The sequence below is a fragment of the Balaenoptera ricei genome, chromosome 15, assembly GCF_028023285.1.
Source record: "Balaenoptera ricei isolate mBalRic1 chromosome 15, mBalRic1.hap2, whole genome shotgun sequence".
Classification (NCBI taxonomy): Eukaryota; Metazoa; Chordata; class Mammalia; order Artiodactyla; family Balaenopteridae; genus Balaenoptera; species Balaenoptera ricei.
This window is the reverse complement of record NC_082653.1, coordinates 22,514,698-22,631,858: the sequence shown is the minus strand read 5'-3', so window position 1 is coordinate 22,631,858 and position 117,161 is coordinate 22,514,698. Positions and strand designations below refer to the sequence as shown.

Sequence of the window (117,161 nt, the reverse complement as noted above, 5' to 3'; positions counted from 1 at the left end):
ATGGACAAATTCTTAGAAAGGTATAACCTTCCAAGACTGAACCAGGAAGAAACAGAAAATATGAACAGACCAATCACAAGTAATGAAATTGAAACTGTGATTAAAAATCTTCCAACAAACAAAAGTCCAGGACCAGATGGCTTCACAGGTGAATTCTATCAAACATTTAGAGAAGAGCTAACACGCATCCTTCTCAAACTCTTCCAAAAAATTGCAGAGGAAGGAACACTCCCAAACTCATTTTATGAGGCCACCATCACCCTGATACCAAAACCAGACAAAGATACTACAAAAAAAGAAAATTACAGACCAATATCACTGATGAATATAGATGCAAAAATCCTCAACAAAATACTAGCAAACAGAATCCAACAGCACATTAAAAGGATCATACCCCATGATCAAGTGGGATTTATCCCAAGGATGCAAGGATTCTTCAATATACGCAAATCAATCAATGTGATACACCATATTAACAAACTGAAGGATAAAAACCATATGATCATCTCAATAGATGCAGAAAAAGCTTTTGACAAAATTCAACACCCATTTATGATAAAAACTCTCCAGAAAGTGGGCATAGAGGGAACCTACCTCAACATAATAAAGGCCATATACGACAAACCCACAGCAAACATCATTCTCAATGGTGAAACACTGAAAGCATTTCCTCTAAGATCAGGAACGAGATAAGGATGTCCACTCTCACCACTATTATTCAACATAGTTTTGGAAGTCCTAGCCACGGCAATCAGAGAAGAAAAAGAAATAAAAGGAATACAAATTGGAAAAGAAGAAGTAAAACTGTCACTGTTTGCAGATGACATGCTACTATACATAGAGAATCCTAAAGATGCTACCAGAAAACTACTAGAGCTCATCAATGAATTTGGTAAAGTTGCAGGATACAAAATTAATGCACAGAAATCTCTTGCATTCCTATACACTAATGATGAAAAATCTGAAAGAGAAATTATGGAAACACCCCCATTTACCATTGCAACAAAAAGAATAAAATACCTCAGAATAAACCTACCTAGGGAGACAAAAGACCTGTATGCAGAAAACTATAAGACACTAATGAAAGAAATTAAAGATGATACCAACAGGTGGAGAGATATATCATGTTCTTGGATTGGAAGAATTAATATTGTGAAAATGACTATACTACCCAAAACAATCTACAGATACAATGCAATCCCTATCAAATTACCAATGACCTTTTTTACGGAACTAGAACAAATCAGCTTAAAATTTGTAAGGAGACACAAAAGACCCCGAATAGCCAAAGCAGTCTTGAGGGAAGAAAACGGAGCTGGAGGAATCAGACTCCCTGACTTCAGACTCTACTACAAAGCTACAGTAATCAAGACAATATGGTACTGGCACAAAAACAAAAACATAGATCAATGGAACAAGACAGAAAGCCCAGAGATAAACCCACTCACCTATGGTCAACCAATCTATGACAAAGGAGGCAAAGATATACAATGGAGAAAAGATAGTCTCTTCAATAAGTGGTGCTGGGAAAACTGGACAGCTACATGTAAAAGAATGAAATTAGAACACTCCCTAACACCATACACAAAAATAAACTCAAAATGGATTCGAGACCTAAATGTAAGACCGGACACTATAAAACTCTTAGAGGAAAACATAGGAAGAACACTCTTTGACATAAATCACAGCAAGTTCTTTCTTGATCCACCTCCTAGATTAATGGAGATAAAACCAAAAATAAACAAATGGGACCTAATGAAACTTAAAAGCTTTTGCAGAGCAAAGGAAACCATAAACAAGACTAAAAGACAACCCTCAGAATGGGAGAAAATATTTGCAAACGAATCAACGGACAAAGGATTAATCTCCAAAATATATAAACAGCTCATTCAGCTCAATATTAAAGAAACAAACAACCCAATCCAAAAATGGGCAGAACACCTAAATAGACATTTCTCCAAAGAAGACATACAGATGGCCAAGAAGCACATGAAAAGATGCTCAACATCACTAATTATTAGAGAAATGCAAATCAAAACTCCAATGAGGTATCACCTCACACCAGTTAGAATGGGCATCATCAGAAAATCTACAAACAACAAATGCTGGAGAGGGTGTGGAGAAAAGGGAACACTCTTGCACTGTTGGTGGGAATGTAAATTGATACAGCCACTATGGAGAACAGTATGGAGGTTCCTTAAAAAACTAAAAATAGATTTACCATATGATCCAGCAATCCCACTACTGGGCGTATACCCAGAGTAAACCATAATTCAAAAAGACACATGCAGGGGCTTCCCTGGTGGCGCAGTGGTTGAGAATCCGCCTGCCAATGCAGGGGACACGGGTTTGAGCCCTGGTCTGGGAAGATCCCACATGCCGCGGAGCAACTGGGCCCGTGAGCCACAACCGCTGAGCCTGCGCGTCTGGAGCCCGTGCTCCGCAACAAGAGAGGCCACGATAGTGAGAGGCCCGCGCACCGCGATGAAGAGTGGCCCCCGCTTGCCGCAACTGGAGAAAGCCTTTGAACAGAAACGAAGACCCAACACAGCCAAAAATAAATATAAATAAATAAATAAATTTATAAAAAAAAAAAAAAAAAAAAAAGACACATGCACCCCAATGTTCATTGTAGCACTATTTACAATAGCCAGGACATGGAAGCAACCTAAATGCCCATCGACAGACGAATGGATAAAGAAGATGTGGTACATATACACAATGGAATATTACTCAGCCATAAAAAGGAACGAAATTGAATCATTTGTAGAGATGTGGATGGATCTAGAGACTGTCATACAGAGTGAAGTAAGTCAGAAAGAGAAAAACAAATATCGTATATTATTGCATGTATGTGGAACCTAGAAAAATGGTACAGATGAGCCGGTTTGCAGGGCAGAAGTTGAGACACAGATGTAGAGAACAGACATATGGACACCAAGGGGGGAAAACTGCGGTGGAGTGGGGATGGTGGTGTGCTGAATTGGGCGATTGGGATTGACATGTATACACTGATGTGTATAAACTTGATGACTAATAAGAACCTGCAGTATAAAAAAACAAAAAACAACAACAAAAAAGAGTGACATGGGTTTTAAGAAGATAACTCTTATGGCTACATGTAGAGAAAAAATTGGAAGGAACTGAGTGGAAGACCCCATCCCAACACATTCATGCAGAAAAAAGTACTCAGAAGGAATAAATAAAAATGTTAACAGGGGCTATCTCCAGATGACAAGATAGTTTCTCTTCCTTCTAGTTTTAAAATTTTTAATTTTCTCTAATGAGCCTATTTATATTCATAATATTAAAAAATCTCAAACCTTATTAAGACAGAAAAGGTTATTGGAGAATTATGTTCTTAGTCTGACCACTAAGTAGTTCTTTAATGTTCTCTTTCTCAATTCTTTATCTTTTTAGGCTTATTTGAGAATATAAAAAGAGTAGGTGACCCAGAGAATATACATTTGTCAAAACTATACACTTACATTAGGTGGATTTCATTGTATATAAATTTTAATATATAAATTATAACTCAATAAAGTTGATTTAAGAAAAACTATGGACCTTCCTCGGACTGCACCACACAAAATTCTGCATACAACGTTCTAGATGTTCACAGACCCCAATGGCACCTAAGTTAAGCACCCTTACATTAGCAATTCTCCCCAGGAAGAAAATGTTAAGGAAGATCTGCAGGGCCTAGAGAGAGATTATGTATAGGAAGGAGTCTTTTGAAACTCTTGTCTTTAATCTGCAGCCAAAATTAGAGGTTGAGGAAGAAGGAGGCATTGTTGATAACAATAGGGTAGTCAGTGAGGACAGAATAAGGTAGTCAGTGATGGCCACAAGTCACTTGCTAACACTGACTAAACAGAGAAAAAGGGAAGTAGCATAGTTTGAGGGACTGAGCTTCAATAAGGAGGTGGAAAGTTTGGATATGCTTTCAATGGGAGAAATAAGAAAGTTAGTGGAATGCTGTCCTTTTAAACATGACTGTTAGAATATTTATATCAAGGGCAAATTCTCTAAGGAATTCTGGCATAAAGACCTAGTATTCCTACCCCCCAACTTCTCTTCCAATTCCTGGGCCTTATTATGCAGATTGGAGAAATGATGGATAGAGAACAGAAGAGGCTCCAGTGCCTAGAAGATCTACTGGGGAAAGAAGAAGGAGATTTGCGGATGAAAACAGAAACAGATCAGGAGGGAGGATCCTAGTTTTGGGGAATTCTTTTTAGGAGTTATGGGAGAAGATGCAGAACAAGTGAGAAGTGAGAGAGTGAAAGAGGGAAATGAGGGGATTTAAAGAGAGGTACAATAGAACTATTTTCTTTGAGATGCTGGGAGATATATATTTATTTATTTTAACATCTTTATTGGAGTATAATTGCTTTACAATGGTGTGTTAGTTTCTGCTTTATAACAAAGTGACTCAGCTATACGTATACATATACCTGCATATCTCCTCCCTCTTGTGGCTCCCTCCCACGCTCCCTATCCCACCCCTCCAGGTGGTCACAAAGCACTGAGCTGATCTGATGCTGGGAGATATTTAAATTGATTCACACACTTATATTTGCCTGCTGGACTTTACTACTTCAAATATAACAATGCACAGAGGGCTTCCCTGGTGGCACAGTGGTTAAGAATCCACCTGCCAATGCAGGGGACACGGGTTCAAGCCCTGGTCCGGAAAGATCCCATGTGCCGGGGAGGAACTAAGCCCGTGTGCCACAACTACTGAGCCTGCACTCTACAGCCCGCGAGCCACAACTACTGAGCCCACGTGCCACAACTCCTGAAGCCCACGTGCCTAGAGCCCATGCTCCGCAACAAGAGAAGCCACCGCAGTGAGAAGCCTGCACACCTCAACGAAGAGTAGCCCCCGTTCGCTGCAACTAGAGAAAGCCCGTGTGCAGCAACGAGGACCCAACACAGCCAAAAATAAATAAATAAAATAGATACATTTGAAAAAAAAAAAAAAAAAGCAATGCACAGAGACTAGGCCACTGAAGGCCCTCAGATATTTTCAGGTTACATTTATTTACTCATTCATTTGAAAACATATACTCTATTGTTATGCACCAGCTCTTGTGCATCCCCATGAGGACGCAAGATTAATAAACACAGTACCTGGCCTCAAGCTGTTCAGTTATGGGAGAGGAGCAGATATGTGAATAATGCTAAGGGCTATTATGTAAGCACCAAGAAATCATCAGTTTGGGGAGTCATAGACAGGAGGGGAAATAGGCAGTAAAAGGATGGCTCTGGATCCTTCATCTTCAACTAAAGGGCTGCTTACCTTCAGGCTGAGATTTCTGGATAAACACTTCAGAACTTGAGCCATGCTGGCTGTGGCCTGTTCCCACTCATGGTCTTTGACTGACTGTAACCACGGGTCCATATGCTGCGAAAAATAAAGGGAGCCTGAATGGTTTATCAGGAAGATCTGGGATAACACCTATATTCTTTTGGAAGAAAGTGTGGAGGGAGAAGTCCCACATGTCACTACTATGTCTGAAAATATCTTCCTAAATGATAAACCAGTTTTGGTTGCAAATGAAAGTAGTGGGATGACAAACAAGGCACAAAGATCTAGGGCATCAGGTGGTCAGGCTTCTACAGGGGCTTATTGTCTAGACTTATTTTCCCTTCATCCACCTTTCTTCAATTATTTATTCTATTCTTCTGTATGTTTTTAGCCTTCTGAAATCTACTTTGGAAAGAAAGAAAATTAATGATGTGCTATAAAGGAACTCTGAGGATGGGAAATTGCATCTGCCTGAAACAGGGAAGGATTCATGGAGAAAATAATATTCATGAGCGGGAGCTTCATAAAGAGGGTGGCATTTCAGGTAGAAGAAACGGCTTGCATTAAGCTGCCAAGACAGGAAAGTACAAGGCACAACCAGATAAAGGAGAGAAACCCAATCTGGCTGGAGTGTTGATATATAAATAGAAGAGGAATGAGAAATAACGTTAAGGTCGGTGTGGCAAAGACAAATGTCCATCTGTATAAAGGCACACATTATTAATAATAGTTTAAAGGGTTATCCCTTTCTGGAATATTTGCATCTTAAAAAGGGCAAAGTGAGCAAGATGCTTGAACTGCAGTGAATGCACTCCAATGAATAAATCCCTATTGGTGGAATGGCAGCTACTGGAACAGGTACAGGTCAGGGCAGGTGGTTATTAACGACCTTTGAATCTCGCATGGTAGGCAGCTGCCTATTTACTCACTCACACGAGGCTGACTCTGTTCTCCTGGTCACTGATTGAAACCCTTCTATAATAATAAGCAGTGATAATTTAAGGAATAATTATAGCAACCACTTAAACCATTTATTGAAGGCCATTTATTCAACACTCAGTAATTGTTATCTCCATTTAAAGGTGAAAAGACTGAGAGATTAAATTCCTTGCGAATGTATAGCCGATGAATGGCAGGGAGTCAGAATTTGAACCCAAGTCTGACTCAAAATGGACAACTGATACTCAACTATTATGCTGTCTCCTAAAACTGAATCCTTCCATATTTTCTTCTTCCACTTTCACCAGTTAATAGGAGTAGTTTCCTATTCTCTCCTGATGTCCTGTTTACCTTAAAAATGATGTCAAGATTTTTCAAATGTGGGTCTTTTATCACCAAACTCTGGAGCCATCTCAGAGAAGGCCTGAAACGTCTGCCTGTAGAGACACTGCAAAGGCACAGGGTTAGTGAGGACCGCCCCCTGCCGTGAAGTTCCCCAACACTGTACACTTGTAAGGCTCTCCTTGTTATCTTAGACCTTACTCAAAGGTGAAGGACTTCTGAGTGTAGTACTAGCAGGCAGTATGTGACCTGAGGTGAAACAATAAATCTTCATTTCAAATGGATACCTCAGCCTTACTGGGAACACAGTTAACTGACTCTAACTACATTTGAGAAATTACTTATGGGTCATCAAAATACTTTTAAAGTTTGACTTGTGAGTCTTTCTGACACCTTGAAACCTAGGGGAACAAAGTCTCCTTGGGCAGTTGCTTCACCTTCCAGTTTACCAGCTGCAGAAGGAAATCCAGGCCTTTGCACTTCTTTCCTCTTCTCTCTGCCTAAAAGCTTCTCTTCCAGAGATATTCATGCCCTCTCTCTGCAACTGTCATCTCATCAGGAAGGCTTTCTCTGGCCATCTTATGTAAAAAAAAAAAGCCCCTGTGCCTCCCAAACACAGTACTAGGTATCCTCCTCTTTCCCTGTTTTATTTTTTCATAGCACTTATTACCACCTAATATTATATTTATTTATTAGTAGTTTGTATCTCTGCACTAGGAGGTAAGCTCCCTGATGAGAATGTGTACTGCTGTCTTTCTGCTGCCTGTCATGATGCTTGGTATCAATACATGATAACCCTAAATATCTGCTAAGCATATGAACACTCCCACCTTATTTTAAATACTTATTTATTTATTTGGCTGCACCAGGTCTTAGTTGCGGCATGTGGGATCTTTTAGTTGCGGCATGCGGGATCTTTAGTTGCGGCATGCGGGATCTTTAGTTGCGGCATGCAAACTCTTAGTTGTGGCATGTGGGATCTAGTTCCCTGAACAGGGGTCGAACCCGGGCCCCCTGCGTTGGGAGTGCGGAATCTTAGCCACTGAACCACCTTATTATAAGTCCTTCCTACCTTATTTTAAAGCCAAAAGCAGGAAAAGAAGGAATGAAGGGAAGAAGAAAGAAGAATAAAATAAAATGGAATAAAAAAGCTATTTAATTTAACCACTTATTTTATTCACCAGACTTGGCTTCAATGGTTTTTTGGCTAGTTCCAAAAAATCAAATGCACTTTCAAAAGGTCAGCATCAGCTGACCCTGTGGATGGCAAGTTACTAAAGCAAGGTGTGAGCTACCTCAGAGTTGTAGGATCCACCTGGCATGATTTCCTGCAGCTGGGTAAGAGTCTTTACAGAGGGCAGAGCAATTACACTTTTGGTGACAAGACTGAACAGGTCAGCTCGCTCTTCAGAGCCAAACAGCAAAATAGACATCTTGGTAACTAAGGAAAGACATTTTGGGAATAGCAAGCTGGAAGAGTTTGATTTGAAGTTGATAAGCAGGAATCCAAGTAACCCAAAAGGGAAGGAGAGACTGACTGGTGTATCATTCTGATGGAGGAGATAAATGGCACGTTTGTCATTCTGTCTAAACCAATCTTGCAAAAGGTTAGAGGAAGAGTTTCAGGCTCAGAGCCTCCATCCTTGTCCCCTTTCCCTCCACATCCACAAGACGTCACCAGAGTGACATCTTTCAGGCTTTCCTCCAATTCAAGCACAGAGGGAAGCTGCTACAGTCTGGTATAGTCAACCATGATTTTCCAAAGTGTGTTCTGCTGAATGCTTGTTAGTTTGGGTGGGCTGACCCAAGTTTCAAAACCTTTTAACTACAGGACTTCTTGGGACCTTTAGTCAGTTAATGTGCAGTACTAATCTCTAAGAGAGGTAAACAGCAGGCAGCCCTTCCAAATTTCTCAGGCCATGGGCCTCTACTGTTAGGACGCATATATGCGAATAACTTTCCACTGAATATACTCTGGACAAAACTGAACTCCACAGAGGTTCCAGTGGGTCTTTGAGATATAGATGGTAGAACAAATGAAGTCCAAGTTCTTACATAAAAACATGGATTTGGCTTCCCCTTCCTTATCTAAATAGTTTTCAGAAGTTAAAAATATGAAACACATCTGTTGGCTCTGGTATTGACCTTGAACGAGGAACCAGGATGCACGTGTAGGGGGCATATGGGCATCACCTGAAGTCAGTGATGGTGACAAAGACCTCCTAGCGCACAGGGCTGAAGAGAGAATGCAGGGGCTCCTCCTCCACCAGCGTCTGCAATGAGAGGGAAAGAACTTTAGAGAGTCGGAAATGGGCCAAGCCATTAGGCCAGATGACGGGAGACGTGGACGGCCTGCAAGAACAATGGCAGGTCCTTCGGCAGGCCCTGCTCCTGGGCTTCACAGGACTGGCAGCAGGACCGTGGCCGGGCTAGTTTAGTCCCTGGGGCCTGGCTCTGCCTCTTACTAGCTGTTTGAGCTGATACAAGTTATGTAACCTCCTTGTACCTCGGTTTCCTTATCTGTAAAACAAGATAACAGTACTACTTACCTTCATGGGTTGGTTGTGAGAACTAAATGAGCTAATTCATAATACCCAGTGGCCCACAGTAACTGTGATAGTGTCTGTTAGTCATTATTTTCATTACTAGTGATTATTTCCAGTTTAGGAATCCTAACTCCTCTTTCTACTATACCAGCCATTTCTTCTCTAGTGTCTAATATTATTCTAAGTTAGTTGTCCTAGAAAAGGAACAACGTTCCAAATTCCAAACTGGCAGAGGGAAAGCAGCTTTGCAGTGCTGAATAAACCTGCAGAGTGATAGGAAAAACAGAGGCTTTGGAGCTGGATACACCTGGGTTTGAGCACTGGCTCTGCCTCTCACTCTGTGTGACCCTGTGTGTAGTATTTAACTTCTCTGTGCCTGAGTTTCCTTATCTGTACGGAGGAGATGAGCTACATCTCAGGAGTTGATGTGAAGAGCAAATGTAAATGGTTGTAGTGGCCGCCTTACTGGATTGTCTACCCAGCCTCTCTGGAAACTGCCTTCGGCCATCAGGAATGGGCATCTCACAGCCACATTTCTGCTAAGTCATTCTGTCCCACTAACCACAACTCATCTGTCTAGGAGTACACACCAAGGTCAACTAGATTCTCTCAGGAATCTGGAACTGAGACAAGGAGCCTCAGTCTCAGTTTGGCTGATCTATTAAAAGAAGACAACTTAAAATTTGGGAGCACTGCCCTATGGACAGGGGAACTGAGAGAACAAATTTTGGCAACAGAGAGAGAGAGAGGGAGGGAGGGAGAGGAAAGGAGAGAGGGAAAGGGGAGAAAGAGAGGAAAGGGGAGAAGGAGGGAGAAGGAGGGAAAGGGAGAGAGGGAGAGGGAGGGAGATGGAAATGCATGCAAAGGAGCAAAGATAAGAGATGGAAAGTTCTCAATGAGCATTTGGAAATTTTTTTTTCTGGTTTCATTCCCTTCCTGGAGCAGGCTGCTCTTCCTATCACAGGATTCTAGGGAATACTCAGTTATCCTAAGAACAAATCTCCCCTTTTGTGTTTCAGCTGCCTCTAGTAGATTTCTCTTACCTGCCACCAAAAAGACCTCATTTGGAACTTAGGATGGTGCCCAGGAGGCAGTGCTCAGCAAACATTACTGGGTTTTCTTTTGAGCCCCTTTCTGAGTTTTCTCTTTCTCTCCTCACTTTCCAACTCTGGTCAGATCTTGCAGGTGGCCTGCTTGCTCTTCTTCCTTATTTCCTCATGGAGCTTACTTATTTTTATGGTTTTATAGTCTGGAAGGGACAAAGCATAAGACTCTGCCTTCAGCCTGAGAGGCCTCTACTCACCCACATTTAGTCATCTCAAGGGCATCACCACTAAGATCCCAGCTACAACCTGGCATTTTGGTGTTAAAAGGTGAGCTCATCACTGTCCCAGTCCAAAGGACATACATTCTCTGCCTTCAATTGTTGCTGATGGAGCCCTTTCCCAGGGCTCATAAGATAGATGATTTATGACTCCTTTATTTATTCCCCACATCCAGTCAATCACAGTGATAGTTCCTCCCTGCTCTGCACAGATTCTGATTCTCCATTCCTGTAGCCATACTCCTCACATGTGGATGAAGGCGGTACATCTTAGCTAAACCACCAGGCCTGCAATTCTTTCTGACTTCAATCTACTTGACCACTTCTGTCAGAATAATCTTCCGTTTTCTTTTTTTTTTAATTTTTATTGGAGTGTAGTTGATTTACAATGTTGTGTTAGTTTCAGGTGTACAGCAAAATGAATCAGTTATACATGTACATATATCCCCTCTTTTTTAGATTCTTTTCCCATATAGGTCATTACAGAGTATTGAGTAGAGTTCCCTGTGCTATACAGTAGGTCCTTAGTAGTTACCTATTTTATATATAGTAGTGTGTATATGTCAATCCCAATCTCCCAGTTTATCCCTGCCCCCCACCCCCTGGTAACCATAAGTTTGTTTTTTACAACTGTGACTCTACTTCTGTTTTGTAAATAAGTTCATTTGTACCCTTTTTTTAGATTCCATATATAAGCGATATCATATGATATTTGTCTTTCTCTGACTTACTTCACTCAGTATGTCTTTTGCTTTCTTTTTTTAATCAGTTAGGTATGAATGGCTTATTATATATTCACAATTATGCTAACTACTATGGGTAATCAGAAGTTGAGAGGCTATTTTTTGATTGTAAAGTATTTGTGTGGCAGGGACCTCCTGGGAGGTGACTATCCAGATCATAGCAATCACCCTTTCTCTGGGAACTGCCTCTAATACACAGGGAGGGACGCCCAGAAGTCATGTCATCACTATACAGTGCTGCCCTCAGACACACTTGATTGATGCAGGAGTGGAGAAGAGACCCAGTCTGGGCCAATCAGACTCTCTCTCCCAGAATTTGGAATTACAGAGTGACAGACACAGACTGGGAGTTGCTAGAGGTTAGAGTCATAGTGATGGCAGAGCAGGCCCTGCCTTTGAAATTCCTGGAGGTGTCCTGGAACAGACTCCTTTAGAGGCCTGATTGTTAAACATCTTCCTTAGACTCTAAGGGAGATATCCCAGCATCCTTTGGTTTCTAACTCAAGTGAGCCAGAGTTGATTTTTGTTGCTTGCCTCAAGAAGAATCTTAACCAATCTTAACAAAATGAGACATTTGTCTCAAAGTTCTTAATGAAAGCCATACAGATATTACTATCTCCATTTTCTGGGTGGAGCTAGAGGTTCAGAGAAGCAAAGTGATTTGTCTAAGATCACACAGGTTGTGCTTGACAGAACTAGAACTAGAAATTGTGTCTTTTGATTCCTATAGCTCCCTTTCTTCTCCATCCTTCTGCTTCAGGGAGCTCAAACTCCTTCTGCTTTAGGCCAACTGGACAGATTATTTTCATATCAGTTCAGTCCATTGTAAATTGTCTGTCCTCTGAACTCCTTCAGCATTTATTATTCGTATCACTGAAGAGTCTTCCTGAAACATCATTCTCATCCATTTCCTGCCTCAGTGCTCAAGTAACACAGTGACTCTTCAATGCTGAGTACACCATTTAACTATTTACCAAAGAACAACATAGTGGTAGGGTTTGGTGAAGGACCTCAATGCAGAATTAGGGTGGAGCCCCAAGCTGGCAGAGGAGAATTAAGAGGCACTAAGGACAAGTCTGGCTACATTAAAATTCTATAACAGTAGTACTGGTGCCTGTGTCTGCTGTTGGCTAACAACAGCACCTAAAAACCACACCCCTGGCCATTCTGCCATATTTCAGGATGTACAACCCTGGCCTTGCATAACCAGGTATTAATTTACTAATCAAAGTCCCTACTCACTGGTTCCTTCTCTCAACCCTATTCATCACATCATTTGAGGCTTAGATCAGAAGATCTATCTGGATTAATTTCACTTAAATCTTGTCATTACTTTATATCTCAGTTGTCATTGTAGTTCTTCTCTTTTCTATTAAAGTTCTCAACATACTGTTTGCATCTCTTCTGATTTTGAGGTAACAGACATACAATAAACTGTACATATTTAAAGTGTATAGTTTGATGATTTTGGACATATGTATGCACGCATGAAATCATCACCACAATCAAGATATGGATCACTCCCCAAAGTTCTCTTGTGTTACCTTGTAAATTCTCCCTCCTGCCTGAACCACTCTACTCCTACCTTCAGAAAACCATTGATGTGATGTCACTATAAGTCTAAATTTTCTAGAATTTTATATAAATGGAATCACAAAGTATATCCTCTTTTATCTGGCTTCTTTCACTCAGTATAATTATTTTGAGATTCATCCAAGTTGTACAATGTTAATAGTTCATTCCTTTTCATTGCTGAGTAGTATTCCATTATATGGATATACCAAAATTTGTTTATCTTCTCGTCTGTTGATGGGCCTTTGGGCTGTTTCCAGTGTTTAGTTATTACAAATAGAATGGCTCTGAAACACTGGTATACAAGTCTTTGCATGGACATATGCTTCATTTTACCTAGGAATGGAATTGCTGGGTCATATGGCAAGTATATATTTAACTTTGTAAGAAACTGCCAAACTATTTTCCAAAATGGTTGTGCCATTTAAATTCTCATCAGCAGTGTATGGGAGTTTTAGTTGTGCCATATCCTCCTCACCAACATTTACCTTTCTTTTTATTTTAGCCATTCTAGTGGGTGTATAGTTGAATCTCATTGTGGTTTTAATTTGCTTTTCCCTAATCATGATGATGGAGCATGTTTTCATGTGCTTATTTATTTATTTATTTATTTAGGCTGCTCCAGGTCTTAGTTGAGGCATGTGGGATCTTTGTTGAGGCATGAGGGATCTTTAGCTGTGGCATGCAAACTCTTAGTTGCGGCATGCAGACTCTTAGTTGCGGCATGCATGCGGGATCTAGTTCCCCGACCAGGGATTGAACCCCGGGCCCCCTGCATTGGGAGCGTGGAGTCTTTCCCACTGGACCGCCAGGGAAGTTCCTTCATGCGTGTATTTATAAATCTCCTTTGGTGAAGTGCTGTAACAGATTTTTCCACCTTCCTTTCCACATTCTGTTCTCAGCTCTTTTAATGTGGATACTGAAGAGCCATGCACTGGGATGGGTCATGAGAAGACTGGAAAATGCCTTAAAATTCTTCTCTCTTTATGATGGCCCTGGCTGTCTCCTCAGCACAACTGCCTCTCCTCTTGGTTGTTGGGAGCAGCACTCATTTAGCCCCTGCACATGGTCTTGCAGGGACGCTATAGACTTGAACAATCATGCACTGATCCATGCAATTTTCTCATGGACACCAACTATCTTTAATCCTTCTAGGCTGAACCCCTTGCCAGACCAAACTTTGGTTGATACCTGACAGTGGGTATTTTACTACTGGCTGGAGAGATCCAGGTGCACAGCATGGGGAAATTCAGCGTGCTTTCGTTGTCTGAGACTTCCTTGTGGATCTTCTGAGCTGGTTGGTTGCACCATGTGGCAACCCACTGCTGCCAATTCTTGTGGAAGTGGGACTTTGGAATCATGCCATTTTGGCTGAGTCATATGGCTGTGTAGAACCCTCTTTCCATGGAGTAGAGCCAAGCAGAAAGCTACACTCATTCTCTAATCTGCATTATATTGTTCTGTTCTTCTTGATGTATTACTTGGAATCATTCTCAACCTATTTATCAGGTGTAGTCACTTCCAAACTAATTGTAAACTCTTGGAGGGCAAGGAATAACACTTCCAGGAAATTTGTATCCTTTTCAAAGCACCACAATGTTCTGTGTACAGAAGATCTTTGATACAGTCTATTGCTTAACAAACCTGTTAGCTGGTTAGCCTTCAATTCTGAAAACTAATCATCAGTCTAATCAGCCTTACAGATCTGTGGGTTGAAAGTGAGCTGCTCATTTTTCTGAAGTAGATAAGAAATCTCAGATTCAGAATTTTACAGCTCTAGAGAAACTGAAGGGAACATTACACAGATGAGAAAACCAAAGCATCAAAAAGTTAAGTGCGGGGGCTTCCCTGGTGGCGCAGTGGTTGAGAGTCCCCCTGCCAGTGCAGGGGACATGGGTTCGAGTCCTGGTCCGGGAAGATCCCACATGCTGTGGAGCAACTAAGCCTGTGCGCCACAAATACTGAGCCTGCGCTCTAGAGCCTGCGAGCCACAACTACTGAGCCCGCATGCCACAACTACTGAAGCTCGTGCGCCTAGAGCCCGTGCTCTGCAACAAGAGAAGCCACCGCAATGAGAAGCCCGTGCACTGCAACAAAGAGTAGCCCCCGCTCGCCGCAACTAGAGAAAGCCCGCGTGCAGCAACAAAGACCCAACACAGCCAAAAATAAATAAATTAATTAATAAAAAAAAAAAAGTTAAGTGCGGGACTTCCCCGGTGGTCCAGTGATAAAGAATCCGCCTTCCAATGCAGGGGACGCAGGTCCAATCCCTGTTCGGGGAACTAAGATCCCACATGCTGCGGGGCAACTAAGCCAGCGTGCCACAACTACTGAGCCCGCGCGCCTCAACTACAGAGCCCACACGCCACAAGTAGAGAGAGAAAACCCACACGCCACAATTAGAGAAGCCCGTGTGTCTCAGCGAATGACCCCACATGCCTCAATGAAGATCCCACGTGCTGCAAGTAAGACCTGACACAGCCAATAAATAAATAAACAAATAAATAAATAATTTTAAAAAAAGATTAAAATAAAAAAAGTTAAGTGCTTGCCTAAGTGCATCACCTCCTTTCTAAAGGCCTTCTGGATCCTTTGACATGGAAGTGACCACTCACACACCTATTCCTCTGTGCCCTTACTATACCTTTTTAAACTTTTGTTACAGTCCCTGTAACAATTGATTGGCTGCAGGAACAGGGATTATGTCTTTGTCTTTGTCGTCCCAATTCCCAGGACACTGCCTGGAACTGTCAAGTGCTTAATAAGGCAATGAATGAATGAGTTAGTGGCACAGTGTGGCTGGAGTTAAGTGCACATAGGACAAAATACAATAATAAAAAGGATACAATCATGTTACTCAAATGCAAAATATGTGTTAGGTACCGTGTTATGTGGCTTACATTTATTTATATAATGCTCTCAACAGCTCTGTGAAGTAGATACGGCTATTCTCATTTTATAGTTGAGGAAACTGAGGCACTGAGGAGTTAAGTAATTTCCCAAATTCACACAGCTAGAAAGAGGCAGAACTGCACTTGAACCTAGGCATTTGATTAGAGTCTGCCTCAAAACTACTGCTTGATTATGCAGCATTGTCCTTACTGAGAAATTTAAATGCTGTTGCCCGCCTTTCTGCTCCTCTTTCAATTGTTTTTCAAGGGTGACTATATTTGTGGAATACCCTGAGTATTTCTCCTCCATGCAGAGATACTGATACGAGAAGAGGTTGAGGGAATTGATAATATAGGTAAAGCCACTAAAATTTGTTAGCCAAGTCACTGAATGTGCATGGTCCCAATAATTTGTGATAAGGTCACAATACTTACATTTAGCATATGCACAATGTCTACTACGTGGCTGAGAATGAATGACTCTGTGGTTTCATCATAAGGTGAAGTTCGGCTGAGAGAAGACAAAGATCTTAGGAATGTCAGCTTCTCAAGTTCACTCTGAGTTTGTAGAAAAATGATAAAAACACAATTATGCATTATAATCTCATTTTATAATTGTAAAGGCTTTTGAAAAGTTTCTTGGAATGTTTTAAACAACTGACATCTCATTCAATCCAAGATTAGTTTTTTATTATAAGGAATGAATAAGTTACAGAGGATAAAATTCCTTGTCCACTGGTTCTGCCTGGGTTTGGCACCTCATTTTCCCTCCCAGCTAGATTTTACCAAGCGCTCCATGATGGCTCTCACCATCTTTAGTCTTTGATTCCCCACCTACCCACCCTGTGTACTGCTGTCTGATTAAGGTCCTAAAGGTGACCTCTGATGCTATTACTTCCAGCTCTCCTGATGTCATTAAAGTCATTATTTTGAGTCTCTGTTTCCTATTAAAATGCAAGTCTAGACGTGAACAATAAAATCTTTTGTATTATTCTCTTTTTCTGATTATAAACACAGTTTCTGTCATAGAAACTTTGAAAAAATAAAGTATAAAGAAGAAAATAAAAGACACCTATAATTCTACATATCTTGAGAAAATTTCTTCCAGTCTTTTCTCCCCTGCATGTAGATGGTATAAACTGATAAGCTCTCTGGACAGTAAGCAGCAAATATAGCAAGAAGCTGACTTCAACGGCCTGACTCTCACCTGGATTAGTATAGCAAGCCAACATTGGGTTACACCGCTCCAGTTCTGCCCCCTTCCAATCTATTCATCCAGCTATCACCAGTTTCATCTTTATAAAATGCAAATTTGATCAGGTAACTCCCTACTGAAACTCTTTTCAATAGCACTCATGGAGGTCAAGGCCCATCTCAATGTGACGGCAGCTATCCTCTTCAAATTCATCTTTTGCCTTGCCCGCTAGCATTCTGAGCTTTAGCCCAGTTAAGTTTCATGCTGCCCTTTCTTGCTTCTGGGCCTTTTCACTTTCTGAATTCTCTACACTTTTTGTTTACTGACTGAAATCTATATATGCTTAAAGACTTGGATCATGCATTTTCTCCTGAAGCTGGGTCAGGTAACCTTCTAAGTATATCCATAAACCACATGTGCATATTGCTAACATGGTATTTGTGATACTCTGATAAAATTACTTTCTTATTCATCTATTTCCCTGACTGGCTGTGGATTTAGGTCAAGGCACAGAATAGACTTTTTTTTTTTTTAATTCACTGCAGCAATCCATCCCCTTTATTAATTACAAAGAAATCCTTTATAAAGCCCTGCTGACATGAAGTATAAAGAATAGTCCAAGTCAAAAGTGAAGACAAACATTCTGGCTTTAAGTCTTTTTAAAAAAATTTTATTGGCATTACACATAGAGAAAATGTAAAGCATGTTGCATTTTCACAAACCAAAAACATCTGTGTATATACACTCAAGGGAAATGAAATCTGGATAAAGAGGTATCTGTACTCCCATGTTCACTGCAGCATTATTTGCAGTAAATATGGAAACAACCTAAGTATCTGTTGACAAATGACAGACACCTTTGACACTGTGATTAAGATGTACCAGGCTTCTCTGAGTTCATCAGACATGCTCTACTCCTTTCTGCCACAAGGTTGTTAAACATTTCATTTCCTATTTCTGGAACACTCCCTCCAATTCTAACTTCCCCTAGTTTCTCCTATTCATTCCTTAGATTTGAGCTCCTCAAGGGTTACTTCCTCAGAAATGCATTCCCTTGTCCCCAGGTCAAGATAAATTCTTCTGTTATGTGCTCCCATAGAATGAATGAATGTTTTACCTAAACAAGAAATACTGTATTAAGTAGGATAATACAGATCTATAGTTACTGACCTAGAAAAATTTTTTTCTCCCACCATCTCTGATGTGTGTTTTTCTATAATTACATGAATTTGTATGCACAGAAAAAAGTCTGAAAATATATATACCAAAATGTTAACAGGAGTTATCTTAGGAGAGGGGGATTAGGGAAGATTAACCTGTAACTTTTATTACAGTTTTGTTTTTATAGGAAATTTATAATTTTTATAAACATAAGTATAAACATAAATATAATTTATAAGAATATGTAAATATATTTACTATAAATATAAAAATAAATATAAAAGTACTGTGGACAAAGAATGTCACCTGCCATTTCAGTAAACAAAGGATGCTGAAGCCATCAGCTGCCCCACGTCTTCCCCTATGTAGAAAAGCACTAAAATCATTAACTTGAGATGTCTGTTTTTGAGATTAGTAGTCATCTTTTGATGTTTCACTACACGTTTGTTTGTTTTTTCCAGCAAAAACTCCTTCTTATCCTGGCTCCTCCCTTACTTCTTTGGAAGAGTCCCTCAGAGCTGTCGGAGACACTGTCATCCCAGGCTCTGGTCCTCAGTAAGGTCTCCGAAAAAACCTAACTCTTAACTTGTAGGCTGTGCATTTTTTTTTTCAGTTGACAGTATAAATGTAAATAAATTTTACAAATTTTTTAATAAATAACTTCTACACTATAAATTATTTATATAATAAATGTTTAAAATATGTGCTGGAAAGGAAGAATAATTTGGATGACTCAGAGGATTGCTGTGCATACCTTTTAGTTCACCATTAAAAAACTCCAGGATGGATTGAATCAGCCTCTCAACAATGACCTCACCGAGGGGGCCCTGGTGGGTCAGGTGTCTGAAGGTGTTTGTGAGGGATTCCCGAGGGAGTCCAGGGATATCTGGGATGTCCAAGTCTGTAACACCGAAAGAAAGACATTGGATGACCCCTCTGTACTGTGTGAAGTCATATGGCTTAGGGGGGAGAACCACTGTACATCAGGATAGACAGGTCCTGTTCTCACCTTTACTATTTCCTCTGCAACCTTGGACAAGTCCCTTCCCCTCTTGAGTCTCAGTTTTCTCAATTACAAATTCAATGTACTCTAAGGGCCTCCTAAGCTACAAAAACCTTTAAGACTGAGCAGTAGCAGGCTGGTTAAGAGCATGGACTTCTCTCAGTTTGAAACTAGTCTGAATCCTGTCTCTACCACTTACTAGTTATATGACATTTATTAAATTAGTTTGCCTCTTGAAACCTTAGATTCCTCACCAATAAAACAGCGTTATTGGAAGGATTAAGTGAGATAATTAAGTGAGATAATACATACCAATAAAACGGGGTTATTGGAAGGATTAAGTGAGATAAGTAGGAAAAGACTTATCCCAATCTGTGGTCCATAGTAAGCACTTAAATGGTAGATATTATTATTCAAATTCAAGTCTTTGACCCTGTAGTGACTAGAGCTTAAACTATAGCAGCCCTTGGTGCTGATCTCTTCCCACCAGAGCAGGCTGCAGAGTAAGTGCTTGAGGTATCTCCTTCCCAACCTGGGATATACTTTGGGCACAAGCTCCAGAATCTGCCTCGGCTCGGATCCGTGTTCTGCCTCTTTCTAGCACTCTGACCTTGTGCGACCTTACTTTCTCTCGGCCTATTTCTACATTTCCAAAATGGGGATGATAACAAAACTTTCTTCATTTGGCTGATACAGAGCCGGCTCCAGTGAAGTGTTGGCAGATATTATTCTTTTGCTCACTGAGTGACAGTGATTATGGTGGCGTCGTCGTCCTCTTCATGTAGCTTTACATCCTTTCCTCCTCCATTTTCTAATACCAAATTCCTTATTCCTATTGGGCCCACAGTCTTCCTAGTTTCTTCCTAACATATCTATTGTCTGAGGGTTTCTACCATTCTACTTTTGTACTCTTCTTGTTTTCCTGAACAGCCTCTTCTGCAAATTCCTCCTACTCCCTGCCACGTGCCTGTCGTCCACTAGAAGCCATGTTCTCGTTCACCTCTGATCTTTGCACAGGCTTTCCTTCTGACTGCATGTTTCTTCTTCCTCTCCCCCACCTTCCCTTACCTCTCTTTGCCTAGCTAACCCCTACTCATCCATCAGAGCTCAGCTCCAGGATGGCTTTCCTGAATCCCCTCTTTGCCCCTGTTAGCTAAGTATCCTTCTAGCTGCTAATAAATCTTTCTCTGTCTGCTCCCTACTCCCTCCCCAACCCTTAATCATGCACATTATATTGAGCTCCAATCATTTGTTTATAAGTACACTGTGTCTGTTCTACAGCTAGATCAGTGTTAAGATCACAGTAGGGCTTCAATAAATATTTGTTGAATGAATGTACAAGTGAATGAATGTAGTTCCTTAGACACTGTAGTCTTTGCTGTCTCATGCACATGCTGTTCTACCCACCTGAAATGCTCTTCCCTCTACTTCTCACCTGGGTTGGTCTTTCATGGCCTTGAGGCCTCCTTTAGCTTTAAACGGCACCGTCTCAGACAGGTGTTCTCTGACAACCATTGTTTAAAGTAGGTTCCCATCGTCTTTATTTTTTGTCTCAGCCCCTTGTTCAATTTTTTCATAGTATTTACTGTAAACTTGTAATTACTTTATTTACTGTCTGTTTACTTTTTTTGGTCCTTTTCAGCACTATAATGTAAATTCTATGAGGGTGGAGACCATGTCGGTCTTGTTCACTGTTGTATGCCCAGCAACTGGTTCTCAGTAAACGTTTGTAGAAAAAATGAAAGATAGTTATTCTGTAGTCTCATCCAGCTTCCATCCACACCTACTTTTCCCTTCTCAGAATCCTTCTAGCACTTAGACTCTGTCCAAGTCTTCAGTATCATCTGTCTTAGGACCAAGTTTAGATTACTATATGTCTAGAATAATGCACCTTATCTCATTTTGCCAATCATATTCCAAGGTCTTAAAAGTCAGGGACCAAATTCATTGTCAAAGTATAGTCAAGAGCTAGACTTGACTTGAAAAGATGCCCTTTGCCCTGCCCCCTCCCCCTTTCTAATATTTCCCCTTTTCACCTGTAAGTTCAAGGCTACTTGGGCCTTTTTTAATATCTTCTAAGTTGCTCAGCTGCAAATCCACACTTCCTGAATCATTGTCAGAAGCACAAGGGATCACTACTTCTTCCCGACTACAGATCCTAGGGATGAAGAGGGGATTAGAAAAATTAGTTTTTCAGGACTGTTTCTGTCTCATCACTCAAGTGCAAGCTTAAATGTCCCCTTCTCAGAGAGGCATTTATTGATCACCAATTTAGATTAAGTAAGCTTCTTCCCACCCTAGCCCCACATTTATTTTTTTCATAGTATTTAACAATTACCGACAATCACCAAGTTCATTTGTGTTTGTTTACTGACTGTCTCCCATCAGACTATAAGCTCCATGAGGGAAGAAACTTTGCTGATGTGGTCACAGTTTTATCCCTGATAGGGACAAAGTGAAGGGTGATGAAAATAGTTAACCCCACTAAGGGATCATAAGTAAAGGAAAAAGTATTGGGAGACCCCTGTAAATTAATGATCACCTAAGAAGCAGGTTTGCATAACCACAAAACCAAGCCGGCTTGCTTAGCAACAAAACCGTGCAACAGAAGCATGAGACATGCCCTAAAACAGTAAAACAATGGTGGAATGAGACCCACATCCTGCTCAGTGAGCTCAGTAAGTTAATGATTCCTAGAATATGCTCCTCCTGGCACACTAGAAACCAAAATATAAGGAAAAGGTGACATTATATTGAAACCTGAGATGACTTACCATTTTTAGTATATATTACCACCTTTTTGCTCATTTTCATTGTACCATGACAGTCCCAGTTTGACCATGTAGGGACAAGAAAACTCCCCCACCCGACGTGGAGGAGGTGGAGGAGCTGATGATGGAAGCTTGATGTCTACTCAAGAATGAGGAAGAAGGGGGTCTTCTCCCCCTCCCCACTTTTCCTTTGATTATAAAACTGTAGCCCACTAAGTTCTCAGCATGGCACCCTCTTGCCTGCCCACTTGTAAACCTCACGAGTGCTCTATTCTAATAAATCACTTCTTATCATGTTGCCTCTCACTGAATTCTTTCTGCGTTGAGACATAAAGAACCAGAGCTCCTTGGAGCCCCCCGAAACGCATTGCTGTGGTTTCATCCCCAGTACCTAGCATACTGTCAGCCTCATGAGGAGTGAATGGATAGGTAAGAGATACTATGCCACTGTTAAAGAGACTGAGGTAGAACACCATCCTCACCTCCCTCAGTCCCCTTTACTCTTTCTTATTCTTTTTTCTATAGCACACAACACCTTCTAATATATCATTCACTTGTTAATGATATTATTTATCATCTCTTTCCTCCTGCTAAAATGTAAGCTCCATGAGGGCAAGGATCTTTGGCTATTTTTAAAATTTTTTAGTTTTTCTTTTTGTTGTTGTTGTTTTTTAATGTATTTTTTCTTATTCTTTTTTAAAAATTTATTTCATTTTCTTGTTTGTATGTTTGGCTGTTTTGTTCATGAATGTACTCTAAGAGACTAGAATAGTGCCTGGCACATGGCAATGCTCAATAAATATTGATTCAGTGAATGACTGGATAGATCTATATTTGCTGAATGTTTAGCCTATATTAGTGAATGAAAAAGCAAGTTGCCAATCTGTTTTCCAAAATGCCTGTTGCATTTATTTATTTTATTTGTTTATTTTTGGCTGCGTTGGGTCTTCATTGCTGCATGTAGGCTTTCTCTAGTTTCGGCGAGCGGGGGCTACTCTTCATTGCGGTGCACGGGCTTCTCACTGCGGTGGCTTCTCTTGTTGCGGAGCATGGGCTCTAGGCGTGTGGGCTTCAGTAGTTATGGCTCTCGGGCTCTAGAGCACAGGCTCAGTAGTTGTGGCGCACGGGCTTAGTTGCTCCGTGGCATGTGGGATCTTCCCAGACCAGGCCTCGAACCCGTGTCCCCTGCCTTGGCAGGTGGATTCTTAACCACTGTGCCACCAGGGAAGCCCGCACTTTACATTTCTATCAGCAGTATATGAGGGTTTCAGTTGCTCCACATAATTGCCAGTATTTGGTATTGTTGATCTTTTTATTATTAACCGCTCCAGTGGATGTGTCGCAATATTTCACTGTGGTTTAATATGCAGTGCTGTTGGTCATCTTTTCATGTGCTTATTTGCTATTTGTGTATCTTTGATGAAGTGTCTACTCAAATCTTTTGCCCATGTTTTTTATTGGATTGCTTGCAAAAGTATGTTAGTAAATGTTTAAAAAAGACTCTCTAAGTGTAGTTCTGAAGTTTGATATTTTCATTTATATTAACGAGTAAGATGTAACTGAAACTTTAGAATTGACTTCTTTTCTGAATGGGATAATAGTTTTCAAACAGGAGAAGAATATTTCCTCAAGTTTTTATGCTATTGACAATGTGAAATTGATCGATGCGATATACTTTTAAGTTTAATCTCTATTAACATTTTCTCCAACATTAAGTTTACACAGTAGCAAAGCAATAAGTCAAGCTCTGGTCTGTAGCATGTGCTGATTGCATTGGGTAAATATTCCCATTGTAGCCAAAATTCAGCTATCAATGTTACTGGGAAGAGATCTGTAGTAGCACACCATGATATAAGATTTTCACTATTTAGATACTATAAATATAAGCTACCACAAAAACACAGATGATGGTAAAATACAGCAAAATAATTAGGAAATGATGACTTTGGTTTTCAATATACTTTATTTCATTGTACGTGTGTATAGTTTAATTTTCTAAATAGCTGTATTTAACAACCAATTTGCAAAATTCCTTTTATTTATATATATGTTTATTGAAGTATAGTTAATTTACAATGTTGTGTTAGTTTCTGCTGTACAGCAAACTGATTCAGTTATACATATATACTCTTTTTCATATTCCTTTCCATTTTGTTTTATTACAGGATATTAAATACTGTTCCCTGTGCTATACAATAGGACCTTGTCGTTTATCAAAATTCCTGATAAATTTAACAGCTGACTCTCCCAAGCCAGTATGAGACTTCAGCATATTGGTTGTCTTATTACTGAGTTGGAAGAGTTCTTTATATATTCTAGATCAGTGCTGTCCAATAGAATTTTCTGTGGTAATGGAAATGTTCTATAATTCTGCACGGTCCAACATGATCTCCACCAGCCACATGTGGCTACTGAGTGCTTAAGATGTGGTAAGTATAACTGACAAACTGAATTTTTAATTTTAATTAATTTAAATTCAAATTAAAATATCCATATATTTAATGGCTAGTATACCATACCCAACAGCACAGTACCAGACATAGAAAGAACTGACTATCCCTTATTTGGGATAGTAATTTCCGGGACACTAATTATAGTAAGAGTTATCGCATAGTGAATACTTTATATGGTCATAATAGTTAAAAGCACAGATTATGGAGTCAGACTGTCCGGGTTCAAATATTTTAGTTTCCTTCTCTATAAAATGGGAATACAAATAGTGCATATTGCACAGAACGGTGATGAGGAGTAAATGAAATAGTGCACGTGGAGTGCTCAGTACACTGTCGGGCTATCCCGTAAACGCCCAATAATCGGATAATATTCTCCTCATACAAATGCTGTGCAAATCAGTAAAAAATCACTCGTAGGTCAGTTATTAAGAACCGAAACAATCTTTGGAGAAAGTTGCCATAATTTTCTAATGAAAAGTTGCCAGAATTTTTAATTTTCTAACAAAACCCAAAACCCCTCGAACGTTGCTGGCCCTTCCCCACCGGACCCTTCCTATTCCTTTAAAATCGGCCGGGCTGCAGAGAGACGACTGAGTGACAGTGCAATTGGCCAATCACAGGAGGTCACGTATGAAGCCCGCCCCAAGGCCTCGTCCAACCGCGTGCCGGCAGCGCCCGGAATGGGACTGTTGCGAGGCGGTCGGTTCCAAGTGGGCCAGAGCGCGGGGGGAAAGTGGGCCTGTACTCGAGGACTGCAGCGCACTGTGCGCGCGAGGACTGGAATTCCGGCGGCAGCTGCTGGGAGCGGCCCGGCCCAGCGGGACGGCGGAGACTGACCTGTGCCTAGAGCCCATCCCAGCACGCGGGGTCTGCCGCGAATCCCTGGCGTCCCCTCCGGCGCACTCTTGGAGCCACTTTCCCGAGCGGAAGTCCGCCTGTGTCTCGGGCCCTGGTGGGACCTGCTCGGAGGAATGGCGCCGCCGGGTGAGGCGTTGCGCATGGCTCGGCAACGGGGTCCCGCGGCCCGCAGGACTTGGCGAATGGGCCCTCGCCCGCGGGAGACTGGTGCTCGCCACGCAGGAGCCGGCTAGGCGGGAACCCCTTCCCCTGCGGGGCAGGGGCATGGGCAGGGGCATGGGCATGGGCTCGGGCTTGGGCATGGGCTCGGGCTTGAGCTCGGGCTCGGGCTCTTGGGGTGGAGGGTCAGACGAAGCGTTGGCCAGCGGGTGGGACTGCCGCGGAGGAGGGGTTGGGCAGGGGTGCGGCGTGGAGCTACGGGTCCCCCCGAGGCCCAGCCAGGGACCGCGGCCGCGGATAACGTTCGGGCTGGCATAACTCATTCATTTGATTTGCGCGGGCTTCCGGGCCGGGAGGCGTAAGCGTGAGCTTTTGGCCAAATCGTCCTTTTTTTGGACCATGGTTTCCTCTTTAATGAAAGGGGCAAGACAATCAGTCAGCTCTCTTTGGGAGCTTAGAGCATGAGTCCTGAAGTTAGAGTCTCCGGTACAGACTTGCAGTCTGCCACGTATTCGTTAATGTGACCCTGTGCAAGTTGCTTAACTTCTCTGCCCCTCAGTTTCTCATTTGTAAAATAGGTTAGTCAAGTTACCTACCTCATGAATTACGGTGAGTGTTAAATCAGATAATCTCCTTGCATAGCGTAGAGCAGTGCGGCACTAAGTAAGCACTCAGTAAGCTTAACTATATTGCTAGGTATTTAGTGGGCACAGTGCAGGATGGAACCTCATGTAGTCTCACAACAACTTGGGAAATGTGTATTGTTATTATTTCCATCTGACAGACGGAATATCAGAGAAGGGAAGTAACTTGCCCCTGGTAACAGTGAATAAGTCAGTGAGCTCGCTGCTCCATTATTTGAGAGGTTGAGGATAATAGAGTTCCTACAGTTTGGTTCTCAGCTAGTTGTGTGTCTTAGGGCAGGTAACTATTTCTGAGACTCAATTTCATGGTCTGTAAACCACACTCATTTGGATGTTGTGAGGATATAATGACTAAATGGATGCAAGCTACTTAGCATAGTGTGGGCATACCGTACACATGTTAAGTGCTCAAATTTTAGACCCCGCAGTTATGATTAATATGAGGTGGGAATATCAGGATTCTGGCACAGATGCTGTGTTAGGGGAACTTACAGTCGAGCTGGCAAAAGCTAGTCATAGTTACTCACTAGATCTTAAGGTATTGAGTGCGTGCATATATTCAAGGCACTGGGGATTCAGCATAAGTATCTTGATTCCTCTTTTACATCTTTCGACCCATTATCAATTCTGGCTTTAACTTTGAATTCTAGCCAGACTTCAACCACTTCTCAGTACCTCCATTGCTGTCACCCTGGCTTAGACCACCAACATCTTTTTTCCTGGGTTATGGCAGTAGTCTTCTATCCTTACTTCTCTATAATCTCAACACAGTATTGTTTATTCTCAACACAAAGTTCCTTTTAAAATGTAAGTCGAGTCACTCCTCTGCTCAAGATTTTCCTGTGGCTCCCATCTCACTTTATAAAAGCCAAAGTCCCTATAATGCCCTCTGGATTTGGCCTCTGCTACGTCTGTTACCTCTCCCTATACATCTCACCCCTTGCTTAATTCTCTCCAGCCATATTGTTCTCTTTGCTAATGCAGAAAACACCATCTGCACTCCTGATTCAGGGTATTTGCCCTTGCTTGTCTTGGGATAGTTTCCCTCCAAATATCTTTATGACTTCCTCCTTCTTTTCCTTCAGGTTTACACACAATATCTTTATTTCTTAGGGCTTCACAGGCTACCATATTTAAAATTACAGCTCTTCCCGGATATTCCTTCTGTGCTTTATTTTTCTCCATAGCACTTTTCACCTTCTAAGCTGATAAATAATGTTTCATAATTATTTTGTGTAATGTCTTTCTTTTCCAACTAGAATGTAAGGTCCATGAGTTTAGGGGTTTTTGTTCTGTTTCCTGTTGTGTTTTTTTTTTTTTTTTTTTAATTTTTTAAAATTTTATGGCTGTGTTGGGTCTTCGTTTCTGTGCGAGGGCTTTCTCTAGTTGGGGCAAGCGGGGGCCGCTCTTCATCGCGCTGCACGGGCCTCTCACTATCACGGCCTTTCTTGTTGCGGAGCACAGGCTCCAGACGCGCAGGCTCAGTAATTGTGGCTCAGGGGCCCAGTTGCTCCGCGGCATGTGGGATCTTCCCAGACCAGGGCTCGAACCCGTGTCCCCTGCATTGGCAGACAGATTCTCAACCACTGCGCCACCAGGGAAGCCCTCCTGTTGTGTTTTTAACACCAAAAATAGTGCTTGGTACATAGTAGGTTTTTAATAAATATTTGATGAATGATGATCCACATTATAGATCTCTTTCTAGTTTTTTTCAAGAGCTTTTGCATTCTTTAGGTTATTTAACACACACGAGGACTTAAATAGCACTAACACTCATGCCCCTAGTGTAGGCATCCCTTCTACAACATTCTGTAAAAAATAGTGGAGTGCGAACTCCATAGATAGACCTGGGTTTGAGTCCAAGATTGGCTATCTCCAAGCTGTTCTGGTCCTCAGTTTTTTTTATTTATAAAATACCTTTTTTAAGGGGTTCTAGTTGAAACTAAATTTGACGCTACGGGCAAAGGAACATTAATCATTAATGTTAACCTTGTGATTACTGTTACTTGGAAGGCAGACTGTTCATGAAGCTGCCCATTTGAAAGTGTTTTTTCCAAATGAAAAGTAGAAATGTTCCACGCCTATGATTTCTCTCTGTCCCCTGGGGCATAATGGATGAGGATTGATTTTTCTTTCCATTTATTCAGCAAATATTAATTCAGTACTGCTATGTGCCAAGCAATGTGCAAGACCTGGAATTACTGGGATGAATAAAAGCAACGGTCTCTATCCTCATGAAGCTTACAGTTTAGCAGAGGAATCAGACATTACTAATTTTAGTTGTGAAAAAGTCTACATAGAAGTGCAGGTTGCTGTGAGCGGATATAGGAACAACAACAACAATAATGTAATAGAAGGAGTAGCTAACATTTATATAGCACTTATCTGTATATGTGCCAGTCACTAACATTTTCTGTATTAACGCATGTAATCCTAACAACCCTGAGGTAGATACTGTTATTATCCCACTTTACACTTGAGAAAACTGAGGCACAGCTGGTCACATTGTAACTGCCATGGCCACCTTGCTAAGAAGTGACAGAGCTAGGATTTAAACCTGGCCCCAGAAACCTCGTTCTTTGCTACTTTATAGTACTGGGACCTCATCCAAAGGAGGGCTGTTGGGAGGCTTCTTAAGGAAGAGATACTCGAAATCTGAAAGTCGAAATTAAGCGGGAGAAGGCATGCAAAAGAGCTGGGTGGGAAAGAACATGACTACTTAGAGGAACAGAGAGGAGGGCAGAGAGCAACAGATGAAAGAGTGGGGGAGGAGATCTGGTTGGGAGACGGGCAAGGCCACGGGGAGGATTCAGGATTGGGTTTGTCCTAAGAGGCATACGAGTTACAAATGTACTTGAGACGGGAATGCCATGATGAGTCCCTTGCTTTAGAGACACAGAGGCTGCTGGGAGGACTGTCGTTCAGAGAGCTGAAGACCATGCCCACCACTTCCCCAAGGCGTGTCTCCAGGTTGAACCTCCCAGTTCCCTCACCCTTCCTCACATAATTTGGTTCCCAGACCTTGGTGTGCCTCATCATTGGAACTTTGTATAGAACTTTGGAATACTGTGGAGTGTATTTATTTAATAGTCGTTTCCCCCCAAGGTTCAAGCACTGTCTTCCTGTTGGCCCTGACAATCATAGCCAGCGCCCATGCTCTGACGCCCACTCACCACCTCACTAGGCATGATGTGGAGAGACTGAAAGCCTCGCTGGATCGCCCTTTCACAAGTTTGGAATCTGCTTTCTACTCCATCGTGGGACTCAGCAGCCTTGGTGCCCAGGTGCCAGATGTAAAGGTAAAGACCACTTTTGTCTTGGTGGTCTCATCCCTTCACTGGATTTCTTTTGTGTACTTCAAAACTAACTCTTGCTCATTTGAGGATAACCAAGGCTGACCCAATATAATTAATATTTATATCAATCTGACAGATCCCTTTTTTTTTGTTTTTTGAATACCTAATATATGTTAGGACCGTGCCAGGTGTTTTAGTAGAATATAAAGGAGAGCAAGTCATAGATTCTTTAGAAACTTTTACTGTAGCTTTTACTGAAATGTTTACAGTGAGACTGTACTTGTTAAGTGTCCTATGTGTGTCCCTAATAAATAATAAAGGAGTTCAAGATGGGGAGCATTCACCTTTATTGAACACTGACAGTCACAGCATCAGGCATTTCGATATACTTTTTGGACCTTTGAGGAGGAAAATGCATCATAACTGAAACCTTTCTTGGATTTAGGAACAATCTTAAACTGTGAATTTACATTTTATTCATTACAGCAGCACAGACAGCTAGGGTAAGGAATTAGCGCCAGGTTTCTCACATAAACCTTGTGTATTAGTTTTCTAAGGTTGTGTAACAAATTACTATAAACTTAGTGATTTAAAACAACATTCATTTATGACCGGATAGTTCTGTAGGTCAGAAGTCCAGGCAGGCTTGGCCAGGCTCTCTGCTTAGTGTCTCATGGGTCGAAATGAAGGTGTTGGCCAGGCTGGGCTCTTACCTGGAGGCTCTGGGGAAGAATCTACTTCAAGCTCCTTCAGGTGGTTGGCAGAATCCACTTCCTTGTGGTTGTAGGTCTCAGGTCCCCGTTTTCTTGCTGGCTGTGAAGCCAAGGACTGCTCTCTGCTCCTCAAGGCACCGAATTTCTTCTCATCTTCCCCCTCCCCATTTAAGTCAGTAATGGCATGTTGAGTCCTTCTTACTCTTCAAGTCTCTCTGACCTCCTGCTCCCAGTCGGAGAAAACTCTGCTGTTAAAGGACTTACCTGCTTGGGTCAGGCCTACCTGGATAATCTCTAAATTTTAAGGTCAACTGATTTGGGGCTTTAATTACACCTGCAAAATCCCTTCATGGCAGTTGTCTATTAGTTTAAATAAATAATCAGTAGATGGATATCTAAAGATGGCATCTTTAGAATTCTGCCTCTCCTTTCGTGTATTAGTGTAGAAATGACCCCAAATCTGAATGACTTATGACTAAAGTTTATTTTTTGCTCTTACTGTATGGCCATCAAGGGTCAGCTGGGGCTTTGCTCCATGTTTCTTCAGTCTAAGATTTAGCCTGGGGACTTCGCTGGCGGTCCAGTGGTTAAGACTCCACACTCCCAATACAGGGGGCGAGGGTTTGATCCCTGGTCAGAGAACTAAGATTCCGCATGCCACAGGGCGTGGGCACCACCCCCACCAAAGGAAAAATAAAAGGGATTTAGCCTGATGGAGGAGTCTCTTTCTGGACTGTGTACAAATGAAAGCATGGCTTTTAAAACTTCTGCTCAGAAGAGATACTTGCCACTTCTTTTATCTTTATTTCTTTGCCTAAAGCAAGTCCCTTGGCCATGCCTGGGTTCAACAGGTTAGGGAAATGTAATCTTCTGCAGAAGACAGTGCATTTTAGTGAGCAGTAACTTGTCTAATTAGCCACTTAGTCCCTTTGCCTCAGGCCTGTCCTGGGATCCTCCCTGGCTGTCAAAGCTCCCTCCCTTTGCTTCCTTCAAGATCAATGGTTCTTCTTGTGAGGAGGGTGGTGAGTACCTGACCCACTGGATTGACAGTTTAGCCCACTTTTGTATGAACTACTATTGCTAGGTTGTTTACTGCCCTGGGCTAGGCCCTGGGCATGCAGTGATGGATCAACCAGTCAAAATCACTGCCTTCAGAGAGCTTACAGTCTAGTTCGACTTAAAAGACCAACAGCTCTTTTTGTTTCAATCTTTTATTATGGAAGTTTGCAAACATTCACAAAAGTGGTGGGAACATATAATGAGCTCTTCTCATACCATTTGCCAGTTTGAACAAGTGTTCACATTTTGCCATTTTTATTACATTTACTCTCCCTCTGCTTATTTATTTTATTTTTTTGCTGGTGTGTTTTATAGCAAATACCAGACATATTTGACTTACATCTATACTTTTTTTAACATGACAGTCCTTTTATTTCACCTAGCAAGATTAATAATAATTCTTTAATGTCATTTAATTCCCAGTCTGTGTTTAGTCATCTTGAGCTAACAAAAAATGTTGGTTTGAATCAGGGTCTAAACAAGGTCCACACATTGCATTTGTTGATGTTTCTCAAGACCCTTTTCATCTACAACAATTCCCGCCCCCATCTTTTATTTATGGAACAAGCCAGGTCACTTGTCCTGGAGAATTTTCCACATTCTGCTTTTGATTGATTGCATCCGCATGCTGTTTTTGAACATATTTCCTTATCTCTTTAATTCCTATAAACTGATAGTTAGCTCTTGAGGCTTAATTATAATCAGGGTCAGTTTTCTTGGCAGAAATAGTTCATAGGCAGTGCTGTGTGCTTCCTATCAGTGGATGCTTAATATCTGATTGTTTCATTTTTAGTTATGATAAAGTTGAATCAGTGGATTCAGGTGTTGTCACACTAATCTATCTCTTGTACACAGTGTATAGTAGGGACTTGTTTTTTATCCATTCTGGCAATCTCTGTCTTTTAATTGGGGATTTAGTTCATTTATATTTTTTTGTAACTATACTGTTGGGTTTAAGTTTACCATCTTGTTTTCTATTTGTTTATCCATTTTTTTCCTCCTCCTTTCCTGTCTTAGATTGAATCTTTTTTTTTTTTAATATTCCAGTTTATCTCTTCTATTGGCTTTTTAGCTTACTTATTTTTTTAGAGGTTGCTCTAGAGATTGTAATATGCATCTTAACTTATCACAGTATACTTTGAATTATTATTTTGCCACATCACGAATAAGGAAGGGACCTTATAACAATATATTTCTCTTTAGACTCCCATCATTTGTACTATTGTCATACTTTTTACATTCTTTCAAGGGTCACGGCCTTGTCCTGTCTGTTGTCCAGCATCTCAGCTTCGTCTATTTTGTTCAGTTTTACAGTTATTTGTGACAGGCTGGTAAATTCAGTACATTTACTTCTGTCCTGGTCAGAACTGGTAGTCCCTGTTGATGTCTTGCAATCCATTGCAATTGTTATTGTTTTTGATGCTCAAAATGTCCCATTTTTGCCAGTGGGCCAGAATGTCTCTCTGTGTGTGTTTTGTTTGTTTCTATGTAATCCAGTAGTCTTTGAGGGTTTCTGATGTCCTTGGCTTAAATATTTTCTGGCCGAGACTAGAATCAGTAATTGTTACTATTTATTGAATGTCTCATATGTGCCAGGTACCCCTGGGTATGTTATCTTGAGTTGTCTTCATTCTATATGGTCAGAAATATCATCCTGTAATAGAGGAGGAAATGCAAGCTCAGAAAGGTTAAGAAAATTGTCCAGTGTCTGCCAACCATCATCTGAATAATGGCCCCCAGGGTCAAATCCAGCTTGAAGCCTGTTTTTGTAAATAAAAGTTTACTGGAACACAGCCACGCCCATCACTCACATATTGCTATGGCTGCTTTTGCACTTTAACAGTAGAGTTGAGTAATTACTGAAGAGACTTATCTGGCCCCAAAAGCCTAATATTTACTCTCTGGCCCTTTACAGAAAGTTTGCTAATCCCTGCTATATGAGAGCTGTGCTTATTCAGATTTCTTCCTGACAGCTATCTCTTGTTGCTACCCAATATTTCCTTCCTGTGTGTGACTGTTAATGAAACAGACTTCCCGCATGTTGTTGTTGTTGTTTTTTTAACACTTGATTTTTATTATTTTTTAATTTATTTTATTTATTTTTGGCTGTGTTGGGTCTTCGTTTCTGTGCGAGGGCTTTCTCTAGTTGCGGCAAGTGGGGGCCACTCTTCATCGCGGTGTGCGGGCCTCTCACTATCGCGGCCTCCCTTGTTGCGGAGCACAGGCTCCAGACACGCAGGCTCAGTAATTGTGGCTCACGGGCCCAGTTGCTCTGCGGCATGTGGGATCTTCCCGGACCAGGGCTCGAACCCGTGTCCCCTGCATTGGCAGGCAGACTCTCAACCACTGTGCCCCCAGGGAAGCCCCCCTCATGTTGTTTTAAACCCTCCAGGTCAATGTACCTCCTAATAAAATTAGTTTTGTTCAAGAGAAAAGAGTACAGGCAGCAGAGTCGCTAGCCCAAGTTTTTAATTCTGGCTCCATCTCTCTATAAAATGGGAGTTGTGATGCCTTCCTCATGGGATCATTGTAAAGATAAAGTGAAATCACATTATGCCTAGTAAGTGACTGGCCCACGAAAGGCCCTTTGAATGGTAGCTATTATTATAATTAATATTTTAAAAGTTTTGCTTCTATTTATAATTTATTCAGGTGAGTTCAGACAATGCTGGTGCAGATACTGTATGGAAGGCCCACAGTGTCTGTAAAGGGCTTGGGAAAGAGAGAGAACAGACAATTGGGAGACATAGGGTGGAGCAGTCTTGACCCGTAGAGGTTTTGTATCGTAAGGTGTAGGAGATAAAATTGGAATATTAGGCTAATGTTAAATTTTGGCAGATCTGAATGCAGGATGAGAGTTTTCTGCTGGTCTGTTTCAAAATTCTGTGGGACCATAGGATTCCGTCCAGGGGCCTCCTGAAGGAGTGAGGAGTGAGGCGCTCTCACTCTAACTGAAATGATACTTTTTAAAATTAATCAATCAATCAATCAGTTAATTAATTTTTGGCTACGCTGGGTCTTCGTTGCTACACGTGGGCTTTCTCTAGTTGCAGTGAGCGGGGGCTGCTCTTTGTTGCGGTGCATGGGCTTCTCATTGCAGTGGCTTCTCTTGTTGCAGAGCATGGGCTCTAGGCGCGCGGGCTTTGGTAGTTGTGGTACGCGGGCTCAGTAGTTGTGGCTCGCTGGCTCTAGAGCACAGGCTCAGTAGTTGTGGTGCATGGGCTTAGTTGCTTCGCGATGTGTGGGATCTTCCCGGACCAGGGCTTGAACCCGCGTCCCCTGCATTGGCAGGCCGATTCTTAATCACTGTGCCACCAGGGAAGCCTCAAATGATGCCTTTTTATCTGTCTCATGATTTAGAGCTGCACATGGATTTAGGTTGAACTCATGCCCCTATAGGTATTCTCTGCTGATGTAATGAGTTTGAGGGCACGTTGGTCAGGGCTGAAGACGTAGGCTGAAGCCATCCAGACAGCTGCAGTGCAGTGTGATTTGGTGGTAATTGCGTGATTAGCTGTGGGCTTTTTGTTCATAATACAGGCTCTAAAGTCACATTGGTTGGCTTCAAGATCTTGACTTCACAACTACACCACTGAGTAACCTGTGCAGCTTACCGAACCTTTCAGAATCTTTGTTTTCTCATCTGTAAGATGGAGATAGTTATAGTACTCAGCTCACAAGTGATGGATGTAGGTTGGTTGGCATGGTGATGGCATGTAGTAATGGGTGTAATCAGTATTAGCTCTTAGTAGTACTATTACATGGTAGTAGCGGTAAATGTATGTTGATTGACATTTTATTTTTTCTCCTACTGTCATCCCCATTGCTTAATGCCTAATGAAGAGGGTGTTCCACAAATATTTGTTGAATGAATGAATTGTAAACTTTAGCTTAATAGAAATGAAAGCTCTCTAAATGTGCCTCTTAATCGGAAAATAAATGGGTTAATCATGTACTTCATTCTAATCACTTATGAAATGTGCTGTGGTGATGGTGTGATGTGTACATTGTAAGCAGTGGAAGGAAGGGAGTTGTATGGACATTTTGGAGCTGGTAAATTTCCTTATTAGAGTTGCACACTAAAGAAATCCATCGAAGGACTCAGAGGCAAAGAATATACAAATCAATTTTCACTGCAAAGTAAAGGAGCTGTTATAGTGGAGGATTACTGGACTGAATGTCAATATTATGACATAGTATGAGTGTGTTTCATGTTTGGTAATTGCAATCATTGTTGCTTTTGTTGTGGTCATCCATGTACAATGCTTGGTGTCAGTCTATTTATCTCTTGTAAAAATAAAATACAGTGTGTGTATGTGAAAAAAAAAAAAAAAATCCATTGAGAGAGAGTCTCTGTTACTGTCGCTTCCATGTAGTGGGACGTGTCCTGCTCAGCTGTTGTTGCTTTCAGCTGAGTAGAGAGAACTCCCTCAGTTCTGCTAGATGCACTGAGTTGGTTGTTCTCACAGATAGATCATTAGGGGAGATTTTGGTTATTTTGTCAAAAGAGACTCAGCAGCAGAACTGAGAGGAATGGGGTCTAATAAGAATATGAGAGTAGAGCGCAGCTCTGGGAACAGTGGAGTGTGGAATGAGAGTTGATTTTAGGTGTTATGAAGACTGAACATCTTTCATTTTGGTATCAAGTACTGTGTATGTATATTTTAAAAACATAAGCACATGAGAACGGCGATTTTATAGATTTTTTAAAAAATAAATTTATTTTATTTATTTATTTTTTGGCTGTGTTGGGTCTTCGCTGCTGCACGCGGGCCCTCTCTAGCTGCTGTGAGCGGGGGCCACTCTTCGTCGCGGTGTGCTGGCCTCTCATTGCGGCGGCCTCCCCTGTTGTGGAGCATGGGCTCCAGGCACGCAGCTTCAGCAGCTGTGGCACATGGGCCCAGCAGTTGTGGCTCTCGGGCTCTAGAGCGCAGGCTCAGTAGGTGTGGTGCACGGGCTTAGTTGCTCCGTGGCATGTGGGATCTTCCCAGACCAGGGATCAAACCTATGTTACCTTGTGGGGTTAAGAATCCCCACAGGCGGATTCTTAACCACTGTGCCACCAGGGAAGTCCCTATAGATATTATTGCTTAGCTTTTTATAAGACTTAGGAACATTGAGGGTTATTTTGTATTCGTTTTAATGAAAATATTAAGTAAATGGGAGACATACTATGCAAAAATTGTGATGGTAGATTAGATTCTAATGACTGAAATCAGGACACATTAGACAGTGTTCACAGGTTGTCAGTCAATCAGGCACTTTCCTGATCTGTGAAAGGGGATTAAGAATATCTACCTTATAGAGTTGTTGTGAGAATTAAATGTGATAATAAGTGTAAAGTGCTTAGCTCAGTATCTGGCACATGGTGAGTCCAAGGTAAGCATATCTGTATCCATTCAACAAGTACTGAGTGCTTGTTGAGGGCCAGGCACTCAGCCAGTTACTGGGAATAGCAGAGAAGCAGGCACTCCTTCAGGCAGTAATCATTTTATGGAGCATCTGCTATGTGCAAGGTATTATGCTAAGTGCAGAGGAGCTCATTATCTAGTGAGAGACAGGAACCATAACAGAGAGACCAGGTGTGAGTACAGAGACACATGTAACGTGTAGTGCGTGGAAAGTGCCAGGGGAGTCCAGAAGAGAGAGCTGCTCACTCACCCGGTCTGCTGAGAACACTTACTCTTAGTCCCAACCTTGTACAGGGGGAATTACCGTCTGTGCTGCTGCTACACGATTCCTTTAGTCATTCATCAGATGTCTAGTGAGTTTCTGCTGTGTGCTGAGCATGATGCTAGGCACCGGGGATTCAGTATTGAACAACAAAGAGAGCGTCTGCCTTTTGGAATGTATCCTCTAATAGTGGAGACAAGCATTAGTCGTGTAATAAATACATACATGAATATTTATAACAATGGTAAGTTTTATGAAGGTGAGATGTATGGTGTTATAGGTGTGAAATAGGGGACTTTGACCTGGTCAGGGAAGGCACTTCTAAAGAAATCTCTGAACTTAAATCTCACTCTATATACCCCTAAATTACAACTCCTTGAGGGCAGGAACTTTGTTGATTTCATTTGTTGTGTATTTCCAGTACCTAGAGAGCACCTGGCAGGTGGTAGTACTCAATAGCTGTTTATTAAATGAAGGAAGGTATGATGGATCTGAATTCTAAAGGGAAAGTAGGACTTAACCAGGAGACGGGGAGGGAAGGGACTTTAGCCAGAGGAAATAGCATGTACAAAGGACCTGTGCAGTTAGGGAGCAGATTACATTTGAGAGACTGAGAGGAGGTTGTGTAAGAACAGAGAATGCGAGAAAGCTAGAGAGGAAGGCTGGGGCTAAGCCTCCGTGCCTTGGTAGTCAGAGGGAAGATTTTGCTTTTTCTCTAAAGCGAAGTTGATTTTAAGCAGCAAGTATCAGGATCTAGTTTTCATTTTGGAAAGGTTTCTCTCCTGCCTTGTGGAGGACAGACTTTCGCAGGGGAATATGGGGCAAGATTGAATGCTGGCGGGGTACAAAAGATAACACCTGGACTTCTGGCTTTTGCCACATGGATGGATGGTTGGGCCATTCCTTAGGATAGGAACACAGGAGGAGAATTAGGTTTGTGCAGGAAAGATCATAAATTCGATCTTAAAGATGCTGAGCTTAAAATGCCTTTGAATCATGTAAGTGGCCTTTGAGAGAAGTCTGGGCTGGGGGTACAAACCTGAGAATTATCTGCATAGCGGTTCTGGATGAAGCCATGGGCATGATTGAGATCGCCTAGGAAGAGAGGGGATGGATGAGAAGTTGGCCTAGGAGTTGAAAAACTCCAGTGTTAAATGGTCAGGCAGAAGAGGATGAAACTTGAGGAGCAGCTGAGAAGAAGGAAGAGAACCAGGGGAGGGCAGGGGAATCCCGGAAGCGAAGGGAAGGGAATGTTTTAGAACAGGGAAGGCTCTATCCAGTGTTAAGGGCATGAGCATTGGAAAATGTCCTTTGGCTTCCATAATTTGGAGGTCACTGGTGGGAAGAGGGAGAAGGTAGCAGCTGGAGGGGAGAGAAGGATCAAGGTAAGTTTTGCTTTCAAATCAGTCTTGAGTTTTGTTGATACGTTAGGAGTTACCAGTCGAGAGGGAGAAGCTGAACTGACGAGATGGATGGGCTTCCTGATGGAGAGAACAGCCCGTACTAAGCCTAGAGGCTTAGAAGTGCTTGTTGTGTTGTGGGGGCCATGAGTTGGCTGGAGCAGAGGGGTGGTCAGAGCGCACGTGGAAAAAGCCGGCCCAGCTACCAAGACCTGGTGTGGACGGAGGCTGTCGCCAGCGTGTGCCGCAGTAGCCTGACACAGTCTGGCGAGATTACAAAGCCTAGGCTGAGAGGAGACGGGAGTTGGGGGCTGCTACTGGAGAGGAAAGGGCAGATGAGAGAGAGATTTACTGTCTTCTTGGTTGCTGATTCGGGCTGGGGAGTTGTAGGGAAGAATGGACTGAGAAAAGCACTGATGTCCTTCACTCAGGATATTTAGATAGTTGGGCACAGAAAGTTGGAGGGGAACAGATAGGGGATGGACGTTTAGGAGGCGATTTTCAGCCTTCACTTGCGAGGGTGAGTGTGGAACTAGGGCAGCAGGAGTTGGAGTTACAGATCCCCTGCAAGCGGCCAGCTGAAGCCTCAGATCTGGGTGGGCTTCCTGAGGGTCCAGAATATGTTTTGTGAGGTCCCTCATTTTTGCCACTATTAAAACTAAGCTGTCGACATTTTGAGCTTTGAAGCCACAGACCCTTGGTACTGTTTACCTAGATCTGTCTGTGCAAACGAGTAGGCATGATGCTGGTTTTATTCAGGAACAGGTCGTTTTTGTTTTTGTTTTTGTTTTTTTAATTAATTAATTTATTTATTTTTGGCTGTGTTGGGTCTTCGTTTCTGTGCGAGGGCTTTCTCCAACTGTGGCGAGCGGGGGCCACTCTTCATCGCGGTGCGCGGGCCTGTCACCGTCGCGGCCTCTCCCATTGCGGAGTGCAGGCTCCAGACGCGCAGGCTCAGTAGTTGTGGCTCACGGGCCTAGTCGCTCCGCAGCATGTGGGATCTTCCCAGACCAGGGCTCGAACCCGTGTCCCCTGCATTGGCAGGCGGATTCTTAACCACTGCGCCACCAGGGAAGCCCCAGGTCGTTTTTAATAGTCCCTTGAGAGAGAGAGACAGGCTGTATAGCTCAGACTCTGGAGCCAGGCTGCCTGGGTCTGAATTCCAGCTCCTCCATTAAGAGCTGAGTGACCTTGGACAAGTCAGTTTCCTCTCTAATGCCCCAGTTTTCTTGTCTGTAAACTTAAGGTAATAGGAGGACCTAATGCATAGATCCCTTTATTAAATGAGAAATGCGTATACAGAACTTGTCAACAGTGCTTGGCACATTTTAAGTGCTCAAAAATTGGTAACAATGACCATAATCATTGTTTGGGGCCTTGGGTGTTGTTCTATTGCTAAAGCACCAGATGGCGACAAAGCACACGACTTAAGCTTGCCCACATTCTGCTGAAAGGATTCCTTGAATAGGTTGTTTTCTTCAGATCCCTAATTTGTGCAGTATGAAGTATTTTGTTTCTTTTCTTTTTCTCTTTGGATTCTTTCAGACTTCTGGTTGAAACTCATTTGTTTGAGACTCTTATTTAAGTGTTATTCATAAAATTAAAAACAAAAGTTTTTTGGTTGAAGTAGCACATGCATACAGTAAAATACCAGATAATACAGAACAGCTATTAGTGAAAAGCAACCATCCATCCCGTGGCCCACCTTGTCCTACTCCTGGGAAGCACCCACTTTTAACTGTTTTTATTACCATTTAATTTTGAATAGCTGAATTTTATGTTACCTCAACCAAAGTATTTAGTGCTATAACTAGCTATTAAAATGTTATTTCTTGATATAGTAGGAATAGCATGGGTTTTCTTATGTGCCCACTCTGTGCCAGGCACTGTGGTGGGAGTTCCTCAAAGTCTCTGCTCTCAAGTAACTAGTCCCTGGGGGGGAGGTAGTTAGTACAGTGTGGTAAGTGCTTTGGGGGAGTGCTCGGGAGGGAAGGCACCTGTCCTGTCCTGGATGAATGTCAGTGAAGGTTCTCTGGAAAAGGTGACATCTGAGCAGAGATGAAGATGGGACCTGGTTTGGCAGGCAAGAAGGACAAGGGAGAGGTGCTCCTGGCACGGGGTGGGGGCTAGCAGGGTCAGGAATATAAATGGTGAGAGCATGTTATGTCTGGGGAGCTGCAGTGGGGTGGAGGGTAAGATTTTGGAGTTGGAGGTGGGGCTGTGGTGAGGAAGCTGGCACAGAGAGTGAGGGTCAGTCATGAGGGCAATTTTTTTTTTTATATATATATAAATTTATTTATTTATTTATTTTTGGCTCTGTTAGGTCTTCGTTGCTGCACGCGGGCTTTCTCTAGTTGCGGCGAGCAGGGGCTGCTCTTCGTTGTGGTGCACAGGTTTCTCATTGTGGTGGCTTCTCTTGTTGCAGAGCATGGGCTCTAGGCGCACGGACTTCAGCATTTGTGGTGTGCAGGCTCAGTAATTGTGGCTCACGGGCTCTAGAGCGCAGGCTCAGTAGTTGTGGCTCACGGGCTTAGTTGCTCCGTGGCATGTGGGATCTTCCCGGACCAGGGCTCGAACCCGTGTCCCCTGCATTGGCAGGCGGATTCTCAACCACTGTGCCACCAGGGAAGTCCCAGTCATGAGGGCATTTTATGTCAGATCAGAAACTTTGAGTCTTGTTCTGAGAAGGATAAGGAACCACCCAAGGGTTTTAATAGCAGAGTAAGGTGGATACACTTGTTACCAAGACGAAGCTTGTGCTGCTGGCTGCATGACAGGCCAATAATCAAGAGATGAGGTGTTGGGGCAAGGAATAACGACTTTGTTCAGAAAGCCGGCAGACCGAGAAGATGGTGGGCTCATGCCCCAAAGATCTATCTTGCCTGAGTTAGGATTCAGGTTCCTTTTATAGTAAAAGGGGTGGGAGTAAAGTCAAACACTTCCCGGTTCCCATCAGCCTCCAGAGGGGTTGTGTTAATTTCTTCCTCCCTGCAGTCATTCACAGGTGGGCCTGGTCAGGATGTTTCCTGTGAGCTAAACAGAGATTTTAGCTTAATGCTCATTACCTGGGAGGTCATTCCCAGAGTTGGGTCATCATGTATAATTTAAGCTTACAGTCAGCATCCCTTTAGTGATTAACTTGTAATAGGACACAAAAGGTTCTTCCCTATTACACTTTTGCACCTTGTAATGATCACTCTTGAAGCAGTATGCAGAATGGATTGCATGACTTGAGACCAGTTAGGAGATGAGTGTAACAGTCTCCATGAGAAATGGCAGGGGCCTGACATAAGGCAAGGAGGGAAGCCAGAGAGTGGGGATCGGGTTTGAGAGACTCGACAGACTTGGAGGGTGAGGGAAAAGTCGAGAATGAGTCCTAGGTTTCTGATTTAGGTAGTAGGTGCATGGTGATGCCTGTACATGAGCCAGAAGGTCCAGATGAAGAAATAGAAGGTTTCTAGCTTATGTTAGATGTGTTGAACCTGACTTAGCTTTGGAGACATCGAAGTGGAGACACTGCCATTTATTAGCTTCGTCACCTTCATTACATTACTTACCAACTCCAAGCATCAGTTTCTTATTCTGTTAAATGGGGATGATAGTATCTACCACAGGGTCCTTATGTTCATTAAAAGGAAGAGCATCATAAACACCCCACACAGGTTATGGCCAGAGCAGGTGATCAGTGGAAGTGGTTCCTTTCCTTCCTTTTCTAGGTTCAGAAGGACGCGAGTGCCTTCAGGTTTGTTGCTCTTTCTATGAAGTTAGCATTTTGGGATAATACAGTGTTCTGTTGAAAATATCTGCTTGAAAATTGAAATCTTGTGTAGCTCTCATACTTTAAGCCATCATGGATTGCTGAGAATTTTATTTGTCATCCAAAAAACACGTACAGTTTTCCTAATCACTGTGTATTTCACCACTTATCATTGACTTTCTCCCCTGTTTAGCAAGCATGCACCTTCATTAAATCAAACCTTGATCCGAGCAACGTGGATTCCCTTTTCTATGCTGCCCAGTCCAGCCAGGCCCTCTCAGGGTGTGAGGTGAGTCCAGCTTCTTACATTTACATTTACTTTAAACTGTAAAGTGTATTTTTAAAAAGGGAAAGTCATGTCAGAATATTTTTTCTTTAGCAGTGAGACCCCCAGTAAGTGTGGGTGGGAATTCCATTCTTGTGATTTTTTTTTTTTCTTAAAGAAATAGACTTTTTATTTTTCCCAAGTTTTCACTTTTCATGAATTTTAAATAACTTTTTCCTATAGTTGCCTCTCTTCTGGGAAGTCTTATTTTTTTCTTTCAGTCTCCCTTTAACATTTAAAAGTATTTAAAGCAAAAGAAGAATGCCCCCACGCCAGATTTCTGGAAATCCATTTTTTTGAACACAGGAGAACCATATCAGTAGACAAGTGACTTGCCAGAATCTTTTCAAAAGTGTTATGCTGAGGTTTTACAGATATTTAATTCTGACATCTGAGATGTCGAAGAGGGGTGATCACAGCCCAGGCGGGTGGTGTGACCTTGGCAGTTGCTCTGCCTGCCATCTTTGGTGTGCCTACCGCAGGCTGGCAGCACATGTTCTAAACTCTGTGTCTATCCATCCTTTCTTAGATCTCTATTTCAAATGAGACCAAAGATCTGCTTCTGGCAGCTGTCAGTGAAGACTCCTCCGTGGCCCAGATCTACCACGCAGTTGCAGCCCTAAGTGGCTTTGGCCTTCCTCTGGCTTCCCAAGAAGTGCTCGGTGCCCTTACCTCTCGCCTCAGCAAAGAGGAGACCGTGCTCGCGTAAGTCACAATCTTGAGCGCTTCTCAGGCTACTATCCTGAGAGGCTTCATCCACTGGTTCCACAGGTATTGTCTGGGCACCTGCTCTGTGCCAGGTGCTCTGCTGGCACTGCAGACGTCGTATTGTGCTAAGGCAGGTAAGGTCCGTGTCCTCGTGCAGCTCACCAAGACACGGGCTCCCTCAAGCTGCTCCAGCAGAGGCAAATACTGAGTCCGAGCATAAACACACTGCCACAGAGACACGACTGCCTTTGAGGTTAGGGCTGAAGCAAGGGTAGGGGTGACCGAGGGAGAGTGAGGCCAGAGAGCCACGTGCGTTTCTTACTGCGGCTTGGCCAGGCCATGGTGAGATGTTGGCATTGGAGGCTCCACCCTGGAGGAGAGCTCACGGGGTCCCTTGGAGGAGTGGGAGACAGCACCTGGTGGGGGAAGTAGGGCCTCAGAGGGGAGAGTATTCTAGGGATCAGCCCCTGCTCCTCTGCAAAAGGCTCAGATGAAGGAGAAGCACCTTATAGGAAGGAACTATACATTTAAATGTTGCAGCTGACTTAAGGATGTTTATTAAAGTTAAAAGTAATAGTATACGTAGTTTGTTTTTTTTTTTCCTTTGACACTGAAACTCCTTATTTAACACAGTATATGTATTTTTTGTTTTCTATGTGTCCCCCATTTAACTGCAACCCTGAGACAGATTGGAGCACCTGGACTCCTGTTCATTGTTCAGCAAGATGTTAGTGACACCAGTTCCCTACTGCAGAAAATAGTTCAGTTGTTTCCCAGGGTTTTTTCTTGTTTTTGCTAAGAACCAAAATGTTTCTAAACTTGAAGCTTTGTTAAGGGCAGGGCTCACAGTCAGTTGACTTTCTCCCTGTCACTCTCATGCCCTACTCATATTCACGTGGTCAGTAATCAGTGACTTTGGGGCTGGTACGTTTCTCAGGAATGACATTTTGCGCACCCTTTGCCCAGTGCTTGGCCCTTGTGGTCCTCCTGTTTCAGGTTACATTACTTTGATCTCGTCCCATAATCCCTTGTGGAATGCCTCTGCAACCACTACCATATCCCATATCTCCTGTCATGAGACCACTGTCAGTGCCTTACTCTGATGCCACCTTCTACAGAAAAATCTTTCCCTTTCTCTCTGAGCAAAAAGGAATATCTCCCTCCTCTAAACCCCAGAACAGAAAGAAGTACAAAGAAAGTACATCCATTTTGGAGTCAGTTAGACTTGGGTTTGAACACCAGCTCTGTTTCTTCCCTGCTGTGTGACTTTCGGCAAGTTAGTAACCTCTCTGAGCCTCACCTGTAAAACATTACCAACAGGGGGCTTCCCTGGTGGCGCAGTGGTTGAGAATCTGCCTGCTAATGCAGGGGACACGGGTTCGAGCCCTGGTCTGGGAAGATCCCACATGCCACGGAGCAGCTGGGCCCGTGAGCCACAACTACTGAGCCTGCGCGTCTGGAGCCTGTGCCCCGCAACGGGAGGGGCCGCGATAGTGAAAGGCCCGCGCACCGCGATGAAGAGCGGCCCCCACTTGCCGCAACTAGAGAAAGCCCTCGCACGAACTGAAGACCCAGCACAGCCAAAAATAAATAAATAAATAAAAATAAAAGTAGCTATAAAAAAAAAAAACATTACCAACAATCCTTACATCATAGAACAAATGTCAAGATTAAGTAAGATAATACATGTGATGAGCCTCGTGCAGTGCCTGGTCTTAGTGGGCATGGGACAAATGGAGTTTGTGCTCTCTACAGCATTTCCTTCTGAGGTCCCTTTCTTAGGGAGCTGGTTACTTCCTTGGTTGTATTGTAGTTTTTTCTGTATTCGATTTTAAGCTTCTTTACTTATAGTGCTCAGAGAGCCTGGCACATGGTAGATGCCCAAGAAGGAGTTAATAAAGGCTGAAACTATACTTTTGTGTTTCTATTCTATCCTCTTGTAAAAAGCTTCAGGTAGAAAGACCACACGCTTGGGGTGAGAGAACTGTGTCCAGACTCTTCCACTTAATACCTCTGTGGCCATGAGCAGGGTGTTTAACCTCCCTAAACCTCAGTGTTTCCATATGTAAAACAGGGAGAATGATATCTGTCTCATAGGGTTATTGTGAAGATCAAACAGGCAGGATGCCTTATATAATATTACTACTAATTTGCCCTATTTAAGCAAATCTGATATAGATTAGGACTCTTCTAAATGGGCCTTCTATATTTAACTGGACTTATTCTGGGAAACAAATGTTCATAAACTTGTCTAGAATGGTAAAAAACATTAGTAGCTTTGAATGAACAATTTGAAAAGATGCTTTTGTGGTCTCTCATAACCCAATTTCTTTGAATCATCTGCTGTTTATTAGCAAGACAGGATCTGCTTTCTTAGGGTTTGAATATAGTGCTCCAGAGGGAGAGAAATTGCTGACTGGAGTATAAGTAATTAAAGCCAATGACAAAACTTTTCAAAAGCTAAGTGGATTAATTTCATTCTAAAAACTTCTGAGGTTGTTACCAGCATGACGCTCACTCCTTCCAAAGAAGAGAAAAATGATATCTTAATTGAAAAGTTCTTTCTAGGCTATCCTAGCAGCCTTTTCTGGGCTCAGCATTTATCACGGGCAGATGTGGGATTTTTATCTTGTTTGGGAATTCAGGTTTCATTTTCTCAAGTCTGTTCTAACAACAAGCATCCCAGAGGGGTCATTGAACACTCTGGGGCTTCCCTCTCTGTGAATTGTGACTCCTCTGTTTACCAGCTTACCATCTTAATGGAATTCGTTTTCCATGGAGGGAATCTAAATTGCTCTGATTGTGACGAAAGCAGACAAATTCTCGCTCTACATTCCCCAACACACTGACTTGATAAATGGTGGTTTTACACAAAGGCCCGGTCATCTCTTGGGAATTAGGGAACCTTTCTGGGGTTGACCGGCAGTCGGCTTAACCACCAGGGGTCCTCAACTTTCTCCTTTCCACCCTGAGAAGCACCATTTCTATTTTTCAAGTTATCCACATTAGGAGAATAGAACCTAATAAAAAACCTTATGTGGACGTACTTACTACATTCCGCCTTAAAAAGTTTATCTTACAGAAATACACTCATAATAAGTGGATAAAAATATATGAATAAACCATAAAAAAGAATGAGGTATTGATACATGTTACAGAATGGATGAGGCTTGAAAATGTTATGCTAAGTGAAAGAAGCTAGACACAAAGGGTCACATTTGTATGATTCCATTTATATGAAATATCCAGAATAGGTAAATCCATAGAGACAGAACACAGGTTGCCAGGGGCTATTGGGGAGGGGAGAGGGCAGGGGATGGGAAATGGAATGAAGCTGTTTTAAGGGGTATGGGGTTTTATTTTGGACTGATGGAAATGTTTTAGAACTAGATAGAGGTGGTGATTGCGCAACATTGTGAAATATACTAAATGCCACTGAATTGTTCACTTTCAAATGGCTAACTTTATGTGAATTCACTTCAGTAAATTAAAATGTATATATACATATACAGCCATGAATAAGGGTTAACAGTTACAGTATTGTATGACCTAGTAAAACATAATGTTCATCAATTGGAGATTAAGTGAGTAAATTATGGTTCATCTAAGAAGTACAATATTATGTCGTTGTTAATAAGGATGAAATATATTTATATGTCCTCACGGAAAGATCTGTACAATCTAAATAAATTGCAGGACAGTTATCTTTTAGGGGTAGGCATTACAGGAATTTTAACTTTCTCCTTTAGTAATGTATTTGATTTTTGACAAATATGTACTTTTATAATCAGGAGTAAATAGTAGGAAAAGAGAAAAAGAATAGATGCTGGTTTGAGAACCAGATCTTCTATTCCTTTCATCTTATTTAATGCCTAAAGGACGGGTGGCTTTCAGGTCTCCGAGCAGGATGGTGACAGCACAAGCGTTAGCTGAGTGTTTACCTAATGCTTCCTGTTTATAGTGCATTAATCTGGTTTCAGAAAAGTTGCTCCAAATTCTACCCAACAACCTACATATGTAGATTCCACAGTGCTTCTTTGGTTTTGGAGTAAGAAAAGTAGAAAAGAGGCAGCCAACCTCTGCCCAGCACAGTGCCTCTTACAACATGGGGATGCCAAATAAGCCTTCATTCGATGAATTGACTCCTCTTCTCCCTCAAAGTATATCTCTTCTAAATCTAATTAAGTCTTAGTCTGGTGTTCAATATGTGGTGCCATTAGGAACCAAACAGATTTTCAGAGGGGGGTGACCTGGTGCACCCTCTCTTCTCTCCGCCCTCAGTACTTACGTGGATCCTGCTGCCCCGATTGCCTTCTCTCTAGCTGTAGTGAACTTTGTGATGTAATGGTCTTTTTTGGGGGGGGGGGGGCGCTGCGTCACACGGCTTATAAAATGTTAGTTACCTGACCAGGGATCGAACCTGGGGCCCTGGCAATGAGAGTGCAGATTCCTAACCACTGGACCACCAGGGAATTCCCTGTAATGTAATGGCCTCTGTTACATCTTTCCCTAGATTGTAAACAAGCTCCTTCGGGGCCGAGGCTGTCTTATAGTTCTAAAGAACAAGAGCGGGATATTTGTGTAGGTATCCCAATACAGGAAGGGGAAATGGAGACTTGCCATTCATTGGGGGTCTATTCTCTACGTTTCAGAACAGTCCAGGCTCTACAGACGGCATCCTACCTGTCCCAGCAGGCTGACCTGAGAAGCATCGTGGAGGAGATTGAGGTACAAATTTATTTTGGCAAGTGAATTTCCCAGCTTCTGTCTTTGAAACCCTTTAGAAGAGTCTTGCAGATAGACATGAATGATTTGTTATGGCCAGTTACCTTTCTTTTCATATCCGTGGCACACTTTTGTTCTTTGTATCCGAGCAGTATTTCCTAGGGAATATTTGTTAGGCTCGTATAGTTGCACCATCAGTTAGGCAACAAACCACTTCAGTCTTTTATAGGTACAGTCTCATAGTCTACAGATTTTAGAGCCTAACAAACCTGAAATTCAAATTTTTTTCTACTTCTTACTACTTTGTAATCTCAGGCAAATTATTAATGTCTGAGCCTCAGTTTCCTTACGTGCTAGTGGTTAGGAACAAGCGAAGTTCTAAAGTGCCTAGTACAAAATTAGTGCTCAGCAAGTGGTCACTGTGGTTTTTGCTATTCCACTACCCTTTCCACTGCCCACGACCTCCTGCTGCTCCGAGACTGCTTCCATGGACCGCAGAGCCGGGGATGACAGGCACTCTGACAGTGTCATCGCTGGATGCCCCACAGGCACATTAGCTGCCTCGTCACGTTGCGCAGAGGAGCAGTATGTCTCTCTCCATCCTTTAGAGCATTGAATAAGAAAGAGAAATGCTCTGCTCTGGAGGTTGTATCCAAATGGATGGCCATCGAATCCATCTGTGTCACGATGCTTCCAGGGTGAACTGTGGCTGGGCCCACTGGCCTTCTGCCCAGAGCAGTTGGTGCCTTCAGTGCCATGACTCCTGGGCTTGGGCTTGAGTCAAAGGGGTCAGGGAAGGCGCACTCCCAGAGCTGCAGAAGATACTGTTCTCTTCAAATGCCTATATGATATACTTTACTCTCTGCCTAAGCACCTTTTTTGAGAAAGCACTAAGTGACTGAGGTGGTCTGCGGACTTAGAGTGAGATTTCTCAAAACTGTGTCCGCACCGGGGTGACAGTGGTTTGTACATCTCATCTCTGTTATCACTTGACTTCCAATCTGCCTCTGTTTTGTTGTGACAGGACCTTGTTGCTCGCCTGGATGAACTGGGAGGTGTGTATCTTCAGTTTGAAGAGGGACTGGAAACAACGGCATTGTTTGTGGCTGCCACCTACAAGCTCATGGACCACGTGGGCACCGAGCCATCCATTAAGGAGGTGCCTGTCTATATAGCAGTTCTCGGGCGTGAAAACCAAAGGCATTGTTGGCTTTATCTGCTAAGGGTAGCTTTCTTCAGAGAGGGCAATTCAGTTAGCTTTGGGGTGTCTTAGGTTAGGCATTGAGAATGAGAAACAGAAAAATGTAAAGCCTGTTCTTGAGAAACTGGTTGTCAGTGGGATAGACATGCAAAGAAATTGTTATACTTGCTTTAAATGGGGTATGGACACGTCATGAGGTAGTGGCAAGAAGGCCAAGTGTATTACTCTTGATCCACCCCCCATTCCTTCCTGATGCTCCTTACTGCTTGTCTCATGAATGCTTTCCATGCTGGTGGCCTGTGCAAATCCTCTTTCTCTTGAGAAGTGCCCTGTACTTCAAAATTGCCTGTTCTCCTCTCTCCCCACTGACCCTCAGCAGTGCCTAAGTCTGAGCTAATTTGTGCTGATTGACGTAGTTCACTCAGAGGCATGTGTGTCTACCAGACGTCCACCAAGAGTTAATTCTTTTCTTTCTTTCTTTCAAGAGGAGTTTGTTAACCTGAAAGAACCTTTAGTTGGAATGTGTGTGGGAAGTCTTGTGAGTAGGACCCTCTTTGTACCACTTGTTTGTAAGGTTACCATCCCTTGATCTAAAGGACTTAAAATACAAGCTGCTGCTGTTTTAATTTTAGGAGGAAAGATTTGGGTTCCAAGTCAGAACTTTCACTTCTTTTGTGAATTATGAATGCATTGTGAGTTCTGTGCCGAGTTTCAAGTAAACAGTAAATAATTACCTGTCTTGAGTAATTTGAATTAATTTCGTATTTTCTCTGGAGGATATGATCTAATAATTTATTCATGTATTGGCATTTTTCTGTTGTCTTTTCCTTCATCCTAAGTTTAGGAGACCTAGAGATACCACGCTCTATTTAAATTTCTGTTATGGGTGAAAGTGCAAGAATGTGGGTCTTATGGTACAAATCATTTTGGGATTCTCCTATACACAGTACAGTACATGAATTGGCGATATTCTACATAAAACAACTTAAACTTTTTTTGGCTTTATTCCCAAGCTGCTACTAACCAGGTATTTGGCTGGGATAATTTTGCTGTCACTGCTTTTGACATAACGATTCTGGTAAACAGTCCCCCATTTTAACATGTCAACAGCTTGCTGATGGAAAATGTAATTGGTACAATTAAAGAAAATTATTTCATGTCGACTGTGAATAACACTGTCGGGAACAGGGAACTCTTTTGTTAGATGGTAGATTTTAAAAAACAAAACTGATTGAAGTGGAAAATGTTTCCTCTTAAGCAAACAACCTCTAGAATTTTGATAATGCCTTTTAGGTTCTACTTTTTTAAAAAATTGCTTTCAGTTTTCCCCTCTAAGCAGCCCATTAGTTCTTAATGGAGAGTTATTTTAGTTTCTTTCTAATGTACACTTTGGCTGTGAAGTTTGGTCTTGTAAACACCAACTTAGCCCCAGCATACTGCTTAGAGGTGGGTTGGCAAGGAAGGGAGCTTGGGTGGGAGGGTGAGGGGAATCAAGAAAGGACATATTTTATTGTGGAAGGACTTTGGAGACAAACAGACCTACATGTGAATTTTGGTCCTGCTTCTTTTTTTCTTTCCATCGTAACTTGTAGGAGTTACTTAACTTCCTTTAGCCTCAGTTTCCTTATTTGGAAAGGATTGATATCAGTCTTTTCAGGATTTTTGTCAAGATTTGAGTTAGTGCTTGTAAAGCACCTGTCACAGTGCCTGGCACATATAGGTATGGAACAAATGGGTACTGCTATAGGTGTTTTATAATATAGTTTCGTATCTCAGTAGTTATCTAGAAGTACCTTGCGTTTGTATAGTAAGCATCCATAAGTGGTTGACAAATAAATGCATTAATTTCAGTTTGTACTAGAAGATGGAAAAAACCAACCAAATTCAAGTTTTACGCTTAAATGCAGAATATGTGCTTCCCCCACCCCTACAAGTTTGGGTTAATGGCTAAAAGACCTTCCAAGTGAACGCCTAGAAACAGATAAGGAATGACTTGAGCCAGGTGGGGAGGGAGGGGTGGTTGTCCCACCTGCCTGACTGCTGCATTTCCCTTTTCTTTCAGGATCAGGTCATCCAGCTAATGAATGCCATCTTCAGCAAGAAGAACTTTGAGTCACTCTCAGAAGCCTTCAGTGTGGCCTCTGCTGCCGCTGCGCTCTCCCAGAATCGCTACCATGTGCCCGTTGTGGTTGTGCCTGAGGGCTCTCCTTCCTACACTCAGGAACAGGCTGTCCTACGGGTATGACTTCCGTGCCCCACATGCGCTGCTTCGGTTGCCATTTCCAGTGTAAGGCTTCCAGAAATCCAAAGACTGGTACACAGCTGACTGTAACCCCCGTGAGGACAGACCCCTTAAATGAAGAGCAAATGGGGATGGCCACTGGGTGAACTAGTCACAGAATCCTTCAAGCAAAAGTGTGGAGTCCTAACCACTGGATGGCCAGGGAATTACCATCAGAGTATTTTAAATAATATAGCTCTCACTAAATTAAGTGCTAGAAAATTGCATTTCTGGATTTGTAAGTCCAGATGTATAGAGAAGTCTTACTTCTAAAATGTATTTTCCAGTACCCAGACTTTCAAAATATGTTATTTTAAGACAGCGTTTTAAATTCCCAGGTAATTCTGGTACTTACAGTTGTTAAAATCAATATCAGGTCTCTTCCTTGGAGCCGACAGTGTATCTTTCTGCCTCTTCAGAGCATAGCCATCCCTCTCACTCAGCAATAAGCACGGACCGTTTTGGTGTGTTAACTCTCTGAACAGAGCAAAAGGCACACGTTTAGAGTTTTCCATTCGTCATAATGAGGCATTTGTTGCCATTGTTTGGAAACCAGGTATAAGCTAAAATCTTTATAAAAAATTAGCATTTTATTTATGTCTAAACACACGGGTTCCACATAGGACAGTTCCATGTGTCCCCTAAGTTCTTCTGCTTCAGAGGACCCTACAGATACTCTCCTGAAGAAGTGCCCCGTATTCCAAAGTTGCCTCTTCTCTCCCTACCTACAAGTCACATCCCCTCATCAAAGACTGGGGTGAGAACTAACCTGATTAACATAGTTCACCATGAGTTAGGGGGAGCTAAGAGAGCAAAGTAGAAAAAAATACTGGCTTTTGAAGCTAGGTAGGCTGGGGTTTGAGTCCTTAGCCATGTGGCCTTTGGCAGTCTCGTAACCTCTTCGTGGCCTCAGTTTCTTCATCTGTAAAATAGAGATAGATTATGCTATGTCTCAGACGATCGGTGGGAGGATATATAAAAAGGCCTAGCCTGGTATCTGGCAAATAGTCGACTTTCAACAAATGAGTGTTATTACTGTTATCCATATTACTTCAGTTTTCCCATTGCCCATACCGTCCTAAAGTATTTTTCTTGCTAATAATTTTTTTTTTAAAGATACCGTAGTAGTGAAGTAGAGTGGGTAGATCAGGGGATCAGAGAGAAGGAAACATTAACTGTGTGATCTGGAGCCAGTCATTTTCTTTCTCTGGGCTCTGGTTTCCTCATCTGAAAAATGAGATCATTGGGTAAGATCATCTTTAAGATCTTCCCCACCTCTAACATTCTGTAATCTGTCCCATTCCCAAACTAATTGTGTTTTCCTGTATTTGATTTCCCATAGATAGTAGACCAAAGGTCAGTGATGGTTTCCTAAAACAAGATGGTTCTTTCCTGGCAGAGCTTGCTCCCTATGGGTAAAGCACCCACCCTAGAAGGAAAATCTGTACTCCCTCAGCTTTTGTTGCTACAGATAATTTTAAAATTTATTTCCAGTTGCAGGTCACCAATGTTCTGTCCCAGCCTCTGACTCAGGCCACTGTTAAACTAGAACACGCTAAATCTGTTGCCTCCAGAGCCACAGTCCTCCAGAAGACATCGTTCACCCTTGTGGGGTAAGAACTGAGCACATCTCTGTAGGGTGCCAATATACTTGTTTTGGAAAGTTAGCCTGCAGCCAATATAACCCAGATTTATGTGGTTATTACCACGATCATAAAACCAAATTTACCTAAATTTAGGATTATGCTTTATTTATAATAATATGAACATTTCCCCCATAGGATTAATATTCTTCTGTAGTCTTATCTTCAGTGGCTGTGTTATTGTTATGTAAATTTAAAAAAAATTAAGGATCAATTTTTATATGAAACTTTGTTAAATATTAAATTAGTAAGTTAATGAGATTGGGAACTGTGAGTTTTAGAGAGAAAATGCATTTCTTACACAGTCGTAAAGATACATAGGCAATATGTGAAATTAAAAAGCAAAATCATTTTTACGAATGATCAGTAAAATGGTAAATGACATTGGGGGTTTTGCGATGTAGTTAGAGTTAAGAATTCTCTACCTTTTTTTTTCCCCTTTAAAATAAAAATTATTAATATTTTAAAATTAAAAGTAAGATGTGCCCTTTTTAGGAAATTCACAAAGCACAGGAAAGTAGAAATAATGCAGAAAATTACCTACAATTATACTACCCTACACCAACCTCTTTGAACATTTCTACTCTTTTTTTTTTTTTTTTTTTTTTTAACGTAATTGGTATCCTACTGTAGACTTAGCTGTTTTGCATTTAATTGTGGAAGACTTACCCGAAGGAGGTGGGATTTTTAGGAGCTGAGAGGGGGAAAAAATGAAAAGAAGACTTTCGAGACTTGAAAAAGGAGGTCATTTTAGATCGTTTTGAAGTTTGCCCCTCATTATAATCTGTAACTGAGCAGGAGGTGGCCCAAGGCGGGTGGGAAGTTGAAAAGTGAAGAAGTGGTGCAACCCTGGACCATCTCAAGGAATGCCTCACTTCGTAGGCCGTTTGTTATATTTGTGACTTTCCTATGTGAGTTCTTGCTAACCCCACTGTCATTCTTAACAGGGATGTTTTTGAGCTAAACTTTGTGAATGTCAAATTTTCCAGTGGCTATTATGACTTCTCTGTCAAAGTTGAAGGTGATAACCGTTATATTGCAAATACTGTAGAGGTAAGTGCTTTTCTTGTCATCCCCATCGCCATGTTAATATACACAAGGAAATGACCAAACAGGCACATAGCATTAACCATCTGGTATATTGACTTCACTTATGACCAAGTTAACATGAATATGTTGAGAGGGATAGGTTTGAACTATGCTGTTTGACAGACTTAGCCAAGAACTTGATCATAGCAAGTTTTCTTTTATTTGTAAATTGTTCATTTTCCATTATAATTTAGCATTATTATCTTACATAAAATTTAGGAAGTAGAAAAAATTAAAATCACCCATAGGGGCTTCCCTGGTGGCGCAGTGGTTGGGAGTCTGCCTGCCAATGCAGGGGACACAGGTTCGAGCCCTGGTCTGGGAGGATCCCACATGCCGCGGAGCTACTGGGCCCGTGAGCCACAATTACTGAGCCTGCGCGTCTGGAGCCTGTGCTCCGCAACAAGAGAGGCCGCGATAATGAGGCCCGCGCACCGTGATGAAGAGTGGCCCCCGCTTGCCACAACTAGAGAAAGCCCTCACACAGAAACGAAGACCCAACACAGCCATAAATAAATAAATAAAAATTAAAAAAAAAAAATCACCCATAATTCCACTGAGATATAAATATTCTTGAGATGTTTTCTGTGGTTGGCCTTGATAGATTTATTTATTTATTTATTTTTAATTTAAAAAAATTTTTTTGTTTTATTATTCCCCATGATAGATTTAGAAAAGTGCTTGATGCTAATTAGGGGACCAAAAGCATCAAGTGACCTGTAGCACCATAGTGAGTCTGTCTGGGTAAAGTACAAAAGAAAATTGGTAATCCTTCCTAATGAACTATGTTTCAGATGTTTAGCTGACTCTAGTTTTGTTGAAGATCCACGTGGTTTTAAGGATGGAAGGCTATGCCTCATTTATCTGATGCTTTGTGGGAATGTGGTATTTCACATTAGTGGTTTTTCTAGCTAATTGAAGTTTGCCCCTTCAGGCACTGTGGCTTTCATTTTAACCTTTTTGGGTAGAAGTTTATTTAAGATGAATTACATATATTCCTACTTTTTTAAACTATGGGATATGGTTTAACCTCTTATTCTGGCTTAGGATCATAAGTGTGAACCCTTTATTGCAAGCCTGTGACATGAACAGTACAGTTCTATGTGCTTTTGCTTATTTTATTCTTACAACAATCCTAGCAGATGCGTGGAGTCCTCTTCGTTTCACAGATGAGACCCAGAGGGGTAGAGTAACTTGTCCAAAACCTCCAGCCTGTCTGTGCTTGGGTGGATCCCCTGCACAATACTGGTTTAGTCACTGTGCCTTAGTGAATACTGAGCTAGCTTAGAGGCTGCAGAGCTGTGTGCAGCTCCAGCCACTGGTCTATTTATAATATTACTTTGTCCTTACTGCTGTCATTTCTCAGTGTCTCTGCCACTGTGTCTTTGTTGCACCTACTTGACCACATTGTCACGCATTCTGTTGGGTCAGGGGAACTTGAAGTAGTACAGTGCCTTTCCCGAATAATTAAATATATGCTGTTTGTGACAGCTATTTTCTTCGCTATTCAAATGTCATTTTCCACTCACTTCTCTTTTTTAATGAAACTTTTTCATCTTGAAATAATTTCAATCTTAAGTTGTAAAAATAGTATGAAGAATTCCTGTATACCCTTTACACAGCTTCCCCAAATGTTAACATCTTATGTAACTGTAATATTATTGTCAATACAAGGAAATTAACAATGATACAATACTATTAATTAATCTATATAACCTTAATTCAAATTCCACTAGGTATCTTACAAATGTCCCTTTTCTGGTCCCAGATTCAACCTGGGATCACATGTTCCTTTAGTTGTCATGCCCTTTTACTCTCCTCCAATTTAGGATAGTTTGTCTTTTGTGACCTTGACACTTTTGAAGAGTACTGGCCAGTTAGTTTGTAGAATGTCCCTCACTTTGGGTTTGTCTGATGTTTCCTCATAATTAAATTCAGGTCGTGCATTTTTGGCGAGAATACACCAAAAGTGATGCCCCTTCTCAGTGTATCCTATTAAGAAGTATATGCTGTTGATATGTCTCATTGCTGGTGATGTTAACCTTGATCACTTGTTAAGGTGGTGTCTGCTAGGTTTCTCCATTGTAAAGTTGCTGTTTATCTGCTTTATAATTAAGTGTCTGGTGGAGTGATATTTTGAGACTCTGCAAATATCCTGATGATCTTGCCTGTAAGAGTTATTAATGTGGTGTTTGCCAAGAGGTGATTTTCTCTTTCATTCTTTCTACATTTATTAATTGGAATTCTACTGTTAAGAAAAAGCTGTCCCCCTTCCCCTGCATTTAGTTATTCAGTTACTTATAATACTTTGGATTCATGGATACTTATTTTACTCTGTAGGTTATAATCCATTACTGTCATCATTTATTTTTTTTGCTCATATTATCCCAAATTTGGCCTTTGGAGAGCTCCTCAGGTTGGCCCCTGTGTCACTTCCTTTTACTGAAAGGACAAGGCAGCTAGAAAGTTTGACCTTTTCAAAAGTGGGGCATTACTTAACATAGTTAGATCAAACATTTATATTAAAAGTTTGGCAGAAAGGAGGATATTTTCTGGAACTCTAGTCTCTCTGCCTTTTCTCTACCTCATGTCTGACCTTTTTGGGCAGGAGACATCTGATCCTAGTCCATTCACTAACACAAGATTTGGACAGAAATTATTGAACCTTGAAAATCCAGATTCTTTCAATTTTAGTTTCCTGCATTAAGGGGCCTTATTTGCAACTGAACACATTGAAAGGCAAACTTTTTTTTTTGGCCTGAAACCTCCTTCCTTCTACCTATACAATCTTGATAACAACATATCCAGTATAAGTGCCATACCCATACATCACAGCTGTTCTTAACCCTTCCTTTCTTTCCACTTCTGACTTCTGGTCAGTCACCATGCCCTGTTGATTCCACCTTTAAGTGTCTTTTGCATGATTCCTTTGTTTTTCAGCCTCAGTTTTCCTACTTGGGTAGATCCCAAGTAGGTAGATAGGTAGTTTCCAGCCAGTTTCACTGTCTTTAGTCTCTGCCCCTTCCATTTAATAAGCACCGTAAACACCACTAGAATGATAAAATCACAGTGTTCCCCTAGTTAAACATTTCTTTGGTTCTCTATTGCCTGTGAATAAGGTCTAGACTCCTCATTGTGACTTTAGAAGGTCCTCCACAGAGCACATGCGCATCCTTCATTGTGGCTGCGTCCCCATCCCCTCAGTCCTAGCTGCTCTTGACCACATACTCGTCCTCATATACATTTTACGTGCCCAGTACATGTAAAGCCTTTGGACTTCTCTTGTTTCTTCCATGGGGAATGTTCTTCCCCTCCCTTGCTGAACTACTCATTCTGTAAGGTCTAGTTCAAATATTCCTCCTTCATCTGTGCTCCCATAGGATTTTAATTTAATTTAATTTAATTTTTTATTTTGGACTATTTAAAAGATACAGAAAAGAACAAAGAATAATATAATGATTGTCATATACCTACCGGCCACTCATCTCCCTCAAGCCCTAACATTTTGCTATATTTTTCTCCTTTGTTTTATTTTGGTAAGAAATAAAGCCCTATAGATTGAATTTAAGCTCTCTGTGTATTCCTCACTTTTTCTTCCTCTTTCCCCAGATTTGAGGTGTATGTTCCAATGCCAGTTTTTATATTTCTGCTACATATGTATTTTTAAGCAATTTATTGCATTGATTTGCATCTTACCAAAATTTATATGCTTCATTATACTATATGTATCCTCTTGCAATTTGCTTGATTTCACTCAATATTAAAGACAACTAGCCATATTTATGCACGTAGAACTAGAGCTATATGCATAAATATGAATAATTTTCATAAAATTGTCTTCCTTTTATGAATGTATCAGATTTATTAATTCATTTTCTGTTGTTGGACATTAAGACTTTCACTGTTACAGACAATGCTGCTGTGAATATCCTAGTACGTTTGCTCATGCACATTTTGTTTATCTAGAATGAAGTTGTGGGATCGTAGGGTATGTTCATCTTCCAGCTTTATTAGGTTTTGCCAAATTGCTCTTTTCTTCATATTTGTACCAGTATTTGCTATTATGAGTTTGGATAATCTGATGGATAGGAAATGGTATCTTGTTGTTTCAGTGTTTTTCTTTGGTTTCTAGTGAGATTGAGCATCTTTTCTTGTGTCTATGGGCCATTTAGGTTTCTTCTTCTGTGAATTGTGTATCTTTTGTCTTTTTCTTTTGGTTTGTTAGTCTTTTAATTATTGATTTTTAGGAGCTACATATATTCTGGAGCTATATATATTAGTAAATCCCTAGTTATAAGCATCAGATATTGTCCCTCAGTGTTGCTTTATGGCATCTTTCAATGCACTGAAGTTCATTTCAATAAAGCCTAATTTAAAAGTCTTTTTTTCCCTAGATTGTACTTTTTGTGTCTTCAAAAAATTCTACGCTGCTCCAAGATCAAAAAGATATTCTCTAATATTGTCTTCTAACAGTTTTAAAGTTTTTTTCCCCCATATATTTAGGGCTTGTCTACTTGGTTTATTTTTGTTACTGTAGTATTTTACACCCTGTCCATAATTATTCTTACTGCATTGTATTACCATTGTTTGCTTATAAGTGTTGCTCTTTCATTGGGCTGGGTGCTCCCTATGGGCAGAGACCAAATCTTATTTTTTCAGTGCTTAGCTTCCATCTCAGACCACTTAAAAGAAGAAAAGGATGGAGTGGTCTAAACATTAAAGATGTTTCCCCACATTCCAAGGCCCTTAGAACTATGGTAATTCATCTTCTAGGGGTGAGCCTTTTACCCTACACAAAGTAGCTTTCTTTTTTCTTTCAAATAACAGCTTTACTGAGGATATATGTAATTCACATACCGTAAAATTACCCAGTAAAAGTATATAATTCAGCATATTTAGTATATTTAGATGAGAGTTGTGCAACCACTACCACCATCTAATTCCAGAGCATTTTTACCACCGCCAAAAAGCAACCCTGTGTCTATTTGTAGACACTCCTTATGCTATAGGAATATATCCTCCTCCCAGTCCTGGCAACTACTAACCTACTTTTTGTCTCCATGGTTTGCCTATTTGGGACATTTCATGTAACTGGAATAATAAAATATGTAGCCGTTTGTGTTTTTAACTTAGCGTAATATTTTTAAGGTTCATTCATGCTGTAGCATGTATCAGTACTTTATTCCTTTTTATGGCTAAATAATTTAGTATTCCATCGTGTGGATATACCTCATTTTTGTTTATCCATTCATCACTTGATGGACATTTGGGGTATTTCCATGTTTTGGATATTATAAATAACGCTGCTCTTTACATTCATGTACAGGTTTTTGTTTGAACACCTGTTTTCAGTTCTTTCAGGTTTATGCCTAGGAATGGAATTGCTGAGTCATATGATAACTCCATGTTTAACTTTTTGAGGAACTGGCAAACTCTTTCTCAAAGAAGCTGCACCATTTTACATCCCCACCAGCAATGTGTGAGGGTTCCAGTTTCTCTATATCCTTACCAACTCTTGTTATTTATTATCTGTTTCATTTTGGCCATCCTAGATGGGTGTGAAATAGTATCTCCTTGTGATTTGATTTGCATTTCTCTGATGGCTAATGATATTGAGCATCTTTTTATGTGCTATTTGGTCATTTATATATCTTTTTTGGAGAAATGTCTATTTAGGTCTTTTCCCCATTAAAAATATTTTATTTTGTCTCTATTTCTTCCTTCCTAATCTATATACTTCTTTTTTCCTTTTCTTATTACATTGTTTGTCTTTTTATGTTCTTGAGTTATGAGTTCTGTATATATTCTTAATACAAGTTCTTTATCAGATATATGATTCACAGATATTTTCTCACAGTCTGTAGGTTGTCTTTTCCCTTTCTTGATGTTGTCTTCTGAAGCACAAAAGGTTTTAATTTTGATGAAGTCCAATATCTTTATTTTTCTTTCATTGATTGTGATTTAAGTGCCGTATCTAATAAACCGTTGCCTAATCTGAGAGCATGAAGATTTACTCTTATGTTTTCTTATAAGAATTTTATAATTTTAGCTCTTACATTTAGGTTTCTGATCAATTTTGAGTTAATTTTTGTATGTGCTGTGAGGTAGGGGTTCAGCTTCCTCCTTTTACATGTGGATGTGCAGTTGTCCCAGCACCATTTGTCAAAAAGACTGTTCTTTCCCTATTGACTTGTCTTGGCACCCCAGGTTCTGTTTGACAGCTCCCCATTTGCTCTAGTTCCTGAAGAGAATAGGGCAGAGTCCCCACATTCTAGCCCTTTCCCCCCGATCCCTTTCCCTTTCCGGGACTCCCCCAATAAACTATTTTCGTGCCAGCTGCAAAAAAAAAAAAAAAAAATCAGTGTGACCATAAATGGTTGCAGTTATATTCCATTAATCTATATTTTTATCCTTATACCAATACTATGCTGTCTTGATTGTTGTAACAGCTTGGCTTTTTGTTACATCAAATTTGGTGTTTGCACAAGTGTTTCTATGGTCGTTGGAAAAATTAAATAAGTACAAAATAACAGAAATGGCTAATAGCTGTTACTCATGCAATGATAATAAGCTCCCATCGAGGCCATTGCTGTCCTTTTCCTTCCCAGTGATGGAGTAAGTGTTAAAAATCTCCTCTCTTCATTATGTTAAGCTTTATGCGTGTGTGTGCGTGTGTGTGTGTGTATGCCTGCCTATGTGCACGTGCATGCTCTGACCTCTGTCACATATGCAACTTTACTTTGTAATTTCAGTAATAGTCATGCTTAGAGCCTCAGAGCGGGTCAGCAGGTCCTGTTTACTCTCCTGAGAGATGCTTGACATTGGTCAGAGTGCATTAATGGTGGTTTGGTGTGGAGGGCCTGTAATAGCACTCATTGACATTGGACTTGCTGTCAGGGGAAGCATGGGTTTTAGAAGCTGTCATTAGCATTAATTGCCCCTAATGCACCATCATTTTTGACAGTAATGAGCTAAACAGGGAGGTTATTACTCTCAGCAGAAAGACTGCATTTCCTGGCGTTAAAACATTTTTTGAGGTGTATGTGGTGTGCAGTACAGGCAAAAGAAGGACTAGTTGATTCACTGTAAAGCAGGCTTAGCTGCATTTAAAGTGGCTAAACAAGTCCCTTTCTTATTATAAAAACTAATCCTGCAGTGTTAGTTTGAAGAAGCAGCTAACCAACAGGGATCCTACTCTGAACTCTTTACAACAGGGTTTTGAAAAAACCTCAATTTGCTTTAAGAGAGTAGCATAAAAATGCTTTTCTTTTCAGTGTTTCCAGAGACCCATTTGTAGTAAGGTTTTAGGAGCGGAAGGACTTGTTTTAAATGGTTCCTTATTTAAGAACAGCCCTGCAGTGTTTCTGTGCAACACAGAAAGCTGTAACTTAGGAGGCCTTTTAAAATTAGGGCTGAGAGCAAACCCAAAATGACTTGAGTTCACTGCAGTTTGCCCTTTCATTATTCCATGTGTCTGTATTGTGAACGCTTATAATGTCTTCAGAACAAACATACAGTTGAATCTTGATTAGCAGGCTTTAGTGACTGTGTTATTATTGAAAGTTTATAGTCAGGATTCTAAGTAAAAACCTGCAAGTTGATGGCTTCCTTATCACTATAAGTAGGATACACTGAGGAGCCTTACATAAGTCTTTAAACATGTTTGTGTTTATCCATCTGTTGAAAGGGAGAGTGATTGTCTTTTAAATCATATTTATTGGATGGTACTTTTTTTTTGGCTGTACTGCATGGCATGTGGGATCTTAGTTCCCTCACCAGGGATCCAACCTGCGTCCCCAGCATTGGAAGCGTAGAGTCTCAACCGCTGGCCACAAGGGAAGTCCCTGAGTGGTACTTTTTGATACAAAATCGTTTATAAAGAAGAAAGTATTTGTCACACAATGCCATTGCTCAGATAATCCCTATTTTATTTTTATTTATTTATTTATTATTATTTTTTGGCTGCGTTGGGTCTTCACTGCTGAGTGCGGGCTTTCTCTAGTTGTGGTGAGCAGGGGCTACTCTTTGTTGCAGTGTGCGGGCTTCTCATTGCAGTGGCTTCTTTTGTGGAGCTCGGGCTCTAAGGTGCGCTGGCTTCAGTAGTTGTGGCTCGTGGGCTCTAGAGCACAGGCTCAGTAGTTGTGGCACGTGGGCTCAGTAGTTGTGGCACGTGGGCTCAGTAGTTGTGGCTCATGGGCTTAGTTTGCTCCGCAGTGTGTGGGATCTTCCTGGACCAGGGCTTGAACCTGTGTCCCCTGCATGGGCAGGCAGATTCTTAACCACTGCGCCACCCGGGAAGTCCCAATCCCTATTTTTTAAAAAAAAGGAGTAAAATATGCATGTAGTTAAAAAAATTCAAACTGCAAAAAGGTATATAATGAAACATTAGAGCCTTCTCTCATCCCTTCAGTCCAGTCCCTCTCCTTAGAGCAGGGGTTCCCCACCGCCAGTACCACTCCGCGGCCTGTTAGGAGCCAGGCCGCATAGCAGGAGGTGAGCGGCTGAGCGAGCAAGCGAGGCTTCATCTGCCGCTCCCCATCGTTCGCATTACCGCCTGAGCCACGCCATCCACCCGCCCACTCCCCCACCCCACCCCCACCCCCACCCCCGTTCATGGAAAAATTGTCTTCCATGAAACTGGTCCCTGGTGCCAAATGGTTGGGGACCGCTGCCTTAGAGGAATCCATTAGTAACAGTTAACTGTGTATACTTTGAAAAAGAAGGATGCCCATATCATTGAATGTATGCATATCCTTTCTTATTTACACAAAAATGATCATTCTATGAACAGTTGTATTCTTTACTTTTGTTACAAAGTAGAGGCTCCCAGCTTTCCCCTTGGGGTCTATTCAACTTGATGGCCTCCCCCCACCCCTCATCCCCCCACTCCCCTGCCATAATTCACCCAGTTGCCTGGACTCAGTGACAGGCGATGTTAAATATAATTCTGCCAATAGATTGCTGTGTATTCAAAAGTAGGTGGTGGTATCTCCATATCAGTCCATAGACACCTAGGTTGTTCTTTTTAATTGCTCCGTAGTAGTTCAGAGTGTATGTGTATATATCATTATTTCTCTAACTAGTCTCCTCTTTATGGACATTTAGGTGGGATGATGATTTTAAAATCACATTTACAAATTAAATGAGTGAGTCCTTAAGAGAATGAGTCGCAGAAGTGAAGAGGGAATTATCTAGTTAATGTTGATGAAGATTGCAGAGTAATTACCCGTGAAAACAGATTATTTTTATAGCATGGAGTATTGCTAAACTCCTGCTTCTCCTGAAACCGGAGGACTGCCTAAGCCCTCCTGCTACACATTTCCCACTCCCCAAACAAGGGCTGCCCGAGGCTGACTTGGGTCACAGTTCCTTCTGCTGTGCTTCCATAGCCCTTTGTCCATCCCTGCATTAAAGCAGCAGCCTGGTCTGTTATAATTTAGCTTTGCCTTTATGCTTCCCTTTAGGACAGGAAGTGCATCTTGCCATCTCTGTCTGTCCCTGCACCTAGGTGTTCCAGATGCTCTAGGGGGATATAGGGAAGTGGTCTCAGTGGGGTGTCTTGCTTAAAAATCAAAGCTCTTTGGCTACTTCTTTGCCTGAGCCTTCCACTCCAGTTTTTCTTCAAATGAAAGTGCTGTCAGTGCCTCTGTGGGTTGAGCTTTATAATAGCAAAGCTGGCTCTGGTTCCAAGCCCTGAATGAGTTGTGAAGCTGTTTGCTCAGCAGAGTGCCCAGGAGCCAAAGTGGAGGATACCAGCTCTCTCCTTGGTGGTTTATTCAACTTGAAGGCCATTTGTTCCCCACCCTCCCCCACCCCCCACCGTAGTTCACCCAGTTGCCTAGATTCAGTGACAAGCTATGATGCTAAATATAATTCTGCCATAGGCGGCTGTGTATTCAAAAGTAGGAGGTAATAATATGCTTATAGCCTTCGGTAATCTTTTACATTTAGGGTTTTTTTTTTTTTAAAGCAAAACAGAACACCCCTATTCAACCTGATAATTGAGGTTGTTGTCACAAAATAGTTATTATGGAGGCTGTTAAAAGGAATTACTTGATAACTATCTTTATCCCTTTTAAATTTTTCTTCTTTGCCCTTGGTTTGAGGTTCTCACACCTTGATAGTGCATTTTAGAAAAATGCTGAAGCTATCCTTCAATTATTTGCCCAGGCTTCTATCTCTATTCCTTGATCCTAACTTAGACCGTAAACCAGTGTATTTGGCAAGGATTTCTTTAAGCATTACATTCAAGCTTATCAAATATTTGGAAGTCTCACAGATATGTTTACACATTAAAAGTGCCTTGGGATTGCATAATTTGCACATTCAAACTTAGATTTTAAATAAAAAATTTAAATAAAAAAAATAAAAAATTTCCCGAGTAGACTTTTAGCATGTTTTCTGTCTCTTCTGGAATTTTACTTTTATTTTAATCTAATTTTTAAAAATTTCTTGTTTACTAGCATTGGCTGGCCCCTCTTTGTGAAAATGTTTATAGGGAACGTATAGAATTTAAGCAACATAAGAGTTAAGATGGACTGGTTTGTGCTTGTAACAAACTCCAAATTTCAGTGGCTTAAAACAACAAGTTTCTTTTTTGCCCATGCAAGGTATCTTTAATGTGTCAGCTGGAGACTCTGCTTCCCGTTGCCCTTACTCCAGGACCCAGGCTGAAGTAGCAAGCCCCTCTGTAGGTCGTCTATGTCCATGTCAGAGGAGAAGAGAATCACAAACCGACTCTTAAGCTTCCACTTGGAAGTGACACGCTTCTGGCCACAGCCAGTCACATGACCATACCTGACTCCAGGAGGGCAGGGAAGTCCATTTCTGCCACATGCTCAGAAGGAGAAGCAGGAGTACTTGGTGGATGGCACAGATGACTGCCATAGCTTCTTAAATGTTCCTGGGCAGACCTATAGTCTGCTTGGCACAAACTTAAGTGTTGGCTGGGAAGTTGGACAGGAAGGTGCCTAAGAACATGGACTCTAAGTCAGGATGCCTGAGCCTGAACCCTGGCTCTGCCTTACTAGCTATCTGAACGTGAGTGAACGGCTTCATCACTCTAATCTTTAATTTCCTCATCTGAAATAGCACTACCTTAGAGTTGTGGTGAGGATTAAATGAGATCATCTTTAGAAGGCCAGTGTCTTTCACATAGTAAATGCTCAATAAACATTAGCTGTCATTAGAATTGAGTACTTGTTGATTTAAATTATTTGAAGGTTACTACTTAAGGAGTTTCTCCCTTATTTATTTTAAAGTACACATGAAGATACCTACTTTTTTTCTTTTTGTTTCTTTTTTAATATATACCATTCATTCAAAGCCAAAGAAAGGAAGAAGGGATAAGAATCAAGGAGTTACTTTTAGGCCTAAAGATGGAAGAGGTAGAAATACTACCTGGATGGGTCAGTTTTACTAAAATCATTGAAGACTCCTGTCCTAGGATTTTTTTCATGCCTTTACTCACAAGTAAGAGAAAAATTTGGATATGTATATTAATTCCTGGTATACTCACCAGCTGACTTGGCGATTTTCTTCTGTGTTTCACCCTAGCTCAGAGTCAAGATTTCCACTGAAGTTGGCATCACAAATGTCGATCTCTCCACTGTGGATAAGGATCAGAGCATTGCACCCAAAACCACGCGGTAGGTGGGATGCCTCCTGGGCACAGGGAGGATCCAGGCTTGAGCTGGGCGGAGCATGCCTAGGCACCGAGCCCCTCCAGACGTCATTTCTGTGTCCGCAGTGGCCCGGCTTGTACTCCAAATTTAAGAGGCTGCCATTCCTCCGGCACCGCGTCCGGGGTGCTGCTTGGCATCCAGACAGATTTGGGGGTTGTCTGTATCAGTGATCAGTCCCTGAGCAAACTGTTTATTAACAGTCCACAGCGAGGGAAGGAGCTTACCTCAGAATGTAAGTCTACGTCAGTCAGCTGTGTTACCAAGCACATTATTTAGTTCAGATGACAATTCTTTTTAAAACAAGACTTTCTTTGGGTTTTTTGTTTTGGCCGCACTGCATGGCTTTTGGCATCTTAGGTCCCCAACCAGGGATCTAACCCTTACCTTTGACAATGAAAGTGCAGAGTCTTAACCACTGGACCGCCGGGGAGTTCCCTAAAACAAGACTTTCTTAATGGAGGAAGCAGTGTATTAACTTATTTTCTGATGTCATCTCTTTATCTTCACAGTCTTGAACTTGCTTTTAGGGGCCTCATGGCAACTCTCTTTGGCCCACAGTGAGCCACTGTGAGTGAGTGACACTCACAGTGAGTGAGTGAGTATGCGTCTCACAGGTCCTTAGAAGTGAGATGGCAGATACCCAGCGCTAGGGCTGCGAGTCCCTTTCTCAAGTCCATGGAGGGCATCACTGATCAGTCACAGCATTTGTCCCTGCTGAACTCAGAATCTTTTTTTTTTTTTTTTTGGCCACGCATGTGGCATGTGGGATCTTAGTTCCCCGACCAGGGATCGAACCCGTGCCCCTTGCATTGGGAGTACAGAGTCTTAACCACTGGACTGCCAGGGAAGTCCCTCAGAATCTTTTTTAACACAAACTTCTAGGTAACCATTAGTAATTGATCAGAGTTGGGCCAGAACATTGTATGAAGTCATTTCTCAGCCCTCTCCCAGATCCTCACTGGGTGCGGGGGGAGGGGGCATCTAGACATCTGGGTGTAGTTCAGACCCCAAATTTATTCAACTGGGGTGGCTATAGATGCCAAAGAAAGTAGGGGAACCTTCGAGGCTGTTTTGAAGATGGGATATTAGCCAGAGACTAGAAGCCAAGCATTCATTCCTTTTAAGTCACGTGGAAGGGCTAGGCTTTCTGCCTCTGGCTTGGATATTTTTATAGTGACATTGGAAATGAGAGCACTGTTGAGAATCCACTGAAATAATGTCTGTAAGAGTGCTTTGCAAAGTTTAATACTCTACATAGATAAAGAGTTGGTATTACTCATAAGTAAATATAAAGCCTAAGCATGAAACATGGCCCATTGTGAGCTCTATAATCATTTGGCTTGTTTTTTATCCCCTGGCCATCTTAACCTAAAATCCCAGGAGATAGCTGTGAAAAGAACAGTTTTCTCATCAAGCCTGCCTTTTGAGAGAATGACTTTTTAAAGCTCAATTTCAGGCAGAAAAATAAATTGAAACAGTGTCCAGGAAAAAAAATGCAGCATTAAAAAAAGAAAAAACTGTAAATACCCTTCTGTCCTTTGCGTCTCCTACCTCCTAGTCTCCCGACCCTGCTCACATATGCTGCCAACGTCGATCCTGTGATTTTTTTTCTCCTTGTGGTTTTGCCAGCACAGCCCTCCAGTCCACTTGTGAGCTTGCATGGGGACACGTGAGCCCCACTGCTGCCTGACTTGGTTGAGTTGATATCCTTAGGTCCTTGAAGTGAAAGCCTGGAGCATCTGCACATAGCATTTTCCCCAGACGCTGATGAAAGTTTTCTCTGTGCTTTTCTCAGTCCTGGCTTTATCAGTCCAATTTGCCCTCAGGCCACAGACAATTCTCCACTCTGTCCACAACAGAAAAGTGTTACAATTGGGAGAGGGAGGATTAGGCAATGAAGTGAAGTTTGTATTCTTCCCTCTTGTCTCAGAGATCTGCAGATCCTCCTCTCTGAAAACTTACCGTATAAATGTCTCTTTCAGGGTGACCTACCCAGCCAAAGCCAAGGGCACATTCATCGCAGACAGCCACCAGAACTTTGCTTTATTCTTCCAGCTGGTAGATGTGAACACTGGTGCTGAACTCACCCCTCACCAGGTCAGGAAAAAGCGCAGACGGTTCTCTTGGCCTGAAACATTGATGTACATGATAGTTGTTGATGTGGTATATAACACTGAGTCGAGAAAATTCCGAATTCCTGCTTTCAGATCTTCACTCTGAACCCTGACAATCCATCGGGTTCTCCCACATGACACTCTGCCCCTCTTGTACTGGTTGTAACCCTGAACCTGGAATGCACTCTTCTTTTAAAGAGATTAGCTGGCATAGAAAAGATATATTTAAGGCAGATTAACACTTAATTGAGGCTTTTTTCTTTCTGACTAAAAAACATATATTAAAATAATTTTGAAAAAAGGAAAACCTAGGAAGTGAGCCCAAAGTATGCTTTTGTTCTGGCCAAAGCAGATTTTGTAGGAATCTGAAAACTAGCACTTTTTAACTTGTGCCTGCTTTGTGTTATGAAAGCAATAGGCTTCATTTTTGTTTTCCATATATAACATAATGATAATTATTATTTAAAAGATTTTCAAACCATATCTTTTCCCCAGAGAGTCTGATATGGCCCTTGTCCTCTCAGACACCTCCTTTCCTGCCTCTGTCATCCCACTTGATTGAGAATAACTGCTCTGAGCCCTGCCACATCCACGGTTCTATTGTAAAGGGAAATTCAGAGAAGTACTTTGAATGTGGAAAGATAGGAAAGAACGTGGGACCTAGTGGCCTTGGTTTAGGTGCTTTGTAGCAGTACTTTAGCAAGAGCTAGCGGACTTGTGTCCATGCTGAGGGGCAGCTTCAGAACAGACCATGGAGGTGAGTGGACTTAACTTGGAAACCTTTTTGCTTTCTGTTTCTTGTAGCTGCAGCTACTGTGCTTGTGCCCAGGCCCGGAGTGGCTGCCGCCAGCACCGCCGTCCTGGCCCTTCTCTGCTTCTCCTCCCTCCACACCCAAGCTCCAGAGAGCTCAGTCAGGCCACTTAGCCACGACTGACTTTTCAGCCCCTTAGCACTTCCCAGCTCCTTCTCAGAATGGCATTTGCCAATGAAACAGCAGAAGGGAAGACAGAATATGAAGAGAAGTAATTACAAGACAAAATTGGTGGAATTAAGGTTAGGGCAGGAAGAGTTAGTGAGGAAGTGTAACTTTAACTGAATACTCGTCTCATCCAAGATTCAGTTTTGGAAAGCCTGGCTTACAGACCTCCTAAGTAGAGACGACATTCTGTAGATGAGCCTGGCTGCTGCCTGCGCTTGGCGGTGACAGGAGGAAGATCAGGCGTCCAGGCTTCTGAATCCCATTCTTGGCCAAGACTGCTGGGGTCAGGAGGCTTCACAGCTCTGGGCCTCTTTCCCTAAACACTTTGATGGTTGTTCTTTGTTGCCCAGGTGTAGAGTAACAAATGAGATTTATGTTTTTTCTGTGGATCCAGCACTAGCTCTGTGACCATGGCAACTCATTTAAACTCCGTGCCTTATGATCTGTGAAATGGAACCAATCTACCTGCTTTGTTGAATTCTTTATTTTGAAACACTTGAAAGAAAAGCTGAGTGGATATTAAGTTTTGCTGCAGTTCTAATTTGCAGAAACCTTAGTTTCTTAGGCCATTGGGGGGATAAGGTGATTAGACTCATACCATCATTGATAAATGTTTGTTGACTAGCTAGTATATAGTGGGTCCTACGCTAAATGCTTTGCCTATGTTATTGTGACTCTTCACACAGATATACCACATGTAGAAGTTAATCTTTCTATCTTCAAGATGCAGAAATCAAGGCTCAAGGAGGTTAAGTAACCTGCTCAGCCAATAAGTAGTGTAACCAAATCTGTTTGTCTTCAATGCTCTCTCTGACACTGGGCTGCTCTGCTCCATTGGAACTCTGCCTTGCTATCAATCCCCAAGCCTTCTCTCCTAAGTCTTTAGCTGAAGGCACTAGGAAATTGAAAATGAGCTTCTTAAAGTTCCACCTCATTTCCCTTCTTCTCACCCTCTGGTGAAGAAGTTAATTGGGCAGCAAAGTGGCCAAAAGGCTGGCAGAAAGAAGAAATTACAGCAACAGCAAAGGGCTTAAATCATCCACAAACTGGGCATTCGGCCTACAAGTCGTTGAGAATTGGCTGGACCCCTAAGTTAAATTTCTTATACTAGCAAAAAGTTATCTCTGATCTCTGAGCTAGTAAGCAGGGTGGGACGGCCACTCCTCCTGCTTTCTCGGGCAGGCCTGGCAGATCCCAGAGCTCCCACTGCGATGAAAGAGCTGACAGCCTGCTGCCTTGTTGATTTGATGTTGGGCCCGGAGGGAGTTTTGAAATTATCAGATGAAGGGTTGCGTTACTGTTCTATCCAGACATTTGTCCGACTCCATAACCAGAAGACTGGCCAGGAGGTGGTATTTGTTGCAGAGCCGGACAGCAAGAACGTGTACAAGTTTGAACTGGATACCTCTGAGAGAAAGCTCGAATTTGACTCTGCATCCGGCACCTACACTCTCTACTTGATCATCGGAGATGCTACTTTGAAGAACCCAATCCTGTGGAATGTGGTATGTGCCTCCATGTATCTTGACCCAGGCAAGAGCGGCTGTGCTGCAGTCAGCCACAGACGGCTCCTCTCCAGGGCATGGGCTCCCTACCCTGGCCCGCCCTGCCACCCAGGGCGCACGCACTGTGAGGTGAGGGGCTGTGTGCTGTCCCCATTAGTAGTCTTAGGGGCATGCACATGGCCTGGCACGTCTTAGGGGTTTAATATATAGTGATTGAGGGAATGAATGATGTAAAGATTTGCCCTCATGGGTTCTAGCAAATTTCTATAAAAGTAGTACTAGAAGAAGGTTTTCATAATACAGCAGAGCACTATGGGGGGCTACGTAGATATGAGATAAAGGCTTTGGCCTTTGAGATATGGCGTGGCCTCACAGCGTGGGCCAGGGAGGGGCCGAAGATTTGAAATCCAATTCCAATTCAGGATGGTGTGGGACAGTGAATTGTGGGATATGCAAAATGCTAATTAACTAATAACCAACATCTGCAAGGTGTATTAATAGTTTACATAGTGTGTTTCACTTACATAACTCACTTTTGACTGGTGTGTTGAGAGAAAGCTTGAAAGACATGGCATTTGAATTAGGGAAGAATTGCAGGGGTTTATCAGAATAGTATCTGGGGCACTATAGATTGATTGCTGGGGTAACAGCCTCCAGAAAAGCTTGAGGTGCTTTCAGTGAGATATGAGTTGGGTCCATTTTGCTGGAGCACCTGAATCTGGTCAAGAGCAGTAGGCGGTGAGGTTGGAAAGGTAGCAGAGGCCAAATTGCAGGCCTTGAGTGGTGGTTGACTCCCTTTGCAAGACAAAGGGGCAGCTGCATTTTCTTATGTTGTATTCAAAGCTCCTTTTCTTCTCTTGGACTTTGGGCTGCTTTTTGTATGAGAGCACATTTTCATTTCTTTTTTTTTTTTTTTGGTCTGAGACTAAATTACACTTCCCAGGGACATGGAGCAGTTTCTGATTGCAACTGTAACAGCCTGAGTACCAGCTGGGATTTTTGTATTAGGCAGCTCTGTGGGGCTCACCAGACCAGTAGAAAATTGGAACTCTTGCTCTAAAAAGCATTTTCAACAAATACTTATTTTGTTCTTGAAATTTTTACTGCCTCAGTTTGTCGGCTAATGGATCAGAAGGGATTGGACTTCTTGGAGCTTTTTTCAGTTATGGTTCTGGACGTGAGTTAGGAGATACTGTCCTGCTGATGAGTTTCACCTCCTTCTCTGCCCCTGTGCCTTTAATGGCTGCATTTATTTTTTTAGGCTGATGTGGTCATCAGGTTCCCTGAAGAAGATGCTCCGTCGACTGTCCTGTCCAAGAACCTTTTCACCCCCAAACAGGAAATTCAGGTAGATCCCAGAGGGGTTCTTCACTAAACATTGAAGAGAAATGTGAAATGGACACAGTGAGAGAGGGCAGCAGACCCCTGGACACTGGCTCTGGTCCCTTCTTTAACCTGTTTATATGATTTTTTTTTTCATTCAACAAATATTTATTAAGTATATTCTATATTCCAGGTTGCTTTAGGTTCTGGTAATATAATGTTGAACAAAACCAGACATGGTCCTGCCTCTTATGTAGCTCACAATCTAGACAGATTTATCAGATTTAAAGTTTTCACCTCTTTTACAAAAATATTCCCATTTAGAAGACTTAGTAATTTGTTTCCTTTTTTTGGTTTGTTTTGTTTTTCTTTTTTTTTTTTTTTTTTTTCACACACACACACTGTATTTTATTTTTACAAGAGGTAAATCGACTGACACCAAGCATTGTACATGGATGACCACAACAAAAGCAACAATGATTGCAATTACCAAACATGAAACACACTCATACTATGTCATAGTATTGACATTCAGTCCAGTAATCCTCCACTGTAACAACAGCTCCTTTACTTATATGATATTTTATAGTTTGGTCTTTGCCACCCTGTGGATCAGGCAGGGCAAATATCAGCCCCCTCCTAGTGCTGAAAAAACAGGCTCAAGCTGCCCACTGACCAGCTCCCAGAAAACAGATATTTGGAGACAAAATCAGAACCCGAATCTGTTTTTCCTAAACATGCAGGAGGTTTAGCCCTCAGATCACTGCTTGATACTACAGCACAGATGGGTTTGGCTTTGTTCCTCTCTGCTGCTGCATAGACCAGGGCTGATGGAGCCCACAGGTGGACAACTCAACTGGAGAACAGGGCTTTCCTCCCCTAGGCAAGCCCTTCCTCTCTCCCGGAACTCACTTTCCTTGCATACAAATATTAGCAATCCCTGCCCAGCCCAGCCCATAGGACTGTTGTGAGGATCAAAATAGTTCACAGATAAGGAAAGAAAAGCTTTGAAAAGTTTCTAAAGCAGTTTACAAAATAAACAATAATTATTAAACAGTTTGAGCACTGGTTAAAGAAACAGGTAGAGCCACTCGGTGGACTGTTTTGCAATCGTGAGAAATGATCATACTGCAGTCACGGGGAAATCCCCATTTGAATTAATGTTGAAGTGTTCCAAGCAGACTACTTACTCTGATTTCACTGTTAGAAAAAGGACAAGGGCCCAAAAGCTAGAGTAGTAGGATTTCTTTTTTAAAATCCTCCTAATGTTGCTATAGCATCGTTTAAGAATGTCAAATGCAGTTAAATAGTGGAAAGTATAAGCATGATGACAGAGGGTGCTGACTGATTCATAGGGTGGAGTAGGCAGCAGTGACTGCCACAGGCAATGTTAGAAGTCCCTTCATGACAGTGGCAGCAAAGAGGAGCTGAGGTTAAAATGTTGGGAACAGGAGTCTCAGGTGGAGGAGCTGCCTTGTTATGGAGCTGGGTTGGCTGGACATTGGCAAGGAAGAAAATTTTAAAATTTTAAATTATTATACACCAGTTAGCTAATTTAAGTTGGTTAGGAAAATATGATAATGCTTACCCTAGGAACCCAGAAGCATTATGAAATCCAGAGTCCTGCCTTGGATGCGTCACCCCAGCCATCCAAATACCCGGGCACCATCTTTGATACTAGGCAAATGCTGCTTGATAGGTTGCATTCTCCAACCTCTGAATGGCAATATGTCTTGGAGGGAAAAAGAGGGTTGGTCAGGAGTAGTGAACTGGTGTCGTGTCTTTGGAAGCAGACCTCTGGAAGCAGAAGCCCGTGTTGAGAAGAGGCAAAAGGCCAAGTGGCCACTCACGGCCAGGAGGTTTCAGCCTCTGGGAGGCATTTCCTCTTCTTGACTGTCATTGGCGTTTGGTTCCTAGTACATATACATGGCAGCCCCTGCTGGGAAGAGCACATTTTGAAATACTCCTGGCCTGTCTTCTTTTGGCAGCACCTGTTCCGCGAGCCGGAGAAGAGGCCCCCCACGGTCGTGTCCAATACGTTCACTGCCCTGATCCTCTCGCCCTTGCTCCTGCTCTTCGCTCTGGTGAGTAGCTGTAATTAGCATGGGCAGCGTGTGTCTGGCGCCACACTCAGCAGATGTAGCTGTTCCAAAGGAGGCTTTGTGCTCTGGCCTCAGCACAACTCCAGAGGGGTCCAGCAGCTGTGACCCAAACCGATGGTCAAAAAATTTTAGAATAACTAAAATTCCCCATTATGGGGGAGCAACGAGAAAAACTGATCCATTATCAAGGGGCCTGAGAAAGTACCCAATAACCATTAAAAATGGTAAAAGTGTATAGACGGGGATGCTCTGTAGGAACGTTCAGCTGAGGTCAAGTGTGAAAAAAGCAAGACCGGATGCTAATAGCTATAGAAAAAGTGTGTACAGGGGCTGTGTATTTCAGCACTGTTTGGAGCATAAAACTATAAACAACCTAAAGTCCTCATAAAAGCAAGTGTTAAATAAATTATGTACATCCATACAATGGAATAATATGCAACTCATTAAAAGAATGGATAGATTTATGTACTTGTCAAGCGATATGACAAGGTTGCCAAGATGTCCTATTGAGTGAAGAAGGCAAGGGGTAGGATAGTATGTTTGGTACAATGCTCTTTGTTTAAAAACCTTAAAAAGGCATCATCTATTAGTGTTGGTCACCTCTATGGAGGGGGCCTTTTAGGGAGTATAGAAGAAGGTCATTTTTACGTTTTATACTTTAATGTACTGTTTGAATTCTTTTTTTAACCAACTTTTTTTTCCCTTGTCTCTTTTTAAAAAATTATAAGCATAGATGCACATCCTCAAAGTTCAGAGAATTTTGAGAACTGTATGGAAAACTCATTCGATCTTACTTTTGGAAAGTTGCTTGTGTTCCTAATTCATTCATTGATTTTAATAAAAGAATTATTGGTCAATCTAAATCTGGAAGGCATGCTACAAGCTTTCAGGAACCAGACCTAGGGTATGGGCACCTGTTCCTTTGAGTGATCAGAATTTCAAAAAGCATGGAACCCACAGCCAGAGCATGTGCATCCTCCCAACTGCCGGTGGGTTTATCTCACCAGTACTTAGAGAAATTAGCAGCGGTGCCAGTTACTTCATCACAAATACAGTTTCTGACCTTTCAGCCTCATGGTTTCACCTGTTTTAAAATAGAAAAGTTTGCTGTCATTAAAAATGATGTTCAGGTTTGAATTACCCAAGCGCATTTGAGAGCAGGTGTTGGAATGCCTTTCTGAAGAAAAAAGGGAACAGTTTTTCCTGAGGACTTATAATAGGGTGGTCGTCACTTGGAAAAATACCCTGTTCTTCAGGTATGCATGAACTTTTAAGCCCTTAGGGCTATTTATTGGATTAGCATTGGCATGGCATGTGTTGCCTCCCTTTCAAGTTCTAATGTCTTTTTAATTTATTTCTCCCCATCGTTCAGTGGATCCGGATTGGTGCCAATGTCTCCAACTTCACTTTTGCTCCTAGCACGATTATTTTTCACCTGGGACATGCTGGTAAGCGCCCCAGGCTGCTAATTCCATTTAACCTCCTTTGACATTTTGCCTGCCTACGCAAAAGCCCTGTTAAGTAGACCCACAACCTATTAACTATAATGACTTAATAGCATAACATTTCCCTCTTCCTCCTGGCCTTTTACAACAGTTAATATGATGATAAACCTGTTTGGCCCATCAGCTTAGAACAGCTGTCATTATATTGGGTTTCATTGTACTAGGCTGCCGTTGGCAGGCCGTTTTACCCTTATTTAATAGCTCTGTTCATTTCCAGAGATTACTCACTTATTGTATCTTTACATTGAGCCATCTTCCTGAGTGAACAGCATTAATGCAGTTTCCAAAGGTTATCTTCCCCCAACGTATCCATCTTCACATTTGCTAGCGGCTGTGTCTGGACAGTAGTAGAAAACAGTCCCTTCCACAGTCAGACATGCTGTCCTGCATTGTTCTCTTGAGAACTTAGAACCTAAATGTTACAAGACAGTAAATTCACAAATCAGTTAGGCATTTCAGAAACTTTTGATACTATTGAATTGGTGACCCTTGCATTTCACTGAGACTTTAATACTCTTTTCTGATTTCTTTGACTCTTTCAGGAGTCACCCTCTCCGTGTCCATAGTGTGCTGATTCTATAGGGGTCCACAGACGAATCCCTTGAAACTCTAGGCAAATGTGTATCTCTGTTTTCCTGGGGAAAGAGAGAGTCTGTAACTTTGATCAAAATTTTAACAGTGGTTCATGACCTCAGAAAGGGCTAAGAACCCCTGCTGTAGTTCATCTGTCATCCTTCTGGACAGAATTGACAGGATGACCTTTCTCTCCAGCCCAGTTAACTGAATTTGAGTGATAGCCCTCCCGGGTCAGGCTGAGAACAAAACCTGAATATAAATTTATTTAGAGCCATGACTTTTTTTGGCCAGAGTGCTTTTTGTGTACATTCCCTCATTTGATTCTCATCACAACCCTGACGGGGGTGACCAGGGTAGGAATTATGATCCTTGTTTGATGGGTGAGAGAACTTAGGCTCAGAGAAATTAAGTGGCTGCGAAGGGCAGAGCCTGGGCCAGAACCCAGGGTTCTCAGTGCCCAGACCTGAGCCCCTTTGACTAAACCTTCCTCCTCTGTCCTCCTTGCTTCCTTCCTAGTCACAGTGGCAAATTAGCCCTAAAAATTTTTTTAATGAAAAGAAAAATGATTCATTTCTTTAATCCTCTGGGCTTTCATTCAGAATTTAAAAAATCAACTGAATCCCAAATATAACATGACATAACTTAAAAAACAAACAACAGCAAAACCTGCGTTAAAGAACAAAGATGCAAGCTGGAACGTGGAACCAAGTTGCTGAGATCTGGTTTTTACCTCTGGATTTCTTGGTAGCCAAGGCTGAGAAGCAAGTATATTGAGCTGTTTACTTTCTGGCATCAGATAAAAGGAATAAAACAAGCTGGTCTATAAATACAGACCTCTTAGGATCTGCAGTTTCTGGCTTCTAACTGTCCTCTGCTCAGGGCAATGTCACTGTTTTACTTAATTGGCTATCATGACGCCTGTCCTTGTAGCTATGCTGGGGCTCATGTATGTCTACTGGACGCAACTCAACATGTTCCAGACCCTGAAGTACCTGGCCATCTTGGGCAGCTTGACGTTTTTGGCTGGCAATCGCATGCTGGCCCAGCAGGCAATCAAGAGGTAAGGTTGGGGACGGGCTAGGGACCCAGAGTGGGATTAGAAATATTGTTGTCAGCTCTGTCCACCCAGCTCTTTGAACAACGGTATGTGGCAAAATGATTCATGTCCTTAGGGGCCAGTGTGACACCTTAATCCAGCCCAATACAGAAGCCGTTTTAAATCAGAAAAGAGCCTTGGTGATAAGTTTTAAATATGTTAAAACCACAACAATTTATGCCCCGGCACATTAAAACAAGAGAAGAAAATAATTGCTTTATGAAGATTAAAATGGGTTAGGACAGGTGGCAGAAGGTTGTTGTTAGTGTGCTGGCTGTGTAACAGTTTTCTCCTCTGCTACCGCAAAAAACCCTTTTCTGCCCTCCTCCCGCACCCCCGAGAAGGACCCTTCTGCAACCACAGCAGCCTCCCGGAGCTCTTCCTCCTAAGTATGAGGTCCATGCTCTTCCCCCCAGAAACCGCGTCGGGCTTTACAGAGGCCCCCAGCAGGGAGCACTGCTCAGTGGCCCGCATCACATCCCCAAGAACCAGACAAACTTAGGTTCACACAAATGGTCAGGTCCCCCCGCAATGGCAGCTCGCTGGCAGCTTGACTTTCGAACCTGGATTAGAAGCAAATTTAAATGTCACGTAGGTGTTTCTCATTGATTTGACTTTATTAGAACTTGGGTGATTTCAGCCACGTAAAGGTCAATAAGAAAAGGTCAGAATTGCTTTCACTTTTGGAAGTTCACCGTTTCAGACGTGCCCTACTTTCTCGTCTCCAGGACTTTTGCCGGAAGAATGTGACACGATAGTGTTAGCCCCCCAGTGTGGCTGCCAGTTAAGTTGGTCACATCAGAGAGAGGCTTGCTCAGAGACTGTTGTGGACGGGAGAGCCCCACGTCTCCTCCCTGCCTGAGCCTCCATGGAGCTCTCCGAGTGCCTCACCGTGGATACCGGCCCCAGCGTGCTCCCTGCCCCGCCTGTGGTTGTCCAGATTCTGCTAGAGCTTCCCTTAGCACCAGCAGTGGCCACTGGCTCACTTCTCTGCCCCTCCAGCAGCCTGAACTTGGCGGCTCTGCACTGCGTCTGAGAAAGAGCCAGGACTCAGCTGTTTTCTCTGAGCAGAGCCCTGTTCCCTCAGAGTAGCCCGTCCAGGCCCCAGGGAGCCAAAAGGCTGTCCTCTGCTGAGTTCACTCTTTTCTGGAAGTTGCCCACACAAGACGAACAAGATTAAGGAGAGATGGGAGTGGGAACCATTTGATTTAGATCCTGCTCAGCGGGAGTTCCTAGTCTGGAAGGCTAACATTGTGTACACTTTCTGGGGAGGAAGACCATGGTTCTCATCCCACCCTCCATCCTATATAGAAAGTCACAGCCCACTCTGATGCCGTCTTCCTGAGTCCTAGAGCAAGCTCTGCCCCTGGGGAAAACGGTGACTCTAACAGAAGCTCTGGTCGGGTGTTTGCCATTTCTTTCCTCAGCTTATTTCTCTTCTTACTGTCCTTTCTTGACTCTCAAACCCTCTTTCCTTTGGCAGGATCGCTGCAGAGCAGAGCAGTAGATTGGCAAAATATAGGACACTACGGTAAAGATGAAGGGCGACTCATCCCAGGAGCAGGGCCCCTTTCCATCTTGCCCACCTCATGCATGTCAGTTATTTATCTGATTTTCAGCACACTTGTTCCTCCCCATCCCTCCCTAAGCCGAAGCTGAGTTCTGAGGCCATTTCGCCACTTGCTGGACCAAGCTGTAACTGGACCAGGGCAAAAGCCAAAGCCCCCTGAGTTAGCCTAGCTGATGGTAACTTTGCAGCAGAGCAGCTCTGACCTGACTTTGACTGTAAGGCTCCATCCTCCCTTGTGTCCCACGGGGTACTTTATAGACACAGCCCCTCTCTGTGTTCATAGGAGAACAGAGTTGAGGATAGACAGATTCAACCTTGGACTTCTTAAAAGGGGACACACATCCCCCCCCCCCCCCATTCAGGACATCTAAATTCATTAAATGATGGTCCCATGGCAAATCCTGGCACACCTTGTCACTGTTCTAGGCCTTTTTGTAATATTAACCTCTGATTGGGCCAAACAGTGTGGTTTGGTGAGACACTAAATTATGAAGACTGATGGCCACAGATCAAAGCCAGCATCATCAAAACCCAGGTTCCTACAGCTCAGGATATATGGTTCAGGGCAGCTCCCTGTGTGACTAAAATGTCAAGTGAAATATCACCCGTTCTCCATTGTGTCAGTCCTAGGATGAGGATGGGAGTGGAGGAAGGTGAAGGGAGGGAAGGAGAAGAGAGTGTCTGATGCTTCACTGATCAGCTCCTTTCGACCAAGGATTGGCAAAAGTTTTCTAGAAAGAGCCAGATGATAGTGCTTTAGACTTTGCAGGCCATATGGTCTCTGTTACAACTACTCAACTCTGCCACTATAATGTGAGAGCAGCCATAGCCCACGTAAACAAACGCGCATGGCCATGTTCCAACGAAACTTTGTTTACAAAAACAGGTGGTGGGCTGCATCTGGCCCGTGGGGCACAGTTTGTTGACCCCTGTACTAGACCAACAAAGAGGAGGGAGGTATTTGAGTTTTCAAGTCATGTTCCCTCTCGTCCTTTGCCATGGAAATGGCTTTCCCTGCCAAAGCAACAAAGCCATCTAATTTTCACTCCTCTGAAAATAGGAGTAATCAACAAAAGCATAGAATGTAGAGCCTTTTTCACTGATGTGTGAACGTAAGCTGGAACATCTAGTTCTCAACACAGAAAGCGACTACATTTGTTTTGGTTTTGTTTTTTCAGGATTAATTCATATACAGTAAAATTCACCCTTGTTAGTGTACAATTCTGTGAATCTTGGAAGACGTAGTAGACAGTCTTGTAAACACTACCTCAGCCAAGGTACAAACTTATTTCCACACTCCAACGAGCTCCCGTGTCTCTTTGTGGTCTGTCCCTTCTCCCCACCCGCCATTCCTTAGCCTTATCTATTTGGTTTTGTCCTGAATTATAGTTGCTCTCGCTGAGATTTGCTTTCAGAACTAGTCCTTTCTGCTAAGTATTGAGCTCTTTAATTCTTTAAAACTAACTGGATTGGTTTTGTTTTTCTTGATTTTTAGATAGTCTGCCCCCACCCTGCTACCCCCAAACCATACTGCTTGAGAAAGAGGAAAGTCACTTGATCATTTGGACATTTGGGACTTCCTGAGGTTGGGACCTTGTCTTTTAGAGGAAAGTCCCTAGTAGCCAAGTGTTTTTGATCTGAGAACAGGTATCGATTTGATCAGGCGTAACAGAGGGCTAATTTCTTAGCTAAGATGGAGGCTTGTGGGTCACTACCCTTTCTGCTGTTCTTATTTCATAACTAACGCTGTCCTCTCTGCATGAACGTTTCGGAACACACACTCTTTCTTTTCTGGCCGCACCACGTGGCTTGTGGGATCTTAGTTCCCCGACCAGGGATCGAACCCGTGTCCCCTGCAGTGGAAGCTCGGAGTCCTAACTACTGGACCGCCACGGAATTCCTGGAACACACACCTGGGAACCTCTGAATGCTGGCAGAGAATTAGGGGCACTCACTTTGGTCCTCAGGATGAGTTCCATGCCTGTGCATGCGTGCCGATTGGAACTATTGATTAATTGGTTTGGAGCCTGCCATTCTGCAAGACCGCCTTGTCATCACATCAGCTCTCACCACTGGGGACAGCTGCCTGCTGAGGACGGCATGTGTGTGAGCACCTTGCTTCTGCTCACCAGAACCGTCTGAATCACTTACTTGGTGCTGTCACCCTCTGGTTGCACAGTGTCTGTCCAGATTGTCATTTCCCTTCTTGTGTTTCCCCGTCACTTACTGGAGTCTAGCGGGGGGCAGCCGTGGAGAAAGAAGGAATAAAGAGAGTTAGTGTTTTTATCCCCTCTTAAACTTTTTCTGTGAGCTGAGTCCAGTTTTTGAGAAACATTCTTTCTTAAGTTTAGACATCGAGTCTGATCACTGACAAGAACATGACCACATGGTAGGAATGTGGTGCAGATTTCTGTACTGAAAGGTCAGAATGTCATCTTCCAAGCTACGTGAGGGCATGTGTTGTTTGGCAGACCTGGAGTCTGGGAAATTGAAGACGAGCATTCTTCTATTCATCTAGTTGAAATGTACAGTGTCTTTTTGGCCTTGTACCGTGAGAGGTGTGCCTGGAATTACCTCATCTTGTGTTTTCACATACCACACTTAGGTATCATCAGGTGTGTTTCATTGTTTATTTAAGATGTTGTCAGCTTTAGTTCGAGCTATCTGTCTTATATTCTTTTGTGAAATGAGATGGGGCATGAACAGAATTAATAGATGAATGATTGTTCCCTTATAAATGGGATCTCCTAGTACCTTGGTCTCTCTGTTGTCACCAGTTAGGAGCTGCAACACTGAATTGAAATCGTCAATAATTTTGTGTTTGTCTCCATTTTCTTTCAGAACAGCACATTAGTTCCAGAAAAAGGAAGGAAATTCTGAAAGCTGAAGTGAATATCAAGAAAAGGAGTCAAGAATAATTCATAGTTTGAGAAGAGGAATGAAAAAAAACCTTTATTTAAAAAGAAAAAAGTCAAAATCGTTTTGCTTGTTTTTCTGTTTGCCCAACACAGAGCAGGTACCTGTGAGCCCAGATACTCTGTTTCTTTGGCATGGTGCCCTAGCACGATGCTGTGAATATTCCAACTTACTCACATGTTGCATTGAAAAGTTGAAATCTGTAATTAATCTGTTATGGAATAAAGAGAATAACAGGAATGAAGACCTGAGAGTTTCTTCCGGTACTTTGGGGCTGATTGGATCCCCGGGGCATGTAACATGAGGCCTTCGTTGGGAAGTGTGCTTGACACAGTGGCCGGGGTGTTTCTCCAGGACGTTTTACGTTGGTCCTTCTCACCTCTTTCTATTTTTTTTTTTTCTTTTGGCCGCGCCGTGTGCCATGTGGGAGCTTAGTTCCCCGACCAGGGATCGGACTCGTGCCCCCTGTCACCTCTTTCTTAGCAGAGCTGAGGATTACCTGGAAAAGCCAGCATCCTTTCTTCTTCTCCAGCACTGGATACCAACTATGTCCTGTCGATATCTGAAGACCCCTCTGCCTTTGCCTTGAAAGTTTGGTCTTGGCGTGCAGTGGGGAAGGGAAGGGATTATCTTAAAAGAAGGCTGAGCCCATGAGCTATCTTAGGTTCTTAGAGGGACACATGCATCTCAAGAATGCCCCTTTGGAAGTTGTGCCCGGGACGACCATTACATGGAGGTTATACGATATCACTTAGAGAAGTAATATTGAGCAGTGTTTATGTGTGCAGACTTCAGTGTTGGGCAAGCCTACTGTTACCACTTACACGCTGAAGGACTTTGGGCAAGTGGCTTAATGTCTCTAAGCCTCCTTTTTTTTCTTCCGTAAAAGATAATAACAGTACCTCCTCATATGGCTGAAAGAGTTTCATGCATCTGAAGTGCTTGGCTCAGTGCTTGGCATCTGTCCTAATTGGCCCATAGTTATGTACTTTGGCTCATTGCCTCTACTATTAATTGAAACATAATAGTAGATAACTTTTGAAATGCAGGTAATCCTAGGAGTATTTATTGAGTTTGGGGGGTAGAAATTATTTTAATCAGAGTGCTTTCTAACATAGCTGGACTTGCCCCTTCAAAATGGGGATTTTAATTGGGGAAAGAGGAAAGGAGATTCTGGAACTTTGGCTAGTTCTGAATGGGACTCTGCAGGGGAGAGACCAATATGGGCAATAACAGGGGTGCCTCTAAGATAGGAAGGAGACCTCACCTTTCCCAGAGGTTGTAAACCGGTGGCCCATGTTTTATTTGATCCATGGTGTTTTTTGGGTTTTTAAAATTGAGTTAGTTGCTAACATTTACAAATTGAGAAAATTCATATAAAAATCCTATTTGGGGACTTCCCTGGTGGCACAGTGGTTAAGAATCCGCCTGCCAGTGCAGGGGACACGGGTTCAAGCCCTGGTCCGGGAGGATCCCGCATGCCACGGAGCAACTAAGCCCGTGAGCCACAACTACTGAGCCCGCGTGCCACAACTACTGAAGCCCGCATGCTTAGAGCCCGTGCTCCGCAACAAGAGAAGCCACCGCAATGAGAAGCCCGCGCACCGCAACGAAGAGCTGCCCCCGCTCGCCGCAACTAGAGAAAGCCTGTATGCAGCCACGAAGGCCCAGCGCAGCCAAAGATAAATAAATTTATAAAAATAAGTAAAATAAGTAAATTTATTTAAAAAAATTCCAATTGGGAGTTTGGGATTCTCTGGAAAAAGAAAATCAGAGCCGGCAACATTGGGCCTGATTCCTGTATGACAACAATCAGCTGAAGCTGAAGAGCATCTGCTGCCTTTGGGTTGGGCCTGCACTCTCCAGTCTGCCACAGTCCTGCCCCCAAGGGTTCCACCTACTCTGGCATCGGTCCTCCCACCAACTTCGCGCGATTGGTACCTGCCTGGCTCCTGTAGACGTATGACTTTGAAAGCCTTGCTTTTACATTTTAGCTTCTTATCCCACCCTGATGGGAAAAGGTGATGTTGGTCTCCCACTGCTGTTGGGTGGCTCCTAGTGTCCCTGCTTATGGCTGCTGCGACCTCAGCAGCTCAGAGTGGTGGGGAAGGGAGGAGAGCAGGAGACCCACCCACCTGGTACTGTCGCACCTGTAACCAGACCTGTATAGTTCTGGAAGACAGACTGGTTGAGGCCTGCTGGACAGAGGTGTAGAGAAGAGACAGTAGAGCCTGAGCATAGAAGTGCAGTGGCTGAAGGGCAGGAGATCAGGAAACGGCTTCCTGGAGAAGGGGCTGGCAGGGCTCAGGGGCGCCATGGCTGGTTCCAGGCTGGCCTGCAGACCTAGAGGAGCTGGGGAATAAAGCACAGCAGACATTTGCTACATGCCAGGCTCTGTGCTTGGTCCAGCTGTGGCAGTGAGCAAGACAGACTGTTCCCTGCCCTTGGTCCACTTATATCCCGTAGGGGACAAGGGAAAGGGAGCAGAGTAATCACAAATCTGAAAAGGAATATTTATCTAGAGGGGTTGGGAAGGCTCAAGCTGACAATCGAAGGAAAAGAGACAGTCTTTGCAGAGCTGGGGAAGAACATTCTAGGCAGAGAAGCAACATACGCAAAGGTTCTGAGGCAAGAGCTTGGCGTATCTGAACTGAAAGCAGGCCAGGGTAACTAGGGCGGAGCTAGCAAGGAAGAGAGTATCCTTGGAAGCCATAACAAATATGGATTTTAAGGGCCGTGGTAAAGGGGATAGATTTTATTTTAAGACTGACAGCAAATTAAGGGAACTTGAATTTTATGCTGAGATACAGCAGAGGCAGAAACAGCTCGTATGCTGTCTTTCTGGCCCTACCCACTGGGAGAAGCCTCTTGAAGGCGGCAGGAGAGAGTCTGCTTGCTTCTAGCCTCGTGGTAGATCTGGGGAGGCTGCAGTTGAGAACAGGCCTAATGAAATCCACTGGATTTGTTGCTCAAATTATTTGCCACTAGCAAAGATCCTTTGCTTGACCAAACTTTAGTCAGGATCCTGAAATTTCTCCTACGCCCATCTGTACTCTTTCTTTTAAAATCTAGTTTTAGCAAGAACCCTGCTAAGCAGTTTAACCAGACCCTCCCACCTCCATGTCTGATCACCCTGATATGTGGTCAGATTCCTCACCCTCCACCATCTCCCAGGTGATGTCTGATCTTCCTGGCCTATCTCCAGCCAGAATCCTGTTAGGTCAGCTTAGCTAGAATCCCCTTACCCCTGATGTATCTTCTTGGTAAGTTTCCATCCACTGATTCCACCCTGCTCCTTGGCTATCAGTTCCCACTAGACCATGCTGTATTCAGAATTGAGCCCACTTCTATATGAGGTCTCTTTCCCCCTATTGCAGTAGTCCTGAATAAAATCTGTTTTTACCTCTTTAACTGCTGTGCAGCTCTGGTTTTCATTTGACACCACAGTACTGCCTGGGCCTTGCCTTCTCTATAAAGAGTACTCAGCACAACAGGTCAGAGTCCAACCGACCTTTCTTCAACCCCCTGGGCCTTAAGTTTCTTATCAGTAAAAATGGGATAATACCTCTGAGGGCTTTATAAGGATTAAATGAGGTCACATCCAAAACACAGACTACAGTGTGTGGCACTGATATTGACTCAGAGTTTTCTTGGATTAGTATAGATATTACCATTGTTATTTCCTGTGTGTCGTTGGCAGGAGCCCAGTAAGCAGTTTGTACCAGGTCCACGTTTCTTTGTTGGTTGGTTGAATTCACTTGCTTCCCCAGCTGTCATTTCCTGAAGGGCCTGGAGGCTTGAAACAACACAGGAGCACTGTCCTGGACTCAGGAGTCTGTTCCAAGCTTTGCCCCCTCCGAGCTGTAGGACCCGACCTCTTACCTCTGCTCTGCCCTCCCCCAAGTGCTGTGGTAGGGAGCACATGAAGCAATGGATGGAAAACCCCTTTGTGAACTTTAATATAAACATAAGGGATTATCATAAGCAACAAGTCCCCCATTGATTAGAGCATTTCTTTAGGGAAAAAAAAAAAAATAATAGCACTCCATCTTAAGTGGGACCCCAAAGGAACGGGAAGCTCCCAGTCCCTCTGTGGGGAGGGTTTAAGTCCTGTAAGCTGCCATTAGTGTCGTAGTTAATGGAGATAAAGCACCGGAATTGTTGCCATCACGGTCTTTTCCTTTATAACGGCATTCACCTCGAAAACCACAAGTGGCAGCGAGGCCCAGTGGTCGTTATTTCATTTGAAAAACTCATTGGAAGTTGAGAGAGCCCTCAGTCTTTGCTTTTGTTGGGCCAGGCGGAGGAAAGAGCTGAGCAGGTGGGTCTGGGGGAAGGAAGGGGGGGCTCGGGCTGGCCTGGCGAAACCACCATTCAGCAGCCTCCTCCTTTGTTCTCCGTCCTTGGCAGGTTCTCGGCCAGCCCGCTCAGCTTGGTTGAAGTGGACCGCGGCCCTCAAAGGCCAGCCTTCTCTTCTGAAGGGGGCTTTTGTTCCCCATTGTTGGTTTTGTCTCCTCCACGGAGCCACGGTGGCCCCCCGCAGAGCCTTTCCCACGCTTCACATTATTTCTTGGAGGGCAAACTGGGGGCTCCCAGAGAGAGCAGGTGGTCTGAACCCGGTGAAGCCCCGAGCTGGCTTTACAGCCCTGGTGTGGGAGACAGGCCCACGGGGATGCGGGTCCAGCACTGTGTGTGCCAGGTCGGAAAAGGCCGGAGATGGGACTGCTCACCTCTGAGTCCCCATCAACTCTGAGATGCTACAAATCTTCTCGTACTTTTAATCCAAACATACATCCCATCAACCAGACGTTTCACTTTTTTTTTTTTAGATTTAATTTACTTATAGTAAGATGCACAAATCTTAAGTGTATAGCTCAATGAATTTTTACATCTAACTACGCTAGTGTAACCATTACCCAAGTCAAAATATAGAACATTTTGATCCCGTCTTGGAAAGTTCAGAGTCTAAGAAGAGGCTATGTGTGGGGTGCTGTGTGGTGGTGTAGGTGATGTGTGTGGGTATCTGGCCCAGGTGAAACTGTTCATGAATAGAAAAAGTTGGGTAATCACCGACATAGGTACATCTGGTCAGTGGCTTCAGCTCTCTGCTTCCCTTTATAGCAAAACTTCTTCAAAGAATTGTCTCTACCAGTGCTGTCCAATAGAAATGTAATGCAAGCCCATAGGTGATTTGAAATTTTCTAGTAACCATAACCAATAAGTAAGAAACAGGTGAAATTCAATTTTAATATATTTTATTTAACCCAATCTATTCAAAATATCATTTGAACATGTAATCAATACAAAAAACATTACTGAGATATTTTGTATTCTTTTTTCATACTGTCTTTGAAATCCACTTAAAGCACATCTCAGTTGATATTAGCCACCTTTCAGCAGCCATATGTGTTCAGTGACCACCATATTGGGCAGCCAGGTCTATACTCACCAGCTCTGACTCCTCTCCTGCCATTTTCTCTCTTTTTTTTTTTTTAAGATTTTTTTTGATGTGGACCATTTTTTAAAAGTCTTTATTGAATTTGTTACAATATTGCTTCTGTTTTATGTTTTGTTTTTTTTGGCCATGAGGCATATGTGGGATCTTAGCTCTCTGACCAGGGATCAAACCTGCACCCACTGCATTGGAAGGGGGAGTCTTAACCACTGGACCGCCAGGGAATTCCCCTACCATTTGCTCTTGAACCCACTCGAGTCAGACTTTTGCCTCCACCATCGACCCAATTTGTTCTTGCCAAGGTCATCAGTGGTTTCCACGGTCATTTTCACGTTCAATTCTCAGCTGACTTGACCCATCAGCAGCATTTGGTACAGTAGATCATTCCCTTCTCAAAACGCTTTCTTCAGTTGGCTTCTGGAATTTCTCTCTTGTAGTTTTCCTGTTATCTCACTGCCTGTTCCTTCTCAGTCTCCTTTGCTGGTTCCTCATCTTTCCTCCAAGCTTTAAATGTGGGGTGCCCCTGGGTAGTCCTTGGACATCTGCTCTTTCTGTTCCTCTTAGTGATCTAACCCACTCTCCTCACTTTAATGACCATCTAAAGGGTGACGGCTACCAAACCAAACCGGCTGACCAGACCTCTCTCCTGGCTCCAGACTTGTACGCCCAGGTGCCTACTCAACATCCTCACTGGAGCCTTTAAGGGGCATCTCAGACTCAGTATGTCTACACCCAAACTCCTAATACTCCCCCCACCGCCAAAGCTCCTAAATGGCAACTCCATCCTTCCAGTTGCTCAGGCCAAAAGCTTTGGAGTCATTCTTGACTCCTCTCCAATCCCCACACCGTATCCATCAGCAAATGAGTTCTACCCTAAGAATGTATCCAGAATCTGACCCTTTCTCAGAGTGACATTAAATACAAGTCAGATCACGTCATTGTGCTTAAACTCTGCGATGGCGCCCATCTCACCAAGGGTGAGATTTTTAAGTCCTTACCATGGCCTCCAAGGGTCCGATGAGCTGGCTTCCTGCTCCCTCTTGGCCTCCTTTCCTTCACCCGCAGCCTCGCTGTGCTCTAGCTAGACACACTGACCTTCTGCTCCTCCTCCCTCCACGCTCTTGCCTCAGGACCTTCGTGTTGGAATGTTCTTCACCGAGATATTCTCAAGGCCAACTCTTGAGGGACTTTACTCAAATGTCCCTCATCAGAGAGGCCTTCCCTAACCACCCTAACCACCACACCACATACATATTCACTAGAGAGAAAATAATCCCCTCCAGCACTCCCATCCCCTTAATTTTTTTCCCTTTGCAATCGCCACCATCTTACATATTCTATACAGTAAGTCCCCTACACATGAACCTTCAAGTTGTGAGCTTTCAAAGATGCGAACATGCGTTTGCATGTCCAGTCACGTAAGCTAGTTCACGTGTCTGGCGTACATTGTCACGTGTGTGCATCCTCTGTAAGTGGTTGTGCTTTTGTGTACTTTGTTGTGCAGTACTATATAGAGTACAGTAGTTCAGTATCTTTATTTCAAACGCAGGATGTCCGGAAGCAAGCGTAAAAGCAGCGGTGATGTAGCAGGTACAGCTAAGAAGCGCCAGCTGTTGTACTGTACTACTGTACTTTTCAAGGTACTGTACTGTAAAATTAAAAATGTTTTCTTTATTTTTTTGTGTTTGTTCTTTACGTATTATTTGTGTGAAAAGTATTATAAACCTATTACAGTACAGTACTCTATAGCCGATTGTGTTAGTTGGGTACCTAGGCTAACTTTGTTGGACATAAACGAACAAATTGAGCTTACGAATGCGCTCTCAGACAGAACTCTTTCGTATGCAGGGGACTTACTGTATTTACTTGTTTTTATTATTCTTTCCCGTTTTTTTTTTTAAACATCTTTATTGGAGTATAATTGCTTTACAGTGTTGTTAGTTTCTGCTTTATAACAAAGTGAATCAGCTATACATATACGTATATCCCCATATCTCCTCCTTCTTGCGTCTCCCTCCCACCCTCCCTGTCCCACCCCTCTAGGTGGACACAAAGCACGGAGCTGATCTCCCTGTGCTATGCGGCTGCTTCCCACTAGCTGTCTATTTTACATTTGGTAGTGTATATATGTCAGTGCTACTCTCTCACTTCGTCCCAGCTTACCCTTCCCCCTCCCTGTGTCCTAGAATATAAGCTCTATGAGGTCAGGGACTTTGTTTGCTCACAACTGTATTCCCAGTGCCTAGGACAGCACTTGGCACATAGTGGGAGCTCTAGAAATATTTGTTGAATGAATAAATGGTATTGCTCATAGGTGAACAAGTCACCAGTGGATGAAGGATGACTTTCACCCAAAGTAGACAAATATGGCTAAGAGCCCGGTTCTGGGCTGGACCCCCTGGGTTTGAATCCCAGCTCTCTCCTTGCCAGCAGTGACCGTGGCAATTCAGTTCACCCTTCTGTGCCTCAGTTCCTTGTCTGTGAAATGAGAAGGATGCCAATACCTCCCATTAGGCTGTGTGAGGAGCGCATGAGATTCTACACGTGAAGCTGCCCGGCTGACACTGAGTGTTTGGTAAATATTAGCTTTTTTAAAAAAAATATCTTGTAATACCACTTCGGGAAATGTAACTATGTAAAACATGAAAAAATTAGGTTGAAGATAAAAGAAAAATCGAAATGCAGACCAGTACGGGGGAATTTTATTGTATTTATAAAGGAAAAGGTAGGTCAGAAATTAAATAGGATTAACCGGATGCAGTTGTGTCTCAGCTGCAGGGAGCAGGAAATATACGCAGAATCTTCATCCTTGGGAATTCCTGTCGCAGAAAGAAAGGTAAATCTCAGTCTGGGGGCACTGGAGTAAAGGCAAGACGGGACAGGACACCTGGAATTAGGGTGATGGAGATTCCAGTGTTAAGACTGACTATCTGCGTCCCAAACGGACCTCAGTCTTAGCCCCAGTTCTCCCAACCTACTCCCAGTGAGATCCTGGGCAGTCACTTGCCCGTGAAGAAGCCGCTTCTAATCCCCAGACGGGGTTAGATTAGGTTATTCTTTCCAGCACACACATTCACCACACCCTTTACATCTCTTACCATTTATCACACATTAAATAATCCACCGTACAAGTACTTGATTAATTTCTGTCTGCCTCAGTGTGTAATGAATTCCACGTGAGCAGAGACCACGGCTGTCTCATCCACCGCTGTCCCCCCAGCCCAGAGCCTGGCCATCTTTGGATGATTTTTAAGGGATGGGAAGATGGATAAATCTGAACTTGTTACCTTATAGGACTGTTATGTGGACACAAAGTGTGGTGAGTGCAAAAGGATGCCATCTGCCAAATCATTCTACTCTGCACTCTTAAGGTGTAAGAACTCATTCTGCTGTTATGTTTTCTCAGGCCCACCGTGATGTCCTGGTATTTGCAGCAGTTGAGCTGGAGGGGGAACAATGGCTGGAGCAGCCTCCAGGCCCCTTCCTGCTGCTCTATGACTTCGAGCTCTGTGAAGCCTCTGGCTTTTAACCTGCAGGAACAAAGCCTGCATTCTTAGGACTTGGCCCTCCTTAGGGCCACTCTGCCCCACTGGGGCCTGGTGGGAGCCATAAAGCAGGTGAATGATGACCTAATCCCAGCGTGATAGGCACAGGGGAGGCATTATTCTTAGGGGCATTTTTAAAAAGAATTCTAGCCTTTGGGACCTTGGCGGTGATTGGAGCGAACCCACTCCCTTCACAGAGGAGGGCACTGGGAAGCTGACTTGCTCTGTGCCGAGAGTTGGCTGCAGAACCAGACCTGGGCCTCAGGTGTCCATCCTGCCTCCCAGGCTGGTTCTTGCCCCTCCTGCACTCTTTCTGTCACCCTGCTGCTGCTTGCATCTCCCCAGGACTGTACTTGGTGAGATCTCTGAGCTCTTGGTGTTTAATTAGGCTGGGAAGAAGGTGAGGCGGCACACGGAGAGCTCTGCTGGGAACTGAATTTGCTTAATAGTTTGGTCCAGAAGTGCCTGGCAGAGTCGTGCTGGGGCACGTTTGTGCTCACAGTTCAAAGTCAGGCTCTAAAATATAGCAGAGTTTCTCCAAACAGTCGTGTCATTTTGGGGAAACTTTGTCTGCGAAGTAGAGTTCATGTGAAGTGCTCCAGGGAAGCAAGGCAGGTCTTGGGCCTGCCTGGTCCCTGACTTGGGGCCAGATGCTGCCCCTTCTTTGCCTCAGTTTTCCTCCTCTGTAAAATGGGAAAACTCATTGCTGATCTCCGCTGACTCCTACTGGGATTGTGAGGGTCAGGGAGAGGGGAACTGACTGTCACTCCCATCTCTCCCTCCCACGAGCGCAGCTCACACTTGTCCACCCGAGGGTGTTGGGAGGGGCTGGTCTTCCTTTGGCTTTACAGTTTTATGAACTTGGTAAGGGATCCAGGGCACGCCTCCTACTACATCAGCATCAGAGTCCCCTGGGACCCTTGTTAAGATGATTTAGATTCCTGGATCCTATCCCAGAACTGTTGAGTAACATTTCTGGACACAGACACTGAGCCTGGCCTCTGGCTACACGCTGGAGATACAGCAGTGGACAAGACCAGTCTCTGTCGCACATTTTCTCCCCTTCTTCCGGTTCTTGATGTGTGGAAGGAGGGACCCCATTCCCAGTTTGCTTGGTAGAGCCCCACACCTTTGGAGATGAGGAGTTTCTTTCCTTTTCCTGCCCACCCTCTGGGAAAGAAACCTCTGAGGTCCCTAAACACACACACATGCACACATGCACATGCACACATACACACACACACACACACGTATTCCCACCTGTGCTCCTGCAGCAGGGTCACCAGGATGTTCTCCAATGCCACCTGCTTTTGGTCTGTCCACATGCTATCCACCTGACGGCCAAGCCGTACCTTTGCTCCTTGCTCCTGGTTTCTTTCTCTATTCGATTGGAAAAAGAGAAACAACTGAGGTTGCTACTTGAATAGGACGCAGAGAGGCCTGCGAAAGGCCAGGGCAAAGTTAGCAGAGCAGGGTGTGTCCCTCTGCCTATTCCAATATCTGGCATAGACTCTTGCACCCAACTGAATTAGACTCAGCAACATTTAAGAAGACAGTAACTATAGGAGTGAAGACAATAGACTGTGAAACACATATCTCCCTACAGATGACTTATTAATTACAAAGGAGAAAATGTTAACTTTACAGAGGAGAAACCTGGCAGACATCATGCTAACCAAGTGATCAAAGTTACCATCACCAATGGGACAAATTGACGTCATGTGCCTCCCGATAGGATGCACTGAGAAGGAGGCAACATCACTTCTGTTGCATAATATGAATGTAATCATGAGAAAGCACCAGGCAAGTCCAATATGAGGGACATTCTATAAAGAACTGGCCTTTACTAATCAAAAATGTCAATGTCACAAAAGACTGAAGAACTGGTCCAGATTAAAAGAAACTAAAGAGACATGACAACTATGATGCCACCTGTGATGCTGGATTGGGTCCTGGATGAGGAAGATCAATAATTGTTATAAAGGACATCTGGGGACAACTGGTGAAATTTGAATATGGGCTCTAAGTGATAATTATACTGTGATTATGTAAGAGAGTGTCCTTTGATTAGATACTAGGAGACACACAGAAGTACTTAAGGATAAAGGGTCATGATGACTGCAATCCACTCCCAAATGGCTCAGCAAAATAATAATAATAATAATACATACCTGGGTTTGTGTGTATGTCTAGATATAGATACAAAGTAAGCAAATATAATAAAAATATTAGGAACTGTTGACTACAGGGAAAGGTATGTGAAAGCCCTTTGTACTATTGCTGCAACTTCTCTGTAAGTTTGGAATTTTTTCAAAATAAAAACTAAAAAGTGGGTCTTCCCTGGTGGCGCAGTGGTTAAGAATCCGCCTGCCAATGCAGGGGACATGGGTTCGAGCCCTGGTCTGGGAAGATCTCACATGCCACGGAGCAACTAAGCCCGTGCGCCACAACTACTGAACCTGCACTCTAGAGCCTGCAAGACACAACTACTGAAGCCTGCGCGCCTAGAGCCCGTGCTCTGCAACAAGAGAAGCCACCGCAATGAGAAGCCCGCGCACCACAACGAAGAGTAGCCCCCACTCGCCACAGCTAGAGGAAGCCCATGCGCAGCAACGAAGACCCAACGCAGCCAAAAATAAATAAATTAATAAATTTAAAAAAAACAAACAAAAAACTAAAAAGTGTTCAGGCTGTAGAGTCAGGCTGTTTGAATGCTAACTCTGCCGCTCTTTGGTGTGTGTCCTTTAGAAGCTATTAATGTAGCTTCTGTACGATGGGGGTAAGAGGAACTGCTTTGTAGAGTTGTTGGAAAGAGCACATAAGAAACTAAGAATAGGGACTTCCCTGGCGGTCCAGTGGTTAAGACTTCGCGCTCCTAACGCAGGGGGGCCCTGAGTTCGATCCCTGGTCAGGGAACTAGATCCCGCATGCTGCAACTAAAAGATCTCACATGCTGCAACTAAAAGATTCCCACATGCCGCAGCTAAGAGTTTTCTTGCCACAGCTAAAGATCTTGTGTGCTGCAACTGAGACCCGGCACAGCCAAATAAATAAATAAATACTAAAAAAAAAAAAAAAGAAGAAGAAGAAGAAAAGAAACTAAGAATAATGGCTAACACTACCGAGGGCTTACTCTGTGCCCAGCACTGTGCTGGGTGTGTGTAAATGTCCCAGGGCAAAGTCTTTGTTTCTGGCAGAGTCACAGTCAAGTGGTGACTACCACTGGTGTTGTCACTGTTGGAGCCCATCACAGGGACAAGCACATAGTGGGTGCTCAGTGATCATGTATTAGTTAAGTGTAAGCTGAGGTTTGACACTGGAGCCCTTCTGCTATGGCGAGTCCAGAAATGACAGATGCTGTGCAAGGGGAGAGACCAAACTTGGTCCCTCCAAACCGCGATGCACTTGGGGTGCGGGAAGAAGTCACGAGAACGTCAGCTCACCCCTGCTGCCTGCTCATGATGTCCTGGAGAAGCTTGCGGGCAGAGAGCTGGCCCAGCACCTTCCGGTAGCTGTTGGTGAAGATGGCGTCTGCGTACCTCGGCATCCTAGTGGAAGGAGTCAGAGGTCAAAAGGCAGGGTGGGAGGCCCAGGGGGGCTGTGCTCAGGGGGTCTCTATAAGGTCCTTCTGTGGCCTGTCCCCAGAGAGAGCTGGAGCCTGAGCTGAGTGACCTCTCTGGGGCTCAGAGTCTGCCTCCCTCCCAGAGATGAAAGGTGGAGGCTGCCCGAGGAGATAGCTGGGGACCAGCTGGTGGCTTGATTCTGCATCCCCTAAGTAGCAACCCTGGCAGGGCTGGCTTTGGGGTGGCAGGAATCCAGCAGGCCCTGTTGTCAGGACTGCTTACCTGAGGGGCTGAGAGGGCGGGGAGCCGTGGGAGCCGCTGCTGAGGGTGAGGGTCACGAGGAAGAACACCCAGAGCAGCATCCTTCACCCCTGTGCTGGCACCTGGGATTGACAAACAGGAAGAAAAGGTCAGGTGAAGCCATAGCCACTGGGATGCCTTTTGCTGGGTGGGCCCAGCCCTGGGCTTGGCTCCATGCAAGTTTGGTCCTTGTCTTATGGAAGCTGTCGGGTAAGAAAAAGAACCCAGACACACCTGGATTCAAGTTCTGCCTCTGCCAGTCACAAGCTCTGACCTCATTTTCTCCATCTGTAAAATGGGCATGATAAGGCTACTCTGCTGACCTCACAGGGTTGAACATAAAATGAATGATAATGGTGAAACTGCCCCTCCTTGTAAGGCCTTATACATGGGATTCAGGCCTCAGCAAGGAATAGGGGAGGAGCAAGCACCTTCCCTTAGTCACCTAAGTCACCCACCAGCCCAGTGTGGCACTGACGGTATTGAACAGGGCTAACAGCTCAGGCTCTGAGTCAGACAAATCTGAGTTCACATCTGGGCTCTGCCATCACTAGCTGTGCATCCCAGGACTAGTGGCTTCTCCTTTCTGGACCTCAGTTTCTCTATCCATAAAATGGAGTCAATAACTACACCTACTGCATAGGGTCCTTGTGAGCATGAGGTGAGATGAGGCATCTGAAGTGAGTGCTTGGCACGTGGGCAATTCTCCACACACCTCTGCTCCGATGACCTAATGCTCAGGGAGCAGGCTGTCCTGATTTTGTGAGGAGTTGGAGGAAAGGGAGGAAGGCTATACATCTTGCTCCAGATGCTTAGATTTTGCCCTGGAAGAGACCAGGGAACCTGGGGAGCCCGTGAGGCAGAATCATCTCGTAGATCACGTAATTATCCTTCACTGGGGCCTGCTGACACCGTGCTCGGCAATTAGGGGAAGAACAGTCTACAGGGAGAGAGCCACCTCGGCTGGGGCGGTGCCACTGCTGTCAGACCACGGTGTGGAAACGGCTGGCCTCGGGGTGACTCAGCCACCTCAGAGTTGGGTCTTCTCATCTCCCAGGGGCACCCCCTCTCAGCAGGATGTGCACTCCATGGGGATACAGACCCCTCCAGAGGCTCAGCCAGCCCCTGAGGGCAGGACCCCTCATGTCCCACCATCTCCCCGCATCGCTCCATTTCCAGCTGGTCCTGCTGAGGAGGGATTTCCGGCAGGCAGGGCCAGCTCTGAGGGGATCCACTTCCTTTCCTGGGCTCACTTGCCCTCTCAGGGCATCACCCCTCTTCTCCCAGACACTGGGGTCTCGACTAACCCAGGGATGACCTGAGACTCCAGGAAGCACCCCGGGGGCTGCTCAATGCTGCCCGAGACCCCGGCACCTCCAGGGCTGGAGGGAGCAGCCATCCAGGCCTCAATCATCAGCCCCTCTTTGATGTGCACCCCTTCATCCTCCCCACCCAAAGACAATGCTCCAGTTTCAGCTCAAACACTTGCTGCCAGTGAGTGACAGGGAGCTCACTAACTCCAAGCCAGTCTGTCCTATTTCTCCTGTTAGGAAGTTTTTCTCATTGCACCAAGTCCAAGTCCCCTTATCCTGCAAATACTTGTTAAGCTTTTACTATTCTGGTAAGGATTGGGGCTAGAGAAAAGATGAGACCGTGGTGTCGGCCCCACGGGCTGCCCCTTTGACATCCACCTGCCGTGCCTCCCAGACCTGCTGCGCCTTCATCCACACGACAAGCCCTTTAGATGCGTTTTGCACCTGACTTAGAACTTGGCCCCCCAGACCAAGGATCTTCAGTCTTCTGTCCTCATCACACACTATCACACCTGGCCCCCCTTTCCCGACCTGGTCCACAGCTGGAGTTTCCTAAGTAAGGAGAATTTTGGAGGCAAAGGGGTCTCCTTGACATGACCACAGCTTTTTCTGTCTCCCAGCTGCATCCTGGGCATTCTCGCCTTCTTTCCTGCTGATCTTTTTTTTTTTTTTTTAGACATTATTTATTTATTTATTTATTTTTAATTTTATAACTACTTTATTTATTTATTTATTTATTTTTTGGCTGTGTTGGGTCTTCGGTTCGTGCGAGGGCTTTCTCCAGTTGCGGCAAGCGGGGGCCACTCTTCATCGCGGTGCGGGGACCGCTCTTCATCGCGGTGCGCGGGCCTTTCACTATCGCGGCCCCTCCCGTTGCGGGGCACAGGCTCCAGACGCGCAGGCTCAGTAGTTGTGGCTCACGGGCCCAGCTACTCCGTGGCATGTGGGATCTTCCCAGACCAGGGCTCGGACCCGTGTCCCCTGCATTAGCAGGCAGATTCTCAACCACTGCGCCACCAGGGAAGCCCTCCTGCTGATCTTTTAATGACCTGAGCACATCCAGGCCCCCAGTCACCTCACTCACCTCTCAGAAGCCCTTGACACCTCACCCCCTCCAGAGCGAAGCCCTAACCCCTGTTTTTGGCCTAAGCTCCACCTCAGCCTCCCCACCCCCTGCCCCTTCTCCCAGGGCTGGCACAAGTGATTCCCAACCCCTGTGCCCACCCGGCCAGCACAGCCCACCCTCACACTCGCCCTCGGGAGCAGGTATCACGACCTCCAATTTTACAGCCAAGGAAATGAGCCCAGAGAGGAGAAGGGCCTTTTTCCATGGTCCTCCATCAAATTAGTTTTGGAGTGGGCACTTCAGAACGGGCCTCCTGATCCGCACAGCGGCCTCTCGGAAACAAGCCCTTAATCACAAGACTCCCTATTCATGGGGTGAATTCATCACCTGCACATGGGAAACGGTTCTGAGAAGACTGAAAGCCTTTGCTCTTTGTTACTGGGTCTCTGGGGAAGAAACAAGGGGGACGAACAGGAACACCTGCTTGGTTGGCGTGTCCCTGTGCACATCCGATGGTTTTAGGGAGTTGAAAATAACCTGATATTGGCAGACTTTGGGGGGCAAGTCATAGTAAATCCAGTAACCCGTGGTCATGCAGAAGGAGGCTGGGCAACCTCATAATCTGGTCAACCAAGAGGCACAAGATTTGCCATAAACCGCTTGCCCCAGGGATGGGTCAAGCCACCACTGTAACCTCTGGGGTATGAGAACCTAATCCATGGGGTGGCAAAATCCCATTGGACAAAGAGGGAAAACAACAAGACTTATCCAGTTTCTGGAATGATGAGAATAGAGGTTGTGTCACTAGGACTAAAATAGCTGTTGGCAGACATCTTCCACCTGGCCAGTCTAAGGAGCTAGAATTCACTGAATTAAATCGAGCATGAGTCCAAGAGCCCCACTGACACCTCCTTGATGGCTCCGAAGGCATCTATCATTATGAGTATCAGTTAGCTCTCCGCAGTGCTTACAAACTAATTCTGTGATTAAATATATTTGAGGTCGTCTGGATTCAGGATAAATGGGCATTTGATTTACATCAGCTGGCACTTTTTGCCAGACTTCATGCCAGGAATGCTACAGGAATTCTGCAGATGAACCTTCAGCTAACAGCAGAGGTCAGGTCTCAAGTGCCAAACTAGCAAGGCCATTTTTGAGCTCCTGGAAAAAAATCTTTTACCTTTCTTAAATATTCTGCTGTGTAATTTAAGAACCCCAAAACATTGACATCCTGATTCAGTTTATAAACTGTTTCACCGATAGTGTTCCAAGTCAAAGGAGATCTAAGTTTTTCACGAGGAAGCATCTTGAACGGTCATTCAAAAGAGTGACACCCCACCTCCTTCCAGAAAGGGTTTGAGATGGTTTATGGTAAAAGATACAGATACTTCAGGACCATTAAAGCCCGGGTCGAGAGACGAGCGTGGGGGTAATGGAGTGCTCCAAGGGCAGATAATTGTGTCTAAAACCTAGAGTACGGAGCGCGGCTGCAATTGAGCAAGAAAGCAAAAGGTTATCTATTTCCAGGCAATTATGCTGAATCGGTTCTGAGCGATCGGTGCATGGTATTGATTTGCACAACCACTTGGTTCCTTTCTGGTCCATGGCAGAATCCCGTGCTTGACAGGAGAATCTAGCCAGGTGATGTCTTGCTCCAGAAGCCCACCTGCATACCCTCGAAGGAGCACTGAGACCTCATCTGCCCCAGACACCTGGCACGTGTCTGCTGCCACCCCTCCAGGGATTGAGGTCCATGCATTCGAGATAACCTCAAAATGGCACCCACCGTCAAAAGCATATTCCAGAGCCCCTAACGAGGGGCCTAAAATGTACTCACCAGTCCACGGGCAAAGAGGATGGCAGTGGCCTCTTGGACGTGGTGTCTCTGAGTTGGTCTCAACTTTCTCACCCCCATCCAGCCCAGCCCCCAGGGCCGCCCCCGTCTCACCTCCGAAGTGGTGGGTCTCCCTCTGCTCTGAGACGCTGCTCCAGCTCCACGGGCCCCGCGCTCGGCGTTTGCTCCAGCGGCTGCGTGGCGCTCCCATCATTTATACCTTCATTTTCCCGAGCGTTGTCAGCGTCAGAGAATCAATTACTCACAAGTCCACCAAAGGATCATTTTTAGCATCACACTGACAAACCCTAATAGGGGAAAGAGGTTTTGCCCCTTGCAAATTAAGGCTCGTAATGAACTTTCCCTTTATCTTTGCAAGAACAGACAGAGCAGAAAGTTATCATATTATTCCAAGAGGAATAGAGAGTCTAATACTGCTCCTCTAATAATTGGAGTACTCCTTACAGTGAAACACCAAGGGTGCATTTACTCTCTGAGACAAACGAGCCTTTTTAAAAGTTCATATAATCTTGTTTTGTCCGTGTGCAACTTTATTTCACTTCAGGGCAGTCAACTTTACAGACTAAGTGTTTTGTGTTCTTCTCCCCTTAGTGAGGAGAGTTGTTTGCGATTTCCCTTATCCAATTATCAAGATTTTCCTCTATTTGACTTAACCCGCTGTGGTCACAGACTGGTGTAGGCAGCTAGCCCCGGGGGGCATCCACAGTCGCATGTTGGAGCAGCCAAACGTTGCCAAACAGTTGCCTCAGAGGTGTGTGAAGTGAGAGGAAAGAGATGGAAATCTTGGGAGAGTGGTGTTTCCAGATTTCTCTAGCCTATAGCTAAAGAATCTTCAAGAATGGCGTGATATACGGAATCTAAGGAAAAAAAAAAAAAATGGCCATGAAGAACCTAGTGGCAAGACGGGAATAAAGACACAGACCTACTAGAGAATGGACTTGAGGATATGGGGAGGGGGTGGGGTGAGATGTGACAGGGTAAGAGAGTGTCATGGACATATACACACTACCAAATGTAAAATAGATAGCTAGTGGGAAGCAGCCACATAGCACAGGGAGATCAGCTCCGTGCTTTGTGACCACCTAGAGGGGTGGGATGGGGAGGGAGGGAGGGAGGGAGATGCAAGAGGGAAGAGATATGGGAACATATTGTATGTGTATAACTGATTCACTTTGTTATAAAGCAGAAGCTAACACACCATTGTAAGGCAATTATACTTCAATAAAGATGTTTAAAAAAAAAAAAAAAAAAAGAATGGCGTGAAAGTGTGCGAGGCAGAAGCTCTGGTTTCCCATACGGCTGTTGTCGAGTGGAAATAGCCCTAAGGTAAGAGTCCGGACACCTGCTGTCCCTCCTGTGTCTGTCCATCACGACCTCGGTGACCCTCAGCAAGCTACTTCTACCCTCCGAGCCTCAGCTTCTATACCATCAATTCCCACTCGCACCCCCAGCAAAACAGCAGAGAACAGTAGCTTTCAAACTTTTAAAAGAGTTTGGAATGTGGATTTTCTTCGGAAATCTTCTATGAAAGTGCAGTATATAAAACAGATTTTTTTAAGCGGGGCTGCTCTGGTTGAAGAATGGAGACTGGAGACTGTCTTTGCCTGCCCCTGGGACAACTCTACGGTTCACATTTAGAACCAGTAATGTCTGAAGGAACCTCCTAGCAGTGACATTTGTGATCCTGTTTCTTAGCTTGCACTGAGCCATGTTTTTGGCAAACGTATGTTGTTCCCCAGGGAAGCAGGGACTGAGTGGCATGTCGCCCTGAAGGCCTGGACACGAAGTGGTCAGGTCAGGCCAGATCCCCAGGGACTAAGCGTAGGCTGACAGGTCACAGCAGCAGGTGGCAGATGGAGGAGTTGGGAGCCCCCAGGGCGATGGGCTCTCATACAGTCAGGAGGTGTGGGGTTATCTCAGCAAACACAAGGTGGGGACCACAGAGAGCTGGGCGCCCAGAATGGACACACGGCCAGGGGACAGATATAGGACACACAGAATTGGCTGAAGAAACCATGGGACTCAGAATTCAACCCCAGCTGAAGCTCTGTGCCAGGGATTGAGCTAAAGACTTCATGCTTGATCTCAGTTTCCTAATCTGTAAAGTGGGAGTGAGGCTCATGGGGCTGTTGGGTGAGGATTAAATGTGACAGTGGATAAGGTACAAGCCTGGAATAGAGTAAGTCTCATAAATCAGCTCTTACCACTGCTATCGTTGTTGTTATAAATGAGGAAACAGGCACAAAGAGGCTGCCCACTTTCCCACAGTCACACAGCTGGGCAGTGGTAGAGCCAGGACTCAAAGATTTCTGACTTGCAAATTCAGTGCTCCACAACAAGCGAATGTTCCATGGTCCACCAATTCTTATTTTCCTACTGTTTTTTTTTTTTTTTTTAAAGAACTTTAATGGTTTTATTGAAGTACAATTCACACACCATAAAAGTCATCTGTTTGAAGTCTACAGTTCAATGAGTTTTCATAAGTTTATCCAGTTGTGCCACCATCACCTCAGGCAGGTAGACCTAGAGAGGGACACACTAAGTGTTTAATTGCTCTGAGCCTCAGTTACCACATCTGTACAATGGGCACCATAATACCAGCCTCCCCAGGTTGTTGCAAGGATCAGAAATATGCTTGTAAAGTGTCTGGTACACTTGGCCAGTGTCAGCTGTTACTGTAGTTCTTATGATCAGAGCTGAGCTCTGAAAGTCGGACAGGGAGAGCTGGGAGCCATCCCGGGTGATGAGCTTAACTTGCTGTAAATTCTTAAACCCATCAAGGAAGAGGATGGAGGGAGGAAGCCAGGAAGAGCCTTGAGACTGAGAGTCCAGCCCCCTCCACCAGTTCCGTCCTCATCCTCCGAGAAGGGTGGGAACAGCTCGCTCACCACCCGGCTCTCTTCCCAGGACGGGTTTTCATCCAGCGTTAATTAGTGAGATCGGGCCTGTGTGTAAGGGTAGGGGGCTTGAGCTGTGGAAAGAAAGCGCCCCAGAGAAAGGCTGGCTTTAAAAGGCTCCAAAAGGCTGGGGCAGTGCGGCTCCTCCGAGAGACAAGCCATGCATTTGTGTTGCAAATTTGCAGTGTGCTGGAGCCAGCCATTCAAAGAGGGTGATGCTGAAGGCAAGGGGCTTGGGGGTGGGGAGGACAGAGGAAGTCGACAAAGGGGGCCTGTCCGAGGGCCTCAGACCCCGCTTTGTAAAAGCTGCTTTCATTGCCCTCCCTGGATGATGGCAGCATTCCCAGCCCGAGGCCACCGTGCAGGGATGGAAGACCTGGACCCCAGACTCCCAGATTCCCTTGACACCCCCTCCCCCCACTCCGTGTCTTCTGGGACTGTTTTTATGGAGTCAGCGGCAGCAGATGGCACAGGAGTGCTCATGAGTGCTATGTCAGAGTGAGGGGCTAGTGGTTGGCCTTGCTAGGTGGCCTCAGGCAAAGTGATGTGACTTCCCTGAGCCTCAGTTTCCTCTTCTGTGAAACAGGGCCAGGGGGGTCCTTTCTCCTACTTCACGTTCTACCCAAGCAGAAGAGCCTGTGATTGGAGGGTGATCCAATCACCGTTAGCGGTTCATCTCTTTCTGGAAAAGTCTGCATTTGGGAAGGTCATTAGAAGAGTTCTTTTTAAGAGGTGAAGTCGATTATACTTAGCAAATCAGTTAAGTGACTCTGGGTTGCTCAGAAATGTTACTCGCATGAGCATTTTAAACAGTCACCTTGCTTGGAATCTTTGGGCCTGCCCCAAGTCAGTTATTATGGCTGTTAGTCAGGTTGGTTTTCTGGGTTGGTAGACACAGTGCAGGTGCCAGGCATGAGGCACAGGAAGGCTGTTCCCAGCTGATCCTTCAGGCAAGCTCTCCTTGGTGAAGATCTATGTGACCACCCTTCAAAGCACCCTTTTGATCCCACCTCTCCAAGAAGCATTCCCTACTGGTCTTGCCTTGTGATTCATAGATTTTATATGTGGTAAAGCAACTCTTTCTCTGAGACCCTTGGGATGTCTGAGACCAGGTCTGATTCATATCTGAACCCCCAAAGCTTTTAATTTCTTCCAGCTTTATTGAGATATAATTGACATATATAAAACTTTCTAATCAAGGTGCCATCCCTAGACCAGTGGTATCAGCAGCTTGTTAGAAATGCAGAATCTTAGGCTCCACCCTAGACGACTGAATCAGAGGCCAAACTCCCTTTTGTTCCAGGATTCTAAAGGCATCCGGCACCTAAGATGGTCTCGGAACGCCCTGGGGTTCTCCAACCAGGGAGGAGGGCCGTGGCCGCAGGCAGCCAGGAGATGTCGCTCTTCCCCAGTCATTGACTATGTCGGGTTTTACGAAGAAAGCCAGAGGCCCCAAAGCCAGGGCTTTGTCTGTTTTGAAAGCCTGGGAGCACCGAGGGGTCCAGGTCAATTACATCCACCAGGCCATCCTCTCCTCAGCCACCCAGGCTCCCCATCTTTCTCTGCCCAGTTCCTGCCCTGGGTTCTCACCTGTGTTTCCAGTTAGGAGAGGCTGTGTGATCCCCAAGCCCAGCCCCTGCCCCAGGATCCCCAGGAGGAAGCCCAAAGGAGAAAACCCAGCCCTTGGAGCCTCCCTAGGGCCTGGCTCATCAGGCAAGAACATGGCCCGGTGAGGACGAAGACATCTTTTGGGAGGCCCCTTCTCACTTGGAGTCTGAGTTGTTGCACCTCAGTGACAACAGGACTTGCAGACACAGAGAGAGAAAGTCGAGTGTCTGTAGGAAAAACCCAAGGCCCGCCTGGCACTCTAGTTTCCAGTTTCCCATCTGAAATCGGTGCCCAGTGCCAGGGGCGGGGTTATGGCTTCACTTCCCCTCTGCGGTTACCGTGCAGTTAAGGGAGCTCCATTAGCCGTGGATGCAGCAAACCTGGCCAAAGAGCACTTACTCCAGACTGGAAGCAGAATTGCTGGGGTTTCCCTCTGGGGCCAAAGCTCCCCATCTGGCCATATCCTCCTGGTCTTCCCTCACCCTGCATCATTTTTTCTCTGAACATCCAGGCTACAGAGCAGAATGAAGATCAGTTTCCATGCTCAGCATTACCCTTGGAGCTGGAATTCTCCTCTAACCTGGGAATCCATCCCTAATGGATGGCGGAGACCTGGCTTCCTAACTCCTGTCATTCCAGCCTCTGGGTCAGTCCCGCTCACCACCACCCAATCGTTTACAGGAATCTAGTTGTCCTGGGTCACAGCAGTGTAGGAGTATCATCTCTTGATGCTTACTATGTGCTAGTCATGTAACACACATGATCTTCAATAACCTTAAGGGTTAGGAGCATAAAGTGATCTCATTTTATGGTGGAAGAAGCCATTGGGCTTGGAGCCATTGGGTAACTTGTCCAACCTCACGCAGACAGTAAATGGGGAAGCCAGGGCTAGAAGCGGCACCCGTCTCCCTCCAGACAAGCCTTACTGCCCTCGCTCCAGCAGTGCTACCCGCTACCCCAGCCTTTGGTGATTTCACCCCAACTTTGGTGATTTCAGCAGTGAACCTGGAACCAAAAGTCCTGGGCTCACATCGGACCCGATTCACACGTCCTTTAGGTTAGAGATGGTCTCAGGCACACACAGGCTTTCCAGAAAACTAATCAACGATGAAAATTCATCATTAGTTTATTTACATATTTCATCATTCATTTCAGGCTCTCATCTTTCCTTTGATAATTCATCCGTCAGACATCATTGTAATAAAACCTTGCCGGGAGCTAAGCATTATGTTTAAGATCCAGGAGCCAAGAAATAGTAAGATACAATTTAAATTAATTAATATTTATTAAGTGCCTGCTGGGTGCCATTCACTGTGTTGGGGGCTCCAGGCATTCTGTGGACTTGCTCTGGTGGAGATTTCATTCTAGCTGGGAAGGCAGGCAGGCAACAAACAGATAATTACATACAGTGTGATACACACGGTCTACAATAGAGGTGTGTGCCTGGTGCTATAGGAGCAGAGTGGGTGGGGAATTCACTCCGCTGGGGAGCAGGAGAGGCTTTGCAGAGGAGACGACATTTAGGCTAGGCCTTGAAGAGACGGGAAACATTAATACAGCATGAACAGAGGCCTGGAGGCATGATCCAGGCAAGCAGTTTGCTGTGGCTGGAGTGAGGATGCTCAGCTTTTGTGTGCATCGGGCCTAGACCCCCCGATGCCGTTGTCTGGGGTAGGGCCCAGGGTTCTGCATTTTTCACCAAGGCCCCAGATGATTATGGTGCAGATGTGAGAGATGGCAGTCTGAGAAACCCAAGCCTAGTGCTTCCTCTGCAGGGAATGCAGAGGACGATTCTGGAACAATAAGTGGAGGCCCGAGCTGTGCAGGGTGTCAAATACCTTGCTAAGGAATTTGGGCCTTTTTTCTTCTCAGCGGAGAGAGCCCATGGGAGGCCTTCAAGCCCAAGAGTGACGGTTTTGGAAGGAGAGCTTTGCCAGCAGCCTGGATGGGGGACTGAAAGCAGAGAGGCCCCAGGGAAGGAGCCCCGGTAGGAAGCTTTTACAGCTGGCCAGGCCTGCGGGCCTGAGGGCCTGAGCCAAGGCCCACCGAGGAGGTGGGTGGGGCACCTGAGGTGGATTTGAGGGGGCTCTCTGGAAGTTGGGACCACGGGCCTGAGGTAGACGGGATGAGGGAGGTGGAGGAGGGGGAGGGGCTGGGGGCCTTGATGGGTGATCGGACGCTTTGGGGGGCAGATTGGGAGGAAGAGCAATGAGTTCCAATTTACAAATGTTGAGTTTTTTCGGACTCAAGCCATCTCCAGGAGGAAGTGGGTAACAGGCTCTTGGATCCAGTCTGGAGCTCCATCTGGGCTGGGGGTGCGGGGAGCCGGCACAGAGGAGGCAGTGGAGGTGGTGGGAGGAGCTGCTAAGAGCCAAGGGGGGTTCCTGGAGAGAAGACACATTTTCAGGGCAGGTGGAGGCAGAATTGGAAAAAGTGGAGGAAAAGAACAAATTAGAAAAGTAGGCTCTTTGTTGCAATGTATTATCTCCACTTTGCAGATGGGAAAACTAGAACTAAGACAGACACTTAAATGCCTTGTCCTTGGTCCCCATGCTCATCAGGGTGGGGCTGGGATTTGAATCTAAGCCTCTTTGGCTCCGGCACCTATATATTCTCTTCTCTGCTGCGACCCCAGGAGGCAAATCCCATCCCCAGATATGAAATAAACAGATTCATAGATTGGGAGAGGGGCAGATGAAGCAAAAAACAAACTTGCGAGAGAAAGGCAGTGGAGAACAGTGTATTAAGGGAGCGTGTTTTTCTTGACCTCTCCCCACAAGAGTATTTGGAAGCAAATCCCAGACTTCATATCACGTCATCCATAAATATTTCAGTCTGTATCTCAACAAGATAAGGGCTCTTTCTTTAACAGCGTCACAATACCATTATCACACTTAAAGAAAAATCTGACGGTAATTCCTATTAAGTGAACCTATTGAGGGCAATTTGACAAGACCTCAGAATGTGCTTATCCTGAGCCAGTATTGTCACAAAGCCACGATAAGGAATTTAAATTTTCCCAAGATAATTACAGTGAGGGCTGAACAGGGGATTGGAAATGCAGGAGATTTGAGAAGCTTTGGGGGCCCTGGAAAGGAAATGTTATAAAGGAAAAAAAAAAAAAAAGTCTGGAAAGGTTTGCGGAGTACAAACGAAAAGAATCTTCTTCCTGACTTCCTTTTCCTCACCCAAGGGCCTGTAGTCATAAATGTGAAATAGGAACCAGGTCTAAAGTTAAACCAAACGGATAAAAATAACACAACAAGTAGCTGTTAAACGCAACAAGACAGATTCATTGGGCCGGTTTCCCACCAAACCTCTCCAGACCGCTCACTTCTTAGATAAGGACTGTCGTGCTGCTGCTGTGAGAACGTTAGCTTCCTGGGAGGTCATGTATATTGTTTATTACCTGGTGCATTAACTGGACTCTGCCTTTCCACTGAGCTTCAGGAAACCTGGTTTATAGGCCCAGCTCCTCTACAAACTTGCTCTGTAACCTTGGCCAAGTTACTTCACCTCTCTGAGCTGATCTGCATCATGAGAGCGTTAGACCTCAGGATCTCAAAGTTGCCTTTTAAGTTCTTAATTCTGTGATTCAATGAACACCTAATGAAATGGCGCTCATCCCCTGGAGTTTAGAAAGTGTTACCAGGGTTTGGTTCCATGTTACCTCATGTCTGCAAAATGCTTGGCTAACCTAGATGAAGGATGCCATGGATACACCACACTTTTATCATACTGGTTCATGCTCCAGAATCACCTGGGGTTGCACTTGGCTGAGCCCCTGGAGGAAATCCAAAAGGCAGCTCCATACGAGTTCTCAGGAAACCAGCGGTGGATGGAGACCAGACGGAAACTGCACAGAGCCATCCACAGATGGAGCTGGTTGCCTGAGGCCCAGGAAGCAAATTGTAGAAATAAGTTTAAATGACAGCCCAGTGGGTTTTTTTTATGGCAGGTAAAGGGGTTGATGGATGGCAACCAGGGATTTGGGGCTGAGATGGAGCTAAAGGGAAGGGGTCAGTGAGAAGCTGTCAGCTCACGTTGCCATATGTTGCTGGGATTCTGGACCTTGGCCTGGGGAGCTGCATTCGAGCAGAATCTTAAGACCTGGGGTCGGAGGGGAGCCAGAGGAAGATACATGAGAACGTGAGCCAGAAAGGGTAGGGGAGAAACAAAACAGACCTCATCCTGGGCCAGAATAGCAGCCCTTTCCAGAAACCCTGCCCCCGACCCAGCTCCTTGCCATTCTGCTGGGAAGGAGAGGATGTGTAGCGCTCAGCTCCAGCTGCCCTGATTTCTTTCCTTTGGTTCCTCCAGTGTGCTCTGCTCTTTTCCATGAAGACCTTCTGCCGGAGCTGTGTCCTCTACCTGGAAGGCAACTCTCCTCCTCTGGTCAACTTTCACTTAGACCTCAGCTCAAACCTGCCGCCTCCAGGAAGCCCTCCTTGACCTCCCTATCTAAGACAAACCACTCTGTCTTTAGGTCCTTACACCACTACATACTTAAAAAAAAAAAAAAAGCACTCTTCACTGTTTATCATTTGTCATGTATTTATGTGAGCCTTTAAAAATTTTTTTTGAATATTTATTCACTTATTTATAATGAAATTATGGTCTAAATATTTACAACATATAGGAAAACAGAGGATACGTTTATACAAAGCCAGCCTGCAAAGTATTCAAAGGTGCAAAAATGACAGTTCAGTATCTCAAACTACTCCTGGTTCCGCAGACCAGCTCCTTCACTTCCACACATCAATATTTGACACAAAAAAGTTCTTTTGGCAAAATCTGTAATGCTAAGAGAAAGGACAAGTTGCAATTTCAGAATGTGATCCTTTTTTAAATTTCTAATTTTGAAATAATTTCAAGCTTTCAGAAAAATAAGAATGATACAAAGAACTCCCTCCCGTATACTTTTTGGCCCAGATTCAACAATTAACATTTTGTCACATTTGCTGTATCATTTTCTGTGTGTGTGTGTGTGTGTGTGTGTGTGTGTGTGTGTGTGTGTTAAATATAATCATACATGTATAGATAATATATTGATTGTTATTTTTTTCTGAGCTTCTTGAGAATGAGTTGCAGACATCTTGCCCCTTTACCCTTAAATACTTAAGCATTATTTCCTAAGTACAAAATCATTCACTTATGTAACCACAGCACAATTAAACCGTCTGATTCTCTGAATGTCTGTTTCCTTTTACTTAAATGTAGGCTCCATGAGGGCAGGGGCCACTTTTGCCCACCGCCCATGTGTGCAGCACCCAGCAGAGTGTCTGGCACACCACTGGTGCTCTAAAAATATTTGTTGAATGTACAAGAAATCCTGAATTTGAAGGGACTTGTCACAAATATTGCATCCTGCCCCAGCCATGAACTTTCTCACTTGGGATGCTGTGTGCGTTGGATGGGGTTGGGTGTTTGGATTTGTCTGCTTGCCTCCATTTCTGTGGGGAATCAGAATCCCACTGCGGTAAATTTTAGTGCCTGAAGAATTTGGCTTCTGTCATTTTCAATCCTCTCCCACCAGCTCTGGCCCTTGCTCAGCCACAGTCTTGACTGGCAGACACCTTTCCTCTGGCCCAGTGGCACCTTTTGGCCATCACACCCAGTTAATTGGCCCCATGAGAAAGTTCTGGCAAAGACAGCTGGAATACTGGCCAATCTTCCCAAGCAATTGCTCGTATGAGATACTGGCCTCGGCTTCGGAAACTGCCCTCTAAGCCCTTGGCCCACCAGGTGCTTTGGGCTACCTTTCAACCCACATGGGTCCTCTGTCAGGATGTTGTAACTACTTAGTTAACAGAGGAGCTGATAGAGGGGCTGCGTGTGCTTTACCCCTAAATACTTAAGCAGTATCTATTTCAGGGTGAGCCGGAGGTAGAGCCCACAGCTCATGGAATCTTGAGTTGGAGAGGTCTTTAGAGATCATTAGGATGGTGGTCCCCAAACGTCGGTTTCCATACCTCCTGGGAACGTGTTAGAAATGCCCCAGCCCAGACCTATTGAATCTGAATCTCCGGGGATGGGTGCAGCAATCTGTGTTTTAACCGGCCTTCCAGATGATTTGGCTACATGCTCAGGTTTGCAACCGCTGCTCTAGGCTGACCCCAACAGTTTTCAAGGGGGGACCTCAAGCTCCAGGAAGGTCACCTTGATGCCTCCTCTCATGCAGTTACCTTCTCTGCTCATTGCTGCCTATCTGCAGCTTGCTGGTGGGTTTTTTTTTTTTATGTTTTCAGAATCATAAATAAGCTTACCACTGGCTATTACATTACCATGGCAACCTGGCAGCTGGCTAGAAAGAAGCAGGTAGCACAGCTGCCTTGGGGTCTCAGAGGCACTAAAGTAATTGTGGATTTTCTTCTCTGTCGGCCTCTGCCTGGCCTCTTTGTTTTTCTCCTCATTTCCTCCTCCTTTCTTCTCTGTTTGGCCCTTATTCCTCCCTCATCTCATTAGGAGCAACGTGTGTTCTAATTGTTTTAGATTTTCCAAGGGCTGCCAAATCTAACCTCTCCTTTGAAACTAACAATAATACCACCAATGGGCCAATGTGAGCCTGGCTATTTGACTGCTTTTTTATCCCCCTCAAAATGTTGTATTAAAATGTCCTTGAATTTATGTTTTGATAAGGTACATGCACAGAGTGCAAAATTCTAAAGGTACAAAATGGCACACATTAAGAGTAAGTTGGACTTCCCTGGTGGTCCAGTGGTTAAGACTCCGTGCTTCCAATGCAGGGGCCACGGGTTCGATCCCTGGTCAGGGAACTAAGAACCCACATGTGGCGCAACCAAAAAAAAAAAAGTAAGTCACCCCATGACTCCCTGGGGTCCAGGTCTTAGCGATCCTTCTCCAGCATTTAGGGTTGCCTCATGCTTTTTAATAGCTGCATATTCCAGGGTGTAGATGTACCACCACTTCTTTAAGTGGTCCCCTGTTGATGGATATTTGGGTTACTTCCAGTCTTTTGCTATTTTCATCCCCATTTTACAGCTGGGAAAGCTGTGATTCAGAGAGGGATGTGGTTTCTGGAAACTCCCAAAGCAATTGTGGGCCTCTGTAGGCATTGCTTAGCTACAGAATCTAAGAAAAAAGGAAGAATTGACTGACTCCTGAATTGCAGACAAGAAAGAGCCATCCAGAGACCCGATTTCTTTTCTTGCCCTGCTAATGTCTTACCTAGTTCAGTTAAATTCCGCCAACATTGCCTGATGCCTGATATGTAATTAAATGATTGTTTGTGGAAGTGTTTAACCTCTGTCTTCCCTGCTAGATGATAATCTTTGTTAGGGCAAGGATCACGTTTCCTTCCCTACTGCATCCCTAGCAAATACTGTACTCCTGGCAAGCACTGGGTGTACCATAGGTGCTCAGTTAATACTTGTTGAGTGAATGAATGAATGTGCCAGGACTGTGTGTGGTTAAGACAATGGGCTTAGAGGCCTGGGTTTGAATCCTGACTTATTAGTTGTGTAATCCAAGACCCATCACTCAGCTTCTCTGTGCCTGAGTTTCCTCAGCTGTGAAATGGGGAACACACCCTCAGTGTTGCTGGATCAAGTGAGTGGATGCTGTCAATTATCCATCACAGAGCTCTGAACACAGTGAGGGCGCAGCCATTTCTCTCAGCTTCTTCCAGGGTCATGTATGGCAGGGAAATTCTGATGGGGGAACCAAAAGATCTTTTAAGATGAGGTAATTTGAGCTGGGCCCCGAGGGAGGAGTAAGATTCCAGTTTATGCGGCTGGGGCCAGATCTCTTTACTGAGTCCATACAACTATAAAATGGAGATGACGACACCCAGTTTCTGGCTCCCTCTGGGAAGATGGTCCCACCTAAAGTCCCCCAGGAGGAAGACAGCACGCAATTAAAAGGCACCATCATTATTCAGCTGGAAAAGCACCTTCACAGGACAAGTGAACTGAACCCCACCAAGTATGATTCGCTTGTGCTGTGTGTAACTGAATATTTAGCGTGGATTTAACCCAGGGAGCCAACTACGCTGTTGGTTTGAGTCAAGTTTAATGAGGCACTTCATAAACGTGGAGGTAATTAATACCATCCAGATGCTGGTTGCATGTGAAGCTTTTGCTGCTTCCATGGCTGAAGCAGGGAGATGAAGTTTTGGACTCTTTCCTCAGGGGGATTTGGAAGTTTGCTTCCAAACTTAGCTTCCAAACTTTGCTTCAGTTTGCTTCAGTTTACAACTTTGCTTCAGCTGTAACCTCCTCCTAGAGATTGAATGTCACCTACTCTGGGAAGCCTTCCGTGATTGCCAAAGGCAGAGTCTGATGCTTCTCCCGGGTTCTTATGTCATTCTGCACACACTTCCTTTGTAGAACTCAAAATATCCTACTGCGTTAGTGTCTATGTCTGTCTCTCCCACCAGAGCCCAAGATCTTGTCTCTAGTGTTTCCCTGACATACAGTTGGCACTTAATGGATGTCTGCTGGATAAAGCTTTTCAGATTTCAAAACTGTGGGAAACCTTGGGTCTCAAGAACAAGTTATAGCATTTGGATTTTCCTGGGAAGGGCAAACCCTCTGTGGTGTTGATGTGTAATCTACCTTCTGATGGAAATTCTGTCTGATGACCTCTCTAATGAGCCCAGCATTGAAATGTGAACCGCACCTCCTTTGTAGCAGACCTGCTCCTGGAAGATCGTACAGCACAGGAATAGGACCTGGGTACCATGGGTTTATAGACCCCCAAGTGTGGAATCCAGCCCTTAGTTCACACCTTGTAGAAAGCAAGAGGACAGACCTTGAACTATCAAAGTTGGTTATCTGCTAGAAGGCTCCTGGAGGCCCAGAGAAAGAGTCCAGAATACGGTGAGCCTCCACTGTTGTTTGGGCTCTGCTGGTTCTGAGCTGAATGTATTGCTGGCCTTTCTGGCACGTAGAAGATGTCCTCACCATTTGGAGGAAAGTGGCCCCTCGTTTGGGTCCTGCATTCTGGATTCATCAGGATGTACCATGCTCAGCATTCCTGGTTTCTCCCTGGAGCTGAACCTAAGGGCAGAGAAGAATTTTTTTTTTTTTCTAGTTTTGAACAGGTGTTTTTATTCTGCTAATACAGATAAAGCAGGCTTGGATATTTAAGTCCCATGTGATGTACTCAGTGTTTTAGACAATTGTTGTTTTTTTTTTTTAACATCTTTATTGGAGTATAATTGCTTTACAATGGTGTGTTAGTTTCTGCTTTATAACAAAGTGAATCAGTTATACATATACATATGTTCCCATATCTCTTCCCTCTTGCGTCTCCCTCCCTCCCACCCTCCCTATCCCACCCCTCTAGGTGTTCACAAAGCACCGAGCTGATCTCCCTGTGCTATGCGGCTGCTTCCCACTAGCTCTCTACTTTACATTTGGTAGTGTGTATATGTCCATGACACTCTCTCACCCTGTCACATCTTACCCCTCCCCCTCCCCATATCCTTAAGTCCATTCTCTAGTAGGTCTGTGTCTTTATTCCTGTCTTGCCACTAGGTTCTTCATGACCTTATTTTTTTTTCCCTTAGATTCCATATATATGTGTTAGCATACTGTATTTGTTTTTCTCTTTCTGACTTACTTCACTCTGTATGACAGACTCTAACTCCATCCACCTCACTACAAATACCTCCATTTCATTTCTTTTTATGGCTGAGTAATATTCCATTGTATATATGGGGTAGAGAAGAATTTGATGGAACACTGCAGAACTGGGCTCAGGCAGGAACCCCACCCAAGGCCAGGTGTGGCCAAGATCCCTGCTCTGAACAAGGTCCTGGACTCGGAACTCACCACAGTCTCTGGCTGACCCTTGCAGCTGGCATTGCTGCCTGGGGTGGGGGCTTCTGATGGGTCGTGGTTAAGTTCAGCATCTTTGCTCCAGCAGGGACTGAGGAGAGGGTGTGTGCATCCCATCCCTCTGCCTCTTCCTACCTCTTGGGATTCCCACAAATGTGGGTTCAGATTTGGGGCAGCCCAAGTGACAAATACCAGCTTTCCCCCTATTCTGTGAATTCCATGTTGTCTTCTAGTACTCTTCAGAAAGGCTCCATCTCCTGGTCCCAGTTAGTCACTCAACAAACATTCATTTGAGCCTACATGTACCAGGCAGTGTGCTAGGTGCTGAGAGGCAGGAGTGAACAAAGGAAATAGAGTTTACATTCTAGAGGGGGAGAAACTGATGATAAATAGGCAAATAAGACAATTACAGATTGTGATAATGTTATAAAAGAAACAGGCAGGAAGCTGTGATAGAAAGTAAGGAAGGTCTACTTAGAAAGAGAATTTCTGTAATCTATACCCCAAAACTTAGTGGCTTAAAATGCCCATTTATTTAGATCATGATTTTGTGGGTCAGGTATTTGGGAAAGACTGGGCTGGGAGGTTCATCTCTGCTCCACGTGGTATCAGCTGAGGTGTCTGGGGCTGGGGAGTCCACTTCCAAGATGGTTTCTTTTTTGCCCACAACTTTGTAGTGAAAAATTTCAAACATACAAAAAAAGTTGAAAGAATTATACAGCACACGCTATACCTACCACCTAGATTCTACACTTAACATTCTACCGTCTTGGCTTTATCACACACCTGTCCATCTTTCCACTTCTCCAAGATGGCTTCTTCACTCCCGGGTCTGGTATCTGATGCTCCTCTGATTCCCTTCCTCCCCACGTGGCTTGGGCTCCTCCCAGCTCAGTGGTCTCAGGCTGGTCGCACTTCTTACATGGTGACTGACTTCCAGGCCAGTTAAGTGCCATGCCTGAAACGGACGCAACATCTCTTCCACTGTACGCTGTGGGTCCAAGCAGTCATGGGGCAGAAGAGCCCCTGTGGGATGGGCAATACTGCTGGAGCCATTTCTAGAAAAAACAATTAGCTAGAAAGGGCGATCACGGAAGCCCTTTCTGAAAAGTAGTATTTGGGCCGAGCCCTGAGGGATGAGAATGAGCCTGTCTTGTAAAGAGCTGGGAGAAGAGAGCATTCCAGGCAAAGACACCAACAAAGGCAAAGGCTAGGAGGTGAAAAAGCAAGTCTTGTGCCTCTACTTTCCTTTGCCCATATCCAAATCCAGCCCATCATCCAGGACCCACATCGAGCCACCTCCCTCATGAAGCCTTCCCAGATACCTCATTCTCTGCTGATGCTTCCCTTCATCCTAGAGCACTCATGCCTGGAGTGCTCATCTGGCTTGAGCAGCTTAGTTGGGTAGTGCAGTGGTTATGCATGCAGTCTCTGTGGGGACTTGGGGAAGTTGCTTAACTTCTGCAGCCCTAGGTTTCTTCATCTGTAGATGGGAATAATACCTGCCTTACAGGTTTGCTGGGGGGAGAATATTGATATATGTAAAGTGCTGTGCACCTGGTGAATACTCAATAGATGGCAGCTATAAGTAATCATTTCAAACTGGTTCACCCCGTCGTGTTAATCTAGTTTAGAAAATTTTCTCAGAGCAGACACCATGCCTTTTTCAACTTTTTCTCTTTCATCGTGCAAGCAGTGTGCTTCGCATAGATATTATGGATAGGAACAAGCACGCCACAGAGCTCTCCACCATGCTGTGGTGCTAATGAAGCCATGCAGGGCACAGAGATGAGTAAGACTCAGCTGGATCCCTCCAGAAGCTTCCAGAGAGTAAGAAAGTAGCTGTGCTTGCAGCAGCCATGCTGGGGATCTTTCACATTTGGATACAGATAGTAACAGGTTTCAAAGCACCTGCACATCTGTATTAGTTTGCTACGGCTGCCATAACGCAGTCCCACAAACTGGGTGGCTTAAATAACAGATAATTATTTTCCCACAGTTCTGGAGGCTAGGAGTCAGAAATCAAGGCCGAGGACTGTGGGGAGGAATCTGCTCCATGTCTCTCCCGTAGCTTCCAGTGGTTTGCTGGCAATTTTTGGCATTCCCTGGCTTGTAAAAGCATCTCCCTGATCTCTGCTTTCATTTTCACATGGCATTCTCCCTTATGTGTGCATCGTGTCCAAATTTCCCTGTTTAATAAAGACACCAGTCATATTGGATTAGGGCCCATCCTAATAACTTCATTTTAATTTGACTACCTCTGCAAAGACCCTGTCTCCATATATGATCACATTCTGAGGTACTGGGGTTAGTTCTCCAACAAATCTTTTTGGGGGGACACAATTCAACATATAAGACATCTCTGTCTCCTATGACCCTCCTCATCCACACCCCACAGTAAGCCCCTCCAGGACAAGTACCAAGTCTTGTCCTAAATATCTGTATCTTTCCTTCCTTCTTTCTTTCTCTCTCTCTCTCTCTCCCTCCCTCCCTTTCTTCCTTCCTTGCTTTCTTTCTCTCTCTCTTCCTTTCTTTCTTTCCCTCTCTCTTCCTTTTTTTCTTTCCTTCCTTTTCTTTCTTTCCTTTCTTTCTCTCTCTCTCCCTCCCTCCCTTCCTTCCTTGCTTCCTTTCTTTCTTTCTCTGTCTCTCTCTCTCTTCCTTTCTTTTTCTTTCCTTCCTTCCTTTCCTTCCTTCCTTCCTTCCTTCCTTCCTTCCTTCCTTCCTTCCTTTCCTTCCTTCCTCCCTCCCTCCCTTCCTTCCTCTCTCTCTCTCTCTTTCCTCCCTCTCTCCCTCCTTCCTTTTTTTTTTGATTGTGGCAAGCACAGCTTGTGGGATCTCAGTTCCCGAACCAGGGATGGAACCTGGGCCCGGGCCTATGGTAGTGAAAGCACCGAGTCCTAACCACTGAACTGCCAGGGAAGTTCCCTAAATATCTGTACCTCTCAGGCCTCAGCTTCTCCCCACTGTCTTATGCGCCAAGCCTTTCCAACAGCCTTTCCACCTCCCACCATGCTTATTCCTTTTGTGCCTGGCAAATTGCTATTCATTCTTTGTTTCTTAGTTTAAATGTTACCTCCACAAAGAGGCCTTCCCCGATCACCCTTTCTTGATTGTATCTCCCATGTTATTTATTCTCTCATGGTTTCCTCTTATTTCCTCCCTACACACCTCATGGTTCATAAACATACATTTCTTTGTGATTGATTAATGCGGGTGTCAGATAACCCCTGGTCTGTAAACACAGTGAGGGTAGGGACCCACTTACTCACTATTGCCTTCCTGATTCCATAGTGTATGATCCAGAATAGAAACTCCATAAATATTTGTTGAATGAACGAATAAATAATACATCTTTGGTTCCTCCATATCATCTCACATAGTATGGGATTAGTGGATGTTGAGTGAATTATAATTATTTCTGTCTGTGTCCTCCAGGAGAGAGTGAGCTCCTTGAGGCTAAGATTAGGTCTCATTCTTTTTTGAATCTTTAGCATCCAACACCTCTTCCTTGATCTTCTCTGTACTAGTTATCTATGCTGAAAAAAAATTACCTTGAAATTTAGGAGCTTAAAGTAGTAATATTTATTATTTCACAACTTCTATGGGTCAGGAATTCAAGAGTGATTTTGTTGACTGTTTCTGGCTCAAGGTCTCTCATGAGATTATATTCAAGATTTTGGCCAGGGCTGCAGTTACCTGAAGGTTTGACTGAGGCTGGAGGATCCACTCCCAAGATGGCTCACACACATGGCTGGCAAGTTGGAGGTGGTTGTTGGCAAGAGGCTTGGTTATTATTCATGCAAGCCCCTCCCCAGGGCTGCTTCAGTGTCCTCACAACATGGATCCCTGATGAATGATCAGGAGAGAGCAATGAGGAAGAACAATGTCTTTTATGTCTTCATCTTGGAACTCATACTCCATGATTTCCACAATACCCTATTGGCTGTATCTGTCAGCCCTATTCAATGTGGGAAGGGGCTATACAAAGGCATGGATACCAGCAGTCAAGAATCACTCAGGTTCATAGTGGAGGCTGATTACCAAGTCCTACTAGATCTCCTTTCTCCCCATTACTTGCCCCACCAATACTCAGTCAGGAACTCTGTACTGCCATCCAAACACTTATCACATTATATGATAATATGTTCAAACTTAAGCTCCACGAGGGCAGAGACTCCATCTGTCTGGTTCAACAACCAGCACAAGCCATAGAGTAGGTACTCGGTGAATGTTTTGAATGAATGTTAATGATTTGCTTCTGTCTGAATTACAAAACTGTGCTTGTTTGTCTCCTCTCTGCATTTCATTGTAGGCTCTTAGCTCAGGGCTTGGCATAGAATTAAGTCTTCTATACAGTGTAAATCAAAACTACAATGAGGCATCACCTCACCTCATGGTCAGAATGGCCATCATCAAAAAGTCTACAAATAATAAATGCTGGAGAGGGTGTGGAGAAAAGGGAACCCTCCTGCACTGTTGGTGGGAATGTAAATTGATACAGCCACTATGGAGAACAGTATGGAGGTTCCTTAAAAAACCAGTTACCATATGATCCAACAATCTCACTCCTGGGCATATGTCCAGAAAAGATGAAAACTCT

The 117,161-nt window shown here is 43.9% G+C and overlaps 2 protein-coding genes across 3 annotated transcripts; one reads left to right on the top strand and one right to left on the bottom strand.

The window, feature by feature from the left end:
* Window positions 1–24,983: 24,983 nt before the first annotated feature.
* RPN2 (ribophorin II) lies at window positions 24,984–81,400 on the top strand. Of its 2 annotated transcripts, XM_059898989.1 has the most exons (18): window positions 24,984–25,238; window positions 29,021–29,214; window positions 42,007–42,102; window positions 42,668–42,843; window positions 47,499–47,574; window positions 48,596–48,730; window positions 50,835–51,011; window positions 52,548–52,666; window positions 53,644–53,749; window positions 65,342–65,433; window positions 67,452–67,566; window positions 69,874–70,068; window positions 71,330–71,416; window positions 73,380–73,475; window positions 74,866–74,941; window positions 76,505–76,634; window positions 78,154–78,201; window positions 81,082–81,400. In XM_059898989.1, exons 1-18 carry the CDS (start codon window positions 25,226–25,228, stop codon window positions 81,092–81,094), a joined length of 1,944 nt encoding a protein of 647 aa, XP_059754972.1. In that variant the 5' UTR covers window positions 24,984–25,225; the 3' UTR covers window positions 81,095–81,400. The 2 variants fall into 2 exon arrangements, with proteins under 2 accessions (XP_059754972.1, XP_059754973.1); XM_059898990.1 differs by lacking the exon at window positions 78,154–78,201 and having other exon boundaries at window positions 24,986–25,238.
* A 9,072-nt stretch (window positions 81,401–90,472) lies between these two features.
* GHRH (growth hormone releasing hormone) lies at window positions 90,473–94,081 on the bottom strand. The gene is made up of 4 exons (XM_059897876.1): window positions 94,002–94,081; window positions 93,600–93,704; window positions 91,417–91,536; window positions 90,473–90,545 (listed from the first exon to the last, which is right to left on the bottom strand). Exons 1-4 carry the CDS (start codon window positions 94,079–94,081, stop codon window positions 90,473–90,475), a joined length of 378 nt encoding a protein of 125 aa, XP_059753859.1.
* Window positions 94,082–117,161: the final 23,080 nt, after the last annotated feature.

Excerpts from the sequence above, each read along its gene's own strand:
- RPN2 (XM_059898989.1), top strand. Across the intron at positions 73,476-74,865 it reads TGCTCCTGCTCTTCGCTCTG|TGGATCCGGATTGGTGCCAA; the intron begins GTGAGTAGCTGT and ends CCCATCGTTCAG. Across the intron at positions 74,942-76,504 it reads TTTTCACCTGGGACATGCTG|CTATGCTGGGGCTCATGTAT; the intron begins GTAAGCGCCCCA and ends CTGTCCTTGTAG.
- GHRH (XM_059897876.1), bottom strand. The coding sequence starts at position 94,081 with ATGCTGCTCTGGGTGTTCTTCCTCGTGACCCTCACCCTCAGCAGCGGC. Across the intron at positions 91,537-93,599 it reads ATCATGAGCAGGCAGCAGGG|AGAAAGAAACCAGGAGCAAG; the intron begins GTGAGCTGACGT and ends CCAATCGAATAG. Across the intron at positions 90,546-91,416 it reads ACCCTGCTGCAGGAGCACAG|CCTAATTAAACACCAAGAGC; the intron begins GTGGGAATACGT and ends CCTTCTTCCCAG.